Source organism: Asterias amurensis, chromosome 8 (assembly GCF_032118995.1).
Source record: "Asterias amurensis chromosome 8, ASM3211899v1".
Classification (NCBI taxonomy): Eukaryota; Metazoa; Echinodermata; class Asteroidea; order Forcipulatida; family Asteriidae; genus Asterias; species Asterias amurensis.
This window is the reverse complement of record NC_092655.1, coordinates 20,529,122-20,646,109: the sequence shown is the minus strand read 5'-3', so window position 1 is coordinate 20,646,109 and position 116,988 is coordinate 20,529,122. Positions and strand designations below refer to the sequence as shown.

Sequence of the window (116,988 nt, the reverse complement as noted above, 5' to 3'; positions counted from 1 at the left end):
TAGTTAAGTTAATTTGAGTCGGGCTTTGTTGCATTTGATACACTTCAAAGCTTGAATTTGGTGTAAACTTCCACAAGAGGACTGAAAGCTTTATAACATTCATTGAATCAAAATAAAGTTACAATATCAAAGTATTAAAGCCATTATACACTTTCGGTAAACAGTATTGTCTAAGTCCCACACTTCGTGTATCACAACTTATATATAAAACAACAAACCTGTGAAAATTTAGGCTCAATCGGTCATCGGAGTCGGGAGAAAATAACGGGAAAACCCACTCTTGTTTCCGCGCATTTCGCCGTGTCATGACATGTGTTTAAAATAAATCCGTAACTCTCGCTAACGAGAATTTATATTGTTTTACCGTTTTCTCAAAGAGTAAAGCATTTCATGGACTAATATTTCAAGAGAAGTCTTTCACCATTACCTTCTGTAAACCCTGTAAATTATTTGTAAATCTGTGAACTTTTTTTGTTTTTTCTGTACCGAAAGGGTCCAATGGCTTTAAGGGGCAGAATTTTCTGCCGAGTTTTACATCTAAACTGTTTTTTTTTTAAATTGAACAAGGACATAGACAAGATGTATCTTATTAATGTCGTATATAGGTATTACTTTTATCTTTGACATTCAAAAGCATTGAAAGATAGTCACAAGACTTGGACTCCAACTCAAAATCAACACTTCCTTCTCCCATCATAAATAAACTGTTTCTCTTGCATATCTTTCAGATCTTTTCATTGACTCTGTCTGATCAGTGTAAGGTTTTCCCTGGTTGCAACGCTCCACCCAGCAAGGATGGCCATGTGTAGAACCAGACTATAGAAGGTGAGTTGCTGTAATGAAGTTCACAAACCTAAAGTTCCCAATCTTATCAAGTTCAGGTAAAAATTTAGCCATTTTAACATCTGGTTCATCAAATGCTGTTTGAAAAAATGAAAGCTATGTTGCACCAATCGTTAACGGTTAGCCAGTTTAGCATTCACTGGTCAAATCGGCCATACACCATCTGTATGTATAAGAGATGTTAAATTTGCATCAGGTCTAAAGAATATATATATTTTATGTTGTTGCCTACACTGATGTGTGTTAGCACTGTTTTCCCAAGTCCTAAAAAGTATCGATCCTATGTTTTGGCAGGGGCTACCGCAACGATATAAGAGATGTTAAATTTGCATCTGGGATAAAGAATATTAATTTTGGATTTACCCATACACCAATGTGTAACCTCGGTAGTCTAGTTGGCAGGACACTGCTCTAGAATTGCAGGGGTCGTGGGCTCGAATCCCATTCGAATGCCCTGTTGTATCGTTCTGTAACAGTTGGCCAGTTTAATTTAGCATTCACTGGTCAAATAAGGCCATTCAGATTCAGTAGTTGGAAGAAGATCGTTCAATTTTATAAAAGCCAGCAGTAAAATACTGAATGAATTACCATTCAATTTCATCAATGAGCAAATGGTTTTCAAATGGGTGCATTAATTTTTTTTTATTGTGTGCTTTCTGCTTCGAATTTGCCCATGTAAAGGCAGATATTCTGAGAAATCATTTCTATACACTCTTACATGTATATTATATGTATTTGTCTGTACTTGTTTTATGCCTCTGAAAAAGGTCCGGTTTGGATCGAAGCTAAGCTAAGCTAAGCGATGCGCATGACGCGCAGAGCATCCCCTTATATAAGGAGTTGTTCACCCGAGGGCGGCAGAGGGTCAATCACCATTTCATAGCTGGATGTGTGTTATGTTGAAAGAAATCATTGAACAATTAGAATTTTTGCATTTGTTTTACTTTTTGACTGAAAAGGTATTTATGAATGGGAATCAAAGTGTGTTGAATCGGTTTTCAACTAGTGGTTTAAAGGGGCCGTTGCCTGGTTCTTGATAACTTACCTCGACTTTGTCTCTGTAAAAGTATCAAGAACCAGGCCTCATTGAGATTAAACCACGAGTCGAAAACCTCTTCGCCACACTTTGATTCCCTTACTAACCGGAAATTAATCTTGAAATAAATTTGCAATACTTGGGTTGTTACTAAATTAGGGTTTTTATTTCCTCAAGTCAGAGACAGAGAGCGAGAGGAGAGAAGATCTTTTTGTGCTGAAGACTCTCGAGAGTCTGTGAGCAGTTGATGGCAGTTTTATCTATGGATGTGTGGTTTGGGTGTGTGTTATCTGTGGATCTGGAGTCATCGCTGGAGTCGTCGCTGGAGTCATCGCCGGATTCAGGTAAGGAAAACTTGGCAAAATCCGACCTCCACTTTGAAGTTTGCGATTCATCTCTTAGATAAATTTTGATTTTTTAAAATTAAAAAAAAAAAATCTCCTGGGCAACTGGAAGTTAATGCAATTTAGTGAAGTTTTGAGGAGACACAATGTATTTGCGCTTTATTTTTTGATGTCGTACAAGAAGAATTTTGTTTTGTTATGTGTTTTCACATGATTTTTTTAGTGGCCCTTAATGTTATCATTAAAACTATGAACTGCTTCAGTATTGGGTTTTCTTAAAAGTAATTAAAATAGTTACATTTTTTAATGGTCCCTTTAGGGGATCCCCCCCCCCCCTATAATAAAAAAACGGAAAAACAAAACAAACATGTGTTTTCACACAGTTTCTAACTGGATTGAATTAGTATAATTCATTGGTCGAAAACCGCTTAAATTATTGGACTTTGTCAAAAGTAACGAAAAACAAAGTTACATTATAAAAAAATGCTAGAGTGGAGGTCGGAAAACGCAAGTTGACCTTAAGGTGTCAAAGACAGGAGTGTGAAGTCTGCAAATGGTAAGAGAAGATCTAACCCGTTCTCTTGCAGAGTCCCTCCCCCTTTTGTAAAGTCCCCGCCCCACTCTGCGATCTTGTTGATGTTGTCCTTGCTAGTAGAGTTTTCAAGGTGATCTCATCAGAGTTTCTCGGCATTTCTTAATGAGCATATTGGTCGAAGCCGATGATGCTTTAGAATTAGTGGACTAGTCTTACTGGAAATTTCTGTTGGGTTGATTCTTCAAGTCATCAGTTGCCATGTTTATTAATAATTGTCATAACTTGACACTTTTAATAGGACAATGCTTATACAAACTTATTGTCATAATTATTTACTGTAGTTCTCCTTAAAGGATAAATTAATTTGTTTGAGGAAATAAAAGCATTTCACCCTTAACCCAACACAAGTTTTAATAGTAAGTTATAATTGAGTAATGTTTGATTTAAGAGTAGTACATACACAATTTAGACTAGAGCTGAATTAATATTTACCATCCTAATATAAGCATTACATGAACTCTGATAACGATAAACAACACAGCTGTAAACCCTGCCCTTAACATTAAATGCAGATTTTGTTTTTTTACAAAACTTATTTTTGTACGCTGGGAAAATGGTAAAAGAAAGAAGTAATAAGAACTATAGTTCTTTTGATTGTGAGCGCTGCGATAATAATGAGCACTGCGATAATGGTACATGTATATAGAAAAAAGTAATAAGAACTATAGTTCTTTTTAACATGAGCGTTGCGATAACAATGAGCAACTGCATTAATGGTGGATACAAAGAAGTAATAAGAACTATAGTTCTTTTTGTCGTGACGCTGTGATAATAACGAGCGCTGCGATAATGGTAAATAGAAAGAAGTAACAAGAACTATAGTTCTTTTTGTTGTGAGTGCTGCAATAAAAACGGGCGCTGCAATGAAAACAAGCGCAGCTATAACAAGCGCTGCAATAAAATGAGCGCTGCGACAATGGTAAGAAGAAAGAAGACAACTAAAAAGGGAGCAGATCCACCCTGAGGAAAAGACATCACCAATGCCTGCGATGAAAACGAGCGCAGCGATAACGAGCGCTGCGATAAAATGAGCGATGCGATAAAAACGAGCGCTGCGACAACGGTAAGAAGAAAGAAGAAAAAGCAGTACAAGAACAAGAACAAAAGACAGAAGAAGACAACTGAAAAGGGAGCAGATCAACCATGGGGAAAAGACATCACCAATGTTTGGGTTTGTATGGGTGGTAAGCCAGTGTAGGCCTAGAGTATTGAAATTGTAAGCAAAGAGTTCTAACGTTCTCTGTTAGCACGATCATTGGCTATGGGTAAAGTATAAGATGACTGGTGTAGTTCTTAGTCTTGGTTCTAAGATACTTGAAGCAAAACTAACAGCTACCCGGTCATCAGTAAAGCCACAACTTGAGTAGATGATGAAGACTCTCCTGCGATGGTCAGGTGTTTGCAGCAACGGTTAAGTATAAGAGGTTAAGTATCAGGGTAGTGACCGAATAACAATCGCTTTTTTCACCGCCTTAACAAGCGTTTTTTTCACAGCAGTAACAAGCGTTTTTTCCACAGCCATAACAAGCGTTTTTTCCACAGTCTTAACTAGCATTTTTCCCACAGCCTTAACAAGCGTTTTTCCCACATCCTTAACAAGCGTTTTTTCCACAGCCATAACACCCAGGTGAAAATTCCAGTTGAAACCAGTTCAACTGGTTTTAACTGGTCCCAACTGGTCCAGTTGAACTGGGATTTGGTAACTGGTTTAACTGGTTTTTAACTGGTTAACTGGTTTCGAACTGGTTTGACTGGTTTTGAACTGGTTTAACTGGTTTCGAACTGGTTTTAAACTGATTTGAGCTGGTTTTGAACTGGTTTAACTGGTACAAACTGGTTTTCAACTGGTCCAACTGATTTTGAGTGCATCAACTGTTGTCACCAGTTAGCAGGTTTGCTTAGATTATGACTGGTAGACAGACAGTCTGACAAACATGTAGCCCGGCGGACAGTCAGTCAGTCTAAAATATTTGTCAACATCACCAATGGTGCCATGATTTTAGTCATGCTAAAATCAAGCACTTTACCCCTGTAAGTTCTGATCCAAGTATACACTTTTTGGGCTTTGCTTTCTACCTATGGTGTGTAATTTTGAAGTGCGCTGACCAATATGATACACCAAAATTTGTTTTAGTTGATTTCTATACCAAATTATAACTACATGTATATAAACTTACACACATTTAAGTGTAACTTTTGTTATACCTACAATGGTTTTGAATAAACATAGAGTTCTATATTTGTGCATAATTAATTAGATCCCGCCCATTTAATTCTAACAAATTGCATTTATGTTTTTGTTCAGTATAATATTTACTTTAATTTGGGGATGTGAATTTAATGAGTGGATTTCCATTTTTTGTATAAACCATCAATGATGGGCAACTGTGGGAAACAAAACACAAACAACAATCTGGTTCCAACTAGTCCCTGTTTAAGAATGACAGTTTTGGTAACTGGTTTCAACTGGTCGATGTTCATGAGAATTATTAAGACCAGTTGGTAACTTTTTCCTTCAACTGGTTTCAACTGGTCCCTGTTCATGAGAATAACCAGTTGGTAACTGATCCCTTCAACTAGTTTCAACAATGGTCTCTGTGGGTGAGAAAATCCAGTTGCTTAATTGGTTTCAACTGTCCCTGTTCATAAGAATTAGTGTGACCAGTTGGTAACTGGTTCCTTCAACTGGTTTTAACTGGTCCCTGTTCATGAGAATAACCAGTTGGTAACTGGTTCCTCCAACTATATAATTTCAACTGGTCCCTTTGGTAATTATTTCCAGTTGGTAACTGGTTCTTTCAACTGGTTCCTGTTGACACCACATGAATGGCCAGTTGCTAACTGGTTCCTCAACTGGTTGCAACTAGTTCCTGTTGACACAACAAGAATTACCAGTTGGTAACTGGTTCCTTCAACTGGTTTGAACTGGTTCCTGTTTACAACACAATAGTTACCAGTTGGCAACTATTTCCTTCAACTGTTTTCAACTGGTCCCTGTTTACACCACAATATTACCAGTTGGCAAATACTTCCTTCAACTGGTTTCAACTGGTCCTCGTTGACACAACAAGAATTACCAGTTGGTAACTACTTCATTCAACTGGTTTCAACTGGATTTTTTTCAAACCAGTTGAATCCAACTGGTACTAAATGGACACCAGTTAATTCCAGTTGAACCCAGTTGAAACCAGTTGACTGTTCAACTGGTTTCAACTGGATTTTTCACCTGGGCAAGCATTTTTTCCCACAGCCATAACAAGCATTTTTTCCACAGCCAAAACAAGCGTTTTTTCCACAGCCATAACAAGCGTTTTTTCCACAGCCTTAACAAGCGTTTTTTTCACAGCCTTAACAAGCCTTTTTTCCCACAGCCTTAACAAGCGTTTTTTCGACAGCCTTAACAAGCGTTTTTCCCACAGCCTTAACAACCATTTTTCCGACAGCCATAACAAGCGTTTTTCCCAGAGCCATAACAAGCGTTTTTTCCACAGCCATAACAAGCGTTTTTCCCACAGCCTTAACAAGCTTTTTTTCCACAGCCATAAGAAGCGTTTTTCCCACAGCCTTAACAAGCGTTTTTCCACAGCCATAACAAGCGTTTTTCCCACAGCCATAAGAAGCGTTTTTCCCACAGCCTTAACAAGCGTTTTTCCACAGCCATAACAAGCGTTTTTCCCACATCCTTAACAAGCGTTTTTCCCACAGCCATAAGAAGCGTTTTTCCCACAGCCTTAACAAGCGTTTTTCCACAGCCTTAACAAGCGTTTTTCCACAGCCATAACAAGCGTTTTTCCCACAGCCATAAGAAGCGTTTTTTCCACAGCCTTAACAAGCGTTTTTCCCACATCCTTAACAAGCGTTTTTCCCACAGCCATAACAAGCGTTTTTTCCACAGCCTTAACAAGCGTTTTTTCCACAGCCATAACAAGAGTTTTTCCCACAGCCTTAACGAGCGTTTTTTCCACAGTCTTAACAAGCGTTTTTTCCACAGCCTTAACAAGCGTTTTTTCCACAGCCATAACAAGCGTTTTTTCCACAGCCATAACAAGCGTTTTTCCACAGCCAAAACAAGCGTTTTTTCCCACAGCCATAACAAATGTTTTTTTCCACAGCCTTAACAAACGTTTTTTCCCACAGCCTTAACAAGCGTTTTTCCCACAGCCATAACGAGCGTTTTTTCCACAGCCTTAACAAGCGTTTTTTTCACAGCCTTAACAAGCCTTTTTTTCCACAGCCTTAACAAGCGTTTTTTTGACAGCCTTAACAAGCGTTTTTCCCACAGCCTTAACAACCATTTTTCCGACAGCCATAACAAGCGTTTTTCCCAGAGCCATAACAAGCGTTTTTCCCACAGCCTTAACAAGCGTTTTTCCCACAGCCATAACAAGCGTTTTTCCCACAGCCATAACAAGCGTTTTTCCCACAGCCATAACAAGCGTTTTTCCACAGCCATAACAAGCCTTTTTTTCCACAGCCTTAACAAACGTTTTTTTGACAGCCTTAACAAGCGTTTTTCCCACAGCCTTAACAACCATTTTTCCGACAGCCATAACAAGCGTTTTTCCCAGAGCCATAACAAGCGTTTTTCCCACAGCCTTAACGAGCGTTTTTCCCACAGCCATAACAAGCGTTTTTCCCACAGCCATAACAAGCGTTTTTCCCACAGCCTTAACAAGCGTTTTTTCCACAGCCATAACAAGCGTTTTTCCAAAGCCATAAGAAGCGTTTTTCCACAGCCATAAGAAGCGTTTTTCCCACATCCTTAACAAGCGTTTTTCCACAGCCTTAACTAGCGTTTTTCCACAGCCTTAACAAGCGTTTTTCCCACACCCTTAACAAGCGTTTTTCCACACCCTTAACAAGCGTTTTTCCCACAGCCATAACAAGCGTTTTTCCCACAGCCATAACAAGCGTTTTTTTTCCACAGCCATAACAAGCGTTTTTTCCACAGCTTAACTAGCGTTTTTCCCACAGCCTTAACAAGCGTTTTTCCACAGCCTTAACAAGCGTTTTTCCACAGCCATAACAAGCGTTTTTCCCACAGCCATAACAAGCGTTTTTTCCACAGCCATAACAAGCGTTTTTTCCACAGCCAAAACAAGCGTTTTTTCCACAGCCTTAACAAATGTTTTTTTCCACAGCCTTAACAAACGTTTTTTCCCACAGCCTTAACAAGCGTTTTTTCCACAGCGTTAACAAGCATTTTTTTATTCCCACAGCCTTAATAAGCATTTTTTTCCACAGCCATAACAAGCGTTTTTTCCACAGCCTTAACCATGTTAACAAGCGTTTTCCCCACAGCCTTAACAAGCGTTTTCCCCACTGCCTTAACAAGCGTTTTTCCCACTGCCTTAACAAGCGTTTTTCCCACTGCCTTAACAAGCGTTTTTCCCACAGCCTTAACAAGCGTTTTTTCCACAGCCATAACAAGCGTTTTTTCCACAGCCTTAACAACAAGCAATATGCAAACAATTGAAATTTGGTTGGAAATCCTGGGTTTATTTTTCAAGGAAGAACTTTCATGCTAAGCAAATTTTTGTGCTTAGCAGCTTTATGAAATCGGGCCCTGGTCTTCCCAGATGATTGAGACAGAGAAATTAGTGACAAAGTTGAAACACTCTTTTAGGTTCCAATTTGTGATTCCGAGTCAGCAGGGTCAGAGCATCAAAGGTTAAGTATTCGGTAAGGTATTAGGTATTAAATTGAGAGGGTGAGTTTGAAAGACTTATAATAATAATAATAATATTCAGTTTTTTCACACCTAATGGGCGTCTCAAAGCGCTTCCAACATTTTACCCCCTAAACCATCTCAGCACCCTGAGGAGTATACAGCCGTGCAACAAATATGCATTTCTTCGCTAAACCAACCACAAGAACCATCTCTGCCCTCTCATGTACCCGTTTAAACCCCTCGGTGAAGAGAAGCAATTATAGTAAAGAATCCTGCCCAAGGACACAAGTGTCATGACCAGGATGCGAAATCACACTTTGATGGCTTTAACCACCAGAACTTGAAGTCGATGCTCTAAACCACTCGCCCCTGACACTCTAATCATCCTCACCACGACAACTCTAACTTTTATTCCTCTTCTGCAATAACAATGTGGGTTTTTGTGTGTTTTTTTCACAGGTTATGATTGGCAAACAACTGTGCACTGTCAAGCGGCACTGGTGACATCGGTTTGGTTAAGTTTTGAGGTCCAAGGTAATGTGTATGATGAACCTGATCTTCACTGAGCTGACGTGATCCATACCACCAGGGACGGACTGTGGTCACCATGCAGAAGAGTTGGTAATGTATCAGTTTATGGTTAAAATTCCACTGTTGAAGAATTATCTACTAAAACGGACAACATAATAAAGGGTAACCCTATCAGGAACTTTGCAGAACCATGAAGAAATCTAAACAACAGTTTCTTTGGTACTTTTGGAAGGAAGGTGAAACATTCCAGAAAACAAAAAGAAATCGGAAACAACATATTTTGAATCTCTTAAAAAGTAAAGCCATCCTTGTAACCAGTAGTAGAAATACTGCCACTTAATATTCTGCGACAGCAAGATGGATCAACTAGCCAGCCACTGAGATGAAACTACTCAAGAAGCAGTTACATGTAACTTGCTTGAAAATACTTTCATTGCTTCAAGAAACACTTCAATATTGTTTGGATTAAATCCAAACGAACTGAAATTATTCTTGAAGCAATGAAAGTCTGCTCTTCTTGCAGTTTATCACAAAAAATACTTCAAAGCTAATTTCAACTATATCTTCCCCCAGTTAAACAGTCCCTTGTGTGTAGTGATGACTACAACTGGACCTGTTTGGATGAGCATCGTTGAAGGATACTGGGAGAGCTGTCTCTACTTGTAAAGCAGTGACAACATGGCCAGACCCCCAACCTGTTTGGATGAGCATTGTTGGAGGGAGAGCTGTCTCTACTTGTATAGCAGTGACAACAGCCCATGGCCAGACTCCCAAACCTATTTGGATGAGCATTGTTGGAGAGAGAGCAGTCTATACCTGTAAAGCAGTGACAACAACCCATGGCCAGACCCCCAAACCTGTTTGGATGAGCATCGTTGGAGGATACAGGGAGAGCTGTCTCTACTTGTAAAGCAGTGACTACCACCCATGGCCAGACCCCCAAACCTGTTTGGATGAGCATCGTTGGAGGATACAGGGAGAGCTGTCTCTACTTGTAAAGCAGTGACTACCACCCATGACCAGACCCCCAAACCTGTTTGGATGAGCATCGTTGAAGGATACAGGGAGAGCTGTCTCTACTTGTAAAGCAGTGACTACCACCCATGGCCAGACCTCCAAACCTGTTTGGATGGGCATCGTTGAAGGATACAGGGAGAGCTGTCTCTACTTGTAAAGCAGTGACTACCACCCATGACCAGACCCCCAAACCTGTTTGGATGGGCATCGTTGAAGGATACAGGGAGAGCTGTCTCTACTTGTAAAGCAGTGACTACCACCCATGACCAGACCCCCAAACCTGTTTGGATGACCATCGTTGAAGGATACAGGGAGAGCTGTCTCTACTTGTAAAGCAGTGACTACCACCCATGACCAGACCCCCAAACCTGTTTGGATGAGCATCGTTGAAGGATACAGGGAGAGCTGTCTCTACTTGTAAAGCAGTGACTACCACCCATGGCCAGACCCCCAAACCTGTTTGGATGAGCATCGTTGGAGGATACAGGGAGAGCTGTCTCTACTTGTAAAGCAGTGACTACCACCCATGGCCAGACCCCAAACCTGTTTGGAGCATCTCTAATGTCAGATGTGCAAAGAGTCCAATCAGACTGTTGGTAAGTTTGAAGAAGTAAAAATGTTTGACTTGACTTTGATTGAGAAGGTTCATCCAATAGGTAGTGAAAAGCATTTAATGTTTCAGAATTTAGCACTGTTGAAAGTTTGAAATCATCATTTTGAAAGGATACATTTATTTTTGTCCCTTGGTTTGCAAACAACTTATCACACAACAAACTGGTCAAAAACTTTTTTTAAAACAAGCACGTCAAAGTTTAAATGGTTAAAAAAAATGTTTCAAGTTGTTTGTAAATGTTCAAATTACTAGTTGGAGGCCTTTGCCAAATTTCATAGATCTGATAAGCACAAAAAAGTTAATAAGCACAACAGGTTGTGCGTATTTAATAAAATTGCCAGTCAACTACCATGTCACATGTATAATGTGTTACTAGTATCCTACTCATCACTGCTGCTTAGCAGACACTGTTCAACAATATTTTTTTGCTTAATCATCTCTATAAAATTGGGTCCTGATTGAAGCTGCAGGAATTTTTTCTCGAAAATGCAAGCATTCATCTCCAAAACAATTGATACTTGCATTATTAGAGTTTATCAAAAATAATCTGTCACAAAAACATTTATTTTCTACCAAAGATTGAGTCAATGGCATCTGGAGATAACCTAAACCCCAAGCTTGAGGCTACAATCAATGCTTTTTGGGGTTCCACCAACTAAAGAAAGGACTGTGTCAAGTCCAGCCAGATGACTCATTACAGATTACAAGTTTAACTTGTTGAGGTGAGTAGGGATTTGTTTCCTTTTTTTACCCATATACATGTACACCGATGTGTGTTAGCACTGTTTTACACTCGGTTCTTTCTGGAGTTCTGTGGCAGAATCCCAGACATATTACTCAGGTGGGATTGGAACCCACGACATTTGCAATTCTAGAGTAGTGTCTTATCTAGACCTCTGTGGCAGAATCACAAGCATATTACTCGGGTTCTGACACCATGTAAAAGCAAGTGGTACTTGTAAGGATGACGATGATGTAAGACGGATTATTCTCTGTTTACAATGATCTGGGTTTTATTTATTTAGCGGCCATTAAGCAAGTCCCTATCTCAGCCTGCTCGATAGAGGGCGCTAGACTTACTATCGTTACAAAACCCACGACCTTTGCAATTCTAGAGTAGTGTCATACCAACTAGACAACCGAGATTGTATGGTAGCTAGAGGTAGTGCGAATTCTATGTGAGTAGGGCTTGTTGAATCGTGTGCTACCAGCAGGGCCCAATTTCATAGCGCTGCTAAGCACAAAAATTTGCTAAGCATGAAATTTCTTTCTTGATAAAAACAGGATGACCAACCAAATTTTCATTTGTAGCATATTGCTTGTTGCTGGTATTTAGCTGTTGTTTGCTTATCCTGAAAATCACGTAGAAATTTTGATGGTAATCTTGTTTTTATCAGGAAGAAATTTTATGCTTAGCAAGTTTTTGTGCTTAGCACCTCTATGAAATTTGGCCCTGAAGGGCTATGTCAACCCTGACATCGATAAGTTTGGACGGACAAACAAAAAATATGCAGCACTAAATCTGATTTACAATCCCTAAAACCAATCTCTTAAGTGATGGCATAAACCAACCACTGACTTACAACAACTTAATTAAGAAACAGTTAACTCGCTGGAGCTGGAGTGGAATTTTTATGAACATGACAGCCTGCATACTGAACTACTCCCAGGAACATCTGATTCTTGTATTAAAAAAGTCTATCCAATTAATCTTTTGAAAATCGTTTATTTTCAGATTGAGATGATACCCTTTGGAGGTGGCATACACCCAATTAGGAGGCTACAATCAATGTTTTTTTGGACTGAGTTACACCAACCAAGAAAGGACTGTGTCAAGTCGACCCAGTGACTCTCAGAGGGTTTAACTGAAGGAACACGTTGCCTTGGATCGGACGAGTTGGTCAAAACAAAAGCTTTTGTAATCGTTTTTTTAATAAAATGCATATGGTTGGAAAGATGTTTTAAAAGTAGAATACAATGATCCACACAAGTTTGCTTCGAAATTGCGTGGTTTTCCTTCTACTGTGCGAACTAACATGGTCGGCCATTTATGGGAGTCAAAATTTTGACCCCCATAAAAAGCCGACGTGTTAGTCGACGAGGTAAAAGGAAAACCACGCAATTTCGAGGCATGTTTGTGTGGATCATTGTATTCTACTTTTACAACATCTTTCTACCCATATGCATTTTATAAAAAACGGTTACAAACGCTTTTCAAAGACCAACTTGACCGATCTAAGGCAAACTGATGAGGTGAGTAGATATACTCAGTTTGGTTTTTACCCATATACACCGATGTGTGTCAGTACTTTCCTAAACTCTGAAAACAAAACCACAGGCACGTTACTTCGGTGGGATTCGAACCCACAATTCTTGCAATTCTAGAGCAGTGTCGTACCAAGACTACCGAGATTGCCTGGTAGCTAGAGGCAGTTCAAATCCTATTTGAGTAGCGGGTGTTGAGGATAACCAATGCTTTTTGATATGCTTGCCACCATCTAGTGAAAGACTATGTTAAGGCCGACATCGCAATAACTTTGGAAGGAAAGCGGAAAATTTGCAACACAAAATCTGATTAAGAATCCTCAAACAAAACGAAATGAAGTTATAAACAAAGTTTTTATAACCAGCAGTACTAATAACAATTAGTATCAGATACTCTGCAATATTAAATGAACACCAACAAACCTCCAAAGAAAAACAACTGAAGAACTACTTAGTCAAATCCAAACGAATTGAAATATTTCTTAAAGCAAAAAAAGTGGTTACCTCGTGCAATTAATCGATTAATTAAGAGATATGTACATAGACAGAGGTTAACTTGTGCCTACTATCTTTCCCCCCTAGTTGAGCAATCGCTTGTCAGAATGCTACCACCTGTTTGAATGAGCATCGTTTGAAACGTGTGCAAAAAGACAACATACCGCTTGGTAAGTTCTAAAAAAAATAATTCACAACTTTTCTTCTAGGAGCAGGATCATACCATATATTTGGCAATAGGTGCAAATGCTTCAGAACAAGCAACTTTAAAGATTTCACTCACTCCCTGCGTCGACCTAAGTTTTCTGCGTTGCTGCATGTATAGACGATGTGACCTATGTTTACATTCAAACCGCTCTCTGTTCACAAAACACTACACACGTCATGTTTCGCCGGGCACTGAGTTGTGTAGTCAAAGTAAGATTGCGTACACTTTCTAGCTGGCTGCCAAAACACAAAGGTTTTGCCTGGCGGTGTGCGCGCGAATCATGTTATGGTTGTCGTGTGACGTCAGAGGTCACATCGTCTATATGTCTGGATTGATGTCTGACATGCCACACAACTCTATCCTTCATACAACTCATTATAGCTCGTCCTTGTTGTTGACCCCACTGCATCCCCTATCAGGGTCTTATGAGCATGGTCTTGTTGGGTCTTCTAGGACCACGCCTGCTGTTGTGGGATCCCAAACAATGACTTAATCGGGAGGTTTCCATTGGTTAATTTGAAGATATGCTCAATCCCATCTTTTAATTTCAATAAACAAAGCAAAAAACTAACTAGTGGAAAACTTCTTTACAATATGAGTTGAAATTTTCAGATACTGATTTTAATCAAAACAAATAAAAAGAAAAACAAAACCTGATATATTGTGTTGTCATGTTGTGTGTGCACGATCAAGGAATTTGAAGAACTGATTGGAGCTCGTTGAGCAATTGTTTTCGAATTAACATTTTGAGGGTTTTAAATTGCAGATATATGAAAGAGTTAATCATCCTTTTAGATTGCAATAAAACACCACACAACCAACTGGTGGAAAAAGTTATTGAAATAAAATAGAAGCCAGTTTTTTTCAGAAATGAAAACACACACAAAAAAGAAGGACAAAATGTGAAGTTTTGTGTGCAAGTCTAAAAACAGGTAGAACTGTTAAGAGCTGGAGAGGGAATTTCGCATGGTATGTTTCAGACTTAAAACTTTTCCTCAGAATAACTGATTATTGTGATACAAACTTAATTAAAACTTGTCTTCTGAATATTTTTCTACAGATTGAGATGTTGCCCATACAACCAATCTTGATGCTGATCAGTGCCACTGTCTGAAGGAGGACTGTGCCAAGTCAAGCCCAGTGAAACTCTGCTAAACTCTTGGAGTGATGGAGGATGTTGAGAATGAGCCTAACCAATGATATTGAACTGCATGCAACCAGCCGAAGGACTACGTCAAGTTTAGCAAGTTGTTCTGCTACAACTTGAACTTACTCGGAATTCTTTTTGGAAGGTCCCATGGGGAAGAAAGACTGTGTCAAGTCTAGCCTTATAATGTCCAACGCTTAAACAGATGTAGGGATGCTGAACCAAAGTTTTCAGAGTGCATGTCATTAGCTGAAAGACTGCATCAAGTTTAACAAGTCTCCACGACAGATATTGAAGCTTAGCTATTGCTATGGGAAGGTTGCTACAGAAGAAAGACTGTGTCAAGTCTAGCCAGATAGTGTTCAAATGTTAAATGGACGAAAGGATGTTGAGCCTAACTAACATTTTGTTGACTGCGTGCCATCCGCTGAAGGACTGCATCAAGTCTCTCCACAACAAATTTAGTCAAGTCTCTCCATTACCACCTTGCATAGTGATGCTACATTAGTCACCAAAACTTGTTGGAAGGGCGGGAATAGAAGGAAGACTGTGTCAGGTCTAGCCTGATGATGTTCAACTGGAGAAAACTTTTCCAAGATAGTGCCTTTTGTTTTACTACAATGAAGAGGAGGGGACCATCTTAGTCCTTGTCCAAACTTGTAGCTGTGACTAATGGCTGTGGCTGTTGTTATGGCGTCATTAATGCTTAAAACATGTTGGCATGACGATCAAGCCATATCCACAGCCACAACCTCAGTGATGGCCTTGGTTTGCTGTTTACTCAATAGGCTTTTCTTGAAGCCGTCAAACTTCAATCACATTATTGTACAATGCATGGAAAACCAAATTCATTAAATTTGAGTACAATACCATGGATTTTGATGGTTTCAGAGTAGTTAGGATTTCAACGTTTAAGATGGTGCAGTTTTTGTGTTTAGAAGCGAAGAATGAATCAGTTTAGGATAGGATACATTCAAATTCTGTGTAATTGATATGCGTCATTTGCAAAGAATGAATCGGTTAAGGATAGGGTACCCACAAAATTCTGTGTAAAATTATGCGCCATTTGTGAAGTATTTTATGTTTGCCAAGACCGTTTTTACAAATAACTTAAGTAAAAAGACACAGTTTTACCATTACTGGAACATTGACAAAATTTTTATTTCAATTCATCAAATTTTGCTTAGACATGCTAAAAATTATGGCAAAAAAAGCTGAGGTTTAGTCATATTATTATTATTGTCGAACAAACTGATGTAAAATAATTAATTTCATGAAGGCCTGAGGGCAATCCTATGACAAAATTATGATGTTAATGTTTTCAACTATCTAAGTATTTTGAGTAAATAAATTTAATTTTGTGAGATTAAACTAATTGAAATTATTCTAGGCCCTTCATCTATCCTAATGAGGCAAACTTTACACATTGCTTAATAAGTATAACATTCAAAGTAGTGTGGGAAAAGTGTACACTTTGAGCGCAAAATAGACAGAATGCATGTCTTAGTGAAATGCGTGTCGAACAGGGCAAATTTTTATAGAGTTCCTGACATAAATATTGCTAAGCATAATTTTGCTGGCCACTTTGTGTGCTTATATTCATGCAGCTCTACCATTTGGCACAGACTATGTTGTGATGTCATCAAAAACCATGGCAACAAGCACAACACCAGAGGGCTCGGTTTCACAAAGAGCGTAAGATTTAAGCCTGAGTTACTTGGCACCCTGTGATGCCACAATACAAATCACCATGGTGATATTGACAACTTGTCTGTAGGTGAATCTTGGTGTTTTGTGAAACCGAACTCTGTAGGCCCTACGTCTCACCCTAACAATGACTAACGCTAACACACCACACTTTAAAGGCAGTGGACACTATTGGTAATTGTCAAAGACTAGCCTTCACAGTTGGTGTATCTCAACATATGCATAAAATAACAAACCTGTGAAAATTAGTGAAAGAAAAACAACCCTTGCAACACGAAGTTGTGTGCATTTAGATGGTTGATTTCGAGACCTCAACTTCTAAACTTGAGGTCTCGAAATCAAATTCGTGGAAAATTACTTCTTTCTCGAAAACTATGTCACTTCAGAGGGAGCCGTTTCTCACAATGTTTTATACCATCAATCTCTCCCCGTTACTCGTCACCTAGAAAAGTTTTATGCCAATAATTATTTTGAGTAATTACCAATAGTGTCCACTGCCTTTAACTTAACCAAAAGCACTAAAACCATTAAAAATATCACTCACAATATAATAATTTAATTATTAACACCTCACCCTCGGCACCAACCACTACCCATGCAATGCGCGATTTGAATTAAATAGAAAAGTGTCATTTTATGAAAATTTGCATTTTGTCTACATGCGGTCAAGTACAACTTTGTGGGTGGTTTGAAGATGAATAAATATTGTCAATTGTTTTTAGTGTTTATTCATCTTAAATTAATAGTTGAATATGATGCTGTATAGCAAACCCTGTAAGTAAGCAAGTATGCACTAAATGTATTTATTTAGTTACTTTAATTATTGCAAACAATTGTTATATGTATGATTATGAACTTTCACTACAGTCAAAGACAATTAAAGCAAATCAGCCAATAATTAAAATGAAAAATAGAATTGGCAATTGCAAACTGCTCGATCACCATGCAAAAGGACTTGTGGTATAAATGCATTGATTTTTAATGGCCTGACGCTTCAACCTTAAAAAAATTGTTCTTATAAATTCGTTGTACTTTTATAAACCTAGTAGACTTATTAGTATTTGAAGGGGTGACACAAATATTGTCTGACATGTATGCAAGAAGAAATTTCATGCTTAGCAACTTTTTGTGCTTAGCAGCTCTATGAAGTTGAGCCTATTGTGTGAGTGAGTAGAGATAAAATAAGGTGTTGTTCTGACCCTTTTTATCTAATTAAGGATGAATCCCAATTTACGTTCACAAATTCCTGGCTGGTACATGTTTTCATTGTTTAATTAAATCATTATTATAAAAAAATGCTTTGATTGTGTTGTGTTCCTGTATCATCTAACTTCCCCAATGATGTTTTTTTATAACCCTTTACATTGATATAAGTTTACATAAAATATATATATTATATATTTTTTTTTAACAAATCAAATTAATGTTCCTGCCTTCGAGTCTTAATATTTTTAAGGGAAGGTACATTATTGGTTATTGTCAAAGACCAGTCTTCTCACTTCGTGTATTTCAACATTTTATGCATAAAATACCAAACCTGCGAAAATTTGAGCTCAATAATGGTCATCGGAGTTGAAAGAAAATGATGAAAGAAAAAACAGCCTTGTTGGACAAATTTGTGTGCTTTCAGATAGGAATAAAAAAGTTCTAGCTAGAAGTCTTTGGTTATTTTAGTGAGAAGTTACCTCTATTTCAAAGTCTATGCTACTTCCAATGCTCGTTACCAAGTCAGCTTTTAAGTTAATACTTGTTTGAGTAATTACCAAACGTGTGCCTTCCCTTTAAGACATAAACTTATCAGCAGGAGCAACTGACGGAACCTGTGTTCAAATCTAAACCATCAGTTGGGTTTGAAATAAATTTGAGTTTGCAGAATGATGAAATAAGAAACGGTGCAAGTAGATAACCAATTGCTTATTTTAAACCTACGTTACAGCAAGCTAAAATATTTCACCTTGTTTTCTTATTGACTTAAAGGATTTGGATACTTTTTCAAAATGTCCATAGATTTACATCAAACTTACAGGGTTTGAAGATAATGATAGTGGAAAGCTTCCCTTCAAATAGACTTACTGAGGTGCTGTAGTTTTTGAGAAATGAGTGAAACAATGTCATGAAAATACGTTTGTAAAATATTAAAATAATTTTCGTCTCATGAGACGAAAATTATGTTCATGACATTGTTTTACTCATTTCCCCAAAAACTACAGCACAGCACCTCAGCACATAATAGCACCTCAGCACATAATATTTTCAGGGAAGCTTTCTATTATCATTATCTTCAAACTGTGTAAGTTTATTGTAAATCTGTGGACATTGTGTTTTTTGTCCTACAAAAGTTACATAGACCCTCTAAAGGCACTGGACACAATTGGTAATTAGGCCTACTCAACATAATAGTGGCATACAAACTACAAACGAGCAATATGGAGAGCTGTTAATACGCTTTTACTAGAGCTGTTGAAACGGCTGCTGCCTCTGAAGTGACGTTGTTCTTGAGAACTAAATCATTTCTCACTTAAAATTATTTAATTGAATTTGAGACCTCAGCTGAGGTCTCGAGCATCTGAAATCACACAATTTGTGCGACAATGATGTTTTTCTTAAATTATTGTCTCGCAACTTCGACGACCAATAAGAGTTCGAATTTTCACAGGTTTGTTATTTTACTGATCTTTGACAATTACCAAAGGTGTTCAGTGCATTTAATGAAGGCAACGTAGCATTTACGTGAAACAATATCTACAAAATTACATCTGCTCTAAGTATGTCAAAAGGCGTTTGGTCCGGGAGCCCAGCAGGGTTTATTGGAAATTTTGAGCGCAAAAGGTTCGAGGTGTGGGATGTATAGTACCCCCTGGGGGGAACCTTAAAATGTGAATTCTTAAGCGCACCCAGTGGTGCGTTGGGAGGAGGGAGCCCCCCTAACACACCCCAACATTCCATTTCCGGACTAGTTATACAATTACCATTGAATTATGTGTTACGGCATTACAAATTTGTTAACTTCAAAATCAAACATCTAAAACTGTTATAATATTTACGAAATAAAATGCAATGAATTTGCACGACTTGTAATTCACTTCATATCAAGGTCTCACCTTGTGTTCGTGATTTGTGGCTTTAGTTTCCACTTCTTTAGGGTGAACAAATTTCAAGGGGAAATTCTTTCACCATTACCTCACACAGCTGCAGTATTACAGGCTTGGCTATCGGTATGTCTACAAAGACGTAGCGCGCCCTCATCGGCGGGTCACATTTAAACTCGATAATGCCACCAAGTGGTGCAGCCTGTTCAGCCGTCACTGGTTCTCCGCACATGGTGTTGTTGGTAACAATGGGGTATATCCCTGCTCTAGCAACGGCACCAGTCAAACGCTCGCCTATAAATCCAAACAGAAACACTGATTTAGGCAATTCAGTTTCTTTTGGGAGTTTTTAAAGCGGAAAAAACAAAGCCCCAATCGTGTGTCGATTTAGGAATAATAATGACTTACTGCAACACTTCATCCTATTGATGACTGTAATCGTCCTGATGCAATGGTCACCCTTAAGATCAACTCTCCACCAGGGGTCTATCTCACCTGCGTTTGCTGTTGGCAAGGAACAAAAACAACCACCAAACCTCAGATAAAATTTAAAGCGTACAAATATCGTACCTTGTAGAAATATCTTTGAAGAAATCCGAACTATGCTAATACATGAAAAGGTTATCCATATAGAAATACAATATTAAAATTTTAAAACGTCAACATGTGCTCACTGCATGGTTAAAGTCGAATTAGAAACCGGTATTCTCATTCTCCTCGAAATGGTACGGTACTCGTTCATTTGAATTGTTCGTACATGCTGTTCGTAACGTAGTTGTCACTGCCAATGCGCACAAAGCTATAACGAGATATACAAGTTGTATTATAGGCCTACCCGTCAATCGTACTCATCATTCGTTCACAAACAAAATAAATCGTATTTCATGAAGAAAATGAGGTTGTGTGTGAGCGTGAATCGACTGTCCTAGTTTGTTTTGAGTACAACATCAATGAAGACGCGGGAAAAATCAAAACCATGGATGGTACTTGTTTTCCCCATGTACAAACATGGGTATGTGTTCGGGGTTTTTTTTGTGGGGGGGGGGGGGGGGGGAGAGACACCTTTACTTACTTGTGTGTGTGCAATCATCGCTTAGGTTGGCTGTCACACCTTTGCCGTCTACAGCCATGTCAGAAGAGTATCTCTTGTACGTGGAACTCTGCTCAGTTGCTTTGCCAATAATGGAGAAATCCACTGAAAAAAAAAACCCATTTCTTTTAGATCGGCAATTAATTCTGACGATACAATACATTACTCTCGTGGCATTGTCTATGAAAAATCGTTTTACTTGAATTTGTTTTATTAAAAAATATAAGTACTTAGTTGTTGATAGAATTCTTTCCCTGTACAGCAGTGTTGTGTCAGAAGACCTTTACAGATACATTTAACAGCGTAATTGAAACCTAGACCGCTATTAGGTTAGATTGTTATATTGTTTACTTGCTCATTAATCACCAGACAGAAGACAGTCTAAATTAGTGTTTAAACCACATATAAACTATCGTTACTTTTAATAGGGACAAAGGAGTTTCAAAGGAGACAACACCAACCTGGACAATCCCAGAAGATGGTTGTTTCCCTCTCAATGGCGGTGATTGATGCCCGATCTTTGGTATCATCATAAACTGAGGGATAAAAAAGGCCCAGTTGAAATATCATTTGAATCAAATTGACATAATCATCTGTCACATCAAAACTAACCCTTTTTTAATTAACACATTCAAACATAACACCTTGAAGCATAACGCCTGTGCCCTTGAGCGTAGCCGTTTTTGGTATGCGAAACATTCATTCGACTCACGCGAGTAGAGTAGTGTCCCCCTTCCAGTTTTGGGGGGAACGCGGCTCATGGAAGCGGTCAGAGCAAAGAAGGCCTAATAATGACGAGGCTGCCTTGACTAAGGCAATGAACCATTTTGCTTTGTAATAAATTTGAAGGTTAGTGCATTCTGTTCGGCCGGCTATGGTCATAGTGGATGATACCCATTATAATATCCTTTCGGACTGTGAATGGGGTAACCCTGTTGTAAACCTGCAGGAGTAACCGGAGTTGTTGGCAATGTTGCCCTGGCGACAGTTGCTTGGTCCGCGGAAGAAGACCACATCAGTTAAAGGCAGTGGACACTATTGGTAATAATTGTCAAAGACTAGCCTTCACAGTTTTAGAACTTGACCTCAGATTTAGAACTTGAGGTCTCGAAATCAACCATCTAAACGCACCCAACTTCGTATGACAAGGGTGTTTTTTCTTTCATTATTATCTCGCAAGTTCGATGACCGATTGAGCTCAAATGTTCACAGGTTAGTTATTTTATGCATATGTTGAGATATACCAACTGTGAAGGCTAGTCTTTGACAATTACCAATAGTGTCCACTGCCTTTAACGCACAGTGAGTCATGCCATTGAGGTAGATGGTCATACAACACGGGTTATTATTCTTAAAATTTAGTTTGCAGTGTATATCTTCGGTTTTAAAGTTTGATCGCCATGAACTTATTGTTGGTGATAATGCGGTTACTTTTGCCACAATATAAACCATGTTACATACCTTTAAGATAACATTGACAACCGAAAATCTCACGCAGTCTGACGATTATCTTATCCAGATAAAAGGACGCCCCCTGTTGATATGATATATTATGAGTAGTCAGTCCGCCGAGTACAGCAACATACTCGCATGGATCTTCGTACGGTAAGACCCATCGGTGTGGATTGTTAGAGTTGAGATCATACTTCAAACCGTTGTGACAAGCGTGTTGGGACGAGACTAGAGTAACACCTGAAATGCAACATTCAATGTTCTTATAGACTCTTGCAGTACTTCACATCCTACGTCGATGATTGTTTTTAAGGAGGTTATTATAATATTGGTGTGCTCGGATTGTGTCATCCCAGAAAGTGAAACGATTTCACTGGACCGAGATTTTACCTGTCCCTTTTAGGAACTCCGTAGAATGCACACGACAAAATATGAATGTTACCTATGTTGAATTGTGTTGATGATTTTCCTTCGGGATATATCGCCTCTCTTATGCTATGACTGTCTCTTCTACAACTTTCACTGGGAGTTTGAAGACTGATGATGTCAAATTTAATTAATCGCGATTATATCGAATATCGCGATATATTGTCGGCGATTTATCGTGAATAAAATAAATCGATATCGCCCAAATCATCTGTCGGGCTTTTCTACCCCTGCGCCCACGAAGTTGGCTTCAATATCGGGTTTTAGGTGTGAACAAATTAAATAATTTGAATATTCCACACAAAGGAGGAACCAATTTTTTACAGCGCCCTATCGGTGTCCCAAACAAAAATACAATCCGAGGTCCAAAATAAACACAGGAAATGTGGGGAAAATATTTTATTGACCAAAACGATCGACTTAAATACTTAAAATAACGTGGATATTTTGTTCGTCACCATGTACACCTTTTCTAAATAAACATTTGTGGCATGTTTCATATTTTTTATACTGATCTAGAACCTTCTCAATTTAATGTGGAGGGGAACTATTATGTTCCCCGTGCAATCTACGCACAGGACACACGAAGAGAAAATACACAATTGGTCCTGACATATTAAAGTCAAATTTAGGAAGAAATAAAGGTTTAATTATTTATCATTACTCATGCCCATAGTGAAGTTTATAAATTTCGAATCCATATACTGTCACATGCACCGACATTTCACAGCTTGTTTTTGTTTCCCAACAAATCAACAAAATATCGACTTCTCTTAAAGGCACTGGTCCGACACTATTAATGACTCAAAATAATTGTTAGAATAAAAACTTACTTGGTAACGAGCAATATAGAGCTGATAGTATAAAACATTGCGAGAAACGGCTCCCTTTGAAGTAAACGTATAGTTTCCGAGAAAGAAGTAATTTCCCTCAATTTGTTTAAAATTGAATTCGAGGCTTCGGCTGAGGTCTCGAATTCAAGCATCTGAAGGCACACAACTTGTGCGATTGAGTTCAAATTGTCACATTTTTGTGTGATATAGGGTGCGTTCGTTTAGCTTCCCTGGGTAAACCCCGGTGTGTGGCGTTTTTTTTTCCAGGACGAACGTGTGCAGATAATTACCCACGTTTGTCCTGGAAAAAAAAAACACACACACACACACACCGGGGTCGACCCAGGAAAGCTATAACGAACGCACCCTTTGAGGGTACTATACACCAATTGAGAAGACTGGTCTTTGACAATTACCAAGGGTGTCCAGTGTCTTAAAACTGACACTAATATCGGTTTGAAATAATGTCCATGTACATACCTGACAGTGCAGACACCAGCAGAAAAGCAAGCGTAGCCTCATCCATTGTTTCACTAAACACCAGCCCAGCTTTTTAGTGACAAAAAGCTTCAGTGCGTTTTACCGAGTATGTTTTTAACGATCGTTAATTAATTGAAATGTTCTTGTTGAGTATCTACCAAAAGATATACCCTCCTTTTACAAGGGGAGGTACTAGATTTTAACAAAACGGGGTTGGTTAAACCAGCGACCAAAGCTGCGTTACTTTACTTTGACATCAGTCTGAATTCAGAGAATGGAAGTGGATATCCATTCCCTGTAGAGCTTATTATTCTTTCATGTAGAGCTTATAACCCAAGTATTTTGACCTTCTTTTTCATGACTGAGCAATGCTCAATATTTTAACAAGGCAAAGAGCATTACGTTTAAAGTGGCTGATAATCTAACCATGCATATTGTCCATCGTTTGATGAGCATTATATACCACTTAAACACTTTCTTTTATAAAAACTGTATAATAATAATAAATAATATGTATAGAGCGCCTTTTACAAAAGTTTCAAAGCGCTGTACAGTAACTACGAATTATAATAACTAATAGCTTGGCATAAAAGTAAATGAGTATTTAACAGGATGAAGGATTCAGGAGACGAAGCATGACGGATGTGAAAGGGGAGATGTTTGCCCCCCTTTTTACACTAAATTTATAAAGACTTATGTGGATATTGTCGGCGTTAGTTGAAAGGCATGAGAATTCCATAATATGTTGATCTACTCAGCTTGCAATACGCCTCTCTTAATATTTTTGCATGACGTCATAATTCGTACCCAAATCACTTGCAGTGGCAGCTGTGCCCATCGCCTTTGTTTTGGATTAGCATTGTGATGTACCTCATGCATAAAATATTAAGGGAGGCGTATTGGCTGGATAGAAATGTTGTATAAATCTTAAAGATCCTTCCTCGGTGCTCCTTATAACGCAACGCAACGACACGCAATTCACGCATTGAAGTTGTGTACTAATCAGCATTTTCTCATAATAAGGAAAACAAGATAAACAAACCACAACAAAAACAGTAGTGTTTTAGGTTTAGGTTGAACCCATTTTATAAGGACAAAGAATAACTTCGGTTTTCGGAACCATATGCGATTGTTTATATTCATAAAAGTAGTTATACACAATCAACACCTGTTAAATTGACATTCATAAATACCTCAGACAGTTTCGCTAATCCAATTGGTGGAGAGCGCGTCACGTGGGGGTGTATAAACCTTTGATAATGACCAGTAAAAAGTGTTGAAATTTTATGGGAGTCAAACATTTGACTCCCATATATGGCCGACCGGGTTTGTCGACGAGGTAAAAGGAAAACCACGCAATTTCGAGTGATACTTGTGTGGATCTTTATATTCTACTTTTACCACCTGATAAATATACACAGACACAAGGATTTGTTGTTGTAGTGAACTCTGCCAAGAGTTAATTTATTCCGTACTCTGAATTCCGTGGTAAAACGCCAATTCATAATAATATAAGGGATTTCCCTTTATTTAATTCCATCCAGTGATATCCACTCATAAAGAAGTATACCAGTTCCCATTATAAATACACTTTGCGGCCAATTCGCAAAGGGTCACAATTCCTCACTTTGCGAACGGTAAATTTCTAATCCGCAAAGGTTCCCACTTCTCGGCGATTTGCCAAAGAAGGTACCAGACCAATTACAATTATTATAATTATAAATGCACTCATTGACTGGAGAAAACTCCGGGTCAATGAGGTTCCCACTTCCAGCGAGTTGCCAAGAAGGTACCAAATTAATCTACTTCTTTATATACAATCACATCATTTTATTACCACCATATTTATCCATATCAATTCACATAAATTAATTTACCACTTCCTCACAGGCTACAATGCCTATTAGCTTCTTGTTTATAGGAACAACCTAAACTTACCGCTTTAAGTGTAAGTTGTAAGATTATCAGTCAACTCAATCTGTATCAGGTATTCCGTAATACCCTGACCCTTCCATTAACCCCAGGGAGGGAGGGAGGGAATTTTGCGAAACTATACAATCTATCTTGGCAGAATATTCAATGACGGTTCCCAGAAAGACAAGCACCCTTTCCCCGAAATGCATTGCTTTGGTTGGTTGAAAAGAACAATGGAACCACGTCTGCGCCCTGACAATCCCAATCGCTTATAGCCCCGACTGTGCAACCTGACTATAATTATGCATATTTCCCGGTGTTAAATCGGTTTACTGCGTTACGCATTAAACCCTATTAAAACACCTTTCTCATCATATGCATTTTATAACCAGTTACAAACGCTTTTCGAAGACCAACTCGACCGATCCAAGGCAACGTGTTCCATTAATGTAAATCAACTATCAGCAGCAGTACACGAAGAAATAATTTACATCTAAAACAATATTTTGTAGAATGGTGGAAGTCCACATATTGACTAAAGTTATTTTAATAACTAACATGATCATAAAAAGTAATAATTGTATTGACAATCTGCTCTAATCACAATTTGTCACTGAATGTTGTGTTAAGGCATATTACACATACATACCAAAATAAAATAAACAAAACAAATTGTGGTTGTACAAACCCATGGTTGTACCCGCAAGTTTACTATTAATATTTGTATTTATAGTTGCTCTTAAAACAAATTGAAATTGATATTTAAATATATCGTGAAAGAAAAACCTAAATGACTTTTAAATAAATCCATATCAATCTCTTAAGTTGTGTAAGTTATCTGTGGCTCCAATTACCCCCTGCTTCAAGGTGAACATTGCAAGGGGAAATTCCTTTACAATTACCTCACATAACTGCAGTATTATGGGCGTATCGAGCAATTGTCTACACAGACGTAGTGCGCCCTCACCTTGTGTTCGTGATTTGTGGCTTTAGTTACCACTTCTTAGGGTGAACAAATTTCAAGGGAAAATTCTTTCACCATTACCTCACACAGATGCAGTATTGCAGGCGTGTCTTTCGGTATGTCTACAAAGACGTAGCGCGCCCTCACCGGCGGGTCACATTTAAACTCGATAATGCCACCAGGTGGTGCAGCCTGTTCAGCCGTCACTGGTTCCCCGCATATGGTGTTGTTGGTTACGATGGGGTCTATCCCTGCTCTAGCAACAGCACCAGTCAAACGCTCGCCTGAAAACAATCAACATTGACATACCTTTATATATTTTGGTTTTTCTTTTGTAATACAATTTACCAATACGTCACTTTGTGAAAATGAAAAATACGATTTTTTACGCATAGCGCTGTAAAAATTCATAGCATGATACAGACACATCGTATTAGAAAGGTCACTTTGTGGAAAAAAACTACGCTTCCAGACAAGGTCCAAATTCATAGAGATGCCTAGCAAGTAAAAAAAGTAGCTAGCGCATCAAAATGTTGCTTAGATTAATGTTACCAGCCAAACTACCGTGTTCCGTGTAAAAATTGCGACTGGTATCCTGCTCATTTCTACGCAGAAAAAGCAATATATTCTGCTATCGCAGCACTATGACAATTTTGAAGTTTCACACCTCACACGCAAATCTAGTGACACTTCATACTTACCATTTTTTTATGTAAGTATGAAACTATCAGTTAGCTGCTTAAAACCGTTGGAAATTAGTTGTCGCGGTTACTACCAAAAGTATGGTCATATACCTTCTGGTAAAGCACAACATAACTAACAGTAGTAGTGTTTATGAGGCTCATTACACAATGTTTAGGTCAGATCAATCATGGCCGTGGATTATTGAGGACGGTAATAATAATGTGACGGTAATAATAATGTGAATCATAACGAAAAGTGAGAGATTTGTATTAGTCGCAACCCCGTCGCAACCCCGTCAGATCCCGACAATGACCAACTCTGCTCCTAGCTGGTTGTTTAAAGGGTTGGAGGAAATTGTGTAGGACACAAAACACAATGTACAAAGATTTACATTCAAACTACGTGTATGGTTCAAATATAATGATAATAGAAATCTTCCCCTGAAATATAACGTTTATGTAGTTATTGTTACGACAATAATTTTTGTCACGAAAATAATGTTTGTGTCAGGAGACGTTTTTTCTTTCTTTTGAACATGAACGACGTATTTACCAAAACTTGTATTATTTTATGCGACTCACCTGAAAACCTAGACGGCTACTGAAGCTAAACATTCCATTAAATTATAACTTACATTCATTGGGATTCATGTCAATGGACAAAAAGATGATCAACGCAAAATATCAAAACTCTTTACCGAATATTAATAAAAACTTACTGCAACAGAAGATCCTGTTAATGATTGTAATCGTCATGATGCAATGCTCACCCTCAAGATCAACTCTCCACCAGGGGTATATCTCACCATCACGCGCTGTTGGCATAAAATATAAAAACACCAACACTCTTGGACTCGGACATTCTCACTATATATAGATGCAGTTTGTAAAGCGGAAGGATTTGTACATTGAGCCGTTTCTTTACGCTTGCAAGTTAAAGGAACACGTTGCCTTGGATCGGTCGAGTTGGTCTTTGAAAAACGTTCTGTAACCGTTTGTTATAAAATGCATTTATTATGGTTAGAAAGATATTGTAAATGATCTTCACAAATGCCTCGAAATTGCGTGGATTTCTTTTTACCTCGTCGACTAACACGGTCGGCCATTTATGGGAGTCAAAAAATGTTGACTCCCATAATGGCCGACTGGATAGTTCGCGACGTAAAAGGAAAGGTTACCGCTCGATAGTCCGAAGGTTCGATGGTCCGAAGGTTCAATAGTTCGAAGGTCCGTTAGTCCGAAGGTTCGTTAGTCCGAAGGTTCAATAGTTCGAAGGTCCGACAGTCCGAAGGTTCGATAGTCCGATTGCTTGTTAGTTCGAAAATAGGATAAGGTTAAATATTCCGAAGGTCCGATAGTCCGAATTGAAAATAAGGTCCGATAGTCCGAATTGAAAATAAGGTTCGATAGTCCGAATTGACAATCAGGTCCGATAGTCCGAATTGACAATCAGGTCCGATAGTCCGAATTGACAACAAGGTCCGATAGTCCGAATTGACAATAAGGTTTGATAGTCCGAATTGACAATAAGGTTCGATAGTCCGAATTGCTAATCATGAGATAGGTATGGTAATGAATTTAAAAAACAACTTAAAAAACAAAATTATATTTTATTTACAAAATATATTCAACATATAAGTTCTCAGGCAGGAGTGAAGTGGAAGGTAATGGGAAGTTATTTAACACCAGTGTTTATGTTTAGTCCAAAGGGTATATATATATATATAATAAAATAATAAAAAAATAAACAATAACAGATTGCTACGTTAATTTAATTGACATAAAAAACAGCAAAAATGCTCCACGGCAATCCTTTACAAGGAAAACATTTTGTTTAGTCATCCATTAAAGTACATGCACTAGTCCACACGAAAATGCCCCAGCCAGACGATTTTTTTCCGTTGCCAGTTATTATAATAATAATAATAATAATAATAACAATAACAATAATAATAACAATAGCAATAGCAATAGCAATAGCAATAGCAATATCAATAGCAATAGCAATAGCAATAGCAATAGCAATAGCAATAGCAATAGCAATAGCAATAGCAATAGCAATAGCAATAGCAATAGCAATAGCAATAGCAATAGCAATAGCAATAGCAATAGCAATAACAATAACAATAACAATAACAATAATAAAATTATTATTATTATTATTATTAAGAAGTTTATTTTATGCTATCTACGATACATCCTACAGAGCCGGATCCAGACTCTGGATCTGAGGCGCTTAAGGGGTGATGTTATTTAAATGACAGAATTCTACGTAGTATGTGAGCTGTGCCGAGGAGTGCAATCTTCTGGACTAAGTTGATGCTTATGCTGCCAGGGATACGTTCAATGAATTTCTCCAGTCCTTTCTTTACTAGTCCCAGAGCTCCGATGACCACTGGGATTGTCTCGGTCTTCATACTCCACATTCTGCTAATCTCGATCTCAAGGTCTTTGTATTTAGACAGCTTCTCGGCAACTTTAATTGAGGTGTTTCGTTCGGAAGGTATTGACACATCAATTATTATTATTATTATTATTATTATTATTATTATTATTATTATTATTATTATTATTATTATTATTATTATTATTATTATTATTATTATTATTATTATTATTATTATTATTATTATTATTATTATTATTATTATTATTATTATTATTATTATTATTATTATTATTATTATTATTATTATTATTATTATTATTATTATTATTATTATTATTATTATTATTATTATTATTATTATTATTATTATTATTATTATTATTATTATTATTATTATTATTATTATTATTATTATTATTATTATTATTATTATTATTATTATTTTTATTTGAGTGGGGTGGGGGTGGGGGGCACTCCCGTTGCCGTCCCATCACGTGATATAATGGGGAGGGGCGTCAAGTGTCATTATGTCATTCTGCTCCACCTTCCAATACGATGGAGTCAGACTATTTAAACAACTTGTTTTGCCAATTCGGACTATCGAACCGTATAGTAAACTCGGACTATCGAACCTTATTGTCAATTCGGACTATCGAACTTTATTGTCAATTCGGACCATCGAACCTTATCGTCAAATCGGACTTTCGAACCTTATTGTCGATTCGGACTATCGAACCTTATTGTCAACTCGGACTATCGAACTTTATTGTCAATTCGGACTATCGAACCTTATTGTCAATTCGGACCATCGAACCTTATCGTCGATTCGGACTTTCGAACCTTATTGTCGATTCGGAATAATGAACCTTCGGACTGTTGAACCTCGTTTTTGTTTCGAACTATCGAACCTCCGGACCAACTAACCTTTTTCCAAATTCGGACTACCGAACCTTCGGACCAGTAAACCGTCGGATCGATGAACTTTCGGACTAATGAACCTTCGGACTATCGCATCAAATGTTCGGATTAACGAACCCTATTACATTTTCGGACTAATGAACCCCCTCTTATGGAAAATTTGCGCGTTCGGACTATCGGACCTTCGGACTATTGAAACTTCGGACTAACGGACCTTCGGACTATCGGGCAGACCCCAAAGAATACCGTGCAATTTTCAGTGATACTAATGCGTTCTACTTCTAAAACATCTTTCTAACCATATCCACTTCATAACAACTCGTCCGATCCAAGGCAACGTGTTCCTTTAAAGTGATTATGGTCATTTCTAAAACATCCTTTGAATTTATATCAAGAATAATGTAAAACTGTTGCCTTCAGGATAATTAGTATTCTTTGTACTAATCCGGAACCAAATCATCTAACAGTCGTTCTTGGTAGTATGTTGACGATGCTTCACCAATAAACTTCCACTTACTTGTGTGTGTGCAATCTCCGTTTTGGGTTGCTGTCACACCTTTGCCGTCTACAGCCTTGTCAGATGAGTATTGGGACATGTACGTGGAACTCTGCTCAGTTGGTTTGCCAATTATGGAGAAATCCACTGAACAAAAGAAAATTCCCATCATATTTTTGTGAAGCAAATAAAAATAGAAAGTGAGGCGTCGAATTCTTCCGTGAAAACATTTTGGGAAGTCACCTTGGGTCTTATTACCCTTGTTCGTGTTAGTTAATTAAAGCGCTCCCCAAGAGATAGCGGAATAGGAGTGAACATGTATGGTTTGGGTGTACTGTATGGTTTGGATGTATACACACAAATTACCCAAACCTTAGTGTTGTAGCATTGTGTCCGCCATATCTCAAAAAAGCTTCTTGTCTTCAACAAAAATTCCACAGATAGAATTGCGAAAATCTGTTCTGGGTACTACATTTTAGTAACTTGGTAAACTAGACTAGCCAAAGAGTCTTTTTGCCTCACCTGGACAATCCAAGAAGGTGACCATTTCTCTCTCAGTGGCTCTGAATGGTGGTTGATCAATGTAATAAGGTATGTACGATCTCTCTGGTGTGTACAAATTCAATCCGCCTGGTAGGAGTCGTGTACAAATACAGCGGTTGTTGTAGTCAACTGGTAACACCCATCTGAGTTTACCCTCTTGGTTAGAGTCTGGCTCCTGGCCAAGGTAACAATTTTTGGCTGCCACCGCTATCCCATAATAAACTGATGATCAAAATAAAGTTTAAAAGACTTTATTGTCCAGTTTGAAAAAAGAGTTGAAACAAATATGGCCGCCTATTTTGTCTGCTAACCTGTGAAATACGCTTTAAAGCCTTATACCTTAGCAAATTTTCCTGCTACAGTCAGCAATAAAATTTGTTTACCGTTTAAAGCAGCGCTATGGAATTTGGCCCTGGTCTGTGCTGCCAACTACGTCAGGGGCGTGACGTCACACTGGCAAGTATTTTGTTCGGGTACCACACAAAATAATCGTTACCTTTTGAGCCTAGATAGTTGTATTATTCAGGTTTAAATTTCACGACGGGCCTATGATGTTAGCGTACGCGTGATACGTTACACGCGCGCCCTTTTTCCTAATATAAATACACGTTTCGCAATCTCACTTTTTTATAGGTTTTACGAAGAGCAGCATTATTTGACTAAACAAGAAGCTAGTTATCCAATGACGAGTTAGTCTTGAAGTCAAGACGGTAATTGTTAAGCGCGGTGTGTAGTTACAGCGCGGTGTAGCTACGGGGACGATACACACACCCTCGATCCCAGTATGTGTGTGAGTCAGTTAGAGCTGCCTCGCGCTACCTACGACTGTTGCATGAACATCGCACTGTGACTGTTGCATGAAAGGCAGACAAATAGGCAGCGCCTAACGACTTGTCATCAAGTCTAATGACTAGTTTAAAACTTATACGAAATCATGTGGGAGGTTTTTGAATGATAAAAAGATGTATTTGAAAAAAATTCAAGCAAGCGTTTGGAGTGGCTCTACGTGAAAACGGTGACGATAGTTCATGTCAATATCAAAGTTGTCAATACTATTCATTTTTATAACACTCCTCTTGCTTGTTCTGTATTCTGGTTAGCTGAATTACGGTCACGTGGGATGAACTAATATAGTTTAGTGACCGCGGCGCGTGCGTGTTTTGCGGGAACAATAGTGCCCGGTTACAGCAACCTTTATTGACTTGAATCGTGAGCAGCAACTTCAAAACATTCTTTCTTTTCCAGATTTCTGTTCTTATTTCACATTTAATTTTAAGACCGAGTTGTGTTATAAAACACATTATTGACTGGCAATGAGGTAACTAGTGTATGTCTATTCCCCCTCGGGCCTGTGAGTGACAAGAAGAGGGGCCTATTTCCCTCATTGCCAGTCAATAATAATAATACTTGATTTCAACTGAAGAGATGACTTACCACACAACAGAGTCAGACCAATAACTGTTATCCATGTAGACTGCATCATAGCCGCTTCCAGTGGTGTTGGGTTTAGCAATTTTACAGTTGAGACCAATTTTTAAGAACTCACTCCGAGGTAGTGCAGTTTTAACGATCCTCAGCTAAAGTAGTCTAGTCCCAGCCGCAATTTTCTGTATACCTTCCGCCCAGGTAGTAGTTAAAAAGCAGGACAGTTCTTTTCAAAACTGAGAAGTCTCCCGAACAATCCGACAAATCTACTCCCCGATAGTAGAATATAGCAAGACAGTTCTCTAAAGAACAAACTCTACATGGCAAGTATATTATTATAACACACTTGGTGTTGCCGCAAACCAAATATATTGATACCTCACCATGCAATGCCTAAAATCCTATAAATGTACAGTAAACACGCCGAGCAGTACACAAAAGGACAAAAAACACGCCCAGGAGTTGTGTTTAAATGTCATATCTGTTGAAGTTGGAGTCCGAAAGTCTGCAACCACCAGATTGAACGCACTCAAATTGTCGTGCGTAAATGATATTAATAAACGGAGATAATCCGAAACACGATTAATCCAACCAAGGTTTACAGTTGTCATGACGACAGAGATTATTTACAGGATATAGAACAATAATGAATTGTCCCTTTGTCAACCTTGACATTTTCAAGTCCAGAAAGGAACGGCGAAAATATAAATAGTCATGGACACAATAGGTTTTGTTGATCGCAGATTTATGAAGTTCGTTCTTGATTGAAAATGGTTGTTTGGCTAGGATGGCTACAAACAAAGACATGTTGATTGAACATGTTTTTTAGTTCTGCAATTAAAATACCTGGGCCCAATTTCATAATGCCTGTAAGCACAACAATTTGCTTAGCATGAAAATTCTTCCGTGATAGAAACATGGTTATTACCAACCAAATTTCCACAGGATTTTCAGGATTATAAGCAGTCTCTTCATTCCATGTATTTCTGACAACATTTAAATGCACTGGACACTATTGGTAATTGTCAATAACCAGTCTTCTCACTAACTTGGTGTATCTCAACATACGCATAAAATAACAAACCTGTAAAAATGTGAGCTCAATTGCTCATCGAAGCCTTGCGAGATAATACTAGAAGCAAAATACCCTTGTCACATGAAGTTGTGTGCTTTCAGATGCTTGATTTCGAGACCACAAATTCTAATTCTGAGGTCTCGAAATTCGTGGGAAATTACTTCTTTATCGAAACCAAGTAAAAAAAGGTTTTATATGCTAATAGTTATTTTGAGTAATTACCAATAGTGTCCACTGTATTTAATAATAAAACATTAAAAAGCATGAATTGGCTTGTAGGGATTATAGGGCCTGTTATGGTTAGTTTCAAAGTGCTCCCTGTGAACGAGGCCGGTGTGGCTGGAGATACCCCCCCCCCCCCCGCAAAACGGTAAACTCTGTGCAAACTTATTCCAACAGCGCCCTCTGTTGACTAATCTTTTTCCATTCTCTGAATGTTAAATTTGCCGAAACATTATGACGACAAACACCGATGCTTGTGATTAAACGCCAGAGAGTTTAGGCCAATCCCCGTCCATTTTCACCTTTTACTTTGATCCATATGCAGACGACCACAGAAACAGAAAGCTTGCGTCACTAAAAGTACATGTCTTAAATCTTGCAATATTGTGCCGAATAGTATGTAATGTACCCCCCCCCCCCTTTTAATTGGCTCTCAAGCTGATACTATTTTGAAGGCCTACAAAATATTCGTCTTGCACACTGGAGTGGACTTAAAGACAGTGTGCACTATTGGTAATTGTCAAAGATCAGTCTTCTCACTTGGTGTATCTCAACATACGCATAAAATAACAAACCTATGAAACTTTGAGCTCGATCGGTCGTCAGCTTTGCAAGATAATTATGAAAGAAAACACACCATTGTCACACGAAGTTGTGTGCGTTTAGATGGTTGATTTCGAGACCTCAAGTTCTAATCTTGAGTTCTCGAAATCAAATTCGTGGAAAATTACTACTTTCTCCAAAACTAGGTCACTTCAGAGGGAGCTGTTTCTCACAATGTGTTATACCACCAGCTTCTCCCCATTACTCGTTACAAAGTAAGGTTTTATGCTGATAATTATTTTGGGTATTACCAATAGTGTCCACTGCCGTTAATCGTATCTAGCGCCCTCTATAGCGATGGGCCACTGCGCTCATTTGCAAGACTGGGCCCCTGTCTGTATACGCAATAATAAAAACAGGTCCTTGCTATTCAGATCAAGTGTTTCCATTGGATACATCGATATCATGGAATAAATGCAGTTACTAAAAATGCTTACCATATCTGTGTTTGTTTTTGATGACCAATCAACGACCAATCAAAACACAGATATAAGCTTAGCTTACTTCCGGTCGGCGTCTGCATGCTGTGTACATCCACGTACATGTACGTGGGTAATGTTGTATACAGTACAAGCATGGTCATCTTGCATGTAATGGTGTAGAAATTCACGAGCCTCGAAGTGTGACGTCAGATTTACAATCTACTCATTTGCTATTATAGGTTGCGTTCGTTTAGCTTCCCTGGGTCGACCCCGGTGTGCTCATCCAAGTGGCGTGTTTAATTTTTTTCCGGGTTTATTTGTATAGAAAATGTTATACACGAAGTGTGGGCCTTGGACATTACTGTTTGCCGAAAGTGTCCAATGGCTTTAATCACTACGTTTATTTGAATAAACCATTTTAAACTGTTGAATAAGTTAAAACGGAAAACGAACGATTTTTCAGTAGTTTTTCAGTCATCGGGCGGTGGCAAGGTGATCGATCTACTGCTTATGTCCTCGGTCGAAACGTCAGAACTCTACTTCAAGTTACTAAATATGGTATAATTACTATCTGATAAAAATAGCATCGAACAGCCTTCGTTTGGTTTCTATTAGATTACTGCAACTCGCCTGTCGTGCTTCGCTTGACAATCTTGACCTGTTGATTATTGATCCATTCGCACACGCGTAAATGCGGCCATATAGTAGAAACAATAATTAAAGACGTGCTATATATACCCAACACCACTACAGCCACGATTGAGTGAGAAAAAAAAAAGATTGTTCCATGCCGTAACCGTCCACAAGAAAATGAGGATTTTTGAAAGAACGACACCAATCTTGTATTGTTTTAGTGTTTGAAAATATTTTTTGACAAATCACTCGTTCGTACGGTACGTGTTCTGTGTAGGCATATGGCAAGACACTTAACCATTGCTTTGTCTTTGGGACGTTAAGCAGTTGGTTCCGTGTGTTGTGTAACGCACGTAAAAGAACCCAGTGCACTTATCGAAAAGAGAAGGGATTCGCCCCGGTGTTCCTGGCTGGATGGGCGGCGTGTTGCGCCACAGCACCTTGTAAATCACTACGTGGTGCTATGTAAAAGAAGTAGATCTCATAATTCAAAAACCTAATCCCACATACCTTGCAGGAAATGGTAAATACTGTATGTTTCAGCGCCATGAGACGCCTTTTGGGTGTATAAAGCGCTATATAAGTATCGTCGACTAAAAGAATGAGAAAGTATCACTGTCAAAAAACCGTTCACTTTTTGAAACGCCTCTTTGTCTGTGACGCGTTATAAGTGTTGATGTTTAAACGTGTTTTGGTGTTCATAAAGTGTTACCAGCCTATATAAACGTGTTTTTCACAACAACTTGTCTTTGATCCAAATTTATAAACGCATTGACGTGCCTTTGTATAAAATAATCAACACCTCAACGCGTTTGATATAAGGATTAACGCCAAATCACATTCTTAAAGTGTTACCCGAAATGCGTTTAAAAGATGTTAAAACAACCACACTTGTTTTTACAGTGTGGAAAGTTCGAATATAAAACCACACTTGCTCTCTGACTGGGTTCATCGTCTGAAAAACTGTCAGACAAATAAATAAAAAAACATTTTAAGACCTATATCACTCTGCACAAATAAGTCATTTGAAATAATATGCACACACCTAGAACACCCAATAACTGTCGCTGCAGTTATTTATTGAAACGTAAGCATTGGTGAAAAATAAAGAGATTTTTTTATACTAAAAACTCCATTGCTTACTACGATTGCAAAATTAATTCAATGATAATATAATAATTCTGTTGTCACCCTTCGTTATTTAATTAGGCTAGTAAATTATTGCAACTCACTTGTCACGCTCCGTTTGATAATTGTTTGCCGTTAATATTGAGTCGATCATACACGGTCAGTTGTTATAGAATTGGGGCTTCAATGGTGTGACATTATGCGCGCGATACCAAGACAACGGCTGCCCTTAATTTGCCTTCATCGTGAGTCCCCCCTGCGACACGACAGAGGACGACAGCGGTAGACAAATTTATGTGGTTTCTGTCAATAATAGTTTAAGGAACACGTTGCCTTGGATCGGACGAGTTGGTCTGTAAAAAGCGTTTATAACCGTTTGTTATAAAATGCATATGGTTAGAAAGAAGTTTTAAAAGTAGAATACAATGATCCACACAAACATGCCTCGAAATTGCGTGGTTTTCCTTTTACTTTGCGAACTAACACGATCGGCCATTTATGGGAGTCAAACATTTGACTCCCACGTGGCCGACCGTGTTAGTAGCGTTTGTTAGAAGTAAATGGAAAACCGTGTTTGTGTGGATCATTGTATTCTATACGTTTACATATAACACTACACATTTCATATTACACTACACATTTCTACCCATATGCATTTTATTAAAAGACGGTTACAGACGCTTTTCAAAGACCAACTCGACCGATTCAATGCAACGTGTTCCTTTAAGAACCGTACTGTAAAATCGGTCTATAATACACGTAAATCTTTTACTTTAACCCACCACCGAGAGAGTGAACAGTCATCCACAGGGTAGTGTTATCTATAGATGTTTCATCGTGAACCTTTTGAAGTTTACCAGTGGCTAAAATCCTTCAGTGTATACTTCACGTCTGAACATTGGAAACATTGGAAAACATTATCACTTTTTCATTCAGTAAGCGCCAATTAGAACAAGTAAGGCACAAAGCTGTTTGTTCGCTTGGACACTAAACGCACACGGTGCATACAATTTTGCTTACAGCAAAATAGACAACCTATCCATAGTTAACGCGTGGTAATATTTTATTATCCCCTCCACGTTTCGGAAATGCACGAGTTACGTGACCTCTATTCCTAGGTCAGAATTGATGCTTTTTTTTATAACGATTTTGCCATGGAAAAAATCAATCAGTCCTTAAATATTCCACCTACTCGTGATCGGTCCTCGAATGTTGAAGTAAAGTGGAAAAAAAATATGGGATCCATTTGGTTTTTCAACCGAGTATAAATCAGCGATTTACGATCTTTCTCTCCCTATATTAGTGTTTGCCCTTTTCACTGACGTAGTGGACTTGGATCTAGTATTTTATGAAGGATTAAAGGCAGTGGATACTATTGGTAATTACTCCAAATAATTACTAGCATAAAACCTTATTTATTACGGGTAATTAGGAGAGGTTGATAGTATAGGACATTGTGAGAAACGGCTCCCTCTAAAGTAAAGTAATGTAGTTTTCGAGAAAGAAATAATTTTCCACGAATTTGATTTCGATACCTCCGATTTAGAATTTGAGCTCTCGAGATCAAGCATCTATAACAGAACAGAACTTCATGTGACAAGGGTGGTTTTTTTTCTTTCATTATTATCTTGCAACTTTGATGACCGATTGAGCTCAAATTTTCAAAGGTTTGTTATTTTATGATATACACCAAGTTGAGATGCACCAAGTATTAAAGAAGACTGGTCTTTGACAATTACCTATAGTGTCTAGGGTCTTTTATGACTCTGGGATAAGTGAGCGTTTATTAATGGCAAATTTCGGAACTTAACTTGATCAGAACTTGAAAACATAACCATTGTTATAGACGATGCTGATCACAAATAAATTTTTAGTTTCTCCTATTTATTATCATTACTTATTGAAGAATTTAGATGCTGATGTACTCCCAAGTTTTTTTCGGACACCACCATCTCTATAGGGATTACATTAAAATATAAAAGAAACTGAATAATTTAGTATCACGTATTTATTATAATATCGATGATAAAGGTAGGGTCGTGCTTTGTAATGATACCAACTAACAAATTATATGATGGGTTTTTTTCCGAAAGCTTCCTTGTTTAATTTGTGTGTACATATCCTCATTCTGCAAAATCCATCACATAAAATGCCTCCAATCAACAGAAATGTCGACACGTTTGAATCTTCAAAACTCACCACAATGTGAGTATTGGGAATCACATTTCAGTGATGTAAATGTTTGTGAGTGCTGGGTCGATTTCAAAAAGAGTTAGGACTAGTCTTTACTTAGGATTAGTCGTATAGGAGATATTAAAAACATGTGGCTCGTCCTAAGTTAGGACGAGTATATCGTCCAAACCCGATATAAGACTAGTCTAAATCTTTGTGAAATCCACCTCTGTAGCCTGACGTGTAGTTGATATCCATGGGGACGGATTCAATGTTTGAAAACAGAATAGTTACAATTTGCTGCTCATTTCTCAAAAAGTTTGTTTTCAGCAAAAACAAATTATCTGTAACTTGTTGTGTATCTGTTTTGATAATTTGGCTATAAAACAGAATTACGTTGACAACGACCAATCCTATTACCCTACTTTTAAAATGAGTGTCACTGACGAAATCATTGGACGATACAAAAATGTACAAATATTGCAAAACATGTAGACAAAATGTAGAAATATATAAAATATGTACAAAGAACCAACACTCTTTAAAACGATTTGATGTTAATGTAATCACTGATTATGTAGGCTTCAACAAGGCACTCGTATTAATCAAAAACCAGATTTAAATATGGCCACAATTGACCGTTTGGCGGAATCTGTGCTAACCAGTGCCCAATTTCATAGAGCTGGTAAGCACAAACATTTGCTTAGCATGAATTGTTTTGCCTCGATAAAAACAGGATTACCAACCAAATGTCCACGTGATTTTCAGGATAAGCAAACAACAACTGAATACCAGTAACAAGCAATGTGCAACAAATGGAAGTTTGCTTGGTAATCCTGTTTTTATCAAGCAAGAAATGTCATGCTGAGCAAATTGGTGTGCTTAGCAGCTCCATGAAATTGGGCCCAGGTATACTTTGCAGAGAGAGTCAAGCAGATGTGTGCTAGACTTTGTTTTGCTTTTTGGGTTGAGCGTGTTGGGGAGGGGGTAGGGGCGGCAAGAGGGTTACATTTTTATGCCATATTCACTTACCCTGTATTTGTTTGATTACATATATATTTTTGGGGATGCTTTTGATGTTTTAAGAGTTAGGGGCACAGGGTTCTGAGCGGAAACTGTCAATATACAAAATTCCAAGAATATCCTATGTTCAGATCTGTTCCTCGAAGAGTCTCGTCACCAGATAAAGGCCCACAGTCCACTGACAAGCCTCAGCCAATCAGTGCTTTGTATTTATTGGCATAAATCCTAGGTCCAAACTCATAGATCTGCTTATTGCAGTCATGTTATTGCTTTATAACAAATTCTGCTTAACAAAAGTACAGGATACAGTCTCTAGTGGTACACATTCCTTCTTCTTTTTTCCCCCCTTTTTTTTTCTTTGTGGGGGGGGGGGGGGGGCTGGTTACTGAAATGTGCTTCAGCAGTTATATCTATAATTTGGCCAAAAGCAATTCAATACCGGATCCAACACTATGGATATATAGTGAACAAGCTTCCCAAACTCTATTCAGAGAATAGCTTCTCAACGCCAGCCTGAAACATGAAACTAAAGTCCCCAATTTCCTTGTCTACTTTGTGACAGTCATAAGACCATGGGGCCAATTTCACAAAGCAATACAATTCATCGCAAGACATATTGTCAGTGTTACCATAGTGATTTGTATTGTGATATCAAACTTTACTTAGCAACTTACGATTGGTTTGCAGTTAAGATCATTCTACACAATTATTTCAGAACTAACAAACACGAGTTCTAACAGAGCCAGACCTATTCAGTGAAAGTATAGATTAAAGGCACTGGACACTATTGGTAATTACTCAAAATATTGTCAGCATTTTTTTAGGGTAACTATTTCTCACTCGAACATCCAATAAGCTTTTTTAGGCATCTGAATTAAGCATACCACTTTGTGCAACAATGGTCATGTTTTTCTTTCATTACTCTCTTGCCCTTTTGATGACCAGTTGAACCCAAATTTTCACAGATTTGTTATTTTAAGCCTGTTGTGATACACCAAGTATAAAGTGACAATGTCTTTGACAATTACCAAATGTGTCCAGTGCCTTTAATGGGAGTCAACAATACAAATAAACAAGTTATAATAATTATGTACAGAGGCAAACTGTCAGCAAATAAAATGTATCTGTGAATTAAGAGGCTTTCTTTTAAACACAATGATCATCTCTCTGTTAGTCTTGATTTGCGTCGTTCGACGTAGTCGTCGATATCGGAATACGAATTACTGGAACAGATAAACAAAGACTCGTAGACTTGCGCAGGCTCTTAAAGGGAAGGTACACTTAAAAAAACTGACTTGGTAACAAACATTGGAGAGCTGTTGATGGTATAAAACATTGTGGGAAACGACTCCCTCTGAAGTAACGTAGTTTTTGAAAAAGAGGTAATTTCTCACTAAAATATTAAAAGACTTCCAGCTAGAAGTCTTTTATTCTTCTCTGAAAGCACACAATTTCGTCCAACAAGGTGTTTTTTCCATCATTTTCTCGCAACTTCGATGACCAATATTGAGCCCAAATTTTCACAGGCTTGTTATTTTATGGTTATGGTGGGTTACACCAAGTGAGAAGACCGGTCTTTGACAATTACCAAACGTGTACCTTCCCTTTAAGTCTGTAATACACTTTTTGTTTCTTTTTCTTTTTAAGTTGCCAGACACACAAGGCCTGAAGGGCCACTTCAAGGTGTGGGCTACAATTTTTTTCCAGAGGCCGTTGCCATGCACCTAGTCCTAGGGCTGAAACAGGGTTACCCCTTTTACAGTCCATACGGGTGTAGGCTTAGGTATCATCAGTCCGAAGCCTGGCCGGTAGAGCAGAAAGCACTACCTCCCCAATTTTACGTAGCAAGTGTCACGACCGGGATTCGAACCCACACTCTGCTGATCAAACACTTGAGCTTGAATCCATTGCTTTTAAACGCTCGGCCATGACACTTTATGTTATAATATAATAAGTTCAGTTTTGGTTTTGACTGAGGATGCAATTTAGAACTTTGAAACTTAGTTTCAAGACGAGAATCAAGACCGTCTGAGCATATACCTTTAGCAGGAACATTCATGTTTAAAGGGTTTTGGGTTCTTTTTGTAGGGCACAAAACACAATGATTTACATCAAACTCACACAGTTTGAAGATAATCATGTTAGAAAGCTTCCCTTAAAATATTACGTGCCGAGGTGCTGTAGTTTTTGAGAAAATTAATGGGTAAAACAAGTCTAGACAAATAATTCTCGTCTCAGGAGACGAAAATTAGTTTAGCATTGTGTTTTCTTGACATTGTTTTACTCGTGACCTCGTGTAGGCTCTAATGTTGCGTTAGTGATTTGTGACTTTGTTACCACTTCTTAGGGTGAACAGATTTCAAGGTAAACTTCTTTCACCATTACCTCACAGAGACTCAGTATTGCGGGCGTGTCTATCGGTATGTCTACAAAGACGTAGCGCGCCCTCACCGGCGGGTCACATTTAAACTCAATAATGCCACCAGGTGGTGCAGCCTGTTCAGCCGTCACTGGTTCCCCGCATATGGTGTTGTTGGTTACGATTGGGTCCATCCCTGCTCTAGCAACGGCACCAGCCAAACGCTCGCCTGTAAAAAAAAAAAATCAACGTGATACATACTTTGTGACAAATGGGTCCCTCTGAAGTAACGTAGTTTTTGAGAAAGAGGTAATTTATCACTTAATTAAAAGACTTCAGCTGACGCCTTTTGTTATGCATCTGAAAGCATAACAAGTAATACAACAAGGGTGTTTTGTCTTTCATTATTATTCCCATACATTTTTGTAACCAATTATTGAGCAAAATTTTATTATTTAGCCATGTTTCACACACAGTGAGAATACTGGTCTTTGACAATTTCCAAAAGTGTCCAGTGCCAGCTTTGTGTTATAACTTACTGCAACAGACGATCCTATTGATGACTGTAATCGTCCTGATGCAATGATCACCCTCAAGATCAACTCTCCACCAGGGGTGTATCTCCCAGGCGTCAGCTGTTAGCAGAGAATAAAAGCAAACACCAAAACTCAGATACAATTTATTCCATGCAAACATCACATCTTTTCGAAATATCGATAAAATAACGCGATGAATGTCAGAAACTTGAAAGGTTATCGATAGTGGTTTGCCCGGACTGATAATAAAGTTGCGGCCGTTATGATTTATACAGGCACGTATGGGCAGGTGTACGAAGTGTGAGCACTGAAAGTCACCCAAGGAAATACTATACTACCATAGTGTCACAAGAACGATAACAATCTAGCGAAGGGTTAGTGTTTGGTAGCAATTTTTCTATTCGTGACGTTTCGTGTCGTGGCCGGGCGGTTGGAGTACCGGACTCAAGCTCTACTGGGTCCAATTTCATAGCGCTGCTAAGCACACAAATTTGCTTAGCATGAAATTTCTTCCTTGATAAAAACAGGATTACCAACCATATTTCAACTTGTATTCAACTGTTGTTTGTTTATCTTCAAAACCACGTGAAAATTTGCTTGGTAACTTTGTTTTTTATCGAGGCCAAAATTTCATGCTAAGCAAATTTTGTGTGCTTAGCAGCGCTATGAAATTGGCCCCTGGTGTTTCGGATCAGTGTGTGTGTGGGTTCAAGTCCTGATCGTGAAACTTGTTGACGTTATCCTTCGTATGGGACATTAAGCTGTAGGTCCCGTGTACTAGGAATGTGCCAAGAACCCACAACACTTCTGTGATGTGAGATTGGGGTCCAACCCCGGTGTTTCTGGTTCACAACAAAGCAAACACCATGCCAGTGTTTTACAGTTTTTTCTGATTAGGCTTGCAGGCTACAGTGAATATGGTATAAACTATTTTACATCCTTGGTTTATTACCCAACAATAGATAATGATAATTAGTTTATATAATTACCAGGGTGATAAGTAGTGTTATTTTCAATCCTGAAAAAGAACTTCCACTTACTCGTATGTGTGCAATCAAAGTTTGCAGTTGATGTCAAACCTTTGCCATCTACGGCTTTACTAGCTCCAGCACGATACGTTGAACTCTGCTCAGTTGGTTTGCCAATTATGGAAAAATCCACTGTAACAAAAATTGCCATCATATTTTTTGTTTTTAGTATCAATATAAGTGGTGAGTTCTCTCGTAAAAAAAAGTCGGGAAGGCACATTAGGTATTATAACCCTTTCTCGTGTTAGTTAATTAAAGACAGTGGACACTATTGGTAATTGTCAAAGACTAGTCTTCACAGTTGGTGTATCTCAACATATGCATAAAATATCAAACCTGTGAAAATTTGAGCTCAATCGGTCGTCGAATTTGCGAGATAATAATGAAAGAAAAAAACACCCTTGTCACACGAAGTGCTTTCTTATGTGTGCTTTCTGATGCTTGATTTCGAGACCTCAAATTCTAAACTTGAGGTCTCGAAATCAAATTCGTGGAAAATTACTTCTTTCTCGAAAACTACGTCATTCAGAGGGAGCTGTTTCTCACTATGTTTTATACCATCAACCTCTCCCCATTACTTGTAATCAAGAAAGGTTTTATGATGATAATTATTTTGAGCAACTACCAGTAGTGTCCACGGCCTTTAAAGCGCTCCCTTATCTCCAACAAAAATTCCGCAAAATGGTATTCCGAAAATCTCTTGTTTCTGTGGGTACTATTTTGGTAACTTGTTATTTACATAGAAACAACTAGACTGGCTCCATAGTCTCTTTGCCTCACCTTGACAATCCATGAAGGTGACCATTTCTCTCTCAGTGGCTCTGAATGGTGGCTGATCAATGTAATACGGTATGTACGATCTCTCTGGTGTGTACAAATTCAATCCGCCTGGTAGGAGTCGTGTACAAATACAGCGGTTGTTGTAGTCAACTGGTAACACCCATCTGAGTTTACCCTCTTGGTTAGAGTCAGGCTCCTGGCCAAGGTAACAATCTCTGGCCGCCACCTCAAGCCCATAATATACTGAAGGATAAATAAGTTGTATATTCTCAGTATTTTGCGGGGTCAATACCTGCACAAAAGGATGGTACAGGTGTTTATACAATACAATACAATACAATACAATAATCTTTATTAACTGTGTGTTTAAAAAGCCTTCCAAGGCGTTTTCATGCAGTATAACTTCTGAAGATTCTGAAGATCCCAGAAGGGTAATTCAAATGCTCGCATACAGTAAAAAACATTGATTATACAATTACAAGAAAAAACAGTAAAAAGCGATGGGAAAAATACTGGAGACTGGGCGATAAACTTATAATTATCGTTAGTAAAATTGAGATAAGAAATACTGGAGACTGTATGGGCGATAATTAATAATTACCGTTTAAAATTGAGATTGTGGTGTGTTGGTTACGCGCGCATTGGTGCGTAAACACCTGTACCATCCTTTTGTTGACCCCAAAATGGCGGACAGACGACGCGCGTGTATGCGTGCTGCGCGTTGGACAAGTAGACAAGCAAGCCGTATCCGAATTGGCGGCTACGACTCAACGGCTAAATCGCTGCGTCATCATGCATTGAAGTATAGGACGCCCCTAGCAACACCCCTGGCAACGATCGTAGCCGCAGCCGTAGCTACCAATTCGGACACGGCCTGAGTCTTAAAGAGGAGTTTAAAGATCAATCTCATCTTTGTGATCCACTCATTTTTCAACAAAATGAAAATGTGGACACCAAATAATTCTCAAACCTCACGTTAAAAAAAAACATTGTAATATACCACTATGTTGGCGCAATTTTGTCAAAAACAAAAATGATTATTTTGATGACGTCACACTTCAACCATAATGCCCTGTACGATTTGTTTTACGAATAACTCATAGTTCCTACCTGTTTTTGGGATAATATTCAATCAAACCGGTAAATGGTTTGACCTCTTGACGGACTCAAACAATACTGCTTAGATTCTACAGACCCATTTTGTTATTGACGTTACGTTCCACATTCCACTTTCCAAAAGAGTCGTAATTCAAGTAATAATATGGTCTGTTTAGGCAATCACAACGATAGACTGTTTCTACGGTTATTGTGCTACCCTTAATGTGCCGCACTAACTAACTTCTTCCTTTCCCGGGCCGCCATTTTTTTCTTTTTTTCTGACAACTTATTAACATGTTTTCCCATAAATGTTAGCATAATTTCTGTCAATTTCATGTACACGCTTTCAAAATTCGCGCACTTCCCCTTATTTACACTTAAAATAATAATATGAAAATTAGATACATTACCCGTAAATTTTACAGGTTTTTCTTATGTACTGTTAATCAACAGGGTTGATGTTTACATTTTTGGGTGTAAACACCCGCAAGATGAGAAATTACATGTGATTTGTCTTCAATATAATACTCACCGCATAAAAGAGCAACCACAGCAGTCCATGTATCCTGCGCCTTCTTCTTCAAAATCATTTCAGGCGTCATGTATTTTTCCCGCCCTCGCGGGATTTTAAGACTGAAAAAAAAAGTTGTTAAAATGTAAGTCTATATGAATTGATCGTGCGCGAGAGAAAGTGAAATGGAAAATGGTGGCACGTCACAGTGAGTCGCCACACTCCACACTAGGTCTACGCTTGGGTGAACCATGGAGGAATAAATTAATTTATTTCTCCATGGGTGAACTGAGTGTGCAACAAAGCATCTTAAAGGCACTGGACACTATTGGTAATTACTCAAAATAATTATTAGCATAAAACCTTACTTGGTAACGAGCAAAAGGGAGCTGTTGATAGCATATTATAACATTGTGAGAGACGGCTCCCTCTCAAGTAACGTAGTTTTCGAGAAAAACAAATAATTTTTCCACGAATTTGATTTGGAGACCTCAGATTTATAATTATTTGAGGTCTCGAAATCAAGCATCTGAACGCACACAACTTCAGGTGACACGGGTGTTTTTTCTTTCAATATTATCTCGCAACTTCGATGACCGATTGAGCTCAAATTTCCACAAGTTTGTTATTTTATGCATATGTCGAGATACATTTAGTGAGAAGACTGGTCTTTGACAATTACCAATAGTGTCCAGTGTCTTTAAATTCACTGGACACTATTGGTAATTGTCAAAAACCATTCTTCTCACTTGGTGTATCTCAACATGCATAAAATAACAACTGTAAACAATTTGAACTCATTGGTCGTCGAAGTTGCGAGGGAACAATGGAAAGAAAAACACCCTTGTCACACAAGTTATATGCTTTCAGATGCTTTGAATTCGTCAAGAGAGGTCTCGAACTCAACTCAAATGTTTTAGTAAGAAATTACTTCTTTCTCAAGTTCAATAGAGGGCGCTTCTTCCACAACAGGTTCAAAGTAAAGAGGGCGCTTCGCTGACGACGTGTACTGTATTTCCGTAGTTTTTGTTGTTGATGAAATCCAGGAAATGGAATGAGCTGAAAGTGAAAGTACCGTAGTGTTGAGCTTCCTACCACCAGTACCTGTGTTAATTTATGGTAGGAAATCCTTATGGTAACATAAGTCTGATATTAATAATGGTTTTTGTGTTTTTGAGTGATATTAATTAATACGGAAAAGAGACTCTCTCACTCGCTCGCAGGCAAAAAAATAATGTACTTTGGAGTTCGTAAAAAATGTATGCAATATGCATTGGGGGGGGGGGGGGGGGCTAGCCCTGGTAGGACGTCAGTACTCAGTGTCGCGTTGTCTGCAACCTGGGCTCCTCCGTTGGGCTCCTCCAGTGTCTTTAAGTTCACTGGACACCTTTGGTAATTGTCAAAAACCAGTCTTCTCACTTGGTGTATCTCAACATGCATAAAATTAAAATAACAACTGTGAAAAATATTCTTGAAAACTATGTCACTTCAGAGGGAGCCGTTACTCACAATGTTTCGTACTATCAACCTCTCCCCATTACTCGTTACCAAGTAAGTTTTTATGCTACCAATTATTTTGAGTAATTACCAAAAGTGTCCAGTGCCTTTAATTACAATGTCAATGCATCTGAAAGTACCGTTATGGCCCTAATAGCGAGGCCATTATTAGCGTAGCTAGCTAAGGCAAGAATGACTTTGGTGTTTAAAGACAAAATTAATAGTCGCAACTCTAATTTTGCTCACGGAGGCGTACCAATGGGAGACTTTGGAACGCTAGGTGGCAGCACACTTACCAGGTAAATTTCCAATGTTTACGTAGTTCTGAGCATGCGCACATTACCAAGAACAATGGATTTTACCTGGTAAGTCTGCTGCCACCAAGCATCCCAAAAGTCTCCCATTGCCGCGTCTCTCGAATATTATGAAGTAATAATTTACCACTTTTAGTGTGGAACTGTGACCATGGCCACTGGATCAAGTGCCCGTGGCTTAATGTTGACTGCATATTTTGTCAAATCATTGTCGCCGACTGTCCCTGCATGACTTCCAACCCCAGCCACCGATGCATAAACAACATAAAACAACAATGTTTACTCTTTTTGTCGCTGCTAACTCTGGAAATTTTAGGATATGAATATTTGAGATTTTTAAATAGTTTGGTGGAAAAATCTCGGAAGAATAATTCTTGTTTTTGTTTATTCCGTCTTTTCTGCCCACTTCGAACCCAGCACCCCCCCCCCTCGATAAAAGTATATAAAATAATACCATGGGACAAAAAATACTATAAAATAAGACAACACTGGGTTTACCCTTTTGTCACTGCAAACTGTACGGTAGGAATACATCATGTATTGGGATTTACACATATTATTTTTATGGTGACATCTCGGAAACTATCTATATTTAGATGTCATAGGCCTATAGCTTGTATCATCATTGGCAGTTTCCGTGTATATCTGTACCATGAACCATCAATGTTGATGAAGGAGGTTCACGTTTGACACTTCCGGTGGCCTTCTCAGGAAACAAAACATCCATATGCAGAGAAAACATTTCAACCATTCATTCAACTTTGAAGTTTAAAGGGAAGGTACATGTTTGGTAATTACTCAAAACAAATATTAACTTAAAAACTGACTTGGTAATGAGCATTGGAGAGCTGTTGATAGTATTAAACATTGTGAGAGACGGCTCCCTCTGAAGTAGCATAGATTTTGAGAAAGAGGTAATTTCTCACTAAAATAGTATTAATTATTCCTATCAGAAAGCACAAATTTTCGCCCAACAAGGATGTTTTGTCTTCTATTATTTTCTCGCAATTTCGATGACCAGTTGAGCCCAAATTTTCACAGGCTTGTTATTTTATGGTTATGATTGGATACACCAAGTGAGAACACTGGTCTTTGACAATTACCAAACGTGTACAGTGCGTTTAAAAAGCCTTGGTTGTCAAAGACCATCAGTATTCTCACCTTTGGAGGGGGGGGGGGGGGGGGCCGGGCTCAACTGGTCGTCGAAGTTGCGAGGGAATCATGGAAGAAAAAAACCATTGTTGCACAAGTTGTGTGCTTCCACATGCCTTGAATTCGAGACCTCGGCTGAGGTCTCGAGTTCAAATGAATGGCTGGATATTGATCATATTAATTTAAAAGCAGTGGACACTATTGGTAATTACTCAAAATAATTTTTAGCATAAAAACTTACTTGGTAATTCAAGCAATGGAGAGCTGTTTATAGTATTAAACATTGTGAGAAACGGCTCCCTCTGAAGTAATGTCGTTTTCGAGAAAGAAGTAATTTTGCACGAATTTGATTTTGAAACCTCAGAATTAGATTTTTAGGTCTCGAAATCAAGCAGTTGAAAGCGGCACAACTTCGTGTAGTGTGCCAAGGGTGTTTTTTTATTTCATTCATATCTCGCAACTTCAACGACCAATTGAGCACACATTTTCACAGGTTTGTTATTGTATGCATAGTGTTAAAGATACACCAAGTGGGAAGACTGGTCTTTAAAAATATTATCAATTTATAGTGTCCAGTGTCTTTATGGGACTGTAAAAAAAAATATAATGTTGCTGAGAAGGGTATGGGTCCCATTTTTATCCACTTTTCGCCCACCCCAGATTGAACTGAATAACTAAAGAGATAAACCCCTCACGGCCCATTGTCTGTAGCCATCCACTGATCTATATTGAGTAGAGATCGCTGTTTCGAACGAAACTGTTCGCTCGTCCCCAAATCCTGGATGGCCGGGGCCGGGCCGAGCGAAACGAAACTTGGAGTTTTCTCAAGTTCAATAGAGGGCGCTTCTTCCACAACAGGTTCAAAGTAAAGAGGGCGCTTCGCTGACGACGTGTACTGTATTTCCGTCTTTTTTGTTGTTGATGAAATCCAGGAAATGGAATGAGCTGAAAGTGAAAGTACCGTAGTGTTGAGCTTCCTACCACCAGTACCTGTGTTAATTTATGGTAGGAAATCCTTATGGTAACATAAGTTTGATGTTTATAATGGTTTTTGTGTTTTTGAGTGATAATAATTTCTACGGAAAAGACACTCTCTCACTCGCTCGCAGGCAAAAAAATAATGTACTTTGGGGTTTGTAAAAAATGTATGCAATATGTATGGGGGGGGGGGGGGGCTAGCCCTGGAAGGACGTCAGTGTGTCGCGTTGCCTGCAACGGAGGAGTCCAACCTGGGCTGGGGGGGGGGGGGGGGGGGGCTACTAAACTAACGCACGGAAACGGTTTTTGTATTGTATATGCGGGGGGGGGGGGGCACCATTCTGTACTGATTACTGAGTTCTGTCAAGGGAAGGTTAATTCATGCATGCTCGAGAAACAATCAAAAAGTTTGAGAGTGGCCTTACTTTTTTGGTTCACCCAGTTCAATTCAAGCAAAAAATTAACAGCCGAGCAAGTCAGTGATCCCCATGTTATATATAAGAACTAGAGGGCGCACTGGTGACGCTTTTTGCACAAACGCGCACACCATTCTGCACGCACATGGAATATGAAGCACACAAAGTTTGTGTTTATTGAACGCTGACGCGATCCTGTTTTGTCAACTTACAAAATGGCCGCACAAACAAACGCTGAGCAATGCCTGTTTGTTCAACTTAGAAAATGGTGGCCTGCGCGCATGCCGGGGCGCGTTTATAAGCCAGTGCGCCCTCCAGTTCTTATATGACTATGGTGATCCCCAAGTTTTGCCATTGCCTTTTGTCCGCTAGACTAGAGCCTTGACATAGATAGGGGAATTTGAACCTGTCATTCAAGCTTTTTTCAGTGAAATTGCAGGAATTTTTTAATATAAAAAAATATACAATGTACATTCATTTTAGTAGTTTGGAATGCTTGGGATCCGTTTGTTAAGTGGTATATGCCGGGTCCGAGCAGTAAATGTCGACGTAGCGGCAGTTGTTGATCGACACAATTACATTAGTGATTACGTGTATAAAAAATGACTAATAGAATGTTGTTTTGGATACATGACGTATAGATGGGTTGCAAAGCGCGTCATTGACCGCCATTTTGGATGTATTAACACTGGAAAAACGTACGTGCTGCGCATGATTCTCAGCCAATGGTAGCTCTTCAAAATGCCTGGTATTGCAATCCATGTATTCATGTAGCTGTAAATAGTGTTAAAGGGGTTTATGTACTGCTAATCTGTTTGTGACAGCTAACCACATCTGGTGTTTTCAGAGACTGAAACTGCATCCAGTCACAGTAGTAGTAGGCTTAAAGTCACCTGGAAGTGGTATTTTTTTTAAATAAAGCTTTTGTCACTAAAATATGTGTTTTTATGAGAGGAATGTGAATAAAAAGTTAACTAAGGTTTAAAAATATTAGTTTTGATTGTATTTACAAATTTACGAGTAGTCCCCTACCCGAGAGGGCGCTGTTCGTGACGTAATTCAAGGCGCGATATTTGAAGAGAAAATTTGTAGTCAGGCCTCCGTACATTACGTCTGGGAACATGGCACATCAAAACAAATTTAGACACGATTTTACACACATACGTACATTGAAACTTGAACATGTTGAACGCCTAGTGGTTTTTACAAAAGCTATTGCTGCTATTTTTATTTAACTATGCGACTTTTTAGTGACCAAATGGGTTGTAAGATGTTGGTCTGCCTACGTATTATTATAGAAATATGGCCACGGAGCAGACTGCACGCACGCACAATGGCTGCTGTATAATGTGCGGACGGTCACATAGGACCTGCACGCACGGTGAATCGCATGCGGTACCAAAAAAAAATTGTGTCACTTGGCAAAAGCTAAAAACATACCCTCAAAGTCCAACTTACCCGAATCTTTTCACGTTTAGCAAATGCTCCTCTGGGTTCGTCACGTCTTTCAGATACCTTCTTCGATTTCCCACTAGCTGGAAAAATTGTTGGGACGGCGTCGTGTTTAAGAATGGCTCTTCTCGTCATGTCAAATGAGTGGTGTATCCCGGATTCGAAGCACGACGGCTCGAAGTGTTCGCTGCATAGCGCTGAAAAAGACGACGGACCGGACCACTTTGCTCTAGTTAATCTGACTTTCGCAGCCCACAACCGCCTATACTTGGGATCTGCAGGAAATAGATGAAGACTGACCCCATCTTTAGTTGTTTTGCTGCATCCAGCAGCAATACACCTGGTCGGCATTGCCAGAAAAATGCCAGAAAAAAAAAGCTTTTTCGCAGCGTACAAACTCACGTCTTAGAATTACATGTACTTTTGCACGTGTGTTTATCTACGCATCGAGGCAAAGTCTTCCTTTTCCTACGTCACAAAAGGGGTAGGCGGAGTCAACCCCCCGAGCACTTAATTAATTTTTTTAACATATAAATCGTGACAAACAATTACTCAAAAAATTGTTTTATTGTTAATAAACATATACTCTTATGTTTAAAAGAAAAAAAATCCTATTTCCAGGTGCCTTTAAGTTAATGTACATCTCTGATTAAAGATAATTGCAGTTAATTCAGTGTTTATAATAATTGCGATAACGTAACCCTCCTCCCGATGGCGGCCGCCGTCGGGGGGAGGGTTGCGTTATCGCAACTATGTTTATAATCACTTGAAAATAGTTTGGATTTTTGAGCACTAGGTTGTTTCAATGGTTGACTTAATTGTTATTGTGAAAATGTTAACAGTCATATTTTATATGAAAGTTTGTGTGTTTTCTATTTTGTTTAAAGGCACATGGATATGGAGCTTTGTTTTCTTCAAACATTAGAGTACATGTTCCTCAACAATAAAACAATTTGTTGAGTAATTGTTTTTAACGATTATTATGTTTTAAAAATTAAATAAAGTTGTGTGGGGGGTGACTCCGCCTACCCCTTTTGTGAAGTCAATTGAGGAAGACTTTGCCTCGATCGAACATCAAACACAGGTACGTGCAAGTACATTCAAGTCCTAGTCGTGAGTATGTACGTTTCGAAAAAGTTTTTTTCTTGCATTTTTCCAGCAATGTCGATCAGGTGTATTGCTGCTGGATGCAGCAAAACAACTAAAGATGGTGTCAGTTTGCCAAGTTGTCCGTTCCGACGTCTTTTCCAGCGCTGTGCAGCAAACACTTCGAGCCGTCGTGCTTCGAGAATCCAGAATACACTACACATTTTGACATGAAGATAAAAGTTCTTTTCTAAAACATGACGCCATCCTCAAAAAAATTCCAGCTAGAGGGGAAGTCGAAGAAGGTACCTGAAAGACGTAACGAACCTAAAGGAGCATTTTTTTTGCCTAACGTGAAAAAAATCAGGTATTGTTTCAACTTTGAGGGCATGTGTTTAGCTTGCGCCAAGCGTAACTTTGTTGTGTTGGCACTGCATGTTATTCATCGCGCCTCGATTGATGTCACGAACAGCGCCCTCTCGGATCGGGCTTTTTTTTAATTGTAAATAACATGGAAACTAGTTTTTTTAAACCTTAGTTAATTGTTTATTCATATTCCACTCATCAAAACACATATTTTAGTACAAAAGCTTTGTTTTGACAAAACACCACTTCCAGATGACTTTAAATAAGAATTGATTTAATGTAGAGGGGTTCTGTAGACTGATTTTCAATCCACTCAAACTGTTTTATTCATTTTTTTACAGAATTGGATGGTGATCCATAATTGATCTGTCACACAAAAGACCGGATGTGTTCTTTGTCTTACTGACCCCTCCAGTTCAGCCATCTCATTCAGCAGGTATCCGCAGTGGCCAATGTTCATGTTGTATTTGCCAGTTGTCTTCGATCCCTGTACATGAGAACAAATTGCATATTTCATTATGGCTAAATCATTGTTTTCCTGTACTCCTGTCCATGTTTTTACGGCAGTTTCATGTGCTGTGATATGTTACTTCGCAGTGCGAGCGAGGACTGGTCAACGATTTGAAGGCCACGCTTCCCACAAGAGAGGTGAAAACACAGCAACAATTAATCGGTGCAACAGGCAACGTACACAAACTCGAGAAAATCCGCACCTTTCATGGAAAGAGATCGGTTGAACCAGCGGGTTCTTACACACCATCATGGAGCCAGAATAAACAGTGTGATCGCTGGATTGTTGTGACCACCATCTTTGAGCCTACAGAAATTATGAAGACCCTGGGAGCGACTTCGGGATGGTGTATGGTGGTGGTGGCTGATAAGAAAGGTCCAGTATCAATGGACATACCCAACATTGTGCATCTGACAGTTGCAGAGCAGGAAAATTGCAGGTACCGCATCTGTCAACTTATCCCTTGGAACCACTTCAGCCGCAAGAATATCGGGTACATGTATGCAATCGAGCATGGAGCAAAAGTGATTTACGACACTGACGATGACAATGGACTCATAGCCGACCTCATGCCAGACTTTGAGGTAGACTTTGCTCAGCACGTTAAATTGGACAGTTATGTGTGGAATCCATATCCAGCATTCGGGCCCAGCACTCGTATATGGCCAAGAGGTTTTCCCCTTAGCCGCATAACGGATGACAAAACCAAAAGTTTAACATTAGTGGGCACAGCGAAGGGAGAGAACATCGGAGTGGTGCAGTATTTAGCTCAGCATGATCCTGATGTAGACGCCATTTACCGGCTGACCTATGACCTTCCCTATGATTTTAACTTAGAAGCCAAGAGGTTTGTTCTACCACCCCGTGTCCTGTCGCCTTACAACGCCCAGACTACCCATCACTCTCAAGACGCTTTCTGGGGAATGCTTCTGCCTATCACCGTACATAGCAGGGTATCCGACATCTGGAGGAGCTACTTCACACAACGTCTTCTCTGGGACATCGGGAAGAGGATATCTTTCCACTCTCCAGCCGTTGTGCAGAACCGCAACGCCCACAACTACCTAGCCGACTTCGACAGCGAGATGGATCTCTACTACAAAGCCGATAATCTGGTCAAGTTTCTCCTGGGATGGACCCCGAGTGTGACATTAGCTTCTCTTGAGCAAAGATTGTTCGAGATGCAGATCGACCTTTATGAATATGGATTCATAGAGGCCGGTGATGTAGCTCTAACTGAGGCATGGATCCAAGATCTTCAATCTCTCGGCTACGCCTTCCCAAAAGTTCAAACAAAATGAGTCGAACTAGGACCAGGGCTCGATTTCACAAAGCAACAAAATCCATCGTAAGACAAATTTTCAGAATTACCATGGTGATTTGTATTGTGACATCACACTTTACTAAGCAACTACGATTGATTTGCAGTTACGACCAATTTTAGTTTTTTTGTGAAATCTGCCCCTGCAGGGCCCAATATCATAGCGCTGCTTAGCGCTAAGCAAATTTGTGTGCCTCTAGTAGCTGAAACATTTACTAAGGTGCAAGCGTATTTTAAAGTTTAGCGGAAAAAATAAGGTGACCAGATTGCCAGTTCATCACGGATTTGCATTGTGACATCACTCAATTTCCTGCAGTAACCACCGGAAGGTGAGAATGCCTTCTTGTATTCTTACGGTTAGCAGCGCTATGAAATGGAAATCGTGCAGTGAGCACAAATTAGTCCGCTAAGCAGCTCTATGAAATTTGGTCGAGAGCTTGATGTCACTGTAAGCACTAAGTTAGTAAGAGTAATCTTAAGATGAAGTGGCAGCATCACCGTAGTGATTTGTATACACCTCTCTTAGTATTTATGCATGAGGTATGTCACAATTCTAAACCAAAATGAGGCTATAGGTGCAGCCATTGCAAGTGGTGGCAGACGTGCGCCGCGGCTATAGCCTCATTTTGGGTAAGAATTATGACGTCATGCATTAAGAGATGGGTATTGTGACATCACACTTTGCCTAGCAAGTTAGATTGATACATGGTTAGGATTAAACTGAGCTCTTTGAGAAATCGGCCACAGGAAGTTGTTTTAAAGGGTATGTACTTTTTCCTAACAAAAAACACAATGTCCACAGATTTACATTCAACTTATACAGTTTGAAGATTATGATAGTAGAAAGCTTCCTTTGAAATTGTACTTACTGAGGTGCTGTAGTTTTTTGAGAAATGAGTAGAAGTAATAATTTTCGTCTCAGTTTTAGCATGTAAAAAACTATTAACCAGTTATGCTATGGTTTTGGTGTAATATAACTGGTTAATGGGACCAACCTTATTTTGTGACTTGTTTTACTCATTTCTCAAAAACTACACAACCTCAGTCAGCTAGTAATATTTGAAAGGAAGCTTTCCACTATCATTATGGTCAAACCCTGTAAGTTGAATGTAAATCTGTGGACATTTGAAAAAGTACCGGAAGGGTCTGGGTACTATTTGTAGGACACAAAACACAACTTCCACAGATTTACACTCAACTTACATAGTTTGAAGAAAATGCTGGTAGAAAGTTTCCTTTAGAAATATTACTTACTGATGTGCTGTGGTTTTTGAGAAATGAGTAAAGCAAAACACAAAAATTATTTTAGCAAATAAAACCTATTTTCCGAAAATAGGTTTTAAAATAATTTTTGTGTTTTGTTCGTGCCATTGTTTTAATCATTCCTCAAAAACTACAGCACCTCAGCAAGTGTATCTTCAAACGGTTTAAGTTTAATGTAAATCTGTGGATAATGTGTTTTGTAAAAAAAGTACCCCAAAGTTGTTGGAAAAAATTTTTACCTAATGGTCGCCAATTTGTATTTTTACTGAGAGTTTATATTAAGACTGGTTTTCCCGAAATTTAAGGTTTTATGTATTTTCTGACAACGATCATTTTAAATAGCATAGTCAATTTGAAGTAAAACAAATTTCCGGTGGTGGGTTTTTTTGTCGACAATTTGTACGAAAAAAGTATTAAAAAAACATCTTTAAAAATATATTATACAGCGAGGAGGTAACAACCTTTGGGAAAAGTGGTCCTTTATAATAGTTAAAGTTTCGACCACAAAGGAGTAAGCACTGACACTTGGTAGTTACTTAGCATACAATGACTTAGATAATGCACAGGCATGTTTCGAAAAAGCAGGGCTTGTCCAGGTTCAGCCTTAAAGACACTGGACACTATTGGTAATTGTCAAAGACCAGTCGTCAATTTCACAAAGCTCTTCCTAACTTAAAGGCAGCGGACACTATTGGTAGTTACTCAAAATAAATTATTAGCATAAAACCTTTCTTGGTAACGAGCCATGGAGAGATGATGCTAGTATAAAACATTGTGAGAAACGGCTCCCTCTGAAGTATGGTAGTTTTTGAAAAAGAAGTTATTTGTCGCTAAAATATTTAAATTGATTTGAGTCCTCAACTGAGGTCTCGAATTCAAGCATCTGAAAGCACACAACTTTTACATTCTAGTGACAAGGGTGTTTTTCTTCCATTATTATCTCGCAACTTCAAAGACCAATAGAGCCCAAATCTCACTATGCTTTTTATTGTATGCGTACGTTGAGATACACCAAGTGAGATGACTGGTCTTTGACAATTACCAAGATGCCCATATTCTGTAAACAAATCCACAAAGAACAAAGTAGTTTTCGTGCCCAATTTCATCAAGCTGTTGAGCAGAAACTACTGCGTGACATATTTCATTGCTAATAAGCAACAATTGATTGGGGCACCAGCCACAACAAGACTTGATGTAAGTTGGCTGATAAACTGTTTCTGCTAAGCGGTCCTATTCTGTGTATAGCAAGTTTTTGTGTTTACAGGCTTTTTGAAATTGGGCACTGGAACCGAGTCAGACCCCTTGGTCATCGGGAACACATAATCTGGGTCAATTCTCACATGGCATTTTTTGAAAGATTAAACTAAGAGGGTGTTGGTTTAAACAATAACCGGGGAGCGAAAACCTGGGAGGAGACAAGGGGTCGATTGTATTTGCTGGTGTAAACTCACAGATGCCTGGGTAGAAACACAAAAGACAACTATTTGCTAGTTATTGTTGTACTTGCCTCTCGCTGCCTGCTCTTCTAATGCGCTTCTATTTGTGTTCAATTTAAAATTTGGTAAATAATAAGAAGCACGTTCAGAGTATAGTAAAAGTATGTCCTGCCTGTTGAGTCGACTGTATTCTTTTATTCTAATTATTTGGTTTTGTACTGAATTATATATTTTTGTATTTCTTAACGTCTTTCATTAATTAACAAAAAAAGTCTTATGCTGTGTATTTTGGTTGTGGTGTTTTGTACTAAAATAAATAATTTTTGAATTCCTTAATGTCTTTCGGTATTAATTAACAAACAAAGTATAATGCTGTGTATTTTAAACGCAATTCAGCTTATGGCTGTGGAGTTTGAATTTTATAATAACAACAATGGGTACAAGTAGGGGTGGGAAAGACACAATAATGGGAATGCGGTGTTGAAAAGGAAATTTTGATTTTAAACATACGAAAACGACCAAGTCTATCCATTAATTCAAAATGTTAAATGGTTATTGCAATATTCTGGTTTTATAATGACAGTCATTAATATTAAACTATTTTTGTATTAAATTAATTTGCTTTTGTGTCCAGATCTTTGTTATGGATTTCTTTTTTAAGGCAGTGGGCACTATTGGTAATTGTCAAAGACCAGTCTTCTCACTTACTGTATCTCATCATATGCATAACAAACCTGTGAAAATTTGAGCTCAATCGGTCATCGATGTTGCGAGATAATAATGGGGGAAAAAACCTTGTCACACGAAGTTGTGTGCGTTTAGATGGTTGATTTCGAGACCTCAAGTTCAAAATCTGAGGTCTTGAAATCAATTTCGTGGAAAATTACTTCTTTCTCGAAAACTATGGCACTTCAGAGGGAGCCGTTTCTCACAATGTTTTATACCATCAACCTCTCCCCATTACTCGTCACCAAGAAAGGTTGTTTGCCAATAATTATTTTGAGTAATTACCAATAGTGTCCACTGCCTTTATTAAGGCAGTGGACACTATTGGTAATTACTCAAAATAATTGTTTGCATAAAACTTTCTTGGTAACAACCAATGGAGAGCTGCTGATAGTATAAAACATTGTGATAAACGGCTCCCTCTTAAAGGCAGTGGACACTATTGGTAATTACTCAAATTACTAGCATAAAACATTTCTCAGTTTACTGTTAGTGGCATAATAGCACCGCCTTGTTTTAATAAACCCGTCAATTTTTTTTCCAACCCCAAATCATTCGGAAAGAACTCGGTAACACACGAAGAGGTTTAACTTTTTATCAGAAAAATAGTCGCTTTGGAGTATGCGTGGGGTGGACCATAGAGTTATATATATTAACAGCTCAACAAGGTGGGCTAGATTCTAACCAACGACCTCCAGAAACGTGCATATAAATACCATACAATGTACTTTTCTTTGTTTACACAACGAGTGACCTGTTGTGGTACACATCCTTCCTTGTTGGCCATGGCAGGAAATCACCAAAAAAGAAAGGATTTGGTGATCTTTCGAGATATCTCATCAGTCATACCAGAGCTGCTTGGTGATTCGTACAGTCCTGAGAAAGGGGATAGTTAGAATGTTACGAGTTGTTCTTCTGTGTTTGGTGGTAGCTTTTACCACCGGTAGCTTCTTTCCAGCAGATCCGCGTAAGGTAAATGAGATCATGCGAGTTGAAAATGTCCTTAATAATATCATGTGTTTGTTACAAATAATGTGTTCTTCAAATAATGTACATGTATTTTGCGTAGTGATTTTATCTTAACAGTGTACTAATGTTTGTGTACGTTATCAAGTTGTTAGTATTTCTACTTAATTTCTGCTGGACACATTTGGTTTGATGGTCAAAGGGCCCAATTTCAAAGCGCTGCTTAACGGTAAGCAATGTGCTTACTGTAGCAGAAAAAAATTGCGTATTTCACAGGTTAGCAGAAAAATTGGCCTGGCCATAATTGCGTGTTTACCGTGGATTTGCATTGTGGCGTCATTTATTTTCGTGCGGTAAGCACCGTAAGGTAAGCATGCCTTTTCGTGTGCTTACGGTTAGCAGCGCTGTAAAATAGAAATTGCACAGTAAGCACAAAATCGACCGCTAAAACAGCACTTGGAAATTGGGCCCAGTCAACAGCACGCATAAAATAAAATTTGAACTCAATATTGGTGGTCGAAATTGCAAGAGAACAATGGAAGAAGAAAACAAATATATGCTTTCAGATGCTTGTTTTTCGAGACTTTAGGTGAGGTCTCGAATTTAATTCAAATATTTTGGGGAGAAATTCCTACTTTCTGATAAAAAAACTACGTTAATTCAGAGGGAGCCGTTTCTCACAATGGAACTTTTTATAACTCTAATAACTATTTTGAGTACCGGTAATTACAAATTAGTGTCCATTGCCTTTATTGAGGGTCTTTATCTTTGCATTGATTCATTTCAGTTTCCTCCCGGGCTCCGTGTATTTTTCGACAGGAGAAGTCCGTACCACTGGGGGCGCATTCCCGACTTCCTGAGACAATTACCCGTGGGGAGAAAGGAGCCATCATTGGCACGTATGTAATTGCTTTTATGGTTCATGAAGAACTGAAATCTTCTTTGAATGCATGAATGGGTTGGTTAGATTGTGAAGTACACAAGAAAACTGGTGCCTTGTCCTTAGGGAATGGACTTTAAGCCATAGTGTTTTATAACACCCTTACAAATATTCTGCTTTTTCATTGGTTTAGAGCGAGTCACATGATGCGGAACTGAAACTTTATCTATTGTTGGAACGTGAATTACGCATGGGCGCCATTTCAGCAAGTGAATGTTTTGTTTCCCATTGATAGGAATGGTCATTGTCTGCACTGATTTGCACTGATCTACTGTTGTAACAAAAGAGTTACTTGCCGAAATGGCGTCCAGTCCAATGGCTTCCGCATCTTGCGCCTTGCGGCGCTCTATTATCTGTGGTTTTACTAGACGGCGGCCGTGTGGTGACAGTGCATCGTTTGCCGTGTGATAGTGCGTCGTTTGCCGTGTGATAGTCCGACGACTATCACACGGCGTGCAGTAACCATACGTCTTTTTACCCACCTCGAACCCATTAATCAGTTGTGCATCTGTAGATCTGAAACGCGCGTACGAACGTTTACGTGTACGAAGATGAGAAATATTCTGTTGGGTGTTGTAAAACAAAATAATGAGGACTACTTTAACTAGTGCTATGGTTAAAACTACCACTGGCTCAGTGATCCCCGGACCATAGCACTAGAAGCAGTCAATATTTGCACACTATAAGATGCTTGCTACATGAACCAGAAACACCAGGGCCCAATTTCATGGCTCTGCTTACCGTGAGCAGAGAATCGGAGCTTACGGAGGCAGGGAATTCTGTGATTACGGCAAGCGTATTTCACGAGTTAGCGGCGATTGTTGACTTCTGCGCGTGCGTACCCCCACGTTAATAGGCATTCTATGATTACAAGGCTAGCGCAGAAATTCGGCGCTTGCACGTAAGCGGGGAATCGTGATAGTTAGCGCAGAATTCGGCGGTAAGCAGAGCCATGAAATTGGGCCCAGATCATGTCCACTGGAATTGGTAGTGCAGTTAAAGAACACAGATCACTTATTTGGGGGAAAATAAGGGTTAACCCCGGTATTTCTGTTTCATATAAAACATTTATATAATGATATAGCAAACATTGGGTGGAACCATTGAGTTCACCTGTGGTTCACTGTTGAGGGCACGATATTATCTGCAACTTTGTGAAGTGACAGTCGCTGGGCTGCCACTGGAGAAATGCCTTCCACCTGCAAGTAGGTCACTAGCCTTTAATCAAGGCGCATGCACGCGGCACCCCCAGATGTCAAGCACGACCCCAGACCATGATATCACGCACCAAAAAAGACCAGCGCGAGCGGCGAAGCCGCTCGCTGCATCATCGGGCGGTGCCGCCGCCGCCGCGTGCGCATATTTTATTAAAGGCTAGTAGGTCACGTGCCTAAATAAAAACTGAATGATTGACAGATGTTTTCACAAAGTTTCCAACACAACCGCCCACAGGACTGTCAAACACCCTTAAAATTTATTTTTTTTTTTCTTTCCAGTCCAATCAGGACAACTATCAATCGTTGGAAAGCCGACTGCACAAAGTACGACACATAATGAAAACTATACTTCAGATAAAGCTGTAGATGGAAGTCAAGGCACATACCTCTACCCCAACAATGTCTGCTCACATACAGGTCAGTTTTAAAACTAGGACTTTAAAAAGCAGGACATGTTTTTTTTCAGAACCGAGAAGACTCCCGAACAATCCGATAAATCTACTCATCGGTAGTAGAATACTTAGCAAGACACTTCTCTAAAGAACAAACTCAACCTCAAGTAGATAACACACTTGGTGTTACCGCAAACCAAATCATAAGAACTTTAACCATTCTGTAGAATATATTCTGGAACCAATTTTCAAAGTCAACGTACATTTTTTGTTGTTTTCGTTTCTTTTCTAGGTGAAGAAGCTCATCCTTGGTGGAGAGTGGATCTTGAGGAAGAGCATTGTATCAGCAATGTGACCATTCTTAACCGTGGAGATTGTTGCAGTAAGTGTTTTAAAGCTCCTACCTACATTCTCTGTGTTCTTTGAGACCTGTTTTTATGACCATTATTGGCAAATCAATCATCATCTCTGATTTTTCATTACGTAAAAACTTGACTTCAAACTTGATTTTTGTCTGTTGGAACAGGTGACCGTTTGACGAATGCCGTTGTCCGTGCCGGCTTGAATGATGACGTCATCACCAATCACCAATGTGGTTCAGCAGTAACAGCTGATCAAGCTCAACCATTGGGTGGAACCATCGAGTTCGTCTGTGAGTCACCGTTGAGGGCGCGGTACATCAGTGTTGATATCCCCACTGGAGGTTATCTGCAACTTTGTGAAGTGACGGTCTTTGAACTTCCGCTGGAGAGTTGCCTTCCACCGCCAAGTAGGTCACAAAATAGAAGCTTTAATTTGATTGACAGATGTTTTGGTTAAAGACAGTGGACACAATTGGTAATTGTCAAAGACCAGTCTTCTCACTTGGTGCATCTCAACATATGCATAAAATAACAAACCTGTGAAAATTTGAGCTTAATCGGTCGTCGAGTTTGCGAGATAATAATGAAAACAAAAACACCCTTGTCAAAAACTACGTCACTTCAGAGGGAGCTGTTTCTCACAATGTTTTATACTATCAACCTCTCCCCATTACTCGTAATCAAGAAAGTTTAATGACGATAATTATTTTGAGTAATTACCAATAGTGTCCCCTGCCTTTCTCCTACGAAAAAAAACACCTTATTTTGTACTTTTGTTTTCTTTCCAGTCAAATCAGGACAACTATCAATCGTTGGAAAGCCCACTGCACAAAGTACGACACCTAATGAAAATTATACTTCAGATAAAGCTGTAGATGGAAGTCAAGGCACATACCTCTACCCCAACAATGTCTGCTCACATACAGGTCAGTTTAAAAACAAGGACTTTAACGAGCAGGACATGTTTTTGTTTTGTTTTTCAGAACCGAGAAGTCTCCCGAACAGTCCGATAAATCTACTCCTCGGTAGTAGAAAACTTAGCAAGACACTTCTCTAAAGAACAAACTCAACCTCAAGTAGATAACACACTTGGTGTTATCACAAACCAAAATATATAAACTTTAATCATTCTGTAGAATAGATTCTGGAACCAATTTTCAAAGTCCATGTACAGTTTTTGTTGTTTTCATTTCTTTTCTAGGTGAAGAGGCTCATCCTTGGTGGAGAGTGGATCTTGAGGAAGAGCATTGTATCAGCAAAGTGACCATTCTTAACCGTGGAGATTGTTGCAGTAAGTGTCTTAAAGCTCCTACCTACATTCTCTGTGTTCTTTAAGACCTGTTTTTATGACCATTATTGGCAAATCAATCATCATCTCTGATTTTTCATTACGTAAAAACTTGACTTCAAACTTGATTTTTGTCTGTTGGAACAGGTGACCGTTTGACGAATGCCGTTGTCCGTGCCGGCTTGAGTGATGACGTCATCACCAATCACCAATGTGGTTCAGCAGTAACAGCTGATCAAGCTCAACCATTGGGTGGAACCATCGAGTTCGCCTGTGGGTCACCGTTGAGGGCGCGGTACATCAGTGTTGATATCCCCACTGGAGGTTATCTGCAACTTTGTGAAGTGACGGTCTTTCAACTTCCGCTGGAGAGTTGCCTTCCACCGCCAAGTAGGTCACAAAATAGAAGCTTTAATTTGATTGACAGATGTTTTGGTTAAAGACAGTGGACACTATTGGTATTGTCAAAGACCAGTCTTCTCACTTGGTGTATCTCAACATATGCATAAAATAACAAACCTGTGAAAATTTGAGCTCAATCAGTCGTCGAGTTTGCGAGATAATAATGAAAACAAAAACACCCTTGTCACACGAAGTTGTGTGCTTTCTGATGCTTGATTTCGAGACCTCAAATTCTCAACTTGAGGTCTCGAAATCAAATTCGTGAAAAATTACTTCTTTCACAAAAACTACGTCACTTCAGAGGGAGCTGTTGCTCACAATGTTTTATACTATCAACCTCTCCCCATTACTCGTAATCAAGAAAGGTTTTTTGATGATAATTATTTTGAGTAATTACCAATAGTGTCCCCTGCCTTTAAGTCTCCTACGAAAAAAAACCCCTTAAAATGTACTTTTGTTTTCTTTCCAGTCAAATCAGGACAACTATCAATCGTTGGAAAGCCGACTGCACAAAGTACGACACATAATGAAAACTATACTTCAGATAAAGCTGTAGATGGAAGTCAAGGCACATACCTCTACCCCAATAATGTCTGCTCACATACAGGTCAGTTTGAAGACAAGAACTTTAAAAAGCAAGGCATGTTTTTTTTTTCAGAACCGAGAAGACTCCCGAACAATCCGATAAATCTACTCCTCGGTAGTAGAATGCTTAGCAAGACACTTCTCTAAAGAACAAACTCAACCTCAAGTAGATAACACACTTGGTGTTACCGCAAACCAAATCATAAGAACTTTAATCATTCTGTAGAATAGATTCTGGAACCAATTGTCAAAGTCCACGTACAGTTTTTGTTGTTTTCATTTCTTTTCTAGGTGAAGAGGCTCATCCTTGGTGGAGAGTGGATCTTGAGGAAGAGCATTGTATCAGCAAAGTGACCATTCTTAACCGTGGAGATTGTTGCAGTAAGTGTTTTAAAGCTCCTACCTACATTCTCTGTGTTCTTTGAAACCTGTTTTTATGACCATTATTGGCAAATCAATCATCATCTCTGATTTTTCATTACGTAAAAACTTGACTTCAAACTTGATTTTTGTCTGTTGGAACAGGTGACCGTTTGACGAATGCTGTTGTCCGTGCCGGCTTGAATGATGACGTCATCACCAATCACCAATGTGGTTCAGCAGTAACAGCTGATCAAGCTCAACCATTGGGTGGAACCATCGAGTTCACCTGTGAGTCACCGTTGAGGGCGCGGTACATCAGTGTTGATATCCCCACTGGAGGTTATCTGCAACTTTGTGAAGTGACGGTCTTTGAACTTCCGCTGGAGAGTTGCCTTCCACCGCCAAGTAGGTCACAAAATAGAAGCTTTAATTTGATTGACAGATGTTTTGGTTAAAGACAGTGGACACTATTGGTATTGTCAAAGACCAGTCTTCTCACTTGGTGTATCTCAACATATGCATAAAATAACAATCCTGTGAAAATTTGAGCTTAATCGGTCGTCGAGTTTGCGAGATAATAATGAAAACAAAAACACCCTTGTCAAAAACTACGTCGGTTTAGAGGGAGCTGTTTCTCACAATGTTTTATACTATCAACCTCTCCCCATTACTCGTAATCAAGAAAGTTTAATGACGATAATTATTTTGAGTAATTACCAATAGTGTCCCCTGCCTTTCTCCTACGAAAAAAAACACCTTATTTTGTACTTTTGTTTTCTTTCCAGTCAAATCAGGACAACTATCAATCGTTGGAAAGCCCACTGCACAAAGTACGACACCTAATGAAAATTATACTTCAGATAAAGCTGTAGATGGAAGTCAAGGCACATACCTCTACCCCAACAATGTCTGCTCACATACAGGTCAGTTTAAAAACAAGGACTTTAACGAGCAGGACATGTTTTTGTTTTGTTTTTCAGAACCGAGAAGTCTCCCGAACAGTCCGATAAATCTACTCCTCGGTAGTAGAAAACTTAGCAAGACACTTCTCTAAAGAACAAACTCAACCTCAAGTAGATAACACACTTGGTGTTATCACAAACCAAAATATATAAACTTTAATCATTCTGTAGAATAGATTCTGGAACCAATTTTCAAAGTCCATGTACAGTTTTTGTTGTTTTCATTTCTTTTCTAGGTGAAGAGGCTCATCCTTGGTGGAGAGTGGATCTTGAGGAAGAGCATTGTATCAGCAAAGTGACCATTCTTAACCGTGGAGATTGTTGCAGTAAGTGTCTTAAAGCTCCTACCTACATTCTCTGTGTTCTTTAAGACCTGTTTTTATGACCATTATTGGCAAATCAATCATCATCTCTGATTTTTCATTACGTAAAAACTTGACTTCAAACTTGATTTTTGTCTGTTGGAACAGGTGACCGTTTGACGAATGCCGTTGTCCGTGCCGGCTTGAGTGATGACGTCATCACCAATCACCAATGTGGTTCAGCAGTAACAGCTGATCAAGCTCAACCATTGGGTGGAACCATCGAGTTCGCCTGTGGGTCACCGTTGAGGGCGCGGTACATCAGTGTTGATATCCCCACTGGAGGTTATCTGCAACTTTGTGAAGTGACGGTCTTTGAACTTCCGCTGGAGAGTTGCCTTCCACCGCCAAGTAGGTCACAAAATAGAAGCTTTAATTTGATTGACAGATGTTTTGGTTAAAGACAGTGGACACTATTGGTATTGTCAAAGACCAGTCTTCTCACTTGGTGTATCTCAACATATGCATAAAATAACAAACCTGTGAAAATTTGAGCTCAATCAGTCGTCGAGTTTGCGAGATAATAATGAAAACAAAAACACCCTTGTCACACGAAGTTGTGTGCTTTCTGATGCTTGATTTCGAGACCTCAAATTCTCAACTTGAGGTCTCGAAATCAAATTCGTGAAAAATTACTTCTTTCACAAAAACTACGTCACTTCAGAGGGAGCTGTTGCTCACAATGTTTTATACTATCAACCTCTCCCCATTACTCGTAATCAAGAAAGGTTTTTTGATGATAATTATTTTGAGTAATTACCAATAGTGTCCCCTGCCTTTAAGTCTCCTACGAAAAAAAACCCCTTAAAATGTACTTTTGTTTTCTTTCCAGTCAAATCAGGACAACTATCAATCGTTGGAAAGCCGACTGCACAAAGTACGACACATAATGAAAACTATACTTCAGATAAAGCTGTAGATGGAAGTCAAGGCACATACCTCTACCCCAATAATGTCTGCTCACATACAGGTCAGTTTGAAGACAAGAACTTTAAAAAGCAAGGCATGTTTTTTTTTTCAGAACCGAGAAGACTCCCGAACAATCCGATAAATCTACTCCTCGGTAGTAGAATGCTTAGCAAGACACTTCTCTAAAGAACAAACTCAACCTCAAGTAGATAACACACTTGGTGTTACCGCAAACCAAATCATAAGAACTTTAATCATTCTGTAGAATAGATTCTGGAACCAATTGTCAAAGTCCACGTACAGTTTTTTTTGTTTTCATTTCTTTTCTAGGTGAAGAGGCTCATCCTTGGTGGAGAGTGGATCTTGAGGAAGAGCATTGTATCAGCAAAGTGACCATTCTTAACCGTGGAGATTGTTGCAGTAAGTGTTTTAAAGCTCCTACCTACATTCTCTGTGTTCTTTGAAACCTGTTTTTATGACCATTATTGGCAAATCAATCATCATCTCTGATTTTTCATTACGTAAAAACTTGACTTCAAACTTGATTTTTGTCTGTTGGAACAGGTGACCGTTTGACGAATGCTGTTGTCCGTGCCGGCTTGAATGATGACGTCATCACCAATCACCAATGTGGTTCAGCAGTAACAGCTGATCAAGCTCAACCATTGGGTGGAACCATCGAGTTCACCTGTGAGTCACCGTTGAGGGCGCGGTACATCAGTGTTGATATCCCCACTGGAGGTTATCTGCAACTTTGTGAAGTGACGGTCTTTGAACTTCCGCTGGAGAGTTGCCTTCCACCGCCAAGTAGGTCACAAAATAGAAGCTTTAATTTGATTGACAGATGTTTTGGTTAAAGACAGTGGACACTATTGGTATTGTCAAAGACCAGTCTTCTCACTTGGTGTATCTCAACATATGCATAAAATAACAATCCTGTGAAAATTTGAGCTTAATCGGTCGTCGAGTTTGCGAGATAATAATGAAAACAAAAACACCCTTGTCAAAAACTACGTCGGTTTAGAGGGAGCTGTTTCTCACAATGTTTTATACTATCAACCTCTCCCCATTACTCGTAATCAAGAAAGTTTAATGACGATAATTATTTTGAGTAATTACCAATAGTGACCCCTGCCTTTCTCCTACGAAAAAAAACACCTTATTTTGTACTTTTGTTTTCTTTCCAGTCAAATCAGGACAACTATCAATCGTTGGAAAGCCCACTGCACAAAGTACGACACCTAATGAAAACTATACTTCAGATAAAGCTGTAGATGGAAGTCAAGGCACATACCTCTACCCCAACAATGTCTGCTCACATACAGGTCAGTTTAAAAACAAGGACTTTAACGAGCAGGACATGTTTTTGTTTTGTTTTTCAGAACCGAGAAGTCTCCCGAACAATCCGATAAATCTACTCCTCGGTAGTAGAAAACTTAGCAAGACACTTCTCTAAAGAACAAACTCAACCTCAAGTAGATAACACACTTGGTGTTATCACAAACCAAAATATATAAACTTTAATCATTCTGTAGAATAGATTCTGGAACCAATTTTCAAAGTCCATGTACATTTTTTGTTGTTTTCATTTCTTTTCTAGGTGAAGAGGCTCATCCTTGGTGGAGAGTGGATCTTGAGGAAGAGCATTGTATCAGCAAAGTGACCATTCTTAACCGTGGAGATTGTTGCAGTAAGTGTCTTAAAGCTCCTACCTACATTCTCTGTGTTCTTTAAGACCTGTTTTTATGACCATTATTGGCAAATCAATCATCATCTCTGATTTTTCATTACGTAAAAACTTGACTTCAAACTTGATTTTTGTCTGTTGGAACAGGTGACCGTTTGACGAATGCCGTTGTCCGTGCCGGCTTGAGTGATGACGTCATCACCAATCACCAATGTGGTTCAGCAGTAACAGCTGATCAAGCTCAACCATTGGGTGGAACCATCGAGTTCGCCTGTGGGTCACCGTTGAGGGCGCGGTACATCAGTGTTGATATCCCCACTGGAGGTTATCTGCAACTTTGTGAAGTGACGGTCTTTCAACTTCCGCTGGAGAGTTGCCTTCCACCGCCAAGTAGGTCACAAAATAGAAGCTTTAATTTGATTGACAGATGTTTTGGTTAAAGACAGTGGACACTATTGGTATTGTCAAAGACCAGTCTTCTCACTTGGTGTATCTCAACATATGCATAAAATAACAAACCTGTGAAAATTTGAGCTCAATCAGTCGTCGAGTTTGCGAGATAATAATGAAAACAAAAACACCCTTGTCACACGAAGTTGTGTGCTTTCTGATGCTTGATTTCGAGACCTCAAATTCTCAACTTGAGGTCTCGAAATCAAATTCGTGAAAAATTACTTCTTTCACAAAAACTACGTCACTTCAGAGGGAGCTGTTGCTCACAATGTTTTATACTATCAACCTCTCCCCATTACTCGTAATCAAGAAAGGTTTTTTGATGATAATTATTTTGAGTAATTACCAATAGTGTCCCCTGCCTTTAAGTCTCCTACGAAAAAAAACCCCTTAAAATGTACTTTTGTTTTCTTTCCAGTCAAATCAGGACAACTATCAATCGTTGGAAAGCCGACTGCACAAAGTACGACACATAATGAAAACTATACTTCAGATAAAGCTGTAGATGGAAGTCAAGGCACATACCTCTACCCCAATAATGTCTGCTCACATACAGGTCAGTTTGAAGACAAGAACTTTAAAAAGCAAGGCATGTTTTTTTTTTCAGAACCGAGAAGACTCCCGAACAATCCGATAAATCTACTCCTCGGTAGTAGAATGCTTAGCAAGACACTTCTCTAAAGAACAAACTCAACCTCAAGTAGATAACACACTTGGTGTTACCGCAAACCAAATCATAAGAACTTTAATCATTCTGTAGAATAGATTCTGGAACCAATTGTCAAAGTCCACGTACAGTTTTTTTTGTTTTCATTTCTTTTCTAGGTGAAGAGGCTCATCCTTGGTGGAGAGTGGATCTTGAGGAAGAGCATTGTATCAGCAAAGTGACCATTCTTAACCGTGGAGATTGTTGCAGTAAGTGTTTTAAAGCTCCTACCTACATTCTCTGTGTTCTTTGAAACCTGTTTTTATGACCATTATTGGCAAATCAATCATCATCTCTGATTTTTCATTACGTAAAAACTTGACTTCAAACTTGATTTTTGTCTGTTGGAACAGGTGACCGTTTGACGAATGCTGTTGTCCGTGCCGGCTTGAATGATGACGTCATCACCAATCACCAATGTGGTTCAGCAGTAACAGCTGATCAAGCTCAACCATTGGGTGGAACCATCGAGTTCACCTGTGAGTCACCGTTGAGGGCGCGGTACATCAGTGTTGATATCCCCACTGGAGGTTATCTGCAACTTTGTGAAGTGACGGTCTTTCAACTTCCGCTGGAGAGTTGCCTTCCACCGCCAAGTAGGTCACAAAATAGAAGCTTTAATTTGATTGACAGATGTTTTGGTTAAAGACAGTGGACACTATTGGTATTGTCAAAGACCAGTCTTCTCACTTGGTGTATCTCAACATATGCATAAAATAACAATCCTGTGAAAATTTGAGCTTAATCGGTCGTCGAGTTTGCGAGATAATAATGAAAACAAAAACACCCTTGTCAAAAACTACGTCGGTTTAGAGGGAGCTGTTTCTCACAATGTTTTATACTATCAACCTCTCCCCATTACTCGTAATCAAGAAAGTTTAATGACGATAATTATTTTGAGTAATTACCAATAGTGACCCCTGCCTTTCTCCTACGAAAAAAAACACCTTATTTTGTACTTTTGTTTTCTTTCCAGTCAAATCAGGACAACTATCAATCGTTGGAAAGCCCACTGCACAAAGTACGACACCTAATGAAAACTATACTTCAGATAAAGCTGTAGATGGAAGTCAAGGCACATACCTCTACCCCAACAATGTCTGCTCACATACAGGTCAGTTTAAAAACAAGGACTTTAACGAGCAGGACATGTTTTTGTTTTGTTTTTCAGAACCGAGAAGTCTCCCGAACAATCCGATAAATCTACTCCTCGGTAGTAGAAAACTTAGCAAGACACTTCTCTAAAGAACAAACTCAACCTCAAGTAGATAACACACTTGGTGTTATCACAAACCAAAATATATAAACTTTAATCATTCTGTAGAATAGATTCTGGAACCAATTTTCAAAGTCCATGTACATTTTTTGTTGTTTTCATTTCTTTTCTAGGTGAAGAGGCTCATCCTTGGTGGAGAGTGGATCTTGAGGAAGAGCATTGTATCAGCAAAGTGACCATTCTTAACCGTGGAGATTGTTGCAGTAAGTGTCTTAAAGCTCCTACCTACATTCTCTGTGTTCTTTAAGACCTGTTTTTATGACCATTATTGGCAAATCAATCATCATCTCTGATTTTTCATTACGTAAAAACTTGACTTCAAACTTGATTTTTGTCTGTTGGAACAGGTGACCGTTTGACGAATGCCGTTGTCCGTGCCGGCTTGAGTGATGACGTCATCACCAATCACCAATGTGGTTCAGCAGTAACAGCTGATCAAGCTCAACCATTGGGTGGAACCATCGAGTTCGCCTGTGGGTCACCGTTGAGGGCGCGGTACATCAGTGTTGATATCCCCACTGGAGGTTATCTGCAACTTTGTGAAGTGACGGTCTTTCAACTTCCGCTGGAGAGTTGCCTTCCACCGCCAAGTAGGTCACAAAATAGAAGCTTTAATTTGATTGACAGATGTTTTGGTTAAAGACAGTGGACACTATTGGTATTGTCAAAGACCAGTCTTCTCACTTGGTGTATCTCAACATATGCATAAAATAACAAACCTGTGAAAATTTGAGCTCAATCAGTCGTCGAGTTTGCGAGATAATAATGAAAACAAAAACACCCTTGTCACACGAAGTTGTGTGCTTTCTGATGCTTGATTTCGAGACCTCAAATTCTCAACTTGAGGTCTCGAAATCAAATTCGTGAAAAATTACTTCTTTCACAAAAACTACGTCACTTCAGAGGGAGCTGTTGCTCACAATGTTTTATACTATCAACCTCTCCCCATTACTCGTAATCAAGAAAGGTTTTTTGATGATAATTATTTTGAGTAATTACCAATAGTGTCCCCTGCCTTTAAGTCTCCTACGAAAAAAAACCCCTTAAAATGTACTTTTGTTTTCTTTCCAGTCAAATCAGGACAACTATCAATCGTTGGAAAGCCGACTGCACAAAGTACGACACATAATGAAAACTATACTTCAGATAAAGCTGTAGATGGAAGTCAAGGCACATACCTCTACCCCAATAATGTCTGCTCACATACAGGTCAGTTTGAAGACAAGAACTTTAAAAAGCAAGGCATGTTTTTTTTTTCAGAACCGAGAAGACTCCCGAACAATCCGATAAATCTACTCCTCGGTAGTAGAATGCTTAGCAAGACACTTCTCTAAAGAACAAACTCAACCTCAAGTAGATAACACACTTGGTGTTACCGCAAACCAAATCATAAGAACTTTAATCATTCTGTAGAATAGATTCTGGAACCAATTGTCAAAGTCCACGTACAGTTTTTGTTGTTTTCATTTCTTTTCTAGGTGAAGAGGCTCATCCTTGGTGGAGAGTGGATCTTGAGGAAGAGCATTGTATCAGCAAAGTGACCATTCTTAACCGTGGAGATTGTTGCAGTAAGTGTTTTAAAGCTCCTACCTACATTCTCTGTGTTCTTTGAAACCTGTTTTTATGACCATTATTGGCAAATCAATCATCATCTCTGATTTTTCATTACGTAAAAACTTGACTTCAAACTTGATTTTTGTCTGTTGGAACAGGTGACCGTTTGACGAATGCTGTTGTCCGTGCCGGCTTGAATGATGACGTCATCACCAATCACCAATGTGGTTCAGCAGTAACAGCTGATCAAGCTCAACCATTGGGTGGAACCATCGAGTTCACCTGTGAGTCACCGTTGAGGGCGCGGTACATCAGTGTTGATATCCCCACTGGAGGTTATCTGCAACTTTGTGAAGTGACGGTCTTTGAACTTCCGCTGGAGAGTTGCCTTCCACCGCCAAGTAGGTCACAAAATAGAAGCTTTAATTTGATTGACAGATGTTTTGGTTAAAGACAGTGGACACTATTGGTATTGTCAAAGACCAGTCTTCTCACTTGGTGTATCTCAACATATGCATAAAATAACAATCCTGTGAAAATTTGAGCTTAATCGGTCGTCGAGTTTGCGAGATAATAATGAAAACAAAAACACCCTTGTCAAAAACTACGTCGGTTTAGAGGGAGCTGTTTCTCACAATGTTTTATACTATCAACCTCTCCCCATTACTCGTAATCAAGAAAGTTTAATGACGATAATTATTTTGAGTAATTACCAATAGTGTCCCCTGCCTTTCTCCTACGAAAAAAAACACCTTATTTTGTACTTTTGTTTTCTTTCCAGTCAAATCAAGACAACTATCAATCGTTGGAAAGCCCACTGCACAAAGTACGACACCTAATGAAAATTATACTTCAGATAAAGCTGTAGATGGAAGTCAAGGCACATACCTCTACCCCAACAATGTCTGCTCACATACAGGTCAGTTTAAAAACAAGGACTTTAACGAGCAGGACATGTTTTTGTTTTGTTTTTCAGAACCGAGAAGTCTCCCGAACAATCCGATAAATCTACTCCTCGGTAGTAGAAAACTTAGCAAGACACTTCTCTAAAGAACAAACTCAACCTCAAGTAGATAACACACTTGGTGTTATCACAAACCAAAATATATAAACTTTAATCATTCTGTAGAATAGATTCTGGAACCAGTTTTCAAAGTCCATGTACATTTTTTGTTGTTTTCATTTCTTTTCTAGGTGAAGAGGCTCATCCTTGGTGGAGAGTGGATCTTGAGGAAGAGCATTGTATCAGCAAAGTGACCATTCTTAACCGTGGAGATTGTTGCAGTAAGTGTCTTAAAGCTCCTACCTACATTCTCTGTGTTCTTTAAGACCTGTTTTTATGACCATTATTGGCAAATCAATCATCATCTCTGATTTTTCATTACGTAAAAACTTGACTTCAAACTTGATTTTTGTCTGTTGGAACAGGTGACCGTTTGACGAATGCCGTTGTCCGTGCCGGCTTGAGTGATGACGTCATCACCAATCACCAATGTGGTTCAGCAGTAACAGCTGATCAAGCTCAACCATTGGGTGGAACCATCGAGTTCGCCTGTGGGTCACCGTTGAGGGCGCGGTACATCAGTGTTGATATCCCCACTGGAGGTTATCTGCAACTTTGTGAAGTGACGGTCTTTCAACTTCCGCTGGAGAGTTGCCTTCCACCGCCAAGTAGGTCACAAAATAGAAGCTTTAATTTGATTGACAGATGTTTTGGTTAAAGACAGTGGACACTATTGGTATTGTCAAAGACCAGTCTTCTCACTTGGTGTATCTCAACATATGCATAAAATAACAAACCTGTGAAAATTTGAGCTCAATCAGTCGTCGAGTTTGCGAGATAATAATGAAAACAAAAACACCCTTGTCACACGAAGTTGTGTGCTTTCTGATGCTTGATTTCGAGACCTCAAATTCTCAACTTGAGGTCTCGAAATCAAATTCGTGAAAAATTACTTCTTTCACAAAAACTACGTCACTTCAGAGGGAGCTGTTGCTCACAATGTTTTATACTATCAACCTCTCCCCATTACTCGTAATCAAGAAAGGTTTTTTGATGATAATTATTTTGAGTAATTACCAATAGTGTCCCCTGCCTTTAAGTCTCCTACGAAAAAAAACCCCTTAAAATGTACTTTTGTTTTCTTTCCAGTCAAATCAGGACAACTATCAATCGTTGGAAAGCCGACTGCACAAAGTACGACACATAATGAAAACTATACTTCAGATAAAGCTGTAGATGGAAGTCAAGGCACATACCTCTACCCCAATAATGTCTGCTCACATACAGGTCAGTTTGAAGACAAGAACTTTAAAAAGCAAGGCATGTTTTTTTTTTCAGAACCGAGAAGACTCCCGAACAATTCGATAAATCTACTCCTCGGTAGTAGAATGCTTAGCAAGACACTTCTCTAAAGAACAAACTCAACCTCAAGTAGATAACACACTTGGTGTTACCGCAAACCAAATCATAAGAACTTTAATCATTCTGTAGAATAGATTCTGGAACCAATTGTCAAAGTCCACGTACAGTTTTTTTTGTTTTCATTTCTTTTCTAGGTGAAGAGGCTCATCCTTGGTGGAGAGTGGATCTTGAGGAAGAGCATTGTATCAGCAAAGTGACCATTCTTAACCGTGGAGATTGTTGCAGTAAGTGTTTTAAAGCTCCTACCTACATTCTCTGTGTTCTTTGAAACCTGTTTTTATGACCATTATTGGCAAATCAATCATCATCTCTGATTTTTCATTACGTAAAAACTTGACTTCAAACTTGATTTTTGTCTGTTGGAACAGGTGACCGTTTGACGAATGCTGTTGTCCGTGCCGGCTTGAATGATGACGTCATCACCAATCACCAATGTGGTTCAGCAGTAACAGCTGATCAAGCTCAACCATTGGGTGGAACCATCGAGTTCACCTGTGAGTCACCGTTGAGGGCGCGGTACATCAGTGTTGATATCCCCACTGGAGGTTATCTGCAACTTTGTGAAGTGACGGTCTTTCAACTTCCGCTGGAGAGTTGCCTTCCACCGCCAAGTAGGTCACAAAATAGAAGCTTTAATTTGATTGACAGATGTTTTGGTTAAAGACAGTGGACACTATTGGTATTGTCAAAGACCAGTCTTCTCACTTGGTGTATCTCAACATATGCATAAAATAACAATCCTGTGAAAATTTGAGCTTAATCGGTCGTCGAGTTTGCGAGATAATAATGAAAACAAAAACACCCTTGTCAAAAACTACGTCGGTTTAGAGGGAGCTGTTTCTCACAATGTTTTATACTATCAACCTCTCCCCATTACTCGTAATCAAGAAAGTTTAATGACGATAATTATTTTGAGTAATTACCAATAGTGACCCCTGCCTTTCTCCTACGAAAAAAAACACCTTATTTTGTACTTTTGTTTTCTTTCCAGTCAAATCAGGACAACTATCAATCGTTGGAAAGCCCACTGCACAAAGTACGACACCTAATGAAAACTATACTTCAGATAAAGCTGTAGATGGAAGTCAAGGCACATACCTCTACCCCAACAATGTCTGCTCACATACAGGTCAGTTTAAAAACAAGGACTTTAACGAGCAGGACATGTTTTTGTTTTGTTTTTCAGAACCGAGAAGTCTCCCGAACAATCCGATAAATCTACTCCTCGGTAGTAGAAAACTTAGCAAGACACTTCTCTAAAGAACAAACTCAACCTCAAGTAGATAACACACTTGGTGTTATCACAAACCAAAATATATAAACTTTAATCATTCTGTAGAATAGATTCTGGAACCAATTTTCAAAGTCCATGTACATTTTTTGTTGTTTTCATTTCTTTTCTAGGTGAAGAGGCTCATCCTTGGTGGAGAGTGGATCTTGAGGAAGAGCATTGTATCAGCAAAGTGACCATTCTTAACCGTGGAGATTGTTGCAGTAAGTGTCTTAAAGCTCCTACCTACATTCTCTGTGTTCTTTAAGACCTGTTTTTATGACCATTATTGGCAAATCAATCATCATCTCTGATTTTTCATTACGTAAAAACTTGACTTCAAACTTGATTTTTGTCTGTTGGAACAGGTGACCGTTTGACGAATGCCGTTGTCCGTGCCGGCTTGAGTGATGACGTCATCACCAATCACCAATGTGGTTCAGCAGTAACAGCTGATCAAGCTCAACCATTGGGTGGAACCATCGAGTTCGCCTGTGGGTCACCGTTGAGGGCGCGGTACATCAGTGTTGATATCCCCACTGGAGGTTACCTGCAACTTTGTGAAGTGACGGTCTTTGAACTTCCGCTGGAGAGTTGCCTTCCACCGCCAAGTAGGTCACAAAATAGAAGCTTTAATTTGATTGACAGATGTTTTGGTTAAAGACAGTGGACACTATTGGTACTGTCAAAGACCAGTCTTCTCACTTGGTGTATCTCAACATATGCATAAAATAACAAACCTGTGAAAATTTGAGCTTAATCGGTCGTCGAGTTTGCGAGATAATAATGAAAACAAAAACACCCTTGTCAAAAACTACGTCACTTCAGAGGGAGCTGTTTCTCACAATGTTTTATACTATCAACCTCTCCCCATTACTCGTAATCAAGAAAGTTTTATGACGATAATTATTTTGAGTAATTACCAATAGTGTCCCCTGCCTTTCTCCTACGAAAAAAAACACCTTGTTTTGTACTTTTGTTTTCTTTCCAGTCAAATCAGGACAACTATCAATCGTTGGAAAGCCGACTGCTCAAAGTACGACATTCCTTGAAAACTATACTTCAGATAAAGCTGTAGATGGAAGTCAAGGCACATACCTCTACCCCAACAATGTCTGCTCACATACAGGTCAGTTTTAAAACTAGGACTTTAAAAAGCAAGGCATGATTTTTTTTCAGAACCGAGAAAACTCCCGAACAATCCAATAAACCTACTCCTCGGTAGTAGAAAACTTAGCAAGACACTTCTCTAAAGAACAAACTCAAACTCAAGTAGATAACACACTTGGTGTTACCGCAAACCAAATCATAAGAACTTTAATCATTCTGTAGAATAGATTCTGGAACCCATTTTCAAAGTCCATGTACAGTTTTTGTTGTTTTCATTTCTTTTCTAGGTGAAGAGGCTCATCCTTGGTGGAGAGTGGATCTTGAGGAAGAGCATTGTATCAGCAAAGTGACCATTCTTAACCGTGGAGATTGTTGTAGTAAGTGCTTTAAAGCTCCTACCTACATTCTCTGTGTTCTTTAAGACCTGTTTTTATGACCATTATTGGCAAATCAATCATCATCTCTGATTTTTCATTACGTAAAAACTTGACTTCAAACTTGATTTTTGTCTGTTGGAACAGGTGACCGTTTGACGAATGCCGTTGTCCGTGCCGGCTTGAATGATGACGTCATCACCAATCACCAATGTGGTTCAGCAGTAACAGCTGATCAAGCTCAACCATTGGGTGGAACCATCGAGTTCGCCTGTGAGTCACCATTGAGGGCGCGGTACATCAGTGTTGATATCCCCACTGGAGGTTATCTGCAGCTTTGTGAAGTGACGGTCTTTCAACTTCCGCTGGAGAGCTGCGTTCCACCGCCAAGTAGGTTACAACATAGAAGCTTAATGATTGACAGATGTTTTGGTTAAAGACAGTGGACACTATTGGTATTGTCAAAGACCAGTCTTCTCACTTGGTGTATCTCAACATATGCATAAAATAACAAACCTGTGAAAATTTGAGCTTAATCGGTCGTCGAGTTTGCGAGATAATAATGAAAACAAAAACACCCTTGTCAAAAACTACGTCACTTCAGAGGGAGCTGTTTCTCACAATGTTTTATACTATCAACCTCCCCCCATTACTCGTAATCAAGAAAGTTTTATGACGATAATTATTTTGAGTAATTACCAATAGTGTCCCCTGCATTTCTCCTACAAAAAAAACCACCTTATTTTGTACTTTTGTTTTCTTTCCAGTCAAATCAGGACAACTATCAATCGTTGGAAAGCCCACTACACAAAGTACGACATTCCTTGAAAACTATACTTCAGATAAAGCTGTAGATGGAAGTCAAGGCACATACCTCTACCCCAACAATGTCTGCTCACATACAGGTCAGTTTTAAAACTAGGACTTTAAAAAGCAAGGCATGATTTTTTTTCAGAACCGAGAAGACTCCCGAACAATCCGATAAATCTACTCCTTGGTAGTAGAAAACTTAGCAAGACACTTCTCTAAAGAACAAACTCTACTTTAAGTAGATAACACACTTGGTGTTATCACAAACCAAAATATATAAACTTTAATCATTCTGTAGAATAGATTCTGGAACCAATTTTCAAAGTCCATGTACATTTTTTGTTGTTTTCGTTTCTTTTCTAGGTGAAGAAGCTCATCCTTGGTGGAGAGTGGATCTTGAGGAAGAGCATTGTATCAGCAAAGTGACCATTCTTAACCGTGGAGATTGCTGCAGTAAGTGTTTTAAAGCTCCTACCTATACATTCTCTGTGTTCTTTGAGACCTGTTTTTATGACCATTATTGGCAAATCAATCATCATCTCTGATTTTTCATTACGTAAATATTTGACTTCAAACTTGAGTTTTTTTCTGTATGGAACAGGTGACCGTTTGACGAATGCCATTGTCCGTGCCGGCTTGAATGATGACGTCATCACCAATCACCAATGTGGTTCAGCAGTAACAGCTGATCAAGCTCAACCATTGGGTGGAACCATCAAGTTCGCCTGTGAGTCACCATTGAGGGCGCGGTACATCAGTGTTGATATCCCCACTGGAGGTTACCTGCAACTTTGTGAAGTGACGGTCTTTCAACTTCCGCTGGAGAGTTGCCTTCCACCGCCAAGTAGGTTACAACATAGAAGCTTAATGATTGACAGATGTTTTGGTTAAAGACAGTGGACACAATTGGTAATTGTCAAAGACCAGTTTTCTCACTTGGTGTATCTCAACATATGCATAAAATAACAAACCTGTGAAAATTTGAGCTTAATCGGTCGTCGAGTTTGCGAGATAATAATGAAAACAAAAACACCCTTGTCAAAAACTACGTCACTTCAGAGGGAGCTGTTTCTCACAATGTTTTATACTATCAACCTCTCCCCATTACTCGTAATCAAGAAAGGTTTTTTGAGGATAATTATTTTGAGTAATTACCAATAGTGTCCCCTGCCTTTAAGTCTCCTACGAAAAAAAACACCTTATTTTGTACTTTTGTTTTCTTTCCAGTCCAATCAGGACAACTATCAATCATTGGAAAGCCGACTGCACAAAGTACAACACTCATTGAAAACTATACTTCAGATAAAGCTGTAGATGGAAGTCAAGGCACATACCTCTACCCCAACAATGTCTGCTCACATACAGGTCAGTTTTAAAACAAGGACTTTAAAAAGCAAGGCATGATTTTTTTTCAGAACCGAGAAGTCTCCTGAACAATCCGATAAATCTACTCCTCGGTAGTAGAAAACTTAGCAAGACACTTCTCTAAAGAACAAACTCAACCTCAAGTAGATAACACACTTGGTGTTAACGCAAACCAAATCATAAGAACTTTAATCATTCTGTAGAATAGATTCTGGAACCAATTGTCAAAGTCCACGTACAGTTTTTGTTGTTTTCATTTCTTTTCTAGGTGAAGAGGCTCATCCTTGGTGGAGAGTGGATCTTGAGGAAGAGCATTGTATCAGCAAAGTGACCATTCTTAACCGTGGAGATTGCTGCAGTAAGTGTTTTAAAGCTCCTACCTACATTCTCTGTGTTCTTGGTGACCTGTTTTTATGACCATTATTGCCAAATCAATCATCATCTCTGATTTTTCATTATGTAAATATTTAACTCCAAACTTGATTTTTTTTTCTGTATGGAACAGGTGAACGTTTGACGAATGCCGTTGTCCGTGCCGGTTTGAATGATGACGTCATTACCAATCACCAATGTGGTTCAGCAGTAACGGCTGATCAGGCTGAACCATTGGGTGGAACCATCGAGTTCATCTGTGAGTCACCGTTGAGGGCGCGGTACATCAGTGTTGATATCCCCACTGGAGGTTATCTGCAACTTTGTGAAGTGACAGTTGAGAAACTTCCTCTGGATCGATGTCCCGAATCGGCAGGTAGGTATCCGGTCTGCTTAAGAAGGTGTTGTCTGACTTAATGAGACTGAACTTATTTGGGAATTGTCAAAAAGTGTATCTCATTATATGCACAAAATGACAAATCCGTGCAAATTTTTACTCATAATGGTCGTCGAAGTTGCTTCATAATAATGCAAGAAAATCACTTTGTCATCTCACGAGGTTGTGTACTATCAGATGCTTGATTTCAAGACCGCCAAATCAAACTCTGAGGTCTCAAAATGAAATTCAAATATTTTAGTGGAAAATGATACCTTTCTCGAAAAGTACGTTACTTCAGAGGGAGCCGTTCCTCATAATTGTGTTATAGTATCAACAGCTCTCCATTGCTTGCTACAAAGAAACTTTGCCAACAGTGATTACCAGTAGTGTCCAGTGCCTCTAAAGGAACATTACAAAATGTGTTAACAAGACAGTAAGTTGCTGGCAGTCTTAAAACTTGATGTAATCTATCATTTTTGTATACATAAACTGACAAACTGTACCCGTAGAAGTTTTGTTTTCTTACCAATTCGGTTCTGTGCCATTGCTTAAAGACACTGGACACTATTGGTATATTGTCAAAGACCAGTCTTCTCACTTGGTGGATCTCAACATATGCATAAAATAACAAACCTGTGAAAATTTGAGCTCAATCGGTCATAGAAGTTGCAAGATAATAATGAAAGAAAAAACACCCTTGTCACACGAAGTTGTGTGCTTTCTGATGCTTGATTTCGAGACCTCGAGTTCTAAACTTGAGGTCTCGAAATCAAATTCGTAGAAAATAACTTCTCTCTCGAAACGTCACTTCAGAGGGAGCTGTTTCTCACAATGTTTTATACTATCAACCTCTCCCCATTACTCGTAACCAAGAAAGGTTTTATGATGATTATTATTTTGAGTAATTACCAATAGTGTCCACTGCCTTTAAGTCGAGTGATCACAATGGTTCCCCATGCCTTCCTGTCCCCCATTGCCGACTTGAAATCTGCCGATTCCAGACACCTGTGCCATTAACTTGGTTTTTTTTTAGTATTGTAAAATTGAACTAATGTGACAAGGTGAAATTCTTGATCGGTATTATTATTTTTTGTTTGCAGTCCGCACATCAGGGCCTTTGTCAATCGTTGGACTGCCAACTGAACAAAGTACAACATACCTTCACAACTACTCGTCAGATAAAGCTGTGGATGGAAGGCGCGACACACGACTCTACTCTAAAAATAATTCCTGCTCCCAAACAGGTATGGACTCCTTGTATTAATGACGTCACACGCGGTTTACAGTCTGCCTACCGCTGCCTGCCATCTTGTTGAGTCAAAAGTGTGTGTTAAATGAGTTGGGGTCTTACTGCGCGTTCTTTGACTAAAATGCACAGTGTACAGCAAAATAAATGCCTCTGCAATGGGAGACTTTGAGGCGCTAGGTGGCAGCAGACTTAGGCCTACCAGGTAAATGTCCATTGTTTAAGTAGTTCCGAGCGGGCGCACATTGAGGCCGTGATGTCCGAAACGGCGACTTCGGCTACAGCTACGGCTAGATCACGCGCGTCTGCCTATTCTTCAACAATTGTAGACGCGCTGATCTAGACGTAGCTGTAGCCGAAGTCGTCGTTTCGGACACGGCCTTATATCTGCCTTAGGTCTGCTGCCACAAAGCGTCCTGAAAGTCTCCTTTGGGTGTATTCGGCATAGGCTGTGGCCAAATTGCTGACAGTATTTTCCATAGTCACCTTGATGCCAAGTGTGTTTTTATGGACGTCCTATAATTATACTTCATCACATTATGATAAGTGGTCCAGCCGCAGCTATAGTCGTAGCCTCCTACTGGGACACAGCTATAGACCTTTGAAACGTCACAGCCTGAGTTTTTGCCAACCCAGGTTGGAAAACTATGGAAAGTCATAAATGCAAATTAGAAACATATTAAGCTACTGTTTGAAACAATGTTTAAAAATGGTGTTGAATTTGTTGGAAACGAAACAACTAAACCATGTATTTTATTTTATTGAAATCGTGAATTTGGTTAAAGGGAATGTACATGTTTGGCAATTGTCAAAGACCAGGCTACTAACTTGGTGAATCCCAACATAAGCATAAAATAATAAGCCTGTGAAAATTTGAGCTAAATTGGTCATCGAAGTTGCGAGAAAACCATGAGAGAAAAGCCACCCTTGTTGGACGAATTTGTGTGCTTTCAGATGGAAATAAAGACTTCTGGCTAGTGGAAGTCTTTTATTATTTTAGTGAGAAATTACCTCTTTCTCAAAATCTTTGCTACTTCAGAGGAAGCCGTTTCTCACAATGTTTTATACTATCAAGTTAACATTTTGTTTTGGGTAATTACCAAACGTGTATCTTCCCTTTAAAGGCAGTGGACACTATTGGTAATTACTCCATGCCAACCAAGGCGGTTTATTTATCAACAATGGAACGTCTTTAGCCTGATACACCAGGAATCCAACTCTCAAACTGGTGGGTAGTGATCCGTCCGGGACAGGTGGGGACAGTTTCCTCCGGGGAACAGAGTTCCGTATGACACCGGATCAGAGTGGTGTTCAACGGACGTGTTTCCTTTTGAACCTTTGCATTTTGAAGAAGAAAAAAAGTTACAAATAGTAAAGAGATTGTGTTTTTCAATAGCGCAATAGACCTTTATTATGCTGTCTCCATCTTGGTCATGTTTCTTGTATCGAATTACAATAATGAATGCTAATAAGCATTACTCAATAGGAACCAGACTATTTTGTTCTTCCAGCCACGGTTCGATTCCATTGATATCAATGGGAGAAAATTCAAGACGGCTGCACTATCATAAAGGAAGGCACTAAAATAATACTAAACTCCACAGCGGTTCGGCCCATCGGAGAATACCCGAGCGTAACAACCAGGTCCTTGGTTAGTCCACTCTAATGTAACAACTCCCCAAACCTGCTGCTACAAATGTACTTGAATAAAGAGGTCTGAAGCAATGCTTGCATCTTTTAAACATGAAAATATAAACAACCAGGTACCAGTGGTTAGTCCACTCTTATGTAACAACTCCCCAAACCTGCTGCTACAAATGTACTTGAATAAAGAGGTCTGAAGCAGTGCTTGCATCTTTTAAACATGAAAATATAAACAACCAGGTCCCAGTGGTTAGTCCACTCTTATGTAACAACTCCCCAAACCTGCTGCTACAAATGTACTTGAATAAAGAGGTCTGAAGCAGTACTTGCATCTTTTAGACATGAAATAATTAACAACCAGGTCCTACATGTAGTGGTTAGTCGACTCTTATGTAACAACTCCCCAAACCTGCTGCTACAAATGTACTTGAATAAAGAGGTCTGAAGCAGTGCTTGCATCTTTTAAACATGAAAATATAAACAACCAGGTCCCAGTGGTTAGTCCACTCTTATGTAACAACTCCCCAAACCTGCTGCTACAAATGTACTTGAATAAAGAGGTCTGAAGCAGTACTTGCATCTTTTAGACATGAAATAATTAACAACCAGGTCCAGGTGGTTAGTCCACTCTTATGTAACAACTCCCCAAACCTGCTGCGTGGGGGATCGTCGCGAACCGTGCCGGAATGTTCCGAGAGTACACGAAAAGTTCCAAACTGCTGTAGAGGTTAGTTTTTAGTGCCTTCCTATGATAAAGGTCTATAGGCGAGAATGACTTTCTAATGACATTTTAAAGTGAGTTCGATTTGTTTGTCCTTTCACTATGAATTTCAAGGTAAGGAGTACGCCCCCTGGTGGCGAGTGTTCCTAAAAGACGTCTACATTATCTCGAAGGTCTCTATTGTCCATCGCGGGGATTGCTGCCGCAGTAAGTTAACTCACAAAATGTTTCTATCTTCATTGTTTTCTTCTATTTCATCTTCATCTTCATGTACAAGATCACTATGACAAACCATGGACAAACTGAATTCTCTTTGTCGAGATGCTTGGTGTTTCACTTGTCGGAGTTATTTTCAAGGGGCATTGTATAACCACTTTGGCAATTAGTGTCAATAAATAAAACTGTTTCAATCGGTTGACTTTGCTTTTGGTCGTAACACCAATCAGCTATGAAATATATATTGGTTACAGCCGCAAAATAAACCACAGTATTATCACTTGGTGTATCCTAACAATATGCATAAAATAACGGACCTATGAAAGTTTTGACGGCAATTGGTCATTGAAGTTGCAAGGAGAATAATGAAAGAAAAAAACACCCTTGTTGCACAAATTTGTGTGCTTTCAGTTGTCTAAAAAGCTTCAGGCCTGAAGTCAAGAATTGAATGCTCTGTAAAATTGAGAAGAAACTATAAATAAACTTGCGGGTTAGAACCATGTGTAAATCTCTTTTGAGTGAGTGTGGCTCTGAAGCCGGTGTCAGATGCAATTGTGTCCGCCATGCAATATTGTCCGCTCCGGACACTTTTGCACATGCAACGTGTCCGGGGTTATGCAAAAACCAGCCAGCGGACATGTACATGACTAATGTATGATGTATGCACTGAACCTACGTATTATGCAGCATGAATTTTCACGTATTATGATTGCAGCGAATACCCAAACGGCCGAACATTTCCCATGTCATTCATGACATGTACTTAGCTTGTAAGAAAATGGCGAACGTGTTCCGTCGACCAAGGGCGTTTTATTTACTGCAAAGATGGTTTTCCACGGGGGCGGACACAACTCTATATGCAAATGTGTCCGGGCAGACACAATTGCATTATGCAGCAGCGTCCGGGCGGACACGAGTGCATATGCAATAATGTCCTACGTATAGTATTGCATAGAGAACATAATTGCATCTGACACCGGTTTGGTCTCGACGTTTCGAACAGTACTCTGCTTGACTTCAGTAGAAGTATGATGTATGTTTCGCCGGGCACTGAGTTGCGTAGTCTTAGTAAGATTGCGTACACTTTCTAGCTGGCTGCCAAAGTACAAAGGTTTTCCCCGGCGGGTTGAGCGCGAATCATGTTATGGTTTTCGTGTGACGTCAGAGGTCACATCGTCTATAGAAACTGTGACATTTTGACGTTGTTACCTGAACTACTAATGAGTGTTTTGTGATCACATTTCTCTTTGTAGGTGATAGCTTGAAGGGTGCAGTCGTTCGTGCTGGATTCCACACTTCCGTCACCCAAAACGAGCAGTGCGGTTCAACAGTCACAGCCGAACAATCTGCCGTCACCAGTGGCACCATCGAGTTCGTCTGCGACCCACCCTTGAGGGCGCGCTACATTAGTGTTGACGTACAGTCTAAAGGAGGGCAGTACCTGCAGCTGTGTGAGGTGACAGTGGAGCAGGTCCTCTCACCAGAGACTAGCGCCCTCTAGAGGAGATTGGATGGAGTGAACAAATGCATTAACCGATCCCCTTAGTTTGATTTGTTATAATGTTTGCCAAAACGCATCATATAAGCGTTTATATAGAATTAAATAAAAATATATTATATATTTCCTTAAAAGGCACTAGGGATGACACCTTTGGTAATTGTCAAAGGTGGGGGTGGGGTGGGGGCTGGGTAAGTCTATGTGTGACACATCTTTTCTCCAGTAACTTGTGTTGCGATTTCGCTTACCATTTTGCTTCTTCATTACGTTTTGTGGTTTTCTAATCAAAGGGCTGTTCCTGCTATTTTGTTATCCTGTATTATATATTTGATTGTACCCACGCTTTGAAACAGTTAAAGACACTGGATACTCTTGGTTTTTGTCAAAGACCAGTCTTCTCACGTGGTGTATTTTAACATAAAATAACAAACCTGTCGACAATTTTGACTCAATTGGTCGTCGAAGTTGCGAGATAATAATGAAAGAAAAACAAGCTATGTGCTTTAAAATGCCTTGAATTCGAGACCTCAGCTGAGGTCTCTGTTCAATTCAAATACTTAAGAGAGAAATTACTTCTTTCTCAAAAACTACGTCACTTCACAGGGAGACGTTTCTCACAATGGTTTATATTATACAACTGACATACAGATCCTTGTCATTTGATTGGTGGAACTTACTTTACGTGACATTCACTATAACTCCCATCCGCACCGGCGACCAAAAAGACCTATTCGCCCATGGGGAATAGCATTGCCCATTCAACAGTTAGGATCATTCTTGTTCCCAATGTTTTTTAGCAGTAGGCCTACAGCGCCGCCGCGCCGCTGCTAAAACAAAGGAGCACCTGTGCAGAAGGTTGTGGTCCGATTTGTGTATGATTTTTGGTTGTCAGTAATTTGTGTGTAATACTTTTAAAATACATCAAATGACAAGGATCTATATGTCAGTTATATAAAACAAATATTGAGTGGCTTTTATTCGTGGTTCGCCTCGTGAAATGAAACAGTCAAAATTTTACCTTGCGATAATATTCCTCCCATTCCACTCTGAGCCACTCAATATTTGTATACTTTCAACAACTCTCCATTTCGTCATACCAAGTAAGTTTTAATGCTTAAAGTTATTTGAGTAATTATCAACAGTGTCCATGTACAGGCCTTTAAAGTATCTACAAGGATCGCTGGGAGTATAGACGCGCACAAGTAGTTTATCTTTTAATATATTCGTGTATCTACTTGTCATAGTTTGTTATTAGAGAACTGTCTTTCTATCTACTCTACTAACGCGGAGTCGACTTAAAGGTTTTCGGGAGACTTATCAGTTCTGAAAAGAATTGTCCTGCTTTTTAACGACGACTACCCAGGCGAAAGGTACAGAAAATTTGCTGGGACTACCACTTCAGCTAATCGTAATTAACTGCAAATAGGGTTGTAGTTATCTTTGTATGTGTCGCAAGATTTCATCTCGGTTGGTGCATGAACACACTGCGTTTATTGTTGGACCGTTCACAGTAGTTATCTACCCAAGCAACTCTTTTGATGCAATAATAGACCAGACACCGCAGCGAGGACCATGCTTTTCAATAACAAAACAGTTGCTTTCAGAAGTGGCACCCAGCCGTATTTCACGGTTCACCAGTATCGAATCCCTTTTCGATCCACGGCTTCGGCTCCAGTGTCGGCTCAGGCTTACTAGCTTGGCCCCGCGGTTATTTTAACATTTCGCATGTTTTGCGTACGTACGCGTTCAGGGCTTCAGACGAGAGGATGGAGCCTGAACCCGAATCCGAAGCCGTGGTTTCGAAAAGGGTCATAGCTCCAGTTCTAAATCTTGTGCTGTATTATACTCTGGTTTTGTCAATTGAATGCCACATCTTCATAATGCCAAAATGTAACGTAAAGAAGTCTATGTCGAGGTAAGATATCTCCGTATTAAATTTATCAAGATTAAAAGCAAGAGGGTTTTTGTTTAAAAACTCGAGTTAACTCTGTAACTGTTGTCTGTTTTATCAAGGAAACCTCACAGTAGGCCTATCGTGTGAGAAAATGTCAAATACCGTTTTACACACAGGAACGTTTGGGTGTTTGTAAATAGAGCCCATGTGATTAATACAAACATGTGATGTAGTGGCCCTGGGAATGGAGAATGTCAAACCCCGGGGACTATGTGTGCCCCCACCCCGGCTTTACGGGAACTGTGGGGGATTTTGATTCAAATGAGGGCGCTACCAGGAGATGTTTTTACACAGTGGGTGCGTTCGTTTAGCTGCCCCGGGTCGACCCTGGTGTGTGGCGGTTTTTTTTTTCCAGGACAAACGTGTGCAGATAATTACCCACGTTCGTCCTGGAAAAAAAACGCCACACACCGGGGTAGACCAAGGGAAGCTAAACGAACGCACCCAAAGTGTGTGCCCATCTCTGTCCCTACTCTATGATGTGCAGTATGCAAAAACAAAACACAATTCTGTACATCAAAGTTGCCACTGTCATTGTGCTTTTCAACTGGGCAAATGTTTTTTTTCCAAATCGATTCAAAACAGATAATGTTGACCAACAAATCTGGAAAATGTTTGATCTTGAGGATGGCGATTCTTAATAAATAAAAAATATATAAAATGTGCGTGCCGTTTGGATGGGGGAGAGAATCTCCTGCTACATGTACATCTGCCCAGTTTTACCCTTGTGAGCCCTTTGTCAATGAACTAAATCAAAGCTGCATCTAGTTAATAAACGCAAAGCTAGTGTACATGCAGTGCAATTGAAATGAGCAAGTCCTGGCTTAATTTACATGTAGTTCAAAATCTCGTTCCCACCCTCGTTTCCAAACCTCAAACCCTCGTTTTGACCCACGCTATACCAACCCTCCGTTTTCAACACCCTCGTTCCCAATAGTATTACACCCAAATTTTAAACCCTCAAACTATCGTTGCCATCACACCCTCGTTCCCACCTCAAACCTTAGTTTCCAATCATCACACCCTCGTCCCCAACCTAGTTTTAAACTTTGACACCCTCGCACCCACCTTCACACCCAATATTCCGACCTTCAAACCCTTCTTCTCAACCCAGTTTTCACCCCCCCCCCCGTTTCCAACCCACACAGCCATCCCTTACACACACACACACACACAACAAATCACTGCTACAAGCAACCCTCAAGCCTAAATGGACTGGACACCTTTGGAAAGCGTCAAAGATCAATATTCTCACTTTGGTGTATCTCAACGCATTTAACAAACCTGTTAAAAAATTTTGGCTCAAATTTGTCATCGAATTTGCAAGGGAATAATTAGAGAAAAAAACACACTCTTATTGCGTTACTGCTTTCAGATGCATAATAAAAAGACTTCAGTTATTAATAGTTGAGTGAGATTTACCTCCTAAACTACCTCTAGTGTCCAGTGCCTTTACTGTCAGTATAACACATAAAATAACCTCAAGCTCACAAAATTGGATAATGCTGATCATTAAACTCATAGTTTTATATATATTTTTTAATTATACTTAATGCACAAAAGCATTTAGCTACATAAATGATAGCCCTGCATTTTTATTCTCTACATCAACTAGAGAATACAATAATCTGTAGTCCCCGAATATATGTTTTGTTTTATTACAACTTTATAAAAAATGGGGGGGGGGGGGGGTGGAAAAAATACATATACATTGAAAACTTATGCTGCACATACATGTACATGTATAAAGATTCGTTTAAAAAGAATATATTATAAGTAAAACCATTAAAATCTGCATTACTATAGCCTGAAGTAAACTGTCATAAATCAAAAGTCCCCATCTTAAAGGATTTTGGGTACTGTTGGTAACACAAAACACAATGTCCACAGATTTACACTTAACACCGTTTGAAGATATCGATTGTAGAAAGCTTCACTTATATTAAATATAGGTAGCTGAGGTGGTGTAGTTTTTGAGAAATGTGTAAAAACAATGTCATGAAAGTACGTTTTTACATGCTAGAATAATTTTTGTCTCATGATCGCTGAGACGAAAATTATTTTTAAAACATCGTTTTACCCATTTCTCAAAAACTACAGTATCTCAGCAAGTAATATTTTCAGGGAAGCTTCCTACTATCATTATCTTCAAACGGTGTAAGTTTAGTGTAAATCTGTAGACATTATTTGTTTTTTTCCTACAAAAAGTACATAGACCCTTTACAAAATAATGTTAATGTCGCAAACACAGCTTAGAAATATTCAAATTTTTATTTAAAAAATAATATTAAAAAAAAATTAAAGTTAGATCTCTTTATACAAGCACGTGATAGTTATGCTTTTACCACTCTTACATTATGAGGAAACATAGCATACAATAAGATCTTACTTGACTGAAATTACTTAGAATAAACATGGGTGGTTACAATGTTTGCATTATACATATATTTATTATGTTTACTGAACAAATAGTCGACCATCGTAACGGGAAGAACGCGATACAAAGAGATTTTGCGTATAAAGAGTACATCTGAATTCCCGAATCTCATTTCGGCTTATACGAAATATGTTTTCTTTGTTTTGCTGTCCTCTTATAGTATAACGTTTGTGACTTGTGTTTTAAAAGAGAAGTTTGTTCCATGTAGGGGAGGGAAGGTTATAGCTTGGTGTTGTTTATTAAAGAAGTATTTTGCGTAGGGGACTATTCTCATTTATTATCACTTTAACTTTAGTTTTATTTGTTTACCGAAACCGGGTCAAATATTAACCAGGGCATCTCGTACACCATATTATAGCCCAACTCATTTTATATCGATAGGTGATTCTAAAGGATTTGGGTACCTTTTGTTTTTACGTGCTAAAATAATTTTCGTCTCATGATCACTGATGAGACAACAATTATTATTTTCATGACACTGTTTTACTCATTTCTCAAAAACTACAGCACCTCAGCAAGTAATATTTTCAGGGATGCTTTCTACAAGAATTTTCTTCAAACTGTGTAAGTTGGATATTAGTCTGTGGACATTGTGTTTTTGGTCCTACAAAAAAGTACACAGACCCCTTTAACTTTAGGAAGAATGAGCATTATCATACAATGCACACTTCAGACCAGAGAGAGATTCAGACTCGTTCCCACGAGTAGCCCATCGTTTCGTTCCCGCGGCGTAAGTCTAGCAATTCATGCTGAGGCGGGGGTGGCGCTGCCATATCATACACTCACTTGAAAAATAGGATGGATGAAGTGCAAACATTCTTTTATGGGTAGGTAGGAATAAGATACCTCCTCCATGGGTGAAGACTGGTTCAATAAGTTTACACTACGACGGAGTTGTCTCATTTTGTGTGAACGGGTCATTGGAGATTTTTAGATAACAGGTGACATCAGACATTACCAATTAATGGTCATAGCATAGACCATTAACGCAAAATACTCGCTACGTGAACTGTAGGCGTTGAAGAGGGTGCATGATGGTCTAGCTGGTGGTCAAGTTTGATCCCTAGCTAGACCAGCATGCATTCATTCAACAGTTGACGCTTGAGCAATGGGTATTTGCGAAAAGGTCTATGACATGTATTATGCATATCTTTTCGAAAGGTTCGCCTTTCTTCTTTAACCAACAACCGTATCCTGACAGACTACACCCATGTAACCATCGTCACAAATACAAATAGCGGTATCACCATGGCTAATTGAACACCTTCCGCGGCCATTGCAGTTGTCTGTCGCCAGCATCATCCGAGCACAATTGCTATTCATCAGACTGTCAACGGAACCACTTACAGAATTAGAAGTGCCACCATTAGTAGTTCCAGAGTTAGAAACCCCAGTGCCAGTAGAGCTTGCATCACCATCAACGGTTGCAGGATTAGAAGCGACACTCCCATCATCTATTGCGACCTCGCAAATGACACCCTTGTAGCCCTCATTACAGTAGCAGACTGCTGTGTCGGAGCTCATAATGCAAACACCATGACCCATACACTGTGATGAAGCCTGCATCATCCTAGTACATGGGTAAGACATTGTGTTGCCATTGTTGTCGTTGTCGGTGGTGGTGGAGCCAGATGTGGATCCCCCAGTACTATCGACAGTCTCCCCTGAAACGTCCTGGCAAGCCACACCCATGTAACCCGGATCACACTTACAGATGGCAGTTTCTTGATCAATCTCGCAGTAACCGTGACCCATACAATCACCTGTTGAACGCATCATCCGGATGCAACGGGATGTCATACTGTCGGGACTACCAGTAGATACAGAACCGCCAGTAGAACCGGAGCCATCAGTATTAGAACCGGATCCATCAGTATTAGAACCAGAGCCATCAGTATTAGAACCAGAGCCATCAGTATTAGAACCAGAGTCAGTAATGGGTCGAGTTCCAGCTCCACCGTCGTTGACCGGCGTTGTATCCTGGCAGGCTACACCCATATAACCGTCGTAGCACCGGCAGATAGCCGTCGAGTCCCTGACCGAACAGTAGCCATGTTGAGTGCAGTTAGCCGTGGCTTTCATCATTCTAACGCAGCGGAAGATGTTGACGTTGTCGACAGGGTTCTCAACAAGGTTATTGTTACCACTGTCCACAGTCCCAGAATCACCATCGGTTACTGTGTTGTCGCCCCCATCAGTTCCTGTATCGTCGCCCCCATCAGTTCCTGTATTGTCGCCCCCATCTGACCCATCGTTGGAATCTAATGGAAAGAAAAGTATCAAAATCGTCATCAAATACAAAATAAGCTTTTAAGCTTTTAATTTTATTAAGGGGGCAAAGTCATCCAGATATTCATATTAATTGCATGTGGTAACACCACACTCTAACACGTACTGAGTCTTATTTTACCCCGATTTCGGTTGTAGTGGTGTCGTGGCCGAGAGGTTGAGAGGACCGAATTCAAACTCTGGTGTTTTTGATCAGCAGAGTGTGCGGATTCGAATCCCCAGCAGCCGTGACACTGTGTCGTCCTTTTGGACGTAAAGCCGTTGGTCCCATACGTTGTGTAACGCATGTAAAAGAACCCAGCGCACTTATCGAAAAGAGAAGGGGTTCGCCCCGGTGTTCCTGGCTGTGGCTGCTGTATGCACCGTAGGACCTTGTAAACCCTTAGAAGGTGCTAAATAATTGGGTCTCAGAATTCATCACTGCAATTACCCATCCTCCTGAAAGTTTGTAGGGTGTCGTGGCCGAGCGGATAAGAGCACCGAATTCAAGCTCTGATGCTTCTGTTCAGCAGAGTGTGGGTTCGAATCCCGGTCGTGACACTTGTGTCTCTGAGCAAGACACTTAACTACAATTGCTTCTCTTCACCCAGGGGTAAATGGGTACCTGTGAGGGCAGAGATGGTTCTTGTGGTTGATTTAGCCGAGTAGCGCATATTAATGTTGCACAGGCTGCATACTCCCTACCAGGGAGCTGAGATGGTTTAAGGAGTGAATTAAGGCCCAGTGACCAGGGGTAATAATGTGAAGCGCTTTGGGACGCCCTCCGGGTGTGAAAAGCGCTATATAAAAACGGGTTATTATTATTATTATTATATACTCAGCGCCTTGAGTACCTTGTTTGGTAGATACGTGGCGCTATACATGTATAAGACTTTGTTATTATTAGTAGTATAGTAGGGGCATGACTCAGTTTCTGGAAAGTGGTTTTGAAACTGGATCTTAAAGAGTAAAGGCGAATAAGGAATGTTTGAATTTACCTGGACTAGAGTTGCAAGTGCTTCCAGCAGAGCAAGGACAAAGACATGAGAAACTACCATCTTTTTCGTCTAAGCACATGTTTCCTGCACCACACGGATTTCCACTGCAAGCATCTGTAAAATTAAAAAACGCAAAAAAATATAGATAAACAAGAGGAATTCAAATTAATTGTTAGTTGATACTGGCGTAGTTTTCATTTTGTGTTCGTGATGTGGCATCGCGTAACACCCAAACGCTTCCGATTGTGTCTTTACTGGTGTTCTGGTTATCTCGTAAAACGTGCATTTTGTTTGATACCGTCGTAGTTTTCATTTGATGTTCGATATGTTTAACATAACGTAACACCCAAACCCTTTCAATGGGAGACTTTTGGGACGCTTGGTGGCAGCAGACTTACCAGGTAAAATCCATTGTTCTCGGTAATGTGCGCATGCTCAGAACTACGTAAACAATGGAAATTTACCTGGTAAGTCTGCTGCCACCTAGCGTTCCAAAGTCTCCCATTGTGTCTGACTTTAATCGTTGCGATTCGTTTTTAATTCTTGTTACCAAGTAAGGTTATATGCTCATAATTATTTTGAGTAATTACCAATAGTGTCCACTGCCTTTAATGTTGAAGTATACAGCTCACAATGAGTTCTATAAGTTGTCAAAAAAGAGTAAAAAGATTAAAACACGCTTACCACTGATTTCGCAGTTCTTTCCACTGTAGCCACGAGGGCATCTGCACATGTAGGTCCCATCTACTCGGTAACTGGAGAAGCAAGCACCCCCATTAAGACACGGGTCCATCTCACATGGCACTGTGGTGGAAATTAATAATAACATTAATGTCAACTTGAGAAAGGGAAACTGCTGAACAAAAGATTATCGCACACAAGAACAGAATTGAGCATGGACTTAAATGAATACGTTGGTCGAGTTGGTATTTAAAAAGCGTTTGTAACCGTTTGTTATAAAGAGCACATGGGTAGAAAGACGTTGTAAAAGTAGAATACATGTACAATGGTCCACACACACATGCCTTGAAAATGCACGGTGTTCCTTTTGTCTCGTCGACTTACACGGTCGGCCATTTATGTGAGTCAAATGTTTGACCCCCATAAATGGTTCGAAAAGTAAAAGGAAAACCACGCAATTTCGTACGTCATCGTCGTTGTTATTGTCATCATTGTCATCGTCGTCGTCGATGTTTTTGTTCAGTCAGATATTATAAGTAAGTCATCTAAGAAATATCTTCAAAAATAAGTACATACTGGCGATAATTTAAAAAATAACCAAAAATAACAAATTCTTACTTTTCTCGCAGTTACTCCCGCCAAAATCTTCAACACAGCGGCAAATGTATTGTGTTGGGTCACGTGTAGATACCAAACACTGTCCGCCATTGCTACACGGTGAGACATCACAAGGCGAGGAGACTTCAGGTTCGACTGCAGCAAGTGCGTTTGACATATCTGAGGGTAGGACCAGAACCATAATAATAAATAGTTCAATTTATTCATTTGTTAATTAAAGACCCTGGACACTATTGATAATTGTCAAAGACTCGTCTTCTCACTTGGTATATCTCAACATATGCATAAAATAACAAATATGTGAAATTTTGAGCTCAAACGGTCGTCAAAGTTGCGAGATAATTATGAAAGACAAAACACCCTAGTCACACGAAGTTGTGCGCTTTCAGATACTTGATCTCGAGATCTCAAAACTCTAAATCTGAGGTCTTGAAATCAAATACGTGGAAACTTACTTCTTTCTCAAAAACTACTTCACTTCAGACGGAGCTGTTTCTCACAATGTTTTATACTATCAACCTCTCCACACATTACTCGTAATCAAGAAAGGTTTTATGATAATTATAACTATTTTGAGTAATTACCAATAGTATCCACTGCCTATATAATTTATTTATTTAATTATTTATTATTCGCAAGTTTCGTAACAATATGTTCAGATGTGCATTACAAGAGTAAAAAAAAAAAAATACAAAAAATACAGGCTTATGTGGATGTTATTATGTTCAAAATAATGATACAAATTTGTAAGAATATTTAAAAAATTGAATACTCTGTTAAATACTAGAAATTTGATCACTCCTGTTGATTGCTGAATCAACGGAGCATTCATTTAGCAACTAAATTGAATTAGCTTGGTGTTAATGAATTTGTGTTAAAATTGGCCAGGGAAAACATGTTATAGTATAAAGCGAGAAGTAACTTACATGTTTCACAGTTGATTCCCTGGAAATTACCGAAACACTGGCATTGGTAATCGACATCATTGATGACACTACATGACCCGTCGTTAAGACATGGGTTGCTAGTGCAGGGAGTTGTTGGTGTAACTAGAGGAGAAATCATAAAGTTACCATTAACAATCAAACAATAATTGAGATCTACTACAGCTGCAGTTGTACAAACAAATTCATACTTTTTGAGAAAACATTAAAACAATATAAATTCTCGTCAGCGAAAATTACGGATTTATTTTAAACACATGTCATGACACGGCGAAACGCGCGGAAACAAGAGTGGGTTTTCCCATTATTTTCTCCCGACTCCGATGACCGATTGAGCCTAAATTTTCACAGGTTTGTTATTTTATATATAAGTTGTGAGACACGAACTGTGGGACTTGGACAATACTGTTTACCGAAAGTGTATAATGGCTTTAAAGGAACCGTCCAGAATTGGTTTTGCTGGCAAAAAAGTTGTTGGCATTGTAAGCACTTTATGTAATCCACCATGTACATACACTGACAAACCTGTAGAAGTTCGAGATCGATCGGCCATCTGGGTCACGAGAGAATAGTGAACAACGGGTTACGAATTTTGCAATGCGTTCGATGCTAAACAAAAATGAATAAAACGCTCATTGAGCGAAAAAAAATATCGGCCAGAAATATTTCAAGGGATGTTTTCTATTTTCATCATCATTAGACCGTGTTATAAGTTTTGTTTCTTACAAATTCTGTAACGTTCCTAAACATAATTTTTGAACTAACAATGTGCCCTGCCGCAATCATGAGTTCAACTTTTGTTATCAAGAGATGTTGCGAATTTGTAAACCCTTGGTTCTCCCAATACTTTAGACCCGGAGTGAACAAGTTCACAAACTCTGTCCATCACCAGAAATATGAAACTATAGGTTCAAACACTGCGTGGACATGGTCTTACTCCCTTGTTTGACTGATTGACTGCTTTCAAGACAAATTTGAAAAGCTCAAAGAGGCTTTGAGAAAAACATGAAGTCAGGACAAATCCTGAGGAAAAGGACAAAAGCAAGCTTGTTTTCCAGATACAGTCTTTTGTTTGTTTCCTTTCTGGTCACATCTTGTCATGTCATGTTTTTGATAGGAGTGAGATTTCGTTTGCGACGACGGATGGTTCTGCGACGGCGACGATGACATTTGGCGTCCCTCAATATTTATATGACAGTACTTGGGATGAGTCTGAGTTCTGCTGAAAACAACAACGTTTGGCTGAAAACTTTTAACCGTCGCAAAACCATCCGTTGTCGAAAACGAAAACACTCTTTTGTCCATTCTGGTGACGTATTTCACATCGGATTGATGTATATACTTACACTTCTAGCGTGAATTTAGTTAGTCATTATGTGGGTGTTATTTGTTCAAAATTATGACAAAAAATGTCAAATGACAGGAAAACTGGGTTAGTAAAATCACACATGCTCTCGTAATAAGTTCGGGGTCTACTATGTGTAAAGTGAAACATGCCCGATTTTGTTTTGCTATGTGCCATTGATTGTGTGCAAGCAGTGTTTATCAAAGACAAGCAGCGTTTGTCTTTAGAAAAACAGGTGAGTAAAACTACAAACATGCTCAGTTGCAGAAATTTCAAATGGATGTTAAGAATATACTACATACTACAAACTACCATAGATTTACACATAAAAGTATCATGGTATACAGATGATCGTGTTGAAAAAATGTTTACCTAAAATCATAACTTTTTAATTGCTACATTTTTTTGAATTATTAAACCAATATGTTGTGATCACTTAAGTCCAGAACTTATCAGTGAAAACATAAATAGTCTAGGATTTGAAACTTGGGATCGTTGAAATACGACTATAGAAAGGTTTTTCAGTAACACCATAATGATGAATGAGTTGGGTGGTTCTGAAAAGAAGCTTTCTCCAGAATCCAATCACAGCTTTCTCCAGAAGACGATCAGAGCATACTGATCGAAACATCGAGTTGAAACCAACGGTTTTTTTTAAGAACCACCCAAACTAATTTAGAGATAGTCATGGTGTTACCGCAAACCTTACTACAACATAAACAAGGTTTCTTTTCTTTTCTTGACTCCGATGACCGACAACAAGCTTTAACCTTTGACCTTTTACTTTATTTTATGTATACAGGTTGGTCCACATAAAGTGTGGGGACTGGTTTTCGAGTAATGGTCTGTGCATGCTGCAAAATTGTGGGTGAGACACCAATGAGCAAACATGCAGAAAGGTTAGTATTTACGTTCCTATGTAGAAAAAGGAAATAATGAGGAAGAATGTTGACTCAAAACTTTCTACTATTACAAGCACTAAAACACTCATTCTAGTTTCTACTGGTGATGAGGTGAAGTAAGAAGGGCATGCCACGAAGATTGAGTGTGTTTTTTGTGTGTGTTTTGTAAATATCTTTTTACCGCAGCGATACGGCGCTCCTGTTGTGCCGGATCGGCGGAAACACAGTGCGCCTTTCTGGCATGGGTTCGGCTGGCATGGGTTAGCTGTTGACAAAAATGTTAATTAGTCATTACCAATTAACGATATGGTTATGGAGTGGGTGTTGAAAGCTCAATTATGACAGCGTTTTATCTCTAATAATTTAGAATAACTTATAAAAAGCCTACTGGGCCATGTGTATTATAACTGATTTTTTTTCCCCATTTTAAACTCTGTCTTTTATCGGTCTGTTTTGCTGCTTTAATGTCACACTTTGGTATAGGCCTACTCTAACATTAGTTGTAGGCCTACTATTATACAATTATTGTCTTATTTGAGTAAGATTGTTTTCTAAACTATCTGGTATGAGTAGTCGCTCAGTAAAACATAGAATAATCATTTATTTGTAATTTTCTTTCTGTTGTTGCTGTTTACTGACAATTACTGTTTGTACATCACATCCACTTTGGCCATGTGGTCACCGAACGGAGATGTTTATAAAATGAAATGATTTATTAAATTAATGTTACGTTTTTAATAATTTTGCGCTTGTCTTTTTGCAGACTCGAGAAACGCCCGCCGTTGACAGGTTTGTGTTAGGATTATTTTGTTCTAAGAACTTTAGTTAACTCAGTTAAAGGTTACATTGGCTGTTAGATATAAGACACAACGGAGAGAAGACTTTGTTTAGACCAGTCACCAACCAATAAGCATGTGAGAGTGTTTTATTTGGTAATAATCTAGAAGTTAAAAGCCTCGCTGAGCCATACATTTTATTACATTAAATTAAGGTTGCGTTTTTAACAATTCTCATTTTGTCTTTTTAGCAGATTGAAGTTACGCCCGCTGTTGGCAGGTTTTTGTCAGGATTATGAGACACAACTGAGAGAAGACTTTGTTGAGACCAGTCACAACTCAGTGACACATTTAGCCCTTGAGAGCGTTTTATTTGGTGATAATCTAGAAGTTAGAAGACTCCTCAGCCATGCAATATTAAAAGATGATCTCATTATCATTGTTATTTTGTTATGTTGTCCAAGTCCTTGTCCGTCACAGGGAAATGTCCAAAAGCAGTATGCTTAACTTGTTTACCTTGCATGTTGGCAAGTTATGTACACTCGATATTATCTTTGAAATTTCTGTACATTTCATTGTTATATTATGTGGCATCCATCTTTTTTATAATTATACTCATTTGTATTTGTTTTCAACTGTATGTTTAGTTGTCATTGCCAACATGAAAAATAAATGTGCATTGAATTGAAGGTTATCAGAAATTGGTGTTGTCTTTTAATTATTATGCGCTTGTCTTTTAGCAGATTCAAGTGACGCCCGCTGTTGACGGGTTTGTGTTATAATTATTAGAACATGTTAGAGAAGACATTGTTTTTAAAAATTCACCACTCGGTTGGCCTGTATTGAGATGTGTTGGAGACGGAGTGGATATCAACTCAAACATAATGATATTATCGAAGTAAATTTCCTTCTGATCATAATAAATGAATGTTTTCTTTAGTCTTAATTCGTTCTCTCTTTCTTCTTTTAATTCTGTTGTTTGTCTTTCATTTTTCTTCTTCAGAAAAGCGGTAAAAGCTCTGATTTACAGAAGGGTGTGGTTTGGAGCCCCGGTCGTGACACTTGTGTCCTGTAACAAAACACTGAACTGTGATTGCTTCGTAAAAAAATGGGGAGGATAGTCTTTTTACTCTACGGCCATTAGGCTTCTGATGGTTGATACCCAAGCCTATCAGATATATGGACCGTAAAGGGGTAACCCTGTTTCAGCCCTAGGATAGTTGATTGTAAAGCCCACACCTTGAAGTGACCTTCAGACCTTGTGTGACTGGCAACTTGCTTTCACAAAATCTTTGTTCAACTGGTTTTTCCAATTTTAAACGCGGTCTTTGTCGGTCTGTTTTGCTTTTCGTGATAACACCACCCAAGGCTATCAAACTTTGGTATATGTCTACTGTAATAACTATAATATAACCACCTTCATTTTATAGTTGTGGACTATCATATTAATATTATATTGTTGTCGGCCTCTTTGAGTTAAATTGTTAACTTTGTTTGTTGATTGTGTTGTGTATTTGGCAGGCATTTAAAAAAAAAAACTTTCTGGCTTATGTAAATGCCCTCAGATTGGTTACTCTGTATTCATTACACTATCCTTGTTTCCGATTTATTTTCATAAATTAGTTTCCTGGTCTGTTCTTGACTGTCATCAAGACTTTAAATTGTACTCAATTTGTTTACTATCCTCCTTTTTCACCAAGATGGAAATTGTTCATTAAATTGAACCTCAAAATGTCAGTGTTCAATGGAGATGGGGATCTCAGCAAATACTAAAAGGATTGTATGTACCTGCAACCATGGACCTCTGTCCCTCGTTTGTTTATACATGTGAACTGTAATTTTTTTTTTTACATTTCTCATTGTTTTGTCACACGTTTTCGAATTGTGGGCCGTTCCCTAACCGTGGACTATCCTCTTCAGCTATAGGTCCTCGGTTTGAACTCTGCAAAATACTTAGGTTATACGTACATTCATTAGCACAGGTCCCTCCTGTGTATTCTGCGGGACAGATGCAAATCCAGGCCACTCCAAGATCCATACATGTGCCGCCATTCATACACGGGTTGCCGTCACACATGCTTGCAACACCGAAGTCTGGAAAAAAAAAAAAAAAAAAAAAAAACAGTTGAGAAATTATTTCAATTATGTTAATAATTAGTATTTGAAACTTTGCATGGTGGAAAATACGGTATTGTAAGGTTTGCAGTACACCAATAGTCTCTGTAGAGTTGGGATGGTTCTAAAAAAAAGAACCGTATGGTTTCAACTCGACGTTTCGACCAGCTCGGGTTGTCTTTTTTTCTTTACTTTAAAAAACAAAAACAAAAACGATCAAAGCATACTGATCATTACGATAAGTTATACCTTTACGGTGCTTTTTCAGATTCACCCCAACTCAATTAGATATTATCATCACATGGTGTTACCGCAAACCTTACTATGTTTTGACATCAATAATATAGCCCGCCCTCACTCGAAAACTCTGCCAGAGGACCGGCTCACTGCATTTCAAGCCATGGCGTTTGTCTCCCGTAGTTACGCCCAGCCTTTTACACAATACACGGCTCAACTCAAGGAATACGGGAGGATTTGTGGGGGAGATTTGCATATGACAGTAAGGATACACCCTGTCTCGTACAATAAAACACCCACTCGTTCCATTGTTTGTGATGTGTACATCCCCACAGCTAGCCCATAACCCTCGGGGTGTGTTAGCGTGTACCTCAGGGCCACTCGTCGCTGTTTACGGCAGACATATGCGACTAAACACGGTATTAGACCAAGGACGCGTGGCTTAATACAACAAAAACTTGCAAGGTACAATTTACTTGGGGCAAACTTTCTCTTCGATAATTTCCCGTTCAAACAACATACACCCCTGTATACGATTATAGTGGATACTGTATGATGACGCCCGATTGCTTTTGCCAACTTAGACCCCCAAAATAACAAAGATCGTGTATATTTAAGCTTAACATCTCAAGCACCATGAAAGTGATTAGAAATGAAGCCATATTTGACGAGGAAACCAAATTGAAATAGCCACCCCACATAAGCATACTTGGGGCTGATCGTGTGATCATGTTTGTTGTCGGTCACAACACCATGTTTTGCGAGGCCCTTTTTGGGGAATCTTAAACATCTTATGCATCTTCGAGCCTGCAGCATAACTGTATTCCAGGGTCAAACTAAACTAAATCTGAATCTGAATTAAGAAGTCGGCAAACATCCCAAAAGAAAACATCACACCAACTTTATTTGGTTTGCATTTCACAAGGATTGGGGAGTGGCGTTCTTGTTTTCCTCAACACGTAACCTACAGGGTCAGCAGATTTTGTCTAAATGCAGAGTGCTAACTGTAGAAGGCCGTCTTTAGAGGGTGAGGCTGTTCCATTCTCTGATAATTATTGTCTGAATGTGAACATTTGCATGCGAGTTGTTGACACCAAATCTGGCTAGGTCGCCATGGCTGGGTGAGACCATACTTTGCTCTTTCCAAATCGGAAAAAAAATGGTGGTGAATTGTTGGAGCAATTTTATCAAAGGTATACCTTCCTTTGCAATCTTATTTTGGAAAAAGACCTCCCCATGAAAACTTGTATTTGGAAAAGAGGGAGTGGGATGCCACTGACCCAGTTTCCCCCATCCAAAGTCGTATCAAACAAAATCTCCATGCTCAAACAAACAACGTTCACCTTCCTGCCCCTAACTTTGCTTTTATTCACTGTGTAACTCTATTTAAAAAATTTAAAGTCACCTGGAAATAGATTTTTTTTTTCTTTCAAACATAAGAATATATGCTTATACAAACAATAAAACAATTTTTTTTAGTAGCTGTTTGTCACGATTTATATGTTTACAAAATATATAAAGTTGTTTGGGGGCTGAATCCGCCTACCCCTTTTCTGACGTCAATCGAGGCAGACTTTGCCTGCAATGCGTATAGTAAACACACGTGCAAAGTACATGTACGTCCAAGTCGTGAGTTGGTACGTTGCAATAAGTGTTTTTCTGCATTCAGCAGCAATACACCTGATCGGCATTGCCGGAAAAAAAAACAAAAAAATCTTTTTTTGAAACGTACAAACTCACGACTTGGTCTGTACATGTGCTTTGCAATGGACCCTTCCCGTGAAATATGCTAACCACATTCACGCATGCGTACAGACCCTGTTGGTTGGCAAACGCCATAGAGTTGTGCACTAAGCAGACGCGCAATCGCGTCTGCGTCACGCATCCATTAGCCGTAAACAAAACAGCGCGATGTTCGCTCATTTTGCCAACCAAAACGTTAGTGCGCACGCGCTATGTGCAATTTACATATTTCATGGGAAGGGTCTATTGTGTTTACTCTACGCAATACAGGCAAAGTCTGCCTCGATTGACGTCACGAACAGCGCCCTCTCGGGTCGGGGTATACTCTTAAATTTGTAAATAACATAAGAACTGATTTTTTCAAACCTTAGTTAACTGTTTATTCACAATCCACTCATCAAAACACATATATTAGTGACAAAAGCTTTATTTTGAAAAAAATACCACTTCCAGGTGACTTTAACTCAAAAAGAACCTTTGGATGTCGATTATCAAGCTGTGAAGAAACCCCATAAAGCAAACACATTCTTCTTGCTTTCTTTTCTGTACCTTTGTCATCAGTGACGCGTGATTGATAGTTGGACCAAAAAGAGATTGTCCTGTATCTATTCTAATTCAGGGTGTGTCGGCACAGTTTTCCACTAACGTCTTCCTATTGTAAACCAAGGGAAACTTGTTCCCTTAAGAAGACCTGTGCCAGGGTCGGAATGTCATGCAATTAACTGGGTTTTTTTTTGCCCGTTTACCAAAGGTCCTTTTGTTTTGTGATGAGCCGTTTTTGCATCAACAGCAATTTCTACTTTCTCAGAAATACTGGTACAAACAGCGTGTGCATAACAATCGTGTAACCTTCTTTCTTGCCCTGTTGCGATAAAGTCTTGTTTTGTTGGAGAGCTAGCTTACTACAAGCCATCTGCAATGAACTTTCCCCAAATTCAGTAGTAAGCGATAACCAAGGACTATCGCAAGAAAGAGTTATACGGTAACACAAATTTAAAAGTTACTGACAAGTAAAAATGAAACAAAGAAATAAAAGAAAGGTCATATATGCAAGAAAGAATAGAGTTTTTAAAACAGGGAAATAATTGTAAGTATTGGATGGTCATAGTCCGAGGCATTAATGTTTACAAACACATGTAGCAACATAGTATAAATTTACCTCCTCATCAGGCCGTTGATAAACTGCACGTTTTATTTAAGCTGTCAAGAGGAGTGAAACTGCACGTTTTATTTAAGCTGTCAAGAGGAGTGCGACCTAATAAATTCATGATATTTCCACAGAATTATATTTGGCAAAATTTGAAGGTTTGATCGTAAAATTGTTTTCATCTTTTGAAGTGAAGAACTTGCATGAAGTGTTCGCTAAGAATACTTACGGGCACAGTAGGCCACAACGGCTACCAGGAGTAGAGCGCGCACCATAGTGAACACGGTGACTCAAATTGTATTAAACGATGATTAATCTGAGAGAAAAGGAACAGAAAGAAAAAAAACGTCAACAATATTCTAGATTTAACATCCACATTAAATGAAAATGGCAATGTGTAATTAATTGTACGTTATAATAAAAAATAAATCCGGGTAAGAACTGAGCCGGATTCAGGATCCGAGGGCTGACTCTTGACAACTTGACCAACAAAATAGTTTTTAGAAGGAAGAAAAAATGTCTTAACTCACAGATTTAGATAAAACTTTTACACTCTATAATAGGAAAAAAACCTTGAAATACTTCTGTCTGAAATGCCATATTTGATGAGAGATAAATACAACTAATTCCCCGTTTGGAGGTTATCGCTTTGTGAGCGTTTTTATTTATTTCCTTTTTTGAATCGATGTCATGCAAACATGTGTTATCGGGTTTTTCATTATTTTCTCGTGACCCAGATGGCCGATTAATCTCAAACTCTTCAGGTTTGTCAGTTTATGTATTGTGTGTGGATAACATAAAGTGCTTTCACTGCCAGCAACTGTTTTGTTAGTAAAAAAAAAAAAAGTAGTGTTCCTTTAAAATGGTAATTCAATTTTGCGTAAATTTGACCCATTTGGGGGTTTTGTTGACACATATTCCGGGTCGTATTAATACTGGGGTGGATTTCACAAAGGTTTATAGTCCTAACTTAGGACTATTCCTAATGCTAAGAGATAGGACCAGTCCTAAGTTAGGATGAGTTACTGGTCCTAACTTAGGACTGGTCCTATCTATTAGCATTGCCTAGGACTAGTCCTACCTAAGTTAGGACTACCTTTGTGAAATCCACCCCTGAGCTGGGTCAGACCCCACGAAACCCAAATCCGGTCCAGAGTCTGACCTAGATCGAGTCAGTTCTGACGAGTCCCGTTCAGTTCACGCAGAAGCTTTTATGGTGCATGATCAGTTTTCTGGAGCAAGTGAAACACGACTGTTAAATCAAAACAAAATACAGAAAATACAGAAAGAACTACAAAATGCATACAATGGAAAAACAAGTTATTTCACCTAAAAGATGTGTCTTTAAAAATTAAACAGTTCTAGTGAGGAGCTTCCTTTTATACTATTGTTAACTCAATCCTCATGACAACCAAACTTGTACGAACCGGTTCAGTCTGGTCTCACCATGGAGGTTTATTTTTGTAAAAACCCAATCGCCGTGACAGTCAAACTGAACTGGTACCAACCGGTCCAGTCTGGTTTAGTCGAACAATGGCAAAATGCCACTAATCAGGTTATACTTTAACCCCCCTCTCATCACGCCATAGGGCAAGGGCGTGTAGCTCTCACGCAACATAACCAAAACAACAACTTTGTGACCCTTCAATCAGAATTAGTTCTGAAACTTATGCCTTCTGGTGATGGAACGGTGTTGTTGGAACAGCAACAAGCATCAAGGAGCATAATAACACTTCATGTCAAGAATAATAAAACTGACCAGGAAAGAACGATAGTAATGAGAACCAGGAAATGTTCTTAAAAATGTGGATGTTGTGGACGGTTGCAAATTCACATTGCGGTGCCACACCCTGTTATTCAATCAGGCATCGGTTTTTTTTTTACTTTCTGTGTGAAAAAGTATAGGGAAAAATATCATGTTTTTTTGGGGTTTTTTTTCTTGCCCGGCTTTCTCTTTTCCTCTTTTTTTGTTAATACCGCACGACTGCCATTTATTGCAGCATTTAATACACTAGAAAAAACACGTGTTTCCTCATTTTGCCGTGTATTTTCAAAGCGTGTAACCTTTCCACGTTGTGCCATATTTTTGCCGAAAAATAACAACTATTTATTTTGTTTGTTGTGATGCTGTTTATTTTTATGTTTTACACTGTGAAACAACAGTATTTGTTGTACACAAGCCTACATAGAAAGTGTTCTAACTGCTTAAAGGTTCGTAAACCATGTAAATTCACATGTTTTTGCGAAAAACTGAAGGAGTAAATTAACCAACATGTATTCCGCTCATGTAGGCCTACAGTCGCAGACGGCGTGAAACAAGGAAGCGGGATATTAAATGATTCGGGTACTTTTTCAAAATGTCCACAGATTTACATTAAACTTACAGGGTTTGAAGATGGAAAGCTTCCCTTCAAATATTACTAACTAAGGTTGTGTAGTTTTTGAGAAATGAGTAAAACAAGTCACAAAATAATTTTGACCTCATGAGACCAAAATTATTTTAGCATGTAAAATCCCCTTAACCAGTTATGATATTATACCAAAACCATAGCATAACTGTTTAATACGTTTTTACATGCTAAAACTGAGACGAAAGTTATTACTTTTACTCATTTCTCAAAAACTACAGCACCTCAGTAAGTAAAATTTCAAGGGAAGCTTTCTACTATCATAATCTTCAAACTGTGTAAATTTAATGTAAATCTGTGTAAATACATAGACCCTTTAACATGACAGAAAGACGATCGTCAATTTGTGAATTTTAACAAGTACAGTAAAACTGTTTTGGTGGTGATGTTTTTAAAGGCAGTGGACACTATTGGTAATTACTCAAAGTATTTATTAGCATAAAACCTTACTTAGTAACGAGTAATGGGGAGAGGTTGGTAGTATAAAACATTGTGAAAAACGGCTCCATCTGAAGTGCCATAGTTTTCGAGAAAGAAGTAATTTTCCATGATTTTGATTTCGAGACCTCAGATTTAGAACTTGAGGTCTCGAAATCAACCATCCAAACGCACACAACTTCGTGTTATTATCTCGCAAGTTCGATGACCGATTGAGCTCAAATTTTCACAGGTTTGTTATTTTATGTATATGTTGAGATACACCAACTGTGAAGGCTAGTCTTTGACAATTACCAAGATTGTCCACTGCCTTTAAAACGACACAATGAAAAACGTACTTCCATTGAAAAAAGTAGTTCTGATTAACTATAAACAAGATAAACGACGGTAAAGCAAAACTAAGCCTAATGAACTCTTCAGCTTAAAAGCATGGAGTAAAAAGTCTGCATGTTTCTTTCTTCGTGCATGTTTACACTGTAAATGTCTGTCTCTAAACCAAACAGATTTCAACCTCAACTAAATTGTCTTGAGACGCTCAAACCAAACGTGCCCATAAGACGGTTTTTGTTCTCAAGTGGGAGGCGTGCTTTTAGGGATGACTCCTGTGTCAATATGTCGTCAATTTTAAAGATTATGGAAGCTGCGTTAGATCACTTAAAGCAGACCTTAAGCCGTGTCTAACAAAAATATTGCTGCTTCGTCAAAATGACCGCGATGGAAAGAGGTTTTCACCATCACTGCTAATTGATTCGTTTTCAAAACACTTATCAAAGTTAGCACAGGTATACCAATTGGCCCTATTGAGGTGTTTGAAAAATTTAAAGGCACTGGTGGCCACCCACTATATGTGTTGGTAAGTAATCAACATAATTGTCAGCATAATAACTTTACTTGGCAACGAGTGATGGAGAGATGTTGATAGTAAACAAAAAAGGTGATAAACGGCTTCCTCTATAAGTAAAAAAACTTGAGAAAGAGGTGAATTCTCACTCACATAATAAAAGACTTCAACTGAAGCCTTTTGTTATTATGCATCTGAAAGCATGCATAAAGTAATGCAACAAGGTTGTTTTTCTGTCAAGTTTCTCTTGCAACCGAAGACCAATTTAGCCCAAATGTGTACAGGATTGCTATTTTTTGCATGTTGGGATACACATTAAGTGAAAATACTGGTATTTGACAATTACCGAACGTGACCAGTGCCTTTGAAGACGGGGACTCAGACACAATTCCAGGCACTCAGCCGCGACCCAAGCATCGATTCACACCGCCGATTAAACCCCGTGCTGCAGGGGTAAGGTCCACAAATAATATAGTCTCATCTTTACATGAGAAAGTTAACTATTTGATCAGGAAAAATGCTATATTTTGTACGATAGGTCTATTGTAAGGCGATATTTGGTGCTGGGGGGGGGGGTAAGAATGATCAGAAGTTTAACATAACATTTACCATTCTGACGACTTTGATTGACAACCAATCTGAATGATTTCCTGCACCAAAGTTTGCGGACCCATGCTGATTAATGGCAGAGAAATGGCAAAGAAAACATATGTTTTGCCGCCAAAATCATATTGCGTTCAAAAATGCAGTAAAGGCAACCAAAGCGCACATGGGCACAAACTTCGTATCAACATGTATTCGATTATTTTTGTGTTTAACATAAACGATATCACCGAAAGTGATAGTGGTAGCCCCCTTTCGCCTATAAATTGAAACTGCCGGATGTTACTTTGGTCTATTCCACAAACAAAATGTCGTTGGGGACAACGAACTTCCTATGACTTGCTATCTTGCAAAGAAACTATAAATCCCTTATAGGTTCTATTTTTCATCTGCGGAAGGTGAACAACAAAAAGATGGAAATAGACTAATAATAGCAATAAGTAAACATATGCATGAGCTTTCGTAGTAACAACCACTTCATCAGATGCAATGAAGAAAAACAACTTTGAAAATACAGTAATTATTATTTTTAATAAAACGAAATTTCAAGAGAAAAAGATCCAATATGCGCTTTACACAAATTATGGTAACCATTCTTCTGAATTGTGTCCTCTGTTGTTTTGTTGATGGAATTCATATGTGCCGATTTTGCTTGCTCCTCGTTCTAAGAAAAAGTTTTGTTGTTAACTTTTTTTGTTTTAAAGTGCTTCTTGGTGCATATTGTTGACTGTCTTGTCATGCTATAAAGGCAGTGGACGCTAATGGTAATTACTCAAAATAATTATTAGCATAAAACCTTACTTGGTGGCGAGTAATGGGGAGAGGTCGATGGTATAAAACATTGTGAGAAACGGCTCCCTCTGAAGTAGTTTTCCCCGAATTTGATTTCAACGATTCGACTTCAAGACCTCAGATTTAGAATTTGAGGTCTCGAAATCGAGCATCTGAAAGCACACAACTTCGTGAGACAAGAGGTTTTTTTTATAATCTTGCAACTTCGACGACCAATATTGAGCTCAAATTCTCACAGGTTTGTTATTTTATGCATATGTTAAGATTCACCTAAGTTAGTGACGAGACTGGTCTTTGACAATTACCAATAGTGTCCAGTGTCTTTAAACCATAGTCAAAAATAGAGAAGTCACCTTGAATTTTGAAAACACATGGCCATGGACTTAAAATGAGGTCGCTTGTAAATAACAACTCGATCATTAAAATGCGCATGGATTAATTCAAACAAGCAAAAAAATAGTTAACGGTCTGACGATTCAACCATAAATAGCTGTGGCTTTCATTGAAGACCTTCAAGTTAGCCTCCGAGAAAGACTCTGATGTGGGTCATTTATGCCAATGTGGATCCTCTCTGGTTCTGGTAACCAGTTTAAAAAAGCTAATTCTTAACCTTAAGTGCGTGCAATTTCCAATATATCAATCAAAAAGCTTAGATAAGATTAACTTTAAGCTTTTGTCAATACTAGCTCATTTTTATTGCCAACGTCGTTCACTTTGTACCCAATTTACCTCATACCCAAGTCACTTCGTACCCCAAAGATTATTCCGCGTGATGGATAAAAGACAATTCCGAGCAATGAGACAAAGATTTTATAATCGATGCCAGATTACTTGCGCATGAGCATGTTTGGGGTTTTATTTGCCGAACTCTTGTTTGCTTTAAACAAAATTAAAGCTGTCCTCTCTTTCAAGAATTCGTGGACGGAGGTAATCGGAAAATTCTATTTTGTTTCTGGTTAAAATGCTCCAAGAAATTAAAGCTTCAAAAACAATACTCAATGTACGCGTATGACGTTGTTACTTGGGCAAAAAATGACTAGGGTTGGTGACATTAGGTACGAAGTGGAACTCAAACTAGCTTTCTTATGCGCGTCAATAAGCCGTTCTCTTAAAAATCTCATCAAATGTTAGGAGCCAATTTGTCTTTCAAAAAAGAAGAAAAGACACAAGTTAATGAAAGGTCGTGTCGTCAATTACAGTGGGGGATCTGCTTCAAGTTTAAGATTCTTTCGTGTTCGTTGAAAAGCGTCTATGGACGAGACAATGATGAAGCGGTTTGGGTTTTTTGGTGCGCGTCCCTTTTTGTTGAATCTATGGTTACCCAAACTTGTTTATGTTTTTCTAAGTGATTAAACCCTTTTTCTTCATTTCCATTCCAAATATCTAAACTTGTTTCCCGTGTTTACTTTTTTTTCTCCGAAGACCAGTAGCTGCTACTGAACACCGACCCTAAGCACCTTACCTTTAATTTCTTCCACGCGTTCCTTTCAGCCCTTCCACACGCTATGCGTAACCAGGTGCAGATGTCACACCTAAAGACTCAAACTACCTCAACAACAATTCAGACGCTTCTGCCACCCAGCTGCCCCTACATCTCTTTTATACCCAAAAGTCCTGCTGCGGTCGCCCCATTCTTCGCCTTACGTAATGGTTCTTTCAAGGCTTGCAGATTAGACATTCCAGTATGAGATTACCTTGATGCCTTTTGTTATACCCAAGAATCCTACCCGTGTGACGTCAGCTCCCCTGAGTCCCCTTTCAATCCCCCTTCTTAACGTTCTTGCTGCGCTAGCTTTAGAAACTATGTCATTTTTGTTGATACAGATCTAAGAGAAGTTGAGAGGAATATAATGCCTGGCAACTGGTAATGTTGTTTTAAACATGACTCGGAGGCGTTTCTAACGCCATGGTAACGTTATGTTTAGGGAACGTACTTCAAAGTACGCCGACAAGTCCAACTTGGCAACAAGTCAGCGCGTGTTGTTTACATTTTATGTGTACCCGAATTCTTTTTTTATACAAATGTATCTTCTTCGAGTATTGTGTCAAAAGATTAAAAATGTGTTTTGAACAACAAAACCAATCGCAAAAAAATAAACAGTTTTAATCTGGGGTCTTGTTTGTAGGTCACAGTTCGTAGAGCAAGACCCAGTTCCTTGCCCTTTTGGTTCGTAAAAGAGGAGTCGTTGAGAAAGTTGTTTTCTTGTTCATGTGATGACTAATCTCATCATCAGATAGTGGGTTTCCTTGAGTTTGTTTCAGCAAAAGGTTCCGGAGAAAACAAGGTTTGGTGAGTCTTTATGGTGAGTCAACATCTCGGAAACAAGGGAAATTCTACCTTTCAAACAGGATAGCAAAATATTTCTACCGCGCAAAACAAGAAAGAAAACTTCACCCGTGCAACTCTAGTGAAAGTGAATTCCATCGCTAAAAGCAAGGTCGAATGTTTTTATGGTTTTATTATTCGCGCCTTATTTCTTCAATTGCGTCGCCCAGTGGTCAGTTCCTCAATGATTCATCAGCTGTGTTTTCCATCGTAAACAAAACTTCTTAATTTCTTGCCCTTTTTTGGCCAGAAATAGTGAAAGTGTAACGGTCCACTGGACGTGAAGAATGTCTACTCTTTCTTAGAGTAGCACTGGGTGGTATCGTAGTATGACAATGGAGACGGTTGGTACCATCATGGTACGATGCTCCTTGTGTACCCAATCTTTCTCCCTGATCAAACCACACAATAGTCGCGGTGATGAGGGGGTTTTTAGCCCCTAGGATACCATTCTTTCTGCGTGTCTCGGTGATGATGTGGGTCATGTTTTATAGGGGGCAGGGGTGTGGTATGAGAGGGTTACTAAATTGGAGGCAAGGTGGTAAAGAGATTTGTACTCGCTGCTTACCAGTAAGCAGATTGGAGTTTAAGCTTACTTTGCTCAGATTGTTCTCGACTCGAGTATATTAATTGTTCAATTCATGTTAAACAATTGTTTTTTATTAACATTGTGAAATAAACTGTTCAGCAGAGTCGCAGTTCACGAGAGTCGATAAATCGTCCCCCCATCCCTCCCAAGCCAAGCATAGCAACATACACACTCCAAGCAAACACGTTTCTGTAGAGTTTGGGACTGAAAAACAAAAAATACACTTTATCTCTGTTTTTTTCTTTGAAGCTCTTTTTTACATCCGCAATCAAAGAAAATGATTCGTTGTTTATGCAAGAACAGACAAAGGCACGTTGTTTAAAGACACTATTGGTAATTATTAAAGACCAGTCTTCTCACTTGGTGTATCTCAACATAAGCATAAAATAACAAACCTGTGATAATTTGAGCTCAATCGGTCGTTGAAGTTGCGAGATAACTATGAAAGAAAAAACGCCCTTGTCACACGAAGTTGTGTGCTTCCCGATGCTTGATTTCGAGACCTCAAATTCTAAATCTGAGGTCTCGAAATCAAATTCGTGGAAAATTACTTCTTTCTCGAAAACTCTATTACTTCAGAGGGAGCCGTTTCTCACAATGTTTTATACTATCAACCTCTCCCCATTACCCGTTACCAAGTAAGGTTTAATGCTAATAATTATTTTGAGTAATTACCAATAGTGTCCATCACTGCCTTTAAGAACTTTGTTTACCAAAGTCAACATTTTTCTGATAAATAAAATTATCTCGCATCATTAGATCAGAATGTAACAGATCAATCACGAAAAGTGTTAAAAAATCCTTGGAAAAGCTGCTCTATAAAAGACCGAGTTTGTCGTTTTGTCTCATGTAGGCTTCGAGTCGAACAAAGCTTGCCCTCGAACGATTTTGTTATGACTACACGGTGTATGTTCGCCTTTTTTCCCTCTGTCTAGGCAGTTGTCAACTGGATGAAAACATTGGACACAAAGAACGAACCTGTGCCAAATCGTTTACGATGTCTCTTATTAACACCACGCGATGCCCAAACTCTGTTACAATAGACCTTTATCATGCTGCCTCCATCTTGGTCATGTTCCTCGTATCGAATAACAATAATGCATGCTAAATATCTATTTTGCAAATAGGAACCAGGCTATTTTGTTTTTCCAGCCTCGGTTTGGTAACATTGATATCAATGGGAGTAAATCAAGATGGCTGCACCATGATACAGGTCTATACTTTACCAAATGTGTTTACCTCATTCGCAAAAGCTGATGTCATACTTTTTTTCTTCAAAACTATAATAACCTTACCAAATGTTGTAGAGATAGTTTAGTAAACCGAACCAAAGTAATAATAATCTATTTTTTTTTGATTGATTATCCGGACCCGTCCAAAAAGTAGAAACTCATGTTAAAATCACCACGATATATGTAATGTGAAGTGATCATAAAGGACCCTTGCTATGACGATGTCGTCATTATCAAGTAAGAAAGTGTTAAGCTACAATATAATTATTACCTATACCCCCCTTAAAAGACGAGAGAATTAGTGAAATTTGTTTAAAAAGTCATGCGAAAGATTGTTAAACAATCCACCCCCACCCCCGGAGATCCTGCTCTCCCCTCCCTAAACGTCAAACTGTGTACAAGCTTCTTATGGTATAGCGCCCTCTTTTGCACCAACCTTTAGGCCCATATTGACTTCCCATGGTGGACAGAATCTCTGAGGACAGATTTACCTCGGACACCGGTGTGGCCAGGAGTCCCACCCCCCCCCCCCCCCCCCGGAGATTCTATTGTTCCCTATAGCGCCCTCTTTTGAAACATCTTCCTTCAGCTTAGGGTTAACTTTGTCATGGACACAGAACCTCCGGTGGATAGATTTCCCTTGGACACCGGCACCCATCACAGAGGTCCAGGCCTAATACTTCCCTGGTCATTGCCTTGGTGCCCTTAAAATGCCACATCAGTAGAATTTTTAAACTTCCTAATAATGGTGTATTTTTCCAAGGAGAAATTATTTGAAACCCCTGCCCTTTCAAAAACGAAGCACACATGCCAGGAGTTCCTTTCCAGAGGGAAGTTTGATGTTGTTATCGTCCCTAAGATTATGTAACAACCGAACGGCTCCAAAAACCAAATACTTTGCATTGAACATCCAGTCATAAAATTATACACAAATTAAAGATACAAACACTTAACAAAACGTATACAAATCAATCTACAAACATGATTGAGAAGGGGGGGTCTTATTCATAAGTACATATTATTTCATTTCATTTTTCATTCATTTTATTTGCCAGCAAACATGAAAAAAACACAAACATGTATTAAAAAATTGCACATCAAAGATTTACACAAAAAAGCAATATTACAATGGTTATAAAAAGAGAACAGCAAAAAATATGCAAAAACACAAGCAAATTACTGAGAAACCTGGCCTTGCCGCGGGTAGATAGAAGGATTATGTAGGAAACACATTATTGCCTTACGGGGAAACCTAAACATGGAAACCTTACAAAACCACAAGAAAATGAAGAAATCTTACAAATGACATGTCAGACATGCCCACCCGGTCATATTTTTTTCCCTTCACTCCGTTGCCTGCATGGGTAGTTAGGGTGTGAACATTGGGAAGGACGCTACCATTGTTCCTCCGTAGTTTGGGGAACATCTTCCAGATCAATAATATTATGAATGGTGTTTAAACCCGTCCTTGTCAACTTGAACTGCTCCAGACAATGAGTTAAACCCAGACAGATAAGCTTAAAGTTCACACTACATTTGCGGTGAAATTTCTGATAAATACCCTCTCCACGCAGGACACCTCATCAATCACTGTCACTTTCATGTTATTGGCCTCGTTCGATCATAGAGAAAGAACCATTCCATATGGTTCAACGGTAAGAGAACAACACAGCACAATGGAAGTCATGACTTCAAACATTTCACATGTTGTAGTGTTGCATATAACGTTTATGTGTTTTGTAAACTGTTATAATTGACTTTTATCTGACATTCTCGATGTGTAATAATGTCTTCTTAATGGATTACGATGTGGGAGAGTCTTCTTTGATCGTTCTATTACAATCCTTCCAAGGCTGCGTAAACAGTTAGAACAAACTAAAATGACTTGCCTTTGTTGGAAGTCGTGCGACAGCCTTCGCTATTGTACTATGACAAGAATTCGCATTCCTTTGATTTGGGTGAAGATTATACCGAGAACATGTGAACAAAAATGAAATGAAATTATTACATATTTTAAGGTAATGATAAAGCCATAAATGTTTACCAAGGCCAATAAGGCATGTGTATAGACAGTACTCATCGCAACCTAGAGAAGTAATCAATATTATTAGTTGATAATTTAGACATTTCAGGGACAGTTTTCAGATGGGTTTGGGTTGTTGGAAAACATCCAAGTTTCGAAGTTAGCTTTCAAATTTCAGGGACATGACGGTAGCCCAACCAGAGGGGGCGCGGGGCTTGAATCCCCCACCCCTCGCCGATCGGAACCCATACCCCGGCCTTGCCCTGCCCCCAGTGGGATCGAAACAAATTCCCACACCCCTGATAAATAAATTATAAGTGAATAAATGCTTTAAGATAAGAGTTCAGAGAGTAGATGACAAGTGCAAATGACTTTTAGATGCAGATTCGGAAAGAAGACACTGTACACTATTGGTAATTGTCAAAGACCAGTCTT

General features: G+C 39.0%; 3 protein-coding genes and 2 long non-coding RNA genes across 6 annotated transcripts; 4 read left to right on the top strand and 1 right to left on the bottom strand.

Moving 5' to 3' along the window:
- The first annotated feature begins 10,529 nt into the window (after positions 1–10,529).
- On the top strand, positions 10,530–12,538 carry LOC139940557 (uncharacterized). The gene is made up of 3 exons (XR_011786468.1): positions 10,530–10,633; positions 11,229–11,372; positions 12,386–12,538. It is a non-coding gene; the product is annotated as an uncharacterized lncRNA (long non-coding RNA).
- Positions 12,539–12,835: 297 nt separating this feature from the next.
- Positions 12,836–16,713, top strand: LOC139940555 (uncharacterized). The gene is made up of 3 exons (XR_011786467.1): positions 12,836–12,903; positions 13,498–13,580; positions 14,679–16,713. It is a non-coding gene; the product is annotated as an uncharacterized lncRNA (long non-coding RNA).
- Positions 16,714–50,599: 33,886 nt separating this feature from the next.
- LOC139940548 (uncharacterized) lies at positions 50,600–59,136 on the top strand. Its single transcript, XM_071936852.1, is given in 3 exon segments — positions 50,600–50,732; positions 54,367–54,627; positions 54,629–59,136. Coding segments are annotated over 2 exon segments (1,293 nt in total). The 5' UTR covers positions 50,600–50,732; positions 54,367–54,543; the 3' UTR covers positions 55,838–59,136.
- Positions 59,137–60,131: 995 nt separating this feature from the next.
- LOC139940535 (uncharacterized) lies at positions 60,132–87,280 on the top strand. The gene is made up of 50 exons (XM_071936833.1): positions 60,132–60,254; positions 61,036–61,147; positions 62,685–62,822; positions 63,090–63,179; positions 63,324–63,566; positions 63,948–64,085; positions 64,361–64,450; positions 64,595–64,837; positions 65,319–65,456; positions 65,726–65,815; positions 65,960–66,202; positions 66,583–66,720; positions 66,996–67,085; positions 67,230–67,472; positions 67,954–68,091; positions 68,361–68,450; positions 68,595–68,837; positions 69,218–69,355; positions 69,631–69,720; positions 69,865–70,107; positions 70,589–70,726; positions 70,996–71,085; positions 71,230–71,472; positions 71,853–71,990; positions 72,266–72,355; positions 72,500–72,742; positions 73,224–73,361; positions 73,631–73,720; positions 73,865–74,107; positions 74,488–74,625; positions 74,901–74,990; positions 75,135–75,377; positions 75,859–75,996; positions 76,266–76,355; positions 76,500–76,742; positions 77,123–77,260; positions 77,536–77,625; positions 77,770–78,012; positions 78,393–78,530; positions 78,799–78,888; positions 79,033–79,275; positions 79,653–79,790; positions 80,059–80,148; positions 80,297–80,539; positions 80,923–81,060; positions 81,329–81,418; positions 81,566–81,808; positions 82,912–83,055; positions 85,537–85,629; positions 86,892–87,280. The coding sequence occupies exons 1-50, from the start codon at positions 60,180–60,182 to the stop codon at positions 87,137–87,139; spliced, it is 7,737 nt and encodes a 2,578-aa protein (XP_071792934.1). The 5' UTR covers positions 60,132–60,179; the 3' UTR covers positions 87,140–87,280.
- A 3,310-nt stretch (positions 87,281–90,590) lies between these two features.
- LOC139940542 (uncharacterized) lies at positions 90,591–111,957 on the bottom strand. Of its 2 annotated transcripts, XM_071936844.1 has the most exons (9): positions 111,846–111,957; positions 105,531–105,617; positions 102,028–102,153; positions 99,465–99,548; positions 97,019–97,141; positions 96,093–96,251; positions 95,478–95,597; positions 94,794–94,907; positions 90,591–93,788 (listed from the first exon to the last, which is right to left on the bottom strand). In XM_071936844.1, the coding sequence occupies exons 2-9, from the start codon at positions 105,574–105,576 to the stop codon at positions 92,704–92,706; spliced, it is 1,857 nt and encodes a 618-aa protein (XP_071792945.1). In that variant the 5' UTR covers positions 105,577–105,617; positions 111,846–111,957; the 3' UTR covers positions 90,591–92,703. The 2 variants fall into 2 exon arrangements, with proteins under 2 accessions (XP_071792945.1, XP_071792946.1); XM_071936845.1 differs by lacking the exon at positions 99,465–99,548 and having other exon boundaries at positions 111,846–111,956.
- Positions 111,958–116,988: the final 5,031 nt, after the last annotated feature.

Excerpts from the sequence above, each read along its gene's own strand:
- LOC139940542 (XM_071936844.1), bottom strand. The coding sequence starts at position 105,576 with ATGGTGCGCGCTCTACTCCTGGTAGCCGTTGTGGCCTACTGTGCCC. Across the intron at positions 95,598-96,092 it reads CGGGAGTAACTGCGAGAAAA|TGCCATGTGAGATGGACCCG; the intron begins GTAAGAATTTGT and ends TTTCCACCACAG. Across the intron at positions 93,789-94,793 it reads CACTTGCAACTCTAGTCCAG|ATTCCAACGATGGGTCAGAT; the intron begins GTAAATTCAAAC and ends TCTTTCCATTAG.
- LOC139940535 (XM_071936833.1), top strand. The coding sequence starts at position 60,180 with ATGTTACGAGTTGTTCTTCTGTGTTTGGTGGTAGCTTTTACCACCGGT. Across the intron at positions 67,473-67,953 it reads GAGTTGCCTTCCACCGCCAA|TCAAATCAGGACAACTATCA; the intron begins GTAGGTCACAAA and ends TTTTCTTTCCAG. Across the intron at positions 81,419-81,565 it reads TAACCGTGGAGATTGCTGCA|GTGAACGTTTGACGAATGCC; the intron begins GTAAGTGTTTTA and ends TGTATGGAACAG.